The sequence below is a fragment of the Coturnix japonica genome, chromosome 12 (genome assembly GCF_054131305.1).
Source record: "Coturnix japonica strain WE chromosome 12, WE-NBRP24, whole genome shotgun sequence".
Taxonomy (NCBI): Eukaryota; Metazoa; Chordata; class Aves; order Galliformes; family Phasianidae; genus Coturnix; species Coturnix japonica.
In genome coordinates, this window is record NC_140674.1 from 20,404,443 (window position 1) to 20,548,621 (window position 144,179).

Consider the following 144,179-nt stretch of genomic DNA (forward strand, 5'->3'; position numbering starts at 1 on the left):
CTTAGTGGCATTTCCCCGTCAACAAAAATTTTCCTTTCCTCATTTCCAGCAGTTAAACATATTTTAAAAAACAAAAGCAAACAACAGAGCAAATGATGAGGGTTGAGAAGGTCACAGTGCAGACACTCTTCCTGCTCAAACGCAGCACTGCCGCACCTCTTTTGACTCCACCAAAACAGCACCACCAGACCCATTGCACTGCTCAGTGGGCTGACCAGGAAATCATTTCTTTTCCCTTCAGTGACTTTAGGTAAGGTTTCAAACCCTGCGTGCAGCAGTATACCGACTTATCATGTTTTCTTTGCAAGTTCTTTAAGAGTAGATCAGCAAAGAAAGAGCAAAACATCTTAAGAAGTTAATTTTCCATCATTCCTGCATTTTTCCTGGATGAAAAAGATGTCGTTGCTGGCTGAAATGAAAGAACCAGGCACGTATTCTGTGCAAGAACAAAACTGCTTTTCTCTTCACTCGACTCTCATCCATCTGCCTCTTAATCTCCAGTAGCTCAGAGACCACGATTCCTTTTTTAATCTCCATAGGGATCACGCTGCTTCTTTGATAAAACAATTCTCTCTTTGTGTTTGACTGTTTTCTACTGCAGTAAAGTCATAGCTAGACGACTCACATCTCCTCTCCACAAAACATTGCCATTCTACAATATTTCTAAGCCATCTTTTTTCTTTCTTCTGTATCCAAATACTCCACAGCCCTGATATAAAACTCAATGCTATCTCCGCCACTCATCTTTCTGCAGCTAAAACATATCAGTAGGCAAAAGAATTTTCATCTCTACTCATTTCGGCCTTGCTACTCCATATATATATGACGCTAATACAAAGACTTCGTAGGTGAACAATCCTCTCAAGCATTTTAATTACCTACTTAATGATATTCAAAGTATCCTCATTGCTATCATGCAGTATCCCATTTACACAACCAGAGGTCAATGATAACGGTCCCGTTATTGTTTTCAATTATCTTTGTTTCAATCTGCCACTCAAATCAGATAGGTGGGTGCTGACTTGTGTTAGCACACACAAAGAACAAAAATTGTGAAGGCCACGATATCTCTTTCCTTTTCTTTTTCCTCCTCCTCCTGCACCGCATCTGAAATAATACCTGCTCCTCTCAGGAAGCTGACAAGCATTTAAATAACATCTTGCAAGCAACTTGAAAAGCAAGGAGGAGCAACATGTGTAGAAATTCAGGTAACTGAAACAGGGAGAAGCACTGCAGGAAAATGAATTTAATTAAAGTTACTCATGCAGATTCTTAGACTTATAAACCTATAAATCTGAAAAGAAAAAAAAAGTTTCCCTTTCAATTAAGTTGAGTTTGTATTTGTCATTTCAGAGAGATAAAAGCAACTCCCTGCTGACCAAGTTTTCCAATACTGAACAATTAGGAGGAATACATAATGGAAGTCTGCAAAATGCTTCGCAAGAAGAAAAGAGCAAGTGAAGATTTACATCTCCACGAGCCGCACTCAGAAGACCCACCACAGCCAAACGATTCCTTTTCAAAGTACAGATGTGTCAACTGGAGATGTTTCAAGACAACACCCGCTCTATGACTAATACCCCGAGGAGGATTCACATCACTTCACTTGCACTTCTTATATAATCACTGGGGAAAAAAAGTTTCTTTTGGTGGATTTTTTGGAACATCTGCACCAGATGCCTGATGGGAACTGCATTCAGCCTCCTCCTTCCTCCTCCATCGCCCAGAGTCCACAGCCCTCCCAGCCCCACCGCCTCCCTAAACCTCATGCAGACACAGTGCAAAAGAGTCAAGAACAGGAATGAGTGGCACCAGCACTCACTGGTAAAAATTTATTCTCAGAAAGTTGGATAGGATGCCTAAGGAAGTGGCAGAATCACTACTGAATGAATCAGAAAATCATGGAATAGCCTGGGGTGAAAAAGACCTCAGAGGTCATCTAGTTTCTACCCACTGCCATGGACAGGGTTGCCAACCATTAGACCACGTTGCCCAGAGGCACATCCAGCCGGGCCACGAATGCCAGCAGGGATGGGGCATCCACAACCTCTCAGGGCACCATCTGTAGAGATGTTCAAGAGCTGTGGAGACCTGGCACTGAGGTACACAACTCAACAGGGATGAACTGATGGTTGGACTTGATCTTAGTGGTCTCTTCCAACCTTAACGATTCTACGATGTTGCTGACTACAGCCTTATTCCTCTCTGCAAATAAGTTGGACAACCACTTTCAGCTGCTTTCTGAACATTCCCACACACCAGGAGATCATGAGTCCTGGCAACAGTGTTGTGGAGATGTCTGCGGATGTTCTACAGGACACCGATCCAAAGTCTAAACAGAGCTCCAGCTGATTTTCACCAGTTTTCCTCAAAACCTCATTCCCCCTCCCATTCCACTGCTGCAGCAAACCAACACAGGCAAAGAGTTCAGTTGTGCTCCTGATTTCAGAGGGGGCAGCTAAAGTCCCTTTCCCCTTCACATTGTATCAGCGATGGAGGATGCTCAGGATGTCAGGAATGGCTGCAATTAGTCTCTTGTTCTAAACATGCTCATGAAAGCTGGATGGATTCCAGGGAGAGAAATCTAGGGCTTCTGCTCTTTACTGCTCAGATTTTTCAAAGCAGTTTCATGGTAATCATACACGGTAGCAACAGCCGCTAGCGCTCACAGATGTGGCATTCACAGTATTCTGGTGGATCAGCTGTTTTTCCAAAAATGAGCTTGAATGAAATCAAAGTTAATGCGGAGGCTCTGTTTCTCCCATAGGCAAACCACCCACTGTGCTTAGCAAGAAAAGGATCAGACTTGCAAAGAGCTTAACTTAACTTATTTGTAAGCAGGGATCCAACCCTGCTATTTACCTGGGCACACACATACACGCAGACACAAAAACAACCCCTGCTCTTCTTGACCCAGCATGAAGCTGTTCATTCTGAAAGAATGCAATGTTACATCTAAAGGAGAGGAGCAGGTACTCACTTCATACACCTCTCTAAGACAGCTATGAATAAATGGGGGTGACATGTAAAAAGCTTCACTGAGCCATGAAGAAAGCCATCTTTCTCTACTTTTACAGAAAATTTAAACCTCTCAGCTGCACCTCATAATTCCCTTAATGCCACCTGCATTCTACCAAGTCTTCCTTCCTCACAATTGCAGTACATCTTTTCCCTGTGATCATTATCACTGCTTGAAATTCCCACATTCTGCTTCATCTTTTTTCTCCTTCTCTTGTTTCTTGACCACACAACGTTTCATTAAGTATGCATATATGCTACACCAACAATTTATAAGTAGCTGCAGTAGAAATTTGAAGATAGCAATGAAAACAAATTCCTACAGTGAAAATGAACACATTATATATATGCAGACGCAAACCAACTTACTTTTTATTTCTTTTGTAGCCTCTATATGCTTACCCTGCACTACTCTAAATTTCGTCTAATTTTCAGCTGGCATAAGGAAAGCATCTTCATACTGTCTCATCTGATAGGTGATAACACTTCATACTTCAAAAATTAAAGAAATGTGAGGAACTATCATCCTCCTGTTTGGATCATTTGCTCACTTCCGCAGGGTGCAAAGGTCTCATGCAGCTGACAGCCGCTCTGTAAGAAGGTTTCTGAGGAAGGCACAGAAGTGGAACTGTGGGGATTATGTATGTACTCCAAGAAGGGCACAAAGTGGGCTCCCTTTCTGTTTACAACTGGACTGGCCAATGAGATGAGACAGAAGGGGCAACTTCAGCAGAGAAAGAAATCACATATGTGCTACGTCCAGAAAAATGTTAAAGATGTTAAGCAGCACAGATTGCTGGTCCAAACAAGGACTGCCAGAGCAAGCAATTCATTTCCCCCATTAGTGATCTGACATAGTCTCAAAGCAATATAGGCTTCAACCTATCTAACTGAAGAATTATGCATTTGCTTTAGAAGGCCACAGTGATGCAGTCACAATAAGAATTCAATCTTTATTTTCCAGAAGCTGCTCTAAGAGAAGCATCACAACAGACTCAACCTTAACTTAAAGGAAATACAGTTTTATAGGCACACATTCTTCTATCAGTGCTTGACCTGATGTCCCTGTGAGTCATGCTGCTAATCACCAAGCATGTAAGCTTATCAGGACATATGCTCCTCTCAAGCACTTGTTTATATACATGCAGACTTTGTGTAGACTGTGGGGTATAGTTCATTAGTGACCCAAGGTGCCAACAATCCCTCCATGCTCAGTGAGCTACACACATTCTGACAAACAATTAATCAGAACTCAGTACTGCATCTGGCTTATATTTACAGCCAAAGAATGAATTGGGTTGAAAAAGCATCTGAACGGATAATACTTCAACCTGATGACTGTGTAGCTGGTTTTGTTTTCCTGGAAGGAATCTGCTAACATATCATGTTTGAGAGACCCAACAGACATTGAATTTATGAGCCTTTAGGTAAACAAAACATATGGCGCTTGCTATGTTCCATCTATCTGGTAATCAGTCATTTAGCAATAAATGCAAAATAAAATTTGGCCGGCTTCTCAAGACACGACATCTGAGGAGATCAATTACAGACTTAATTTAGACAAATATTTCATAGCAATCTTTTCCTTTGTATTACATTATCTTTCTTGTTCCGTGAAGCTTTCATTAAACCCTCTGGAAAATGAGAGCTAGACTCTCCAAATCATAATATGGATGCAAAAATATCAGTGAGTTTAGGGCACGAAATGGTGGATTAATTTATCTGAGATGTCAACCAATAATAGCTCCAAGTTATTCAGTTTATAATTGTATCATCAACAGTGTCTAAGAATCTACACACTGAAGAATTATTTTATTATTTTTACAACTGATGCTTCTCCAGTAAGTTCCCTTTCCTCAAATTGCAGTGCCTGAGAGCTGGAAGGGAGGTCAGGAGTGGGGCCTGGATATGAAATCCTACGCCTTACTGAATCAACACAGATTAAGTTATTGGTAAGATGCAGTAAGTAACAGTTTCCCTAAGGTCCAGGAAGCATTTTCCCACCCACTTCTCATTAGAAATCTAACTTTAGAAACAGTTTAAGAGTATGAGCCATGCAGGACCAGTTATGCTCCTCTTCAAGAATGCGCACCCAGCCACTGCTTTGTGCATCCACTTCTGCTTCCCTTTCCAGAACAAAAAAAAAAACCAAAAAACAAAAAACAGACTGCCTAATGCCAGTCTCATTCATTACTACATCGTAGAACATTGAGAAATTATTAAAGACTTGAAAAATCCATTTAAGTATTTCAATGCTGTGACCTGAATCCCCAGCTACTGCAATTTGTGCAACATGATAGAATTCCGCAAGTGAATTAGAGCAAATCATTTTTCTGGTCAGCTCAAATATGCTCAGAATATGGCTTCTGCATCATACTACATCAAGGGAATTTAGCCCGAATACTTTGGTAACAGAAGTCTTGAACACAGGAGAAACTGCAGTGATCAAGACAAATTCAAGTTTGATCCTCCTTTTGTTGTAATAAACTTTCCTTAAAACAGCATTTCATTCAGTTTTACAAATAAAGTATTGAATTTTATATCCCATACGTTGTTTAGAATGTTGGAGGCGGAGGTGGTGTTAAATATTGCATCAGATGCACAAGTCCTGCATACGAAAAACAGGCTTTATACGTATTGTTTATGTTTTGTTTGCAAGCTTTCATTTGTTCACTTACAGTCTTTTCCATCCTGTACAGATTCAGATACATTTTTAAAAGCATGTTCAATGCTGTAATACAGAAAACAATCTATATTTCAATACACACAGCCTGTGAGCTTGACATAAAAGATAAGAAACAGATGCAGGCCCAGATGAAGAAATGTATCTATTGTGAAGTTTAAGGGAAGACTTGGCACGAAAATAATTGAAGTCGATATACAGAAATAAAATCCGTCAGATCGCAGTGCTTGAGTGAAGTGCAGATATATTTATTTGTAAAAAAAGAACCAAAATTACGCATAGGCTGGATGTGGTCTACCAGCTTAAATGGATTAGTACTACATTAGAAGTGTTCTACTTTACTTCAGCCAAAGTACTCACAGAGAATATAAACAAAGAAAGCACTGAAGGTGAACCACACATCCCTGAATAAAGCTTTCTTTGGAGCAGCAGCATTCAGTGAAGCAGCTTCTGGGCCAGGTCTCCAGCACAGCCATCAGAGACAACCTGCATAACCCAGGCCCACCAACTTGATCTTATTTTTATTTATGTTCTGAACCTCACCACCATCCAACAGCATGGCTCAGTGCCAGCGCTTCAGAAATTAAGAGCAAGCCAAGAAAAAGCTAAAAGGGATGTAAAAAGAAAGATATTTTTGGAAGACACTATGAAGTTTTACACCACTCACACATGCTGAATTGCATATTATTGAGTTTACTTTAAAATATTATGTACAGGGATAAAAAACACAAACCAGTCTCACAAAGTTTCTGTTAGAAACCTGTGAGCTTGTCTGCAACCCATTCCAGCACCTCTCATTTAATATACAAATGGATCAGAATAAAGCACGCTGGCATCTTTCAAGTTCACCGTTTTTCTTCTTTTTTCTTTCCTAGGGAACAGGAGTTTGCATTGGCTGCTTCAGATGGTTTTCTTTTCTATAGTATCAGCGTAACTGCAATCCTCAATCATTCCCTGCTGCTTGAGGCAATTTCAAACAAGCTCACATGCTTTTCGCACAATTCTAATTAGCTTGGATCTTACGAGTGGTGAACGTGTTTCAGACCCATTATACACATGTTAATTGTTATCTTAAAGAATAATGAATTTGCAGAAGTAATGGTTGTTTGACATCTATTTAAAACACCCTTTAATCTTGACTCTGGCCTAAAAATAGTTTAAATGGCTTTGGTTTGGGAATTATTAATTATTATGCATATGTTGCATTTATATTTAGACATTGGTACTTTTGCTATCTACAGGCATCCTTTTGACAGCCTCCCCTACAACAAATTGAGTTGCGTTGCCATGAGCGGTGGGGGATGGCAGGCAGGGATTTGTTTCGGTTTTACTGCATTAAGCCCTCTAAAATCGTAATATCATTTGAGTTGGAAAGGACCTTTAAAGGTCATCTAGTCCAACTTCCCTGCAACTAACAGTTGGATCCCAAGGCCTCATCCAGCCTCACCTTGAAAGTCTCCAGGGATGGGGCATCTACTCTGGGCAATCTGTCTATGTGCTTCACCGCCCTCACCAGACAAGATTTTTTCCCTGTATCCAAACTAAATCTACTCTCTTTGACTTTGAAGCCATTTCCCCTTGTTCTATCGCCACAAACTCCGCTGAAGCGGCTGCCCCTTCTTTCCTGTTGCTCCCCTTTGGATATTGGTATTTCATTCACACAGCGAAATCCAACTTAATGAAGTGCATCAATTGTCATTGCTACTCCCTTCTAACACTTTAGAATTGTTTACTTAAATATTTATTTCCATTTATTTATACTACAGTGTTCAGATGCATACAGCACTTAAAAGTGAGCTGTGATACAGGCCTTATTCTACGGGTTTTCTATTGTGTCCACGGAAAGAAGATGAAGGGCAGCAATCCCACAGTATCCATATTTCATACTACTTTCAAGAGGTGTGTCGATGGTGCCAGTAGAAATGCATATTTTATGTGAAGAAAAGAGAATTCAATCTGAAACAAGACAACAGCTGAGAATTTTAGAGCCAGCCCTGACGTACCATTAGCTCTTTTCTCTATAATTAGGTGAGCACTGGCAGGCCCTGAAAGAACAATTACATTTGCCTGAACCATCCTGGATGGAACCTGACCTGATTTAAGCACAAAGAATGAACACCTGGATTTATGACGCCCACATTTCTTTGGAAGTAATTGTTCTTCTTATTTTAATTCACTGCAAAGCATTTGGTCTCAAAACATCAATTCAGGTGCAGTATTCACATTCAATATTTCAGAAGATAAAAAAATATAAAAACCAACACCATACTCATTCATCTCACATTTGTGTTCAAAAGATTAGAAAGTTACTACAGACAAAATGTTGGGTTATACCACTGAATAACCCAACAGTCATAAAGGAAAAAGTCATCACTGCAAGCTGCTCATCACTAAATAAGTCGAACTGGTTGGTTCAGCCAACCTGAATTTCTGGCTTAAAAACAGAATTCACTTAGTAGTTAATACATAACATCTTAATGACACACAGCACCCTAGAATATTCATGTCATTAGTGACAACATGAATAAAGTTCTTCTTGCATTAACAATCGTGGAGTTGGTAACAAACTCAGAAAAAAAGTTAAACTTCCACAATTTACAGAACTGTTTTCCACCAGGAAGCTCTGACACCATGAAGTTTATCCTCTACTTCTTCCAGCTCTCAATCACAGAAGCTAAGGAAAACCTCTATATCATGCTCAAAAAACAAGTTTCAGAGCACCATTAACAGATATTTGTGTGTGTTTGACACTACCTGCCTACTGCAGCAGCAGATAAGCTCGACCTGGCAGGGGAAAAGGAAAGAAAAGAAAAACCACTAACTACACTATCTGTTTCTCCTTAAAAAAGACTCTAAAAGGAAGATGATTATACATCCACCCTCCTGTTAGCATCTAAATGCAGGCAAAACTCACAGGATTCTTCAGTCATTTGGAAAGCAAAGAATAATTAGATTCTTAGTGGACCACTGTGGTCCTTTCCACCCCAAGCCATTCTATGATTCTATCTGAATATCATCTGCAAGCAGAAGAAAAAATACAGACAAACCTTAGCTGAATAATTCTGCCACGTCCTTACAACACCAACAGATGCCAGAGTTAAAGCCTGAGGCTGCTCTGAGCAGGTGCCTTGACAAAAAGCAGCACAGCCAGTTCTGGCCAGATGCACACTTAGACTGGGGTCCCACCTGTGGGAATATTTGTTAGCTGCTTCTACATAAGGATTCTTATGAATGCATATTTATTACATGAGCAAGAAGACATTTGTATATGGCTTCAAATGGGTGTGCGACATTTTTGCAGCGTTTTCCCAGAAGGGTGATTAAAAGCAAGCCTGTAGTGCTTAGAAATCTCTCCACAAACGTCAAACAACATTTCTGTAAGAAACAGTACTTGATTTCTCCCGGCACCCAGCAGCTGTGGTGATCTGTCATCTGTAACACGTAACAGTAAAACACCACGATCATACAGGTCTTCATAACACAGCTTTCAAAGCACTCTTCAGAGTGCACTTCTGTCAAACCATTTGTAAAGCAGGAGTTTAGCAATAAGTTCACGAGCATCAATCTTTATAAGGGTTATTTACCAACTCTGAAGTCCAAGGGTACACAACTATGGAGTTGTGAATCTTATCCAGATACAAGATATCTAAAGTTTTTGGAGCTACTTTAAAAAAGAAAGTTTTGAAGCATGGAAGGCAGAGAACACTACTTAACGCTGGGGAAACTAACAGTGCACAAAACATGTTTTAGCTGAACTATAGGAAATTGTTGCAGCAAGCACCGGTTAAACCTGCTTCTGTGTCTCTGCAGCTCAGCTCTTCTGCGCTATTTGAAAACCAAGGGTCTTAAGATACATACACACAAAAACACAAGGAAGAAAACCTTATCAAAAGAGCCACAATAATTTTAATTTAACTTTGATTCAGCTGGAAGATGTAAAGAGATGCACAGCAGAGCACAAACGAGCTAAGAGAAAACAAGCAGGCGTGCAAACAATGAGTCAGAATGAAACTTGATTGCCAGCCTCTCACTGTTCTGTAGAGAGTGTACCAATAAGGACTGACATAAACTCTGACCAAAGAGAAAGCTTTACAAGGTGACTGCAGGGAAGATTATTATTTTCTGACTCTAGAGGCCATTACAGAACCATTCATGTCAGCCTGCAATATTCTGCAATTCATCTTATGAAGTGCCAAGAAAACGAGGTAAGTTTGTTTCTACATAGAAACACTATTCAGAAAACCTCAAATGAGGCAAGACAACACAAACGCACTTTCCTTCTCTTAATTCATGGGTAATTTCAGACTCCATTTTTCTTTCTCACTGACCATATCAGTTTTAGCAAAGTTGCATATGTTTAACGAGAGGGTCAAAAGGTTTTATGATGCACACCAGCTCCATCCTTCAGAGTGTATATTATGTACATGTATGAAACTGGGAGCAGAACATCCCCATTATTCAGCTCCCTCCTTGCAATTTATCTCCTACAAATCTCTCCTCTATAGCCCCACTGCAAGCTCACTTGGACAGCCTTGTCCCCTTTGCTCACACTGATAAAATGAACCTATCTTCTCAAATCTTTTCTAGCTTCACGACAACTCACAACTTCCTTATCTTATTCTGCTTGTTATTTAGCTCTAATTTCTAACTTCACCACCTTTGGAAAGCATTTGGGGTACACGTACAAAATAGCATTGCTAAGAAAACCATGCCATGACAAAAAGAATAGAGCATAATAGCTTTTCATGCTACTGAGATGAAGCCTCCAAAGGAGGAGTATTTTTATCTGTAAGTATTATGCATTAACAAAAGGAAATATTTTTAGTTTCTGTATCCCCCAGCCTGTACTGAGAGCTCTGTTCTCTGACAAAGAAATACAAAAGCATTTCTAAGAGTTTAAGTTTGCTCCCTTAGAGTAAGTTATATCTTAACAGATTTCAGATCTCCCGTATCTTTCCTTGCTTTCATGAAAGATCTCTGTATGTACCACACTACCCAGAGAGATCGTTAAGGAAAAAAACAAAAGGTCAGATTCTCCACAAGAATGTTCCCAAACAAACCCACTGCCAAGCTCCCCATTAGCTCCTATGTATCTACTAACATCAAAAATGTATTTCAGATATAGAAATTAAAGTCAACTTAACAGTGTAAGATACAGAACCAATTTCACAGCAATAACAAAGCCCTCTGGTTATTTGCATTAACAGTGGAGTAACTCAAGAGAGCAGAAGAGAAAAAGCAATACAAGTGATATTTAAAACAGAATACATTCTACACAGGAATATTTCAAGCTACTAGATAACTAAATCATGCCACACAGTGTCACTGTGAGTGTCAGCAGATCACTTCATGACTGATTAAGAAGTTCTTTATGTGCACTCAGGTAAGGAACCAAAAATCACATACCAGTCATTAAAGTGGTAAGCGTATGCATGTTTATTGGATACTACAATGGAAGCCAAAGATAGCACGTATATTTCTGTTCCAGCAAGCCCGCTAACGATGTTGTTTAATAGCCTCATCTGAACATACAAAAAGTAACTGATAACAAGTAAGCTTTTTTGGTGTTTCAATGAATCAGTTCCTCCATGAATAAAGCTATGCAGAATGGAACACAGTGGACTGCAGAGCTCTAGTTTCATTTTTTATTTTTTTTTCCAGAGCCTGGATTCCTGATGGATCCAGATCCAACCTACACTTAAACAAAGTTGACATAGCTCAGGCATCACAGCTTGCTTTTGTCTACCAGGTATTTTTCCCAGAAAGCAATGAACTTTTCTATTGTAAAACAGTTCATGGGGACAAGGCTCAATTGAGAAATCTATTCATGGCTTCCCACCAACAATACGCCATTTTTTACCCACATCTTTGCTGTTTTAACTTCGTGACCTTTTCTCCCAAATCGGTATAAGCTGCCATAAAGACGTCTGCCCTTTTTCATAAAGACATTAAGAAGGAGTAGAGATACTAAAAGCCAAAAGTTCAAAAGATACTCCTTTCAAAAGCAAAGATTTAGAGATTAACAGTACTATTTTTTCCAACCTAGACAGATTCTAAACCTTTTAAATAATTGCCATTACAAGGAGTTGAGAACAGTTCAACACCACTTGGGAAAAAAAAAGAAACATCACTGCTGCTCTCAGATAGTTCCCAAACCTTGCACCTTTCACCCTTCAAATCAAGAAGGGGAAAAAAAAAAAAAAAAAAAGGCAATTCACAGCAGCAAATTTCTTGAAATACATTTTACTCTTCCCTGCATGGTATTCTAAAGGCCTTCAAACAGTTTCAGAAAACTAACGCTTCTAATGGCTTAAACTTTTATGCTTAGCAATTCTTGGGAAAAAAATGGAAATGAATCTTAACCTGCTGAACACCTTATTTGGCTAGTGGTAAGATTCGGCTCTGCCCTTCAGTAACTCAAGACCGAGGAAAGCCACAACAATCAGAGGGCTAGAGCTACTAAGATGGGCTGAGGGAGCCGGGCTTGTTCAGTCTGGAGAAAAGAAGGCTGCAGGGTGACCTCATTGCAGCCTTCCAGTACCTAAAAGGGAGCCTAAAAACAGGAGGGGAGTCAACTCTTTACAAGGTTAGATAACAGCAGGACAAGGGGAAATGGTTTTAAGTTGAAGGAGGGAAGATTTAGGTTGGATGTCAGGGGGAAACTCTTTACTACAAGAGTGGTGAGCTGCTCAAACAGACTGCCCAGAGAGGCTGTGGATGCCCCATCCCTGGAGATGTTCAAGGCCAGGTTGGATGGGGTTCTGAGCAACTTGGTCTGATATTACAGATGGTGGTTCATAGCCCTGCCTGCAGCAGGGGGTTAGAAACTGATGATCCTTGAGGTCCCTTCCAGCCCAAGCCATTCTACAATACATTTCTATGATTCTCTAAGACTGCTGTCACTGAAAAGCAGTTACACAGAGGTGAAACTACAGATTGGGGCTGGATAAAAATACAGTCTCTAGAAGGACTTCTAAATTGGCCAAATTATTCCCCTGCCTTTCCAAAGTTTTTATCAGTAGTTCATAATAATAAATAAGTAACTTAAACTAAGCATGAAGTTTCTTCTGGATGTCTGTTCCTTTCATTTCCTGTGTTATTATGCCCAGTGGGAACTGTCTAGACAAGGTGAAGAACTGTTTTCTGCTGGCACTGACATCTATTTCAGTTTTCCTTTGTAGCCTAACATGATGTACAAGAACTCTTCATTTAATTGTTCTTAGGTGATTTCAGAGCACCTTCTGTAAGATTTCGTACAGCATCCAAAAGGCTTGCTAAAATTAATGAGGAGTGTCTACACACAGATAGCCAGTCGTTAAAATTTAACACAACCTGCAGTTTATGAGGATATCTTCACCAATGTAAATTAGCTCCTTCCTAATGCAAGTAATGCTGCCTATGCATTCTTGTTGCTACTTTGCAGCACGCATGTAGAATACTGAAATATTTCTCCATATGAATAGCTGGACTGCAGAGATACCCAACACATATGCCACACTCCTGAATTCCCGAATCAGCTTTGAGGGCCTCCTGAAGCAAGGGGATTTGCTTGGCATCAAACACTTGGCAGTCACCCCCAGGTTTCAGAAGGAGCTACTGCTGAGCAGCCAGGATCCAGCAACAGCACTTGTATCAACTGTTTTCATATAGAACTTACCCTTGCCTTCTAGGCTCTGATTAAACTTTAACAGCTCAGAAGTATAACAAACTGACTACTAGCTATCAAGAAGAGGAAAAAAAAAAAAAAGAATTAAATAGGACAATATACTTTTCCAATATATTGTTGAATTTAAAACTAAGCAATTTAATATTGTGGTGTTTTCCTGCTTTGGGGCACAGCATCGTATCAGCTCATTTAGCTGAAGAAATTCATAACCAATTGGAATAAAATCTTTGTTGTGTACCTTTCTGTTAATCAGCAACAACTTTTGCTTTTATTATCGCCTAGTGTTTTAATCTATTTTTAAACTTGTGTCAGTGTATGTATATACATCCATATGGCTTTGTTAATGCTTCCATATGAAACCACAGACACCACCAACCACTCAGTTGTTTCATTTTAATTTAAGAAATTAAAAATTAAAAAGCATATAAAAAAATCCATTCTGAGTACAGAAGTTTACTTCAAAGTGGAGCAGAAAAGCAGGAAAACTCAGTGGGGAAATGGGGAAAAAGGGACCCCACCATCAGTACTTCAAATCAACAATCTACTATCAAAACAAACATATCTCTTGCCAGGACTTAGTTGAACAGAAAGGCACTTTTCATAGCAGGACTCATTTGATAATATTCTGACAACATCCTTAGCACTTCTGACTTTGCAAGCAAAATGCCATCACACCTAACTGCACTTAAACACAAGAAACTCTGCCAAACAGTGCATAACAGTATTTGAACTTTGCAAATCTAGATCAGATTGATGTTTTGGCTTTACTTCCCCCTTTGCTCTTGTGGTGTCTGTAACCTATCTGGCACACAGCAGGTCACCTTTGCTCTCACAGAACAGCATCACAGCCACTTCCAGGCTCACACAGTCAGCACTCTGTGCTGGTCTACCAAATTCAGATCTCCAGCTGTCTGTAACCACACTATGATATTTTGATCTCCCACTTATCAAGGAAAAAAACAAAACAAAACAAAAAAACAACTTTATTTTCCAGTTTATTTTTATAACCATTCTCAAGTAAATCGTACTTGCATTTGAATTATTTTACAATTAAGCAAGTGAATTTCAGAGGTCTCTGATGAATTCTTGTAGTTGATCATTTGCAGTGAGACACTGATGGCTGTTTGGTATGTCCTGAACATAACCTTGAGACAACGGGAGCTCAACACGCTCAGTAATTACATTCCTCAGTAGGAAACAAATTCCACAGTTGACATATGGAAAAAGCAAACTGCTCTTCCATTCAAAATAAACAAAAATATTTGTTTCCTGTTCTTTCAGCTGTTAACTTCTGAACGTTTCAGAAGTGCCCTCCTCCATTTCCTCTCCACTTCTACAACGATGCGCAAGTGATGAAGAACAGAAGAAAGCTCCGCATCCCCAAGGCTCCTACCACTTGTAATCACATCTTGATTACCACCCAGCGCTGTTGAAATAGGTAAATTAATTCAGCCCCTCAGTAAATCAGGCCAGAACAATGTGTTTTACCTCCCTTCCTGAAAACCATCAGTTAAACACCTGCAGGTGATTTCAAGAGACAGAGACATTCCGTGATGCACAACACCATTCCTATTAAAACCGACCAGCTGCCCATCACGCAGATCTACCCAGGCGCTTACAGAAATTATCAGGAATAAGCGGATAAGGACACAGAAGCACCCTACACATCACAACCAGACAGCTAAACCTGTTGCAGGCTCAGCGCTTTTCTGCCCCACTGTAGCAAAGCTGAGGGTGGGTGCGTTCAGCGTTTAGCAGCCAATGAACCGTTAAACCTCTCATTTACTCACTACAAATAGCAAAGACGTCAACGCCTTTATAAGCATAGAAGTCCCCAGCAAGGGTAGTTGTTTTAGAACAAAGGCTAAGAAATGAGTTTGGGGGGGAAGCCTCAGGACCGTGGAAATTTGTTTTAAGAGATGTGAATTGAAAAAGAAACAAGGAAGAAAGAAAGAATGGGCTGAAGTAGTTTCCAAAGAGACAAGGCAAAACCCAGGCCTGGCCAGAGGGGCAACAGGGCAAGGCGTCAGGACAGCTCCGCACCCAGCTTGAAACATTCGTTAAGCACCACGCTAACGACGGCTTCATTCTCCAGTATATTACTTCTGGGCAGCTAAATATTAACATGAAGGCTGGCTAATTTAGTAAGCAAGAGCTATATATGAGCGCATCCTTTAGGAGCGATCCCCGTGAATAATGATCGTGACTTGTTTCCACAAAGGAGCAGTGACTTACTCAGGCTTTCACGACACGCTGGGGTTTCTATAAGAGGCACTACGCTAATTACCCTGCTCGGTGACAGCAAGTGCCTCCTGTTTGCGTAGGTTTTATTGACTATCCCGTACCGCTTCACAAATACGCCCTCCCACGCGCAGAAAGGAGTTCAGACACACCAGATAATGGCTTGTAACATCTTCCCACTCAAGCATCCTAAGAGACATTTTCCCTTCATTCGTCCTTTTCAGACAAGCGCGTTGTGCTTTTCGTTTTCCAGCACCCAGACACTCAGTGACGCAGGAACCCACATCGGACCGGCACTTTTTTTTTCTATAGCCAGGAGTTATTTACTTTCACACACTTTGCTGCATTAACTCCATCAGGGTTCGAAACCAAAAGCCATCCGATTGCTCACCAAACACCACTACAAGAGACCACCATCCCACCCCACGCTGAGCTCAGGGGACCCCCACAGTTTCATATAAGCCTACCTGGGCTCCCGGGCAGCCACCCGTCAAAGAACACAGCTCTTCACGGCGAGATAATCTCTACTCCCTCTAAAACCCACTACCCTGGGATGGGTATAAAGGAGAAAGGTGCAATGGCTGTTAATGAGCTCGTTAACAGTTGGGGCGGGGCACTGAAGGCCTTAAAGTGCCTCGGGCCCCCTGCCCTCCTGCCGTCTATTTACTCCTTTCAAGCGTTGAAATTGCTATGTGTTGCGTGCTGCCAGCAGCTTCCTTACCCCTTCTAGAACAACCACCAAGTACACGAAGACACCAGACAACAGCTCAGCTTTTATTTCATTTGTGTCAATGCCGAGTTTAAACAACCCCTTTGTTTTTACTGACGTATCAGGGACTGAAATCATCCTCATGCCAGTGCTGTCCGCATGACACCAAGCATAAAATCCATGTTAAAGTGGAAGACCTCCAGTTCATTTCAGCCAGCATCCTTCTCAATTGCATGGAGCTTGTTCACAGCCCTCTGTTAGACACAGCTTTGCCAGCTGAGGTTCACTCTCACGTTGAAATATTTATTCTTTCAGTGATAACGGTGTACAAATCCTATGCAAACAGGAGCTGCTCTGGTTGGTCTCAGACTTGGAGGATGCAGATCTCCTGGGTCTTATTCCTTCTTCATCTGAAGCCACTGTGAGAAGTACAGCTGAAGAGCAGATGTTGCATGGGCAACGTTTCAGCCAGTCAGCGATATTCTTCAGAAAGCAGGGCTGAATGGAGGGGAAGAAATATATTGTATTGCAATTGTTCCGCAAGCTGTCTATACCGTCATGACCAAATGATGTCTGCTTCTCATTAGATCCCAAATAATACAGAGAAGGGTCGGTACCTGATGTTTTCGAAGTGGGGCAGCACTGACAACTTTATCTTCTTAGGGACTTCCAAGCAGACTGCTGTGCAATTTAGTTACCTTAGTAACTTCAGACAGCACATAGACTTGTAAATAGTTGTTATGTCACCTTGCCAATCTGCTACTAAACCTACAAGGAATGCAAAGCAAGCAATCAATTACTTTACACTTACATGTAAGAAAATCATTACCTCTTTTCTTATGAAATTAGCTTAATCCTGGTGGGAATCGCCACATCTTTTTGGTAAGAAACATTCCTCAGTGAAAAAGAAACAAAAAAATCCCTGAAAGAACTGGTTGTTTATTACTTCTGTTCTGCCTGAAACCACTTTGCATAAATGATGTGGCATGACCTCGAAACAATGCAGTCTCAACTTTTTTTTCTCTTTTATTTTTTTTTTAATATTCCAGAAACTTAATTTCTGATGGGAATTATGTACCAAAGCAGCCACTTTTGAAATGCTGGGAACTGGTAAGCTTTAAATATACTGAGCAGGGAGATGTGGCTTTCATAGAGCATCACACACTCTAGATGTTGATGACAAGCAAGCTTAATATTCACTGTTCCACACACCACAGAAATTCTGCCTGAAGCCTTTTAAAAGTTAAGTTTTCTATAAACTGAACATTGCTCCATCATAAATGCAACAAAAAAACAATTAATGGCAAATATGACCTGATATGGGAAGCATATATATGTATACCTAAAAGACTAACGTATGTAATGTGGGGAGGATGGCAATTTATGTTGGTCAATGAGCAGTACAGATGATTTGTGCCATCTCTGCAGCAGAAAAGTGCCCTGGCAGCCAGAGCGATAACACCTGAGATGAACACACTTAAGTGGATGGGATGGAGAACGCTGGCTCTATTCCTCCTGCTGGAGTCATCCCCTTTTAAAAAGTGTTGCAGCAAGGTACCATGTCCCCATAATTCAGACTTCAGCCTCCTTGGTTCTACTGCCTGCACTTTTTCTGTTATTTTCAGTTATTCTGATAATTATATTAGCTTAGAACCAGAGCTGACATGCCCATGTTTAGGAGAGGAATGAGGGAGGAAAAGACAGTGCTCCTGCTCTCAGCACTCTTGCAGAGAAGATGGCACAACCACCTCCTTTCTTCGCCATATCCCTGCTGCCATTAGGATGTCAGCATGTAATACAGTCCTGGCACATACGCATGCATGGAGTTCACAAGATGACTAATATTTCACAAGTTGTCAGCTCCCAGACTTAATCTAGAGCGTAGTTCAGCTCCTGTGTGAGAAGCCCAGATTTCACAAGCAGCATCCAGGAGAATTTCAAAAGGGTCTTCCAGAAACCACTGAATGGGGTCTACATGCAAAATAGTGTTTTTGTACTCCTTGTTACAGGAAGTTAAATAAGTAGTCAATGTTTACCAGACTGAATGCTGAACCCCTTCCGTAGCACAGGTGGGAGCTAAGGCTGCAGGTTTGTGTTCCTTTCCTTCAAAGGGATGGAAGCAGCTGGATATTCATCTGGTAGCCCCGTTACAATCCCAATGAGGACAATACAATTATCCACCTGAGTGGCAAATTGCAAAAGTCAGACTGCTGCATACAAGTGTGTATATTTATCATACATAACATAAATACTAAATTTGTGCCAAACAGATGTTTATTGCAGAGGAGGCAGCTGTTATTGGGATTCAGTTTCTAATTTTTTCAAATGTCACAGAAGGAAATGTTGCATGTTAGCTCACAGTTGCATAAACCGCTCACTAGAATTAATAAACTTTCTGAAAGATGTATATAGAATGATATTAATGAAAGCTATTTATTGTCAATTCAATGTTCTGTTTTCGGCTGACGAAAATGCATTTAAAGTGCCACATTACCAAGAAAGCACATAGTTATTTTTCATAATCTTAATTAATTTTCACGCACTACTGTATGAAATGTATGATAAGTTTTAGTTTGCAATTCGTTTTCTATTAATTCAAAATTAATTTTAATTCCAAACGCGTATTCACTGCACAGTACCTGAAGAATGAGAGTTTAGCAGGGATGAATGCCTGATTGTACAAGGGCCTATACAAATACAAAGTGACAGACAAACATAAAAGTAAAACTTCAAAATGCAAGGCTAGATCGAAGGCAAGTAGCATTCCTGTTCCTATACTGCAGATGGAAAGAAGTATCTCAGAAATCCTATTCTCAAAGAAAGATGAGGTTAATGCAATTGAAAGCAGAGATAAAACTTTTCCAAACCAGAATCTGAGCTTTATAGAAAATATGTTATAAAGTGGGCTGTAAATCTTTTTAGGTTTTCCCAGGCTGGAGGAGATCCGTGGAAGATCAAGGAACTGAAATCCTCAATTCTTTTTTTCAGTGGGTCATGAATAAGTTTTTCTTGTCTGCCAGGTTCTCTCTTAAGTTGCACAACAAAGGTTGAGTTTTGAAATGTTAAGTATTAACTGCATTACATATCGGAGCTGTCATTTTGAACATAGCATGCCTTTAAAATATTTAAGCAGAACCCCAAAGGGATATATATTTTTACCTTTAAAAGTTTGTTTTAATAGAAATTGATGACAAAAGACTATATGTAAATGGTAGAGCAGCACACACCTACCACAATTAACGGGAAAAAGGCTCATTTACAAGATAAAGTAAAATGCAAAAAGCAGCCTATTTTTCATACTGAATAGTAGATGGTTTTGAAAGTGAACAGTACTACAAACTCTGAGAGCTCTGTTTGTTCCATTGGCATTTTCTCCATTGCGTGCAGCCAAAGTTTGGTTGCTCCCATGCAATGACAATAATCAACACCCGCTAAATTGACGCTAAAATCAAGTAACATAATTTACTTACTACAGCCTATGTTGGACTTGCATGCTGTTTGCCAGAGTGGCAGAGGTTTCCTCATGCCATGGCCACTTTTCATAGCTGCTCATCCAGCACCAAGGAAGAGCCATTGGCTCCTGTGGAAAACAATTCCTCACACTGCAGTTACTCTTTAGAAATCCAAATCCTTGAAGATGTGTGTTATGCTCCATTTTCTCTAAATGCATGTATCAAGCTATGTAAAGTATATAATAACAGTTCTTCAAGTGGACTTTAAATGCTTTTTATGTCCCATTACCTTATACATTAAAATAAGATATTGATCAAGCCTTTTCTGATGAAATATGAACTTACAGCACGTTTACTTTGGTTGCAGCTCCTTCCTTCAGCACAATAAAATGCCATGTTTGTGTTTTCTAATCTTAACCACAATTTTGACTTTGAAAGAGCATAAATACAAGCTGTGTAAATATGAATAGAGAAAACTGTTTTCCTACTTCCATCCCTTTTGCACACAGTGGGTTAACACTTCATTACCTTGAGCACTGAAGGATAAATCATACAGCACAATAAGGATAAAAACATTAATGGCTCAATTTGGGAGCATTTCAAACGTGATTTCCTTAAAGTGATGCTGCTCCAAAGGCTTACTGAATCACAAATATTTGCATGTATATTAGGCACTGTGTTTTGACTAGGATATCCTTGCCAACCCTTATTGTTTAATGTGAATCATTTTTCTTCTCCAGCAAAGTTACAGTTCAAACATGGGATGGTAATGTAGAAACACTGGCAAAAGCCATGGCAGATACTTTAATATGCAATACAGATAGATGTTTCTATAGGCCAACCTCTCAGCCTTGGACATGCCAAAACTTAGATCTGACCCTGATAGTGCACTAGCTAATGGGCTAATTGTGAACCTAATTGCCTCTTTGCACTTTCAGTTACCAGACTGAACAGATGAGAGCAGAAGTATTCCTGCACACAGAAGTATGCTGGTTAGGACCTTGGTGACCAGTGGGAATGGTGCAGCTGTAAAAGAGCAGATGAAAAGATGTTCTCAGAATGATTAGCCAATTGCTCCTTCTACTTTGCAGCAATCTGATACATTGAACAAAAAAGCACTTGATATTTATTTCCCCTTGATTTCCACAGCTCCCTGACAAAGGTATTTTACAGGATTATTTTCTGACTGCGGCGCTGAACTGAAAGGCAGAGGAGTTCAGTTCTGCTCCCACTTTTGTTCCAGACTGCCTGTGTAATGTCAGGCAACCCATTTAACCTCATGGCATCCCGGGCCCCATCTGGTCAGGGGGAAAAACACAACCTGCTGAGAGAGCTGCTGTGAGGACACATCCATTCCTCAGGAGATTCTCAGGTACAAGAGCAATACAGCCTGAATAAATACACAGTGAGAACAGGTTTTCATTTCTCCTGTTTGTAATTCATGAGTTGCTACTTCATTACCTGTGGCACTGAAGGATAAATTATACCAGCACAAACTGGAAATGAACATTAGTATCTTCATTCAGTACCATTTCATAGATGGTCTACTTTAAGATGCCATTGGCCTAAAGACCTAAACAAATAAGAAGCTATTAGGAATGAGATCCTTTGCTTTTAACTACTTCAACACGAGTGTGTAATTCCTAGCACTCCAGAATGGCATTGTCCTATTAAATCTATTGTGTTTATCCTTAAAACCTGGTAAAAGTTGAGAAATAAATATCTAATAGCATACCCAGTTTGCACTCACCACTGTTAAGTGGCACTTAGCATTTCCAAGGCAGCTTTTAACTTCCAGACCATCTGCAAGCTGGAAAATCCCCCTGACTTGGCTGTTTGAGAGGTTCATCTCTGACAACTCAGTACTACCTTAGCCTGTTCAACAGTTAATTGAAGCCAATAAAGCAGATTCAAGAGTTCATTCATGAGAGGCAAGAGTGGCTTACACCCTGCTCTTGCTCTCAGAGCCTGAGAGATGACATTAGTACGCCAATTAGACAAGAGTACTATAGAGGTGAACAACTATTCTGCCTATTGGCCACTGCTGACCATAGAGAGATGAACTTAAATAGTTCCCAAGAGCAAGTGGAAAAGTGACACAGACCTTTACGCACCTCCCAGTGAAACTCTACCTGCTGGCATCAGCTGGGCCGAGTTAAACTGGATAAACTCCTCTGCAAAAGCTGAAGGCCATGTGTCTGCAGGACTCTGATGTGTGTTGGAGCTTCACACTGGACATAGCTAAAAGAGAACAGAGGAAGGATAAGTAGCATATAAAGTTACGTCTGTCTCTACAGTCTGCCTCTTGTCTCCATCACCTGCTCACATATGCCAGTCAGAAAAGGGCTGTGTCTACATGTAAAAGACAGAGGTATGCAGATGAAGGAGTGCCGTTCTGTTAGCTTTTACTTTGCCCAGAAGCCAATGTGAAAATATACTTTTAAAAGTATGAGAAGAAAGAGCATGATAATGTAGATGTGCTGGAGCAATGAACAACGGCTGATGGGATATTCTTTGGCTATGACAACAGGAGATCAGATAATGAGCTGGAGTGTACAGTATTGGGTCACAGAAAACAAAACCAAAAAACTGTTCACACTTCTTAGTAAAATGTTTCAAAATCTACATAACCTGACCCATCCTGCATATGCAGTTTATGACAGTTATCAATAAAAACTGAGGATAGGTATAATTTTACACTGATAGCAGCTCTGAGAAAATCAAGTTTTCCTTACATAGATTTTTTTTTTTTTTTTTTTAATATAAACACTATTCATGGTACAAAACGTTCTTTGCACCCCACATGCAGTAAAAAAGCGAGTACAAAAAATCATTTTGGGAACTACACATAATCAATCTGCTCCTGAAGATAGAGAAATATCATTATCAAAAGTACTGCAACCTGTAGATGAGGAATTTCAGGGCAGGATGCACCCAGCTGCTTCCACCTCCTTTCCTTTAGCCTCCTTTGAACAACCTCAACCACAAATTCTTTTTCATGTGTTCTGAAGGTTCTGCAAATAACTACCCTTTTCATTTCATCTTATGGGACTGCTGGGTCTGACATACCCTGGTGCTGTGTAATATTTGATTTAAGGAGCAGGAGAGACATGAGACAACTTCCAGGTAGAAATTCAACAAATTCTTCTTTTGAAGCATTGCTGATCTGCGTCATTAGGAAAGGCATCATCTTAACTTTTCTCCAAAGAGTCTGACACTAGTGATTATTCAACATAACTATGTAAATATGCTTTTACTGATACAGACCTAAATCTTTTTATTAGGAAAAGAAAATTTGTTATTATTATTATTATTGTTAAGCTATTAGTGAAATCAGGATTGGGTAAAATGCTAAAGAAACATAGAATAAGTTTGTATCCTTGAAGTGGAAGTCAGAGTTAAACCTCATGCACAAGAAACATGATCTGCTGGGCCTGACAGAGGGACAGCGTAATTGCAAAGTGAAAGCTGAAAATATGAAGCAGCACAGAACAAATTCAGAGAGGTATTGATGCCAGATCATATAATCATTTACAGACGTGTCTCTTCTCCTAGTCTCTCAGTGGCTTTTATTACAATGTAATTATAAAATAAGGTATATTTTAAAACTGCCTAACGATTATGAACAGCAGCTAACAAAATTAATACTAAATTTAAGGTGTTTCTTGTTATTATAAATGTATTCTAACTAAATGTACATAGAACTCACAGTACTCAATATTGATTACTTTAAGAGCAGCATTTATCTCAAAATGTGATTTAGCCCTTGAAGGCCAAAAACTGACAACATACTTCAGCAACCACACAGTCGTTGTCCTCATATCAACCAGGGCGCATTTCAGGCTTTAAAATGAGAAAGTCCTAATTTATTATGTGCTCCTCTTGATGAAAACTGAAGTAATCTGACTAACCCATGCCTAAATTCAAGTATAAAATGAAATGTTTTTCTAGAACTTGAACAAAAACTAGAAAAATTAAAATAAATGTAAAGATGTTTCAGTTTAGGCTTTGGTGAATGGATGCTTTTGCACTTGGGAATGGGATGTTTGGGGATCTCATAAACATCCTGAACAGTCATGATCCATTTCAGCATTTTATTTTTCTTTCTCTCCTATTGAATGCTATTCAATACCTACTTTATTACACTGGATCTCAAATGTCCACGGTTCGCAGAAAACAATAACTGCCCTAATCTCAAAGAAAAATACGAAGCTCAGCTTCAGTATGCATTAGCCAAATAATCAAGACCAGCTTGTCTCACAGGGAACATTAATAAGTAAATTATACATGAGATGGTAAAAATTAATCATTTTTACTTCCATCAGAATGCTAGATAATAAACAATAGATGGCTCCCTGTGGTGCGTGGCTGGGAATGACATTATTTAATGACCTTTGCCAACTGTACAGTTAAAACCATGCAGGCTAATTTCAATTTATAACATGTTATGCTTCTTTCATTGTTCTAAAGTCAGAAAAATTGATCTACTGGGGAAAACATAGCTCATGCCTCCAGCTGTAATTCCCACATGCGTCGTTGTGCTTTTTGGACAGCCCAACCAAGAGAAGGCAGGAGCCATGCCTGTTGCTGCACACAGTTCACTGTTGCTTTTAATATCAACCTCTCCAGCCACAGGTAGATTTCACTGTAAAATAAAATTTATTAGCCATGATACTGTGTCTTCCTGTTATGAACTCTTGGGATTTTTTCCATATCCTTGTCAATACACCATAAATAAACTGTTTCTTATTCCATGCTTTTTTGTTTTGTTTTTCACAACAATCCTGTTTATTATCTGCTGATACCTGTACCTCACTAACAAGCTCTGCACTGTTCCCAGCTACAGAGAGACCAAGGCATGTTGGTCTGCAAGAGATGCCGCCAGCCCCTCGGGTGCTCCTCCCTCATCCACCATCTGCCTAGGGCTCCCTGGCCCAGAAGACAGACTGGATTGGAATAACAAAAAATAGAAAGACAGAAGAATCTCTCAGAGAGGTTTTGTTTTCTTTTGGAAAACACACACTCAATATACACAGGAATGGCTGGTCCAGCTCAAAATGAACATGCACATAGTCCCACGTCCTTCAACACTGCCTACAGCCCGTATTTACAGAACACAACCATATTCCCCAGAATACCTTCCCAGCCTGCAGCTATTAGTGGTTCAAGGATACCCTGAAGCTGAGGTGAAACCTTTCTATGTGATAGATTTTTCCTCTAAGGATTTTCTGCAGTGGATTCTTTTCTTCCTTCCAGTCACTTTTTGAACCGACACAGATTTTTGGCATATCCTCTATCCTGCAAGGCGAAGACAACACCTTACATTAACAAAACACTGGAAGTACAACATGTCATTGGAAATCTGGTGGTCTGGTGAAGTTCTTCTCTTTGGTTTCCAAAGCATCAAGGGTTACATAGTCAGATTGTATGCATAAAACTGTTTGGAGGAGCAGAGTAACTAAAATCTAGATTTCTATGCTAAGAAATTTGAAAAATGTGAAAGATAACTCAGTAAGCCACCATTACTCAGTATTCATTACCTTAAAATAGGATTTGGGAGAAATTTAGAGACAAATATATACTCTAATTAGGAACACTTTTCAAGATTATTAAATAAAATACAAAGGATTTTTGTGCTATCTCATTAATCTACAAAAATATTTTATCTTGGTTAAGTTATTTATCTAAAGTGCCCTGTTTTATCTTTTTGTTTGTTTGTTTGTTTTATAATCTTAACTATTTATTACATAGCCAATAAGTGAAAAAACACACATTAAAAATGAGAAGAACAGCTCAGTTTCTACATGAGGACCACAATCCTCCTCACACAACCACACTATGATCCTGAGAATCAATTAGTGTAAAAAGCACTAATTTCAAATGTACACAAGAGAGTTATATGTCAAGGATTCTTTTCATTTACAGAAGAGCAAATCATTACTCCAGTTATAGATCAACTGTTATTTTATACATAATTAGAGCGAAGACAGCAACACAAAGGGTGCCAGTTCTGATACTGTGCAGATAAGTTGGAGTTTGCACTGTGCAGTGATTGGGAATTTTAACCTCTTCTACTAAGTAGAAAAATGCTCAAAGATTATAATCGTTCTAAAATGGCTCATTACATTCTTGAGTGCCAGTTAGTCATTCAGGAGGACACTTGAAGTAAGTAAACTTTAAAGAGTTCAATGCAGTCCTGAGAAATTCTTCTGCAAAAACCCAATGTTATGTGCAGCACCATAGATTTAGAAGCTTATGCTGAGCTTGTGAATGACTTAGGAAATGTGTTCTCCAGTCCTATCTGTATGCTGTAACCTATCACAGCTATGGAAAAGTTCTATAAAAATTCCTCTTTACAACGGTTTTATCTATGTGAATAGAAATGTTTATGCCACAGTCATTTCCTCCTCAGCATCAAATTAGCCTTTTTGCAAATAGTTAAGCAAGTGTTGGATCATTAGGTGTTGTTAACAGGATTCAAAGGAAAAGGAAAGGACATAGGAGCCCTCCCCTCCCCATCATTCTCTAGTGATAAATAACTGATCTTCTAATACTAAGAGAAGGGTATTATACATGCACAGTTTCATACACTTCCCACAGCAATCTGGTTTTGATAGCTAGAATATATATTTAGCTCTTATCTTGTGGAGTGACTTTTAATGACATTTAGAAGCGCTAAGGTACTTTGAGGATTAGGCTGCTTATTAGTCCCAGTGTACCCTCTAAGTGGTTGTTCAGATATTAAACATTCCCTCTGTCAGGGTACATAAACAATGAGGACATTTGATAGGAGGCAAATTTTCTACATAATTCTGTTTTGCTGAGTTTATTCTCATTACCTTCAGACATTTATCTACATACAAACCATCCTGGTATGGTAATTACTTCATCTTCTCTTTAACAAGTGCTGAGTATTACAAAACAGCCTCAATTTTGTTTTTCAGCCCATTCTTATTTCTTAGCCAAGCAAAACTGGCTTTGGAAAAATACACTTCTGGTTTTGCTTTGAATCAAAACAAGCCTATGTCAGCAGCTAAGCTATCCCCAGAACAGAATCATCTGCATTGGAAAAAACATTCAAGATCAATGAGTCCAGCTATCAACCCAACCTACTGAGTCCTATCACTAGACCATGTCCCTTAGTGCCACACCCACACACATCTTAGAATCCCTCTAAGATGGGAACACTTGACACACCTGGGGAACCTTTCCCAGTGCTTGGCCCCCTTATCCATGAGTGAATTCTTCCTAACATGCAATCTATACACTCACTGGAGCAACTTGGGGTTGTTCCTTCACATCCTGTGGCTTGTCATCTGAGAAGAGAGACTGGCACTCTCTCCACTAGAACCTCATATCACATGGATATTTTGCTGTCTGATCTTTAAGATCTGCTTTAGAAGAAGTTAATGAATTTTCCATCATCACAGAGATCCCACTCATCACATTTGTCTCTACATTCAGCTTTTAGCGGAGAAATTCACTAGTTTATTGAATACTGAAATCTAAACACAGAACCTGGAAATGGGGGGTGGGGAGGGCTCGAGGAGGCCAATTATTCGCCTCTTGTGTGGTGATTTAATATTATAATTCAATGTATAAACGTAATAATTCCTGCACTCTTTCTGCTAGAGGAAACGCATGCAGCTTCTGATAATAAGATAATGCAGAGAGGATTCATTTCCTACAAGCTGTCTTTGTATTGTTTACTGCGCTAAATGAATGTGAGAGATGTGCAATATATAATCATAAAACATCTTTGCGTGGCAAGAGGAGCACTTTTCTACAAGATAACTGATAATGTTTTTTTGTTTGAGTTTTAGAACAAGAATTAGAGCAATCAAAGATATGAAAAACATGACAGAAAGCAACTCAGAACTGATTCTGCATTCTACCGTATAGGTTTCCACATAAACTTTACATGACAGGCTGTAGTAGGGCATGCAGGTACTTCCGAGGTTTCCCATTTAATGAAATCAGTATTTCTTCATTTGGCTATGCTTAAAGAGTCATATCTGATAATTTCCCTTTAACTGTTACTCAGTCTTTTTCTCGGACTACCAACAGTTAAGTCTCTTCTACAGTTCTTCATTTACAAATATTAATCTCTGCTGTAGCCATCCTGTGTCTCCAGCATATCCTGCAGCACTGATTTCCAGTCTAGGCTTCTGGTTTCAGACCTTTAATTTTTGACCAATTTAATTGTACAGAAGATGGTCAGTTTCATCCAGATGATGTTACGTGCCTTTTCTCGACAAATTAAAAGTAATAAAGAAGTCTAGCCTTGATCTTCCAAGTGGGGAAAAGAAACTCTTCTTCTAATGAGAGGCACTTATATGATTGCACAAGGCAACAGCAGTATCTCCAGGCTTTTGTAGCTGCCAGGTAGAGGAAAGCTGCTTTAACTGGGAGCTCAAGCACCTCCTAATCACACAGTGAGAGAAATACTTGAGCTGCAGTTCAGTGTTCAAAACTGGACATCACAATTTCTTGGACTAGAGATAACAGAAGCAGTGTCTCTTGGAGTATGCCAGTCAAAGGCCACCGTCCCACTGCCACAGAGAACACAGACAGATTTAATTAGAACTTCATTCCTAACATTGGGGTTTGCACAGTGGTGAAGGCTTGCCCTCTAGCTCTACTATTAGTCACATATATGCAAACAAATGTAAGCATATTGGATAACTCAGAAAAGCCAGATCTGCAGGCAATTCTTTAGAATTCCTGCTGGAAAATCCCAGTACAGACTAGTGCTGAAGGGTTGGAAAATATCCTTTGATTTCTGGGCTCATAAATCAAGACTTCTGTACTCTCCTCCACCTCCCTCTCTACTTCTGCATGACCCATGTACTGGGGCAGACATGGAGGATAAAGGAGGATTTGGTACTGAAGATGTGCCTAGACTGTATTATGAACTTTTTTTTCTCCTTTCTGAAAGAGCTAAGATGAAATCCACAACTCAGAAGCAAGGCAAGAATTTTGCAGCTTGTGCATGGAGCTGGGAACTGTCATGCTCCATCTCAGCTTGGTTTGTTCCAGCAAGGAGCTGCTAATATGTGGCTAGATCATGCCCCTGTTTTCAGTGGGGGCAATGAGGAAATCAGCACTGAATATAGCACTGTTTAATACAAAACAACAACAACAAAAAACCTGATTTCCCCTGAAATACATCTTCTGCCTCAGTTGCAAAGAGTCCTCTAGTTTAAAAGGCTCTGTGAAGACCATTCTTGTGTTTTCCTATATGGAATCAGCAGTGTGCAGCACAGGCAAGGAAGTACCTCTACTAAAAATAAAATCTGGGTAGAGTCAAATAATATTCATACAACTTAAAGAAAAAATACAATGTTTTAAGACTCCGCAGTGCTATAGATCTTCAGTCTCATGCAGCAAAAGTAGGAACAATTTGCAGGCCAACAATCTTGCTGCAAACCTGTAATGACTAAATTGTGATTGATAATATCAATTTGAGAGCAGAACTGCCACCACAACGTCCCATAGCAACAAGAGGCATTCTGTACAGGATTTCCCACTTGTGCAGTGATTACAGTAATAATGATGAAAGTGTTTTGAAAGGATTTCTAAGAGTCTGGTATTCCAGCTAAGTCTGGAGGAAATAAAGGTTGATTTCAGGCTTCTAATACTGCGTGTAACTTAAGCCACAGTCCAAAAACCACACCTGAATGTTTTAATGTCCATTAGGCACACAAAGCCTGAATGGCAATTTTTCACCTTTCATAGATAGCTCGTTACCACTTCAGTCACTTGGCAGCAAATTGCAGAGGTCAATAGTATGCTTCAGTACCTGCTGTATGAAATAAACCCTATTCAGTAGGCAGGGAACAAATGGAAATGAGCAGTATTTCTGCTGGTCTTATGCACATCTGTAGAACATGTCTAGCCAAAACCATAATTTCATCTGCAAGTGCTACAACATGAAGAGATTTTGTCTAACATGGGTGATAAAAGGTCATCTATGAGGACAAGAGATAAAATGGGAGTGTGCTAGGAATTTACAAGTGAGCTTCATTTTCTTTATTTTTTTTCTTTTCTTTTCTTTTATATATATATATCCACACACATTCCCTTATTAGCTTATTGGGGAAATGAGCACACTGTAAAGTTCATGTTGAAAAGAAAGGTCACGCTTCACTGCAGAGAAAAAGCTACTCTTGAAATAATCATCAAGAAAAAAAATTCAGAATGAGCACAACTGAAAATGTGACTTTTGTTACAGGAGAACAATGGTTTTCTGCATTTTTGCTACATTTCCTGGAGAAGATACTACAAAAAAGACAGCATACCTAAGAAACAGTTATCTGTTCCATGGCTGTCAATATATATTCTGGTTACCTGTTGGACTGGAGAAGGACTTGCACCATTTGCCCAAAGTTCTGAAAATCAGCCAAGATGCTCATTGTCCCACATTGTGGCAAGGCAGAGACGTACTGACAGCAGTATGATTGAGATGCCATCAAGAACAGGAATGGCTAATCATGTGGTCTCATCTATTTCCTGAAGTTTAAATGCCCTTTTATCTTACATTATTTACCACAGCTTTGAATAGTAAAATGAGGGTGAGAGAGGTACAACCTGAACCTGAAACCACACCTCACCCATTTGATCACCACTGCTATAAAAATAACTTTGCTAAGCCATAATACTGTAGGCTGTGTCATGACAACTTAAATGCAGTAAACTATTAAAAAGATTATACACTAAACCTGTAAAATACCTTGTCTTTCAGCACTAATCACTCCCAATAAGCATATGTTAAATTTCCACTCATTGGGAGCAAAACAAGAAGATGGCATTTCTTTCCAGATATCTGTCAACTCAAGCAGTACCAACAAAAAGGCTCTGCACAGCCCACATACACTTCCTGCAAGCCCTGAGTCCTCAGACATTCCTACAGGCCACACGACATGACGCAACCTCATCATCACACTACAGGCATTGCAACAACTTGTGGTAGAACTATTTTCACAGTCATTTTACAGTAAAAAGGCACACAGAGTAATTACTGGGAGCACAGTGACACAGCCTGGGGGCCAGGGAGGTTGGGACACAGAGATACCAGCATGAGCACTGGGATAGAGTTGTTCTGACCTGACCTGCTAAGGTCAGGGATGGCTCCCCAAGATCTCTGCCCCAGGCTTGCAGATATGGCCTTGGGGCTTCTGCCACCTATTACAAACGATCATTACCCCAATGACTGTTTAACTAATAGCAACTGAGAAACATGCAAATACAGTAGAGTACAGTCAAGGAATGTCAATGAAAACACCATCTGTAGATGATACAATCAGGCACCTTGCAACAGATTTTAGATAACTATAAATAAAACCCACTGGTTAAAATGCAATATCTTGATGTTTTCACAGAAGGGGTCCATGAAGGAAAACACAATAATTGCTGGTAAAGAAAATGCCCAATAGGAAAGTATTTGCCTAGAACAAAACTGCTGACAGATCAGTTCAATATCTTCAGACCATAAAATTTGTTTGTTCTATAATGTTTCTCTAGAACACAATTACCCTTATAGTTTGTCAAAGAAGACATTTATATATAAGCTGATAGTGCTAAGTGGAAAATTTGGGACTGATTTCTTATTTAAAAGTGATAAAATTGATTTTAAATTACTTTTTGTAAAGCCGGACCTTGATGCCTCAGTAATAGGGAGCAATGAAAGGAATACAGTAGTCAGTAACACAGTCCATTTGGGTTGTGTTCTGTTGTGCCCTTGCAAAAGGGTCACTTGAAAAGAAGCAGCCACAATGTTTTCACTGCATGGGTTATTATTATGAAGGCAGACCATATTTTAGCATGTGCATCAAGTTACTGAATCATCTTAAATTTGGATACAGTATCTTGAAATATGAAAGCAAACAGAAATCAAGTTAATATAAGACCATTGTTTACTCATTGTTTAAAGTAATACATAAAAGGGTTAGTTCTGGTTGATTGTTTTTTTGCATGCAAACAATCTTAGTGCTGAAAACCTCTATTTAATATCTCAGTATTATCTGAAGTTGCCAGAATTACTGGAAAATGCCACCAAATTCACGGACCCATTTCTAGTATCTTCATAAAGAGACAGCTGACCTGGCCCTATCGAAGCCCTTGGAGCTTGTACCTAATTGTTTCCATTTGCTACGTTGCTTTACTGCCTACATTATTGAGTAGAGACACTTGTAATTTCTTTCTAAACCTTTCTAAGACCTTTCTAATTGTTTCAGCTCTGTGTATTCAAGCGTTTAACAACAGTGAATTTTTCTGAGCAGATCCTTCAGAGCTCTCTTACAGATGAGAGTTTGCTCTCCTTAAGTAAAAATAAATAGATATCAGGACTTCTCTTAGAAACTTAAGTGTTCAAAATTAACCTTTTGTTCTAGAAGGAAGAGGTCATAGAAATGCCTGGACTACAGCTACCTTCTTGGGAACAAAAGGGAAAGAGGAGGACGCTTGTTCATTATTGAGTGAGCAGCTCTCCACCCCAGAGGAGCGCAGAGTCGGTGTTGCAGAGCCATCACCATACCCCTCTTGTAGCCAGATACATTAGAAAAGTCTACAATGAGATTCAGTCCCTTGTCACTGCAGTGACTCCATGTGATCTATGTATGCCAGGAATAGCAACAGAAATACAATCTACGCTGCTTAGTGGCAGTGGCTGCATGAAACACAAATATATCTTCCCTTTTTCTTTTTCTTTTTCTTTCTTTTTTTTTTTTTTCTTCCTACTGAATGTTATACCATTAAGTATCTGCTCTTTCATGAAAACCTTTATTTTTATTACAATTACACTTTCTCATGGAAACACAGCTTTGCAAAACATAACATACTTAGTTAACTTCAGGTCATTTCTTCAGTTCATTTCACTTAGTAGTAAAAATCTAATGGCCAAATCTACCTATTGACTGATGTTTGTGAGATTTCTCTTTAAGTCAATAACAGCCCTTAGCAAGAATCAGTGACTTTGCTGTTATTTATACATAAAGAGTTGTATTGAACTCAAGTAGTGCTCACAGTTCAGCATTTTACTTTTGTTTTGTTTTAAATTCTTGTTTTCCAAGCTGTGTTGGGATCTTGGAAGCCACTACAAACTAAATCAAACCAGAAAATCTTACATGTCAAAAATAATCATAAACCAGTTTTCAATGCCTTATTTATGGATCCCACCATTTTACAAGCAAAATTTCCTATATCTACTTAAATCAGTTTTCAGTAGCATGACAGCAACCAGTATGCAAGCAATAACAGAACTGCATTAAGGGAAGCACTGAATTTATGATCTACCCAGTAGAAATCTATCAATTTTGATCAAGTTCTAGGCACAGTTTCTAATATTTCACACTATGCCGTACAGTTTCTCACCAAGTTTATAAATTGCTTCATAAGACAATATGATACTGAAAGAAACAGGCAAAGCTAAGTCAGCAAGTAGGTTATTAATTCATTACAAAATGTATGGCTTGATTGGCAAATTATGATTAAAAGTGATATCTGCATCTCAGATGAATTCTGATTCTTTTTAAGTATTTTGTTATTGCTTTACTACAAAATCTTATACATACAACTGCAAAAAGAACAGCAGGATTGGAAGAGCCGTACCTGTATATTTGCATCCTACGAAATCCTTTGTTTGGAGGATATTTCTTCCATGCTCCCAGCACCGATGGCAGCGATCCATCCACAAGACAAAGTCTGATATTTCAATAGGTCCAATTTTACCTATTACTGATAATAATAATAATTAATTGCAATGTGTAATCCATGATTATGAACTTAAATAATACGCAATATTTTCTGTGACAAATGTAATACCTTAAAAATGTGTAAGTGGGGTGATGTGGATTTCCAACAGATTGAAATCATCATCTATCTTTAATCTGCTGCAGGTTGAATACAAAGTTCTATAAAACTCATCCTGTGGAATGCTTAAGGAAAGCCTATCCTTTGTGAGGAAGTCTGAAAAGGAGGAAGACTTGGATGTTTTGGGCTTTATCATGGGTGATGACAGTCCATACCCAACTCCTACCCTGGCCAGTTGCACTGAAGGGACCTTTCAGCGTTTCAGCAGCTCAACTAACCAGCAGGAAATGGCCAAGAGTGAAGTTCAGAGACACCTACTGAGCTCCCAAAGCTTGCTAGGAGGAGAGCAGTTGTAAGAACACTCAGAACTAGGTTTAGAAGCGTCCAGAAGAAGCTTGAGAGACAGGATCCCTAGCATTTTGTTGTTTCTCACATGGCTAGGGCTTAGGTGAAAAGCAGGCACACTGAGGAAGATGTGCTACTCTTTAGGAGAGTTGGATACATGCCTACATCTCTGTGCTGGGAGTGATTGCTATAAATTCTGTGCAAAGTTCCCTCCAACATTCATTTTCCCATCTTGAAAACATTTAACCATGTAGTAAAATTTTGATTAAAAGACATCAAAGAAGCCTTCACAGCATTGTAAATGCTTCCAAATCCCTGCCCAGAACAACTCTTTGCTCTTGAACAGCTTCTAAGGATCTAAATCTTGTCATGTATGGTTTAGTCTCACAAACTACCCAGTCTTAAATCTTATCTGGGCTAGTAGTATATGTAAGACTTCTTAAAAAGAGGTACTAAAAACTTGGTGAAAGAAGTGCCCTTGCGGTAGCTTCTGATCTACTCCTGTCAGTGAATGCTTAGTGATCTCATCAATTACCTTAAATCCTGAAAACATGAGGATTTCTCTTATACATTTTGATTTTCTGTAATAAACCTTGATCTTCTCATTATCCACATGGATATCATATAATCCTTTTTTTTATCCTTCTAAGCTCTTGGTCTTAAAGTTATCTGGTGATAAAAAGCTCCAAAGGTTAATTGCAAATTGTGCAAAGTAACCATTTCAGTTTACTAATTCCAAGTGTGTTACCTTTGCATTAGGTTATATGTTTCCATCTGAAAACATTAAGTGGGAGCATCTGATAAGCCTTCCTCACACTATTGGATATTTCCTAGGATGCTGCCTGTTTCTGTTATCCAAACATCCTCTGCTCCTGCTTTCTTCACAGACAAGTGATTCCTATGCCAGTATACTTTAAGTGTCATTTTTGCTTTAAGGTAATAAGAAACTCATTAAATCAGGGAAGGAGCAGCAGATGCACACGCTGCACTTTTTGGGCTCTGGACATTCCAGGGCAGTGCTGCTGCTGATGGAGCACACCCAGGAGGCCACTGTCAGGTGCAGAGAGTGATCCTACACTGCTTGGAAGTTACACTGGTTGAGGGCCATGGAAAAGGAGAGAGGGGAAGTGATTTATACCTGGTATATGAGGCTCTCAGGGCTTGCAAGCCAACTGGGCCTGCAGCAAGCCTGTCCCCAGACGCTTGACAAACCTGTAGGTTCCCAAGAAACTCTGCTTTCTGCTCTTCTCATCTATCACCAAAACAGAAGGATTACAAGTGCTGCTGGCATGACACAAGTCCAGGAGGACATGAGCAGCTGCTGCTCTGCTTAGTTCCAGACACCACTGAGATCAGCATTTCTCTCTCCATGGAGGCTCCTGCTTACAAAAGTGGCTGCCGGGGGGTCCTGCTCTGAGAGACTTTATCCCATCCATTGTTCTAAAATATGCAGAGGCACCTGATGCAATGGTCTCCATTGTAGGGACTGCTGTTAGGTGAACAGAAAAACTACCAAAATGTAAATGGATGTACAGCTACATTAGACAAAAGTTTCCCTATTTGTCCTATATAGCTGGGGTTGCCAGACTCCAAGACTTAGACTTCTAAGGAAACCGTAAGCATCTCCTTCTTGCATACGCCTGTGATCAGCATCTGTAACTCAGGGATCAAAATACCCAAGACCTATCTGCACTGACTCACCTTCTCAAGTGTAGGACCCATTCTGATTTTAATGATCTCCCTTAATTATCTTGTTGAAATTACACAGTGCTTCAACATCTGGCAGGTATATCCCCAAAAGGAGAAGCAGCAGTACTGGAGGGTTTGTGCTGCCTGAGAGATTATTTCAGTATCAGTAAGTGAAGGTCTGGAAGAAAAGGGGCTGCTGCTCCCCCCCTTCCACCTTCACACAGTGCCGTTTCATTTCCAGGACAGAAGTCAGAGATTACATTCAAAGCCCCCAGGGAAGGCGGTGTGTTTTTCCCCTGATTCTTTCACTCCAGCTACTTGTGCCGTGTATCATTTCAGCTCCATTGACCCCAAGTCCTACAGCACATATTACTCCTTATGAAAGAGTTTGAAAATACAAAATAGGGAAGCAAGTTATACTCCAAGAACATCCTCAGTTCTTGATTTTGCAGCAAGGAGCATCACACTGCCACGTGCCAGATGCCCTCAGTGGGGATCTTGGACTCACTGCTGCAGAACCTTTTGCTAAAGATGGGGATTAAATTAATGTATTGGCATGATTCTTTTGTCGGCTTATAAAAGTTCCGTCTTTTCATACTTATTCCTTCTCTTTACTGCAGATATGCATTCACCTCACATTCTTCTCACGTTCTCTGGAGTATAACTTCCCTCTGTGTCTAAAGAACAATATCCTCAGGTCATCTGGAAAAATGTACTCATCTTCCCCCATTTTCTTTTCAGTGTATCTGACATGTATGCTGCTCTCTTGTTAAATGGGGATCCCATTTAAGGTATCTGGTCGGGGCTAACAGACCTGAAATCTACAAATACTGTAAATAATAAGCATGCTTCTGGAATGTTACAAAGTGGGCTTTCTCATTTTCTCTAAGCAAGCATAAGAGGAAAGGTTTTTCTTCCCTTTGATTAAATAAACTCCCATATCATGACTATAATCCAAATGTTTGTTGACTATGAGTCAGCTTTTCCATGTAGGTTAAACAAAATAAATATATATATAGGCATTTTTATCTCAGGTCTATATTTAAGGTTAACTAGTGATTGCCACAGAAGTAAGAAGCTGCAGCAAAGCCCTCTATAGAGCTCCCTCCTATTCATTGTATAAAGTCATGGAATCCAAAGAGCATATGACTTCATCAATTTGTCCCCAAACTCAATCAAACTACATGTGGCAAGATGAAGGAAAGAAAAAAATAAAACAAAACCACAAAGCCCCCTACCTGAATGGTGTATTTAAAGTCTCAGAGATATCAAGTTAGCAGAAAAAAAAGCAAACTTTTAAAGAAGCCAACTCTGGCCACTTGAAAGTTAAAACTGTGGTGTCTTGGAAAAGGCAGTGCCTATAAGAAATACTGAATTAAGCAGCACTGTATTTCTACCTCTTGTTAAGATTATAGCTCAGGCAGCTTTCACTGCTCCTTCGCCGTGCTTACAGTAAATCTTGGCGAATAGCCCATATATCGCACAGCATAGATCGTACTAGAGCTGGTAATTACCCCTTCACATACAGCAGCTCAAAGTTTGGAAAAGTATTAATTTAATATAGCACTGTTCTACTGAAGGCCATACTTCCCCAGTAAATTGTGCGGTAAAAGAGACAGAATTTTGTTTAGCCAATATTTTCCTTTAACAAATCAAAGCAGAAAGCACACAATGTTGATTAGTTGGTGAAATTGCTTTGTTAAAAATCTCCTTTACCAAGTACAGAAGTACTGACAGCTACATTAATTTCTCTTGAAGCAGAAGTAAATAAGATAAAGCTTTAGGATGGCTTAAGTGCTATTGCAAAGAAAAGCCTGTTTCTTACATACGTTTTCATGGTGACCCTGCCACATGCAACACACTCAGCCAGAATAACCAGGGCTGGCACCTGCCAGCATCACAGAGCACCTGGGTGTCACCTGCACAACCACCCAATGAAAAAGCAAGTTTATCCTTAGAATTAGGCACCTTTCATACAAACACCACTGGGATAAACATGAGCTCCTCTGAACCATTTGTTATCCCAGTTGCAGTGAACGTATCATAAAAACTGTAGTGCCTTGATCAGCCCTGTCTGACTGCACAGAACTTGCGAGTTTTCTGCTGTCAGGCATCATTCTTCCCAGCTCCCACTTCCCTTCGTGCAGATGAGGCACACAGCTAGCAGCCATGCACCTCTGTGCATCTTTCTTTGCCCTGCCCTCCAGAAGTGTGCTATGGGTGGGATAATTTGGACACCTTCACGCTGCTCCTGCAGCCTGAGTCAGAAAAAGAAAGGGTTGTTCCCTGCCTTTCAAGCTCTGCAATCTCTAAGAAGCAGAGCTCTGGGGCCTCTACGCCCCACCAAGGAAGAAATACACATTTTGTTCAAACACAGCATCTGATTGTGTAATCACCATAGGGCTCTGCCAGCCCCACATTCAGGACTTCTGTGGTGCTGTGCTTATGTAGAGGCATAACCCTCACAGTGAAATTGTTTTAAACTCATCATATAAATTAGATGCTGTGTGTCTGTCAAGGGAAGAGGACAAATTAAATGTCTTAAAAAGGGGGAGGATGAGATTTTACAAAGTCTCATTGGAAAAAGTATATGAAGGCAATTAATCAGTTAAAACACACTTTTAACATTGGCTCTCCAAGGCATATACAATATATATATAAATAAAACCAAAGCTTTACCAATAAAGTAAAAAACAGTTTGTCTTCAAAAATAGCCATGTTAGTGAGCTGTTCACACCTGATTCAGCAGAATTTGAAAAGAATAAGTGGTGTGCTTTGAATTTTCCTTTAGTTCCCCACCAGCCGCACTGAGCCAAACAATGTCCTTGTCACAAAACTTACCTCTTTCAAGAGCAGAGAGAAAGGTTTCTTCTCTTGGTTCCTGCATTGGGATGGCTCAAAGAATGGGGAAAACAGACCACAATGATCCTGTATCTTCATTCATATCAGAGCACACTCTTCTCTCCAAGGTGGAGGGAATGAAAAGACCCAAGCCAGCTGGCAAAGCTGTGGTGCTATCAGGAAGGAAGAGGAAAGGCCAAAGCTTTCACACAGCCCAGCAGCTGATTCCTCTGCAAGCTTTCCCCTTCTTTAACCATTTCCAGATGAGCTGAGTGCCCACCTGCCTGGGGTTATCTCAGCTTCCCTGAAGCTCTGCTGCCTGTGTGTGGAATGTCACCTGTCACTGCTCCATAGGTTCTTAAACCCTTCAACAACCTAAACCTGACTAGTTGGCTTCTCAGTTTCCAAAGCATCCAAATGTAACCATTTCAGAGCCCTCCATCCTTGGCAAGCTGCCGCTCTCACCAGCGCCAGTAACCCCAGGTTTCCATCATTATGCCGAATGCCCAGGGTAGGAAAAGCAGCGACCTACAGACAGATTTGCCTTTTGTATAGAATTCAACATGACAAGCAACAAAAGTCTAGCACTTGCGGCCCAAAACCTGTAAAAGCCAATTGTTTCCTTTGCTGCAGCCAGCACGCCACATTTCCCTCTTAATTAAGTTCTTACACCCAGCCTGATTTCACATCAGAAAAGTGATGTTTGGGAACAGAGCAAATGGCTCAGTTGGCACCTCACGGTGCGGCACGCCGCGGGCTGAGCTCTGCTGGCAGCAGCCCCAGGCTTCCTGCATCCCCCAGTCTCATTCAGCTGCAGAGGGCTGATTTAGGTAAAGGGAAAAATAAATGGTATTGATTTCTTCCCAGATGTATTATTTCTGCAAGTTCAGCAAAGGTTTGTTGAAGCTGGGGAAAGCAGAACATGTGTCTAGAGAGCATATGCAGAGTCCCATCTGATACTTCCAAGATAAATGACAAGGAAGAGAGTACAAACCTTAGTTTTGTGTTATTTCACTCTATTCAAGTTCTACAGTTTTCAGCATTTTCTGAGCAGCATGCCCTTCTCATAATCCACAAGAGTTTCAGTAGCCAGGCGCTACTGAATTTTGGGCAGCCATAGAAGATAAGCTAAAGAATAAAATGCATTCATGACTGGGCACTGAGTCCCGTTTCTACGGAATCTTTGGTGTCTAGGTATATTTTAGATACCATTTCGGGTTACAGTTAAAACATTGGATCACTGATTTTGTGACATTACCACACGGATCACAAACTTCAGCTCATATGCTTTTTGTGCGCTGCATCTATCATTTTTCCATACATTCTTTTTGTAGAGACTGAAGAGACTGAGCTGACTTGCAAGGGTCCCAGTACAGCCACCGCTGTGGGGCTCACAGCTTCACCAGCCCAACACTCACGTTTCCTGTGTTTTGCTGGTGACTACTTGAGTTCAGTGGTTGTCCATGATTCTACACTAAGCTTCATCATTTCTTGCAAGCTGATGTTCTGAGTGTGTGGAAAGAATGTATCCGTTCTGTTTGGGAAACAAAGTGGGAAATAGAATCAGCTCTCTACACTCCTAAGCTATATATATTTGCCAAGCTCCATACAAAGCCATACACATTTTATGCACTGTTGATCTACAATTAGTGATTAGCATTCATTCATTCACTGTATTTTCCTTTTTCCACCTTATTCTCATTTGGCTGTATTGTGCTGTCTACGCTTGTTCTGACACACCACTTCTGTTTACCTAAAACTTGAAATCTCTTGAACTAATACACTCATCTCCATGTTACAGCTCTCTTATCAGTTCTTAATTGCTGCCTTTTTATCACCCTATTTTTCCTGCACTACTATTTTCCATGTAATTACCTCCACATTTGTACTCAGTTCTTCCACTTGCTATCACTGACTGAAAGCATGGGAGCAGCAATGCTCCCACAGGCAGAATGGGAGACCTCACATTGCAGTTGCATTACTCCAGCACCTTTGGGGAACTTTGGGCCCATAGGGAAAGAACAAGTTGTGTGTTGTGCATCACGGTGCAATTAGATATATTGCACCATTTGCCAATACTGTTATCTGCATTTAACCTTCGCACCAGTCTTTCTCCAGGCAGGGTGTTTCTAACAGGAGCTTCATTGTCATTCTCTATCAGTATTACAATAAACAGCCCTCCCTAATCAGCATTCCCCCGGTGCCAAGCCCAAAGGCAATCTGCTCGAGAAGATGTGATGAAACCAGAAAAGATCAATACCAAAAAGTTTTCACAAACTCAATCTGGCAAGGTTAGCGTGGATAATACTGACAGATAAAGATCTAACTTTATCACACATGACAACGGGATGAAAATAAGAGTGTGCAGGGATGTGGTACTTAAAAAATGTATAGGAAACTTGTCTTTCTCTGATAATAATATCAATAAAGATATGAATGTACTGTGAGTGCGGCTGATTTTAAGTGTAAATTATAAAATTATGAAATATTTACTGTACATTTAAAATGCGTGTAAGTAACTCCAGTAATTAATTCAATTTATTTCATGAGCTGTGAAATTAATAGCAAATACAGATTAATTATATAAAACAGATTTCTTTTTTCTTGTTATAATAGCTTTTCTCAGATACACTTTGAAGTCTGTGGAATTTCTATTATATCCTTACATCTTCTCTTACTTGAGGGATTACTAGAAAATAATTAATTTTTAGTGCGGGAAGACTCGGGACTTTATTGTGCTAGTTGCTATGATAATGTTTTCCTGCCACGTTCACACCAGGGGAATAAAAAACATATTATCATGAACAGGAAAGAGTAAGGAGAAACAACCCTGAGGATGCAGTTTCCTTAATATCTCCTCCTCTTTTTCTTGTCTATACGATTCCATTTTGGATTGATTTCCACTGATATTAGCAAGTTATGATCATATTTGTTTTTAATGTTATGTTTCAATGATAGAAGAGAGCACAAAGTAAATTAGAGAAAGCTAATGATCACCAGCACATTTCCTAATAGCTCTGAGAAACTGCTCATGTGGCACAAACCAATGTCTGCAGTCTGCTCCAGCAAGGAGACCGTGTTAAGCGTAAAACCTAACCACACACTTCAGAAATGGGATTTTCTTTTCTTCCTAAGTCAAAAGAAGGGTGCAAACTGCTTACATTTCCTTATTTATCATTTGACATTGTCACCTAGGTGATAGTTTTCAGGTAGTTTGCCTTTACTTTGTGAAGAAAAACATTCCTATGAGAATATCCTGGCAGAATGTTTTTGGAATTATAATATTAATCTGAAAATGTCACAGCAACATCAAGGAAACAACACAGTAACCACAGCCTACATGGCATGTGTCTTTGAATACTGAGCTGCCAAAAACTTCCCCAGCCAGCAGCTGAGCTGTGTACAACCTCTGCAGTGAGATGCTGTGGCCAAATCATGCATGTAGAGGTGTCAGCCAGCTCTGGGGGACAAAGAGGGGCCTCATCCTCAACTGGCCTTTGGGGAAAGCTACTTCAAGTTATGGAAAATGAAATAGGAATTCTTTCTTCTACAGAGCTCTTGAAGACTGAGAACTCTAAGGGGTGACTGCTGGAGAGAATTAAGGATCCTCTGTGTTCTTGAAAGTACATGTACTTAGCCTGCAGATAACTCACTTCCTTTGCAATAAGGCTCTGGGTGTCATCTCAGCACTTGGGCTACATAAAGGAGAAATTAAGGCCTCAGCCTCCTCCCAAATCTTAGGGTAGCTTCATGCTGTGCATGTATATTCATATGCAGACTGGGAAAGCCCTGGTTTCTTCTCTCAGCAGTTGTTTAGGGAACTGCTAGAAAATGGGCTTTAGCAACTGTGTTGTGGATATAACCTTAAAACGCTGCAATCTCTGAAATCCTATAGAGGGAAAGTGTTTCAAAGGAAACAGCTAAATAGTGAGTACCTGCAGCTGCCAAGCGGGGCAAAACTTATGCAAATAGCATTCACATATTTTAAGAGGAAATTACAAACTAGAATGAAAGAAAGCAGATTAGCCACTGCAAAAAGCACTTGACAATGTCCATCCTGCCTGGGTTTTGTACTTGGCTGAACACCTTACAGCTTATTGTATTTTGTGTATACGAATGTGAGAATATTTAAATAGACCCAGCAACTGTTCACCAACAGAAAGATGCGTTTCCCCCCAACACACACAACCGCTAAAGGTAACGAATTCATAAAGAAAAAGCCACAAAGAAACAACTGTCTGTAGACACCCAGGTCTCCACTCCCAGGGCTGCTTTCAGAGCAGCTGAACCATAGCCACCAGGGACTGGGCTTGAGTATTTTTCCTCTGTATCTGACAAGGGGTTTGGTATTTTTCCCATGTATCTGACCAGTGTATGAATTTGATTTCATGCAAATATTTAGGTGCAGATTAGTTGATAGCAAAACAGAACTGGAATGCTAATGACTTGCGGCGGCATATACAGAGGATGAAAACTCATTCAATCCAAGGCAAAGTGTCAGCTTTAATAAAGTAATGTCATGCTATACCTCCCCCATAGCTGGCCTATACTGACATGAAAAATTGTAATGGTGGGAATGCAGAACTTTGCAGATATAAATAACTTGAGACTATGTTATAAAATTTCCAAATGGGGTGGAGAAAAACTGTAAACATGCATTAAGTGGCTGCAGTGAAGGATATTATTGCCACCTATTGACAGAAGAACCTTCTGAAATAATACAGCCTGGTTGCTGCTCTTGAATTGAAATTCCTCCCTGGTAGCATTACAACAGGCTGTTCCTACTGTGTTTGTACAGCTGGGGATATAGGTATTTTGAATAGCATAAACATCTGGATTTAACAAATATGATGCTATCTGAAGAAGGTAAAAGCAAAAAGAAAGGTAAAAAACAAATGCAAAATCAAATAGATTAGAAAACAAACATACAACCAAATCACAGCAAAAGTATGCAGTGTTTAGCTATACAAGATCTAAGGTCTGGGTAATTACTTGACAAAAAAAAAAAAAAAAAAAGCTGATTTTTTAATTAGGCCGATTTCAGCCACAGGAACTGTCCTTGTGTGACAGTCTTCCCTTCTTTTTGGTGTTCTATCAGCATTTGACAAATGAAAGCCCTCCCACCTCTTCTCGTCAGGGACTCAGTTACATTGTTAGATACTTCAGTGTGACTCACTCTTGACAGCCCACTGATTCCTGATCTAATTTGGGTCAGACAGTGCAGATGGAGACCAGCGTCCTACTGAGGCCTGCAATTCAGTCACTTTTCAATCGAAATCCAACCCAGAAACATCCATCTTTCACTGGTTCCTCAAAAAACACACTCTGAAGAACGTGTGCCTTAAGATACACAATGTCTGGTGCAAACCTTGGTGAAAATAAATGTTCTATGTGTCAGAAAAGTTTCATGTCACAGAAAAATTTTTTGCCATAGCCTTAAGTATTATTTATTATTTGAATATGATTTATGGATTCCATTTATAGAGCAGATCACCATGACCCTTGTTTTAGTAATCAGTATAGTGAGAAGGAATTTAAGTTTACCAATTTACAGACTCACCTTGCTCTTCCTTATACAAGAACCACAGATAGCATTCCTGTCTTTCTCACTATGGATTCTTTCTAAGAAGCTTTTTGGCTTGCATATATACATATATATATATATATTTCTATCTCTGTTAAATGTTTGAAGCATCAAGTTTTTGGACTTCATTCTATTTTTTAATAAGAAATATAAACAGCTCAAGATGAAAAGTTCTTTCTTCAGTCTCCCAGTCATACTTTGCTTTATACATCGAGGACCACCACTATGCAATTTGAAGATGCGATATGTTTTGAGTTTGGATTGTTCTCCATCAGACCTCTGAATTTAGTGGTATATCAAAGTGGTATTTCCTCCCTATAACACCCACTCTAAAGCCACACATGAAGACAAGTCACAAACTTTCGTTGATTTTTTTTCATCTTTCCTACACAATTGTCCCCAGCAGGGAGAGACTGTTCCAGTCATTCAGGTGTGATGTGGGATCCTGCTGCTCATAGCAGTTCTGGCTCTGTCTTACAAACCACTGATCCATGAGCACCGCACATCATTTACCCCTGAGATAGTAAAGAAATGTCACTTTTATTATAAAATGCCACTCTTTACTTTTTCCTCCCTTAATTGATTCATCTTAGATAGGTTCTCACTATTGATTTTATCATTCCAGCCATGCCATCCGTCCTGCTAGTCCGCAGTAACATGAAGTGGGTCTTATTTACACTCATAAATGAATCATTTGAATTACCTTTCCTCATTACCCTCTCAACATAACCTATTTGAATTCTTTTTTCCCCCTTCTCTGATCTTTGTTTGTTCATTTTGTTTCTCACTTCTTCTGGCCTGTGTCCAGACCAGGGGTAGAAGACAATTGAAACAGTATCTGTTTTTGTCTGATCTTTATGTGAAGATGACATATCCATGACAGACTCAATATACAGAGCAAAATATTTCTTATTCTACATCCTCCCAGAACATCTCAGCACAGAAAATCATTGCAGCATATGCTTAAGTACTTTCTGTTTGTCAGCTTCATTATCTCAAGTGATGCATCTACAAGTGGGCACCCATAAAGTGGGAGAGATGAGAAACACTGCATTCTGTTAGGGACAAAATAACGTGAGTGAAAGCCTGCTGGTGTCTGCAGGAGTTCATTCACTTGTCAGGAGCAGACAGGCTGCTTTGGGAGTCATGGGCCACTTTGAGATATGAGCTGTATTGACAGGGCTGTGTTTGCACAACACAAGTTTTAACACTGACCAAGAAATTATACAAAAGAATTTACCATATTTGAAAATTATCTGTTCAAAGGCATGTTATGTTTTTTGATGATTTAAGAGATGTTAAGGCCTTGATTTGAAAACCAACTTAAAAGCACAATTGTTTCTTTCCTATCCCTGTGCATATTTCTCATATAACAGAATATTTCTCCCTACTAATATCCAGTTTTATGCATCAACACATTCAGTATGAATGGATAAAGTTTCTTCCTAGTAGTGAAATAATTTCCTCAATGTATCTATGTTCCCAATATATTGACATATATTTACTAAAAACACATTCGGGCCCATATTAGTCACAAATCCTTAAAAATATCTACATTTGTTGCAGTTGATTCAATCTACCAGCTGTTACCTTCAGTGCTCAGATTTCATTTAGGACGGGAACAGAATATTCCAGTAGACACAGCTTATCTTTTCTATATCAACCTCCCAGAGCCACAGAAACTCTAACAGCTCAATTCTATGTTTCTATTTACCAGTGTTTGATTTACCTCATTTGATAAAGCCCAGTAAGCCCTAAGTTTGAAGCCCAGCTTTATCAGGATAGCTGACCTCTTTAAGGAGGGAAGATGTGCCATGCTGCCTTTCAGATCTGGCACCACAGTCTTAGATAGAAGTAGAGCTCTGAAGCATCACAGGAACCAAGCCTAAACCACTCAGAAACACAGGCTGCAGCTTCCGTACAAGCCCACAACAGGTTAATTGTACTCCAAGCATTCACCTGAAAACTGCTGGTCAACACAATCAGAGTGAATAGTGAAGTAATTGTACCGTTCATGTAGCAGTGGAGATTGTAATTAATTGACTTTGCTAATGGCTATAAAGTGCTACAGAACTTTTACAAACAGAATTTTGCAACTGATAATAGGTAATAGCAGGTTCTGAAGGTGACATTGACAGTCATTTGTCTGCTCTTTGGGAAAGAAATACTGCTACACATGCTGACATTATTTGATATTAGAGGTTCTAGCATCTAAATGTCATATTTTAAATGTCATTATATTTGTAGAATGTTAAAATAAAATTTTAATGCTATTTTAGTCATATACCTCTCATTGAACCTTAAAATAATGTCATGTTTTTATGAACACTTTTAATAGCATGAAAAAGTAATTATCTCTAGCCTCTCAGGCTCAGTGTCCTTTAATAATGAACTGAGTCATTCTAGAAGTACCGTATCCTAATTTTATAAATGACTGTTTGTGGACTAATGGAGAACATACATGAGGAAATATTTAAATATGCCAATATTCTATGACAAGTAAGATTCATACTAGCTTTATCTATGAATTATTTGGGTTGCATATACTGTTCTAACAGCTAAATTTGAGTAAATACCCATTCAGTGTCCAGAATGAATAATAAGAGTCAATACTTTTTTGGTGGGACTGATGTTACTGAAAAAACAAGAGGTAAGCAACCACGTAACTTCAATTTCACACTCACCTTTAATTTCGTGGTGTCAAAAATTGTTAAGACATTAATGACAGCTTAGTCTTCACTTATCTTAAATATTTAAGCTAACCCAGTAGTCTATTTCACCTCTGTAGTCAACATGGAGACGTGCAGCCCAGTGGGTGATTCAAACGCTGTTGGATCTGCTATCAAGAAGTAATTTCTAATCATTTCACATATTCAGCAATTTTAATCAGCATCCAGACAATTAATTTGGATTAAGTACCTAATCCAACAAAGCAAGAAAAAAGTAAAATCAAAACTCGGATCAGAGAAACTGCAGCCTTTAATAATTGGCCCTTCAAAAGAGGAGAGGAGGCTTGACAAAAGCCCCCTCGCAGCACATTTAACTGTTTTTCTTAGTTAAGAGATGCAGTCTGGTACTGCCCTTCCATTACCTGTGTTCTGTTGTCTATATGTTTTTCCTGGACTATACTTATTCATGAGGATTCAGCTCCCAATACACTCTGTGCCTTCTCTTCTAATCTTCTGAACTCTGTAGTTAAACTAAAACCCACTTAGCCTCAATTTCAGCTACTTCTGGTGCTTAGAGCTGTGTTCCGCGGGCTCCCAGCCCAGTGTTGTTTCCATACCCAAAAGGACATAAAAACTAAATACCATACAAAGAGACCAGATTTTTCAAGATTGTGCTAATAAGAGATGCATACAAATGATCACAAAGATTTTAGCATCATCTCCAACAACAACATTATCTGCAAGTCAGCTGCTCTGGAGGAACCAGGAGAGTCCACCTGGTATCCCATTCAGTGCTACATGTATTGTGCATGAAGCTTTCTGTATCATCTTGATTTGACAAACAATTCCAGTCATTGGTTTGTATTTCCTCTTTTATAATTTCTTGCTGGTGTGTTTGTTTGCAAAATATTGCTTACAAAGCCATCATTCTGATGCTTTAGCGTTACATGGCTGATGTACTGCTATGCTTACAGGTCCAACAGTTGGTATTCAAAACAGTACTTAAAACACAAAGCAACACAGAGTTTAGATATGCAGTCCAAGCACAGAAATCTGTAAAGGAAGAGCTATCTGGAATAGCAACTAGAGAAAAGAATGAATAGATATGGGTTGTTTTTTGTTTGTTTGTTTGTTTTGTTTTTTTAAAAAAAGAGCCAATTGTTATTATTATATTGCTCTGTTAGTGCAGAGCCAGGATTTAGGTTGTTTGGCAAGGAGCCATAATGAAAGATTTTTTGTTCCTTTCTCTTTGATTGCCTTTAGACTTAAGGCCTAATATAGCAACCTGAAATATGCTACTAGCATGGCAAAACAAATGTTTGTTTCAGCAGTCTTGCAGTCTAAATATCCTTAACTGATTCATATAGCAAGTGTTCTGTAACACATACCTTTGTTGCTAATTCCTGCTACTCTGGGAAAAAATACTTATCACACCAAATCTGCTTGCCCCTACAGAATATGAGCCCCCCACTAACCCTTGAGATTATCCTTGAAGACTCCTTTCCAATGCCATAAGCAGCAGTCAGCATCTGACAGGTATTTTTATGCCAAAGTAAATATTTCATGCTGAAATTATGCAAACAATATGGTCTTTAACATAAAAGGATCCTAATTATTTTTTGAAATATTAAATGTATTTGCTATATTAATAGACCCTGTTTTGTAACGTAGCAATTCTAGGCAAGAAATTAGCTCAGCTTAATTGTATTGTAGTTCACAACTTAAAAAATGACCAGATCTTTCTTTGTCTCTTGCTTCCCTTGCTCTGCAGAAAGGTATTTACAACAGAAATCAATTCCAGTCTTCCAAGACTACATAATGGGTTTGAAAAAGAAGACTATGCCAATTATTTATTTATCATAATTGAAGGCCCTAGGACCAAAGAAAACATTTTGCATTACCTTCTATAGAATAGTAAATTGCTTCCTTGAAGCAGCTACAAAGACCTGAATTAATTACCACTGAGATTCACGTCACTGGATTAGTATGAACTTCCATTCTGCTCTCCAAGTTAATTGACTTTCTAACTAAGACTATGATCTTACTTCAGCTTGCATCTTATGGGGGTGAAAAAGAAAAAAAATCCTAAAATGCCAACCAGTGCTGGTACATCTCCAGCGTCACAGTAAACAATTCTTTGCTCTTAAGGCTTTTTGCACTTATCTGTTTACTATCACAGGCTGGCCAGGATTGAAAAGAACCTCAAATGTCATCTAGTTTCAACCCCCTGCCACAGACAGGGTCATGAACCATTAGACAAAGCTGCCCAGAGCCATTAGGAGAATGCTACCTTGCTTTTGCCTTGGTAGTCACCAAACACCTCTGGTTTACAGTGTCTTTACCATTCAGCTTAAAGAGTGAGTTTAAGAATACAACACAAGAGCAGCTTCTAGAGCTAGGCTTGGTTTTGCCACACACCAGTGAATGGCTTTTAGATGGTTCCTTCCTGTTGATATATCAGTTTATAATGACAGAGCAAAACCAAAACATAACTTGTAATTAATTAATAATGACAATTACAAGCTTTTATTATCAGATATGATGCAAGAAAAAAGCAGAAACAACCACATATTTTTGTCAGTCAGGTACCTGTTCTATTCAGAAGCACCTGTAGTTCTCCACTGCAATTCATTATACTTTGCCTTTTTTCTGAGACCTCAGATACCTGGAGACATCCAAGTGCCTTTTGTGATATTTCCCTGCTCCACCTTTGCAATGCTCTGGATATGAGATGCTGAAGGAGCTCAGTGTTCTTGAGCCCCTAACCCTAAGCAGAAGGTGGTAGCAGGTTTTGCAGAATAACAAAAGCCATTCATTTGAAAAGCACTCATGTAGGTGGCCTTGGGGTTTCACTGTACTCAGCTTGATTGTCACATTATGTGATTAGATCAGCTGATGTCACCCACTATGATATTACAACAGCTTCTTTGTCTTAAATAAACTATAACTTAAAACCTGAGCTCATTCTGTTTCCCTCTATTCTCTGCAATCCTACTCTATGTTGCCTCTGCCAAGGATATACTCCTCATCTCCCCTGTATAGGTAGCAAACTTCTCAGCAGAAACCCAAACAAACCACATTTAAACATCTGTTTCTTACCTGTGGCTTGTACTGCTCATCTTCCTTCTTGCATGCCACTCTTCAGCTACTCCACCCAGCTTGCTGTGTTGCAGCCCTTCTAAGGGCCACCCTGCAGCTGTGAGCAATAACCCCTTCCCACCTCCCTGGGGCTGGGCTGCAGTAAGCCAATGGATATCCCCCCCACATACAATTAGGTATACTGACCCGTAAATTAAGTGACTTACTCCACAGCCTTAAATATTTAACTGAATAGTTTTTAATATTGCATTAGATTACTATTTATATGATGAGTCAAAGGATTTTTTTTTTTTTTTTTCCTCAACTGTCTCTTCTTGGAATATCCCAGCTATGAAAATCATTCCAGCCACTTCATACCATGCAAATGCTTGGAAATTTATGTATTATTCTTTTAAATCTTTGCCAAAAGCAAGCCCAGGAAAGTCCAAGGCTGACACAGCCTCTCCAAGTCGACTCAGCCCTAAGCAAAACTGTCAGAAATTCGGGCTGTCAAGGACATACTACTGGAGACACAAAGTGAGCATTCAGATGCTTTAAACTACCTGACCCTGAAAATTCGAATGAGTTAGAAAAATTTAATGATAATAGCAGCGATGTGTCCTGCGACATAATCTAGTGCAAGCACATCATCTTCTTAAAATGCAGATGAGTTTTGCAAACATGAAAGTCGTTCATTCCCTCCTCTTAAAAAAATCATCATGTCATTTGGAACTAAAATCACTCCTCATTTTCTTCCTCTCCAAACCTCCCCTAGGTTTTATTCAATCCTCTTTCCAACACCCAGCACTTAAGTGTTACTTTCGTTGAGATATCTTGTGAGAAATGTGCTTGGATCCACTGCAGAACAGGGGATGGACCACAACATTTGGAGCCTTTCTGGATGTGACTGTACATTTCAGCCTCAAAGCAAAACCTCTCTTGGACTCTATGAAAATGCAAGGGTGGGGCTGTGAAGGACATTAAACAGAGGCCCCTCTCTTGTTATTTCTGGTATCTTAACAGGTTTTATTCTCCGTGGCTTACACATGACAAGAGGGATCATCAGCTTTCACAATTTAATTCTGCGTAGCATTGCTGCACACCAGCATATAAAGCAAAGTTGCAGCTCTTCTGCCTTCCCTGTTGTTTTGAAGCATGCACACAACAGCTGTCTTTAAAATTCCTTGAAATATTGTGTAATCTTAGCAATAGCAGAGAGCACTTGGGAGTTCAGTGCATTACAAAGTCTAATAACAGTGACAATAACAACAATAACGGGAAGGCAATGAAAACTCAAGGATGCTGTGACTTTCAGCACACTGTAGTATTTGAAGAAGTCTGCTGCAACACAGGGAAAGCTCCCCCACCAGACAGCAATAGATTCAGAGATGGCTTAAGGTACAGGTGGTGCAAGTGAAGGCCTTTTATTCACAGATTGTGGTCTTGAATCTGACTTGTGCCTATAAGCTGAAGGCAGATGGGACACACAGTCAAAGGACTCATCTCTAAACTTTGACAAAGTCATACGTGATGAATGACAAAAGTTGGGGCCAAATACATTATTGGCCTCAGCTTCTCAAACCTCTGAAATGAATATGGTTTTAATAGGCAGCTAAATCTGCAACAGCGTGCATGGCTCCAGGAACCTCTTTCTGTAGTCAGGATTCACTGCAGGGTTATCTCATGGGATAGATAAAGGCTGACAATTTTATAAATGAAGATGGAAGCAGAACAAACTGATGTCTTAATCACTCCTTCTTGTGGAAACAAAGGCTCTGCACAAGTTCCTTCATTACCCAGCTTTTTTTCAATGCGAGCTGATCCTATCTGGCCACAGAATTTACCTTCCTGGCAGCCTCTTCTGTTTGCAGGGTTTGGTATTTTACTAGAGCCCATGCTTCCAGGGCAGGACAGAAAGCAGCACTTCAGAGCTCTTGAATGTCATTCCTCCTGGCAAGCCTTTTCCCAAACAAACAGCCCTCAGCATGTCTGTGACCTGCAAACGCAATGTCCAGCGATGGCAGGATCTACAAGCAGCAGCCGCCTCTCTAATTGCTTTTTGCTCCACCAGAGATCAGCATGTCTGCTGCAAGCTGGTGGGCTCCGAACAATGTACGGGCAGGGATTTGAAATGTTGCCTTCCACATCACGCTCTGCAGAAAGCTTGATGCTTGAAGTCCTGACGTTCTCTAATCATCGTGAATTCATAAAGCTTTGAGGATGCAGGAATATGCACGCCAGCCTGGGAGCCCACACAAAGCCTTGCTGGAAGGATGAAGGATTCACTTGAAAGAAGATCCTGAAGCACAGATCAAATTTTAATGTCTTTGACTCTCTTTTCTAAATGTCATCTCCTAATGACAATCCGAAATATGCTGCTTCTCCTATCAGACTCTCTCTTGAAAATGTTCAGTTGCTTAACTCGTGGGACCTGATAAGCCATCAAACAAGGTCTCTTACTAGACCTTAAACTGCAAGGAGTGAACTTTCTGTGGCACATCTTCACATTAAGGGGTTGTTTGGATGTGCAGTGTCTGTTTTGTTTTCAGCTGCTTAGAAACATTTCCCTGACTTTGGAGTTGTGAGAAACCGAAACTGTTATTGATCTGAATTATTCTTTTAAAAAGCTCATAAAGAGACTCTTCAATTCATCTGAAAATAAGGCCAAGTGTTCAGCAAAGACTTCCTGCACCCATCGATCCCTTAAACAGGGAACTGGATGATCTTTAATGTCTCTATCAACCTAAGCCATGCTATGATTCTAAACACCACTTCTTCACACAGCAGACTGATGCTCAGGTGGAGCAGGGGAGTGGAGCTGGCGGAGGTGGCTGTAGGGCTCACCATGTGCCTCTGCCAGCAGAGCAACTCCACTGCCTGTGATTTACAGTGCAGACAGGGTGCCGGGCACTCTCATGTGTGTCTCTCAAGCTGGCATGCCATTCTTTCTGTACAGATGTGTGTGCACCCACATTAAACCAGCCATAAATTATGAACTGAAAACTATGAGGTTTATTTTCAAACAGCCAGGAAGAGCCAGCCAACAAAAGACACCTGCACCCAATGGAAGGTGACTTTGGGGAACCATCTGGGTTAATAAGAAAACGGCTGTGTGAGGATGTCACTGTTTGCAAAGGGTAACGGTAGAAAAACTCTTTCTCTGCCAGCCTACATCACATGTCAGCCTGAAGCAAGCACGAGCTGCAGGGTTTGCTATGGCTTTTGCTGCTAGGCAAGGATATGTATGCAATGAGCACATACCCTTGGCTGGAAATCACAGAACTCCTGTGACAAGAAAACAAGGCTCTTGCCAGCTCATGACCCAGGGCTACCCCTGGCATGTGATATAGCATTACTAGTGCAGGCAGATGTAAATAAGAAAATACTAAAGCAAACTTTGTTTACTGGTGCAAACTGCCAAGCATAATATAAGTTTGCAAGGAAAATGCGTGCCTCATCACAGAGAGTGAAAAGGCTTGATGGTTTTTCTCTTAATTTTGGACCCAGGACTTAACAGGCTTTGTGTAGAACAGCATCTACTTGTGACATTTAACCTTAATAGAAACCCCAGTATGTGCCCAGAGAACACCATAATATTTTTCCTTGGGAAGTACCCCACATCATTATTCATAAACACGGTTCTGACAATCTCCTTTTCAAATCTAGTAGACGTCACTGAGACTTTTGAGTGACCTTTAGCTGTTTTCCCCCAATGTGGCAACTTACCATTACCTGACAGGCCATAATTAACAACTTCCAAAACAATACGTGTGAAAATCCGAGGAAAACATCACTGCACCTTGTGAAATGCAAAGATAAGTCGTCTATTATGACTCCAGTGCTTCTCATGAAGCTGAATTAAGAGAAAACAAGGCTGCTCACACACCAAGGAAAGTTGAAATGGAAAGTTTCAGAATTAGCACTCACTTTTGCTAAACTAATATACTGGTCCTTAAACTAATATACCAATTGCTACTGCTAAACAAACAAGCCTGCATCAACATCTGAACTCATACAATTGTACCACATGGACACAGTTCACCAAGGATTGACCCTACTGCAGGACAGATTTATAGCTATCATAGGAAGAACAGGCAATGCCATGGTAACGAGAATCACTGGCAAAGGGCAACAAAAGATTTTGATAGTTATTGTTGTGCACATGATTAGACTGTTTCATCTAGAGAATCACATCTGTTTTCTTTTCAGGCCTACTTTGTAATGAATGATAACTTTGGAAGCTCTAGTGTTACAGTGGCTCTGAGATTCTTGTGACCTTGGGAGCCATGCTGAGCTGCAGTGCCATTGCAAACAATTCCACCCAGATTAATGAAATGTTTACATGTTATATTAGTATTCAGTAGCAAGAAGGGGTAGCACAATTTGCTCTGCACTTTTTAAACCAATAAATTTTATGTGAGCACTGAAACCATTATTTTCAGTTGTAGCATTTTTCCTTCTTTCTTTCAAAGGAGAGCTGCATTCTCCTTTGGGGTTTCAGTTTTTCAGTTTTGTGTACCAATTTAGCAATAAAGTTGACTGACATAGAGCGTTTCCCATACAAATGCTTTCTAATGAAGCATCGCATCATTTCCCCTGCTAGATTACTGTATTATTAATGTGTATTTTCTCATACTTGAATCCTTCTGAAATATTTATTTTTCTTTAGTTCACAGCTCAAATATGGCATCCAGGAGTGTTCACACCCTTTAGAACGACACTTACTATGAACATTTGTAATATTTATAAAATTCTGTATGTAATTCTTAATATTTTATTCACACTACATCGGTAAGAGTTAAATCAGTTCAATTAAAAACCTAATCTGAAGCAGCTAATAAAAAATTGACAGTCAAAATATGAGTAATTACCCAGAACTGCAGTCAGTTGTACTTGCTATAACAGAAAAAGCTGAATGAGGAACTGAATGTCAACTAATAGCTTTATTTATTTATTTATTTATTTAGAATGGTATTAATTATTGAATTGTATTCTAGTGGTGTAGACTAGATAATGGATTCACGAGATTCAGCCCTAAAGGATTGACCAGAAGATCAGATAAATATAGTTAAGGACATGAGGAAAAAATGTAAAAATGTCATCAAGAGCTTTCAAAGGAAGTCTCGGTTTTAAAACCAGACTAACAGGAGACAAACTGAAAGAAAGAGATGGATATTGGTTGCTTAATTAGATAAAGCTAGTACCTTAATTTTAATGAACTTTCAGGAAATCCAAGAGGCATTAAAGACCATAGCAATTTGCATCAACAAGTACCTAATGGGTCTAATAGATAATACTGCCTTTAGCAAGAAGATGTCTACAGTCAGAGCTACTTAGCATTCCCCTTCTTTCTATAGAAACACATTCCAAACACTTCTGGCCAGACTGTTTTAAATACTTTTTCAAAATCAGAACACTTACACTGCAGAATGGGCAGGATTAGTCAGTGTTGATAAGCCTAATTGAGGGCAGTTAGAGATTTGAATGCAAATATACAGAAGGCCACATTTTAATGATCCTTTTGTAATGGTCAATGGAGAGTTTCCATTACTCCTTGGCAAAGGGAAACAAATCAAAGACTCTGCTTATTAATGAGCTATGTATAAACCACTGCCTCGTGGAGCAGAAGCTAAGCATTGAGAGGAAAATGCAGACCTCTGGCATTTTTGGAACAACATGAAAAGTATTTCAAAGTATTTCAAAGCTACTAAACATTTCCAAGCACGATCAGGAAAGATATACGAGTTGGTGGATTTACTGCAAAGGCACACCTTCCCTGGACTTCAGCTCTCACAGTTGTGGAGGAAGAAAAATGTATTTTGTTTCTACTGGTTAAACTGAAGCCAGAACAATTTTTCTGTCTCCTTCTGAACAGGCAAACACCTATTGCAAACTCCCTTAACTCTTTGGCTAAATGTCTACCAGCAACCAAACAGCAACAAGGGGAAACATTGTCATGCGTCCTCTTCCCAGTTGCTGTGAACAAGGGAGGACATCGCCAATTTGGCAAAGCTTTTTGAATGTTCTTACAGTACAACAATACACCACAGTGACACATACCAGCTGGAGAAGCAAGGGTGGGATTTCATAAGAGTTGCCACTTTATCTTCTCAGCAAGGGAAGGGCCCCAAGCACAACCTCTGGTATCTTGGGGTCTGGCACATTGACTGCAAAGAGAGACTGTCACCTGGAAGAGAAGGGGACACTGGGATAAGGCTCAGCAGGAAGAGAGGTAAAGCTGAGATAGAATGACAACAGGAGAAGAGGTTACAGCAGAAAAATAAGTGTCGCAAAAGAGAATTCACCAGACCTTGAATGTAAGTCTTTGGGAAGCTTTATTTACTTCAAACCATCCTCTGCAGGCCAAAATGATGCTGGTGTTTGTCTTTTTATTGTGTCCCATCACCACTCCTCAAGGAGTGGTGGGAGAGTGCTATGTTGCTGTCCTTCCCAACAAATGGCTTGGTTTTGTTTGTTTGTTTCACTTAGAAATATTCACCAACTCAACTTTTTTCTTCCAAACTGATTTTGTTGCAATGTCTTTAAATGGTGACTGCAGATAGCTATGTATCATTTCAGCAACTAATTGCTTATTAAACTCCTAGTTTGCAGTGGAAATATATGGAAGATTTCTGCAAAGGCTGATGTTTGTGAGATTAGCTGACTGCTTACTGTTAGAAAATTGAGAGCAGTGATTTCAAATTAGCATCCACTGAGCCAACTCTTGCATATCCAGCTATGCACCAAGTAACAGGTCTTAAAGGTCCATGAAGCATTTAACTATTATGTTGTGTCTGTACACAGAATGTGTGCACAAGCTTCTATCTGCTCAAAGATAATCATAAATGTGCTTTATCTGGAAGGGAAAGTATAAAGAATGACAATGTCTGTCATTCATCACAGTGAACAATGCAGGAGAAAATACATGCACTTATTGGCACCAAAGAGCACTATTCTGTCATTACATATAAAAAATATGAACAAGGAAGTTAAGATTTTATCCACAAATAGTTAACACTGAATAATTAATGTAACTCTCAAGTTTTAGGCAAGCAATAACCTCCTGAACTGAAGGACTATGTCTGGATGTAGGAAATAAATCTGCAAAGAACTTCCCAAAGAAACATTCATAACACAAGTCATCATCTTGCCCCGGATGGTCAGGCACTGCTGGCACACCCGTATGCAGCAGCACTGCTCATGAGAACATGCAGGGGTTCCACATCTCACAGCGCATCATTACCTTGCCAGTGCCTTGGGACTTCCTCTCTATAGCTTTTCTGATAAATTATGATAAATAAGTAAAGTTTTGCATGTGAGTGAATCAGTGATGTATTTCAATGCCTACATCAGTTCTCATTAGACACAGTCCTTCTTGGTACTTGCTTATTAGATTTCCACTGGAATAAAAGACTTTCTCATTCTTTTTAATATTCTCTGTATCATTTACTGTCTAGTCACCCTCAGTGGTTATTTTTTATGTTCCCATACATGGTCCAAATATTACCTTGCAGAGCTAGATATTTAGAGGCAATTCAGGATTTAAATTGTATAGGTAACGTAGCACTTTTAATTGCATATTTTTCTGAGTTTAGATTAAGCTAAATAATGGGATATCATCCATTTCTAATTCAAATTAGAGTAACTTATTCCACCAACGAGTGAACTTTGTCTTCATAATCTATCTCAGCAAGCAAGCGTGATGTAACATAGAAAGTAGTAACTGAGAGCGCTCTGACTAATGAACGTGTCATCAGAAATGCAGCTCCATCTACGACGTCTGGACAACTGAATTTTGATTTTTATTTTTATTAATTGGTAGGACCCTCACAGTAACCTCTGTTAATCAGTGGCTGAGCAGCTCAGGGCATGCTGTCAAGAGAATATGCACAAATGATAACTCTGAGCTCCCCTCCAAAGTCATAAATGTAAAAGTGTGCAGTAGCCCAGTAATTGTTGAATTCATTTTCAGAGCACAATGTGGTTTTATGGCACTCAAGAACGCATTTCTTCTACATGAAGTGATGTTTCCTCCTTCCACATAGTACACTTTACAAAGGAAAATGTATTGCAAACAATTTGGACGACCTGGAAAATTTGGAAAATTGCAGTTTGTGCAAAGCATGTAAAACAAGACATATTTCCTCTAATCCAATATTCATTTTGCAGAAGTGCAGTCCCCCTTTTCCTTTATCACTCTTTAACAGGCTGGCAAGAATGATAATCTGAGAGCTCCTATCCTTGAGCAACTTTAATTGAAGATGTTCTGAAGGGATGAACTGCGCTGACACATACTCTGTGTCGAGGTCCTCTCTGGTCACTGGCAATTAAAATCCTATCTGAAATGTTTGGTAACACTCTGCATTCGAGCATGCTAAACCACTTCACTCACATTACACAGTAACTCATTAGTGAGGATATTTCTGAGATCTGTACATATGCTCTTCAGGTTCTTGTTTGGGAAACTGAGGCACAGCGAAGTTAAATCTCTTTGGAGCACACAAGCATTCTACTTATAAGCATTCTACTTATTCTTCCTGGTTTGTGTGTGTGTGTTTTTTTCCCCTCTTCTTTAAAAGGGCTGTATTGTAGAGGTTTGAATGTCGTCAAGTAGAAAGTTTACATTTAAGCTCTGTTAAACATCTGACAAATCCACAAAACCAAGGAAATTCAGACTTAAGGCTGAAAATCCAGACTGACACTTCAGCCTTACTGATACAGCCACAAAACTCCCTGCTTTTGTGCATTAAAGTCAGACCTCTTACTTCACTAAATGCTGTGTTTTTGTAGTTAAATTATAGTAACAAGTGCTCCAGTTTCACTAAAACCCACTACCTACAAGATTTGGATTACTTAAATGTAACCTAAATCCTTTCTGTTGGTGGTGTGTGCGTTTGAAGATAAGTAACAGGGTGAGTAGGCTAATAATGGATTGGAATCTCCTATGGATAGTTCAGCACGTCTAATTTTTTTGTGACTACTTTTCTAGTTAAATTTAGATGAAAGAGGAAGACACATTTATTTCTTGTCTGATGTGCTTTTTTTTCTCTAAGGTATTATGAGAATTCTGTTATATAGACTCATACATACAGAGAAGTGAAAAGCGGCAAACAATTTCTAACACAGTTTTGATTATACTATGGATGACATTGGCTCACAATAATTAAAGACAATAAATTTCATCCATCTCGCCTTGTTGTAGGTCAGGGACCCAAACAAGTATTTGAAGGATATGATTTAGCTGGGAAGTATTGGTGATGGTTGGACTGGATGATCTTCTAGGTCTTTTCCAACCTTGATAATTCTGTGACTCTGTGATTATTTGTTTACTATGATTTTAATGGTGTTTTGAACACACAGGTCCTACACATATCAATCTTCCAGAAGCCTCAGCCTTTTCTGGCAGTAGAATGTTATCCATTTACTCTTTCCCCTATTTCCACGTGCAGCCAACCCTATCAGAAGGCACCTAAATTAGACACAACGTGTCATATCATAAGACTTTTCAGACATCCAGAGTTTTCTCACAAGTTAATGGTTTTCAGCCATCCTTACGGGAGGAGATTCATAAATGGGCCCTGGTTTGCTCCTCCTGGATTGCTTACAATACTTCACTTTTCCTCCTTCAAGTCCTCTGTCTTTGATTTCCAGGGGAAAACGATTCTTTGCTACCTCTTGCTGAAGCACTTAAATAGGATGAAGGTTTGAGATGGAAGAGATGCATATGAACTGAGAACAGTTCACCCACTGTACAGCTTTCTGGCTACAGCTGTATTGTTTTGAAGGATGTCTTTGGCACAGCTCTCACCAGGGATTGTGAATATTCATCACAAACATTTTGTAGGGAAAAATACCAGTGGGGAATGAAGCTTGAAAACGCAGATGAAAGTCAAATTTGTGAAGCCTAATAAAAGCCTTACAAAGCAGCAGATGAATTAGGGTAAATGCCTTTTGTGGGTCCTAACCCGCCCTCACAAGTTACCAATTAGAAAGGATTCATAGGGAGGATCTGTGACAGTCAACATGGAACTTAATGAAGAGAAAATTTTGTTTTATATAAGACTCCGTAATTCTGGGAACCAGCCCCCAGCTTGGGTACAGCAGCGTAAACACAAACTAACTCCTCTGTGTTGGATGATCCCATGGTAGATATCCAACTTGCCTGTGAGTCCAGTAGTTTATAGCAGAGGTGGTTCCACCTGTCAGCCAGCAATTTACCTAAAATGAGAATAACACAACCTGGGTGCCTGCACATAAGAATGAAGTCCCAAACTTATATGTTGCCCTTCAGCTGCTATTCATTAATGCCTTCCTCACTGATACTCATTTCTAAGTCTAGCACCTTTCTTCCTATGCTTGAGGCATTTGCCCACAAAGTCATTTTAATATTTGAGCTACAAAGGTGTTTGCCATCCTTGACTCAGTTGACATTTACTTGCAAGAAACAGAACTGAAGTGGCTGGTAATTTCTATAAGAGGTGTTGGCATTAATTTTCTTGCTGCTATGCCTTGTTGCTCCAGTAGATGTTTGTAGATGCCAACATTGCTTAACTTTTTTCTCTTTTCCTTATGTTTGACAGGTTACTTATTGCTTATTGACTGTGGGAGGTTTATTGTGCAATTTTGCTTCCTCAGCTTTGTTTTATAGCAAAAAAAAAGGTTTTATTTGTCTCATGACAGAGCGTTTATCTGACACTAAGTCCTCTTGTTACAAGTAAAACTTGCAAAGATATTATTATAACCTTCACTACTTAACTGTAAGCAAACTGCATACAGCTTCATTTCTGATTATGCGGAATGGAGAAAATGTGATAATTTGCTGAGCGCACACAACTGTAAATAAAGTTCAGACCCACGCTCTTCTCTATTCTTGTAGTTGAGAGAAATTACATATATTTCATAAAAAAAAAACCCTATACTCACGAGTTCTAAGATTAATGAGATATATATTAAATTTATATTACATGTGTAATGTGTTGAATATACTATTGCAAATATTTTTTCTAAGGTCCATAGTCTGTCAGCTGGATAGGAAACAAAATTATAATAATCTGATACCAACCATAGAGTGGCCTGGATTGTAAAGGACCTCAAAGATCATCCACTTCCAACCCCTTGCTATGTCCAGGGTCACCAACCACCAGAGCAGGATGCCCAGAGCCACATCCAGCCTGGCCTTGAATGCCTCCAGGGATGGGGCAACCACAACCTCCTTGGTTCCAGTGCATCACCACCCTCTGGGTGAAAAACTTCCTTCTAATATCTAACCTAAATCTCCCCTGTCTCAGTTTAAAAATCATTCCTCCTTATCAATGACTGTAAAGAGAAATTTTCATAAGTATGTTAAAATTTAGCTGAAGGTTTGGGTCAATAATTTTCTTTGCATAATAATGCTCATTATTGATACCCTGTTGCACTGCTTCTATGAATAGACAGTAACCCACAATTCCATTCAGATTTCTGGAACTTGAAGAAATTCCAGATTATAAACAGAGTTGCCTGATCTGACTTCTGAGAAACTTACTTTGTAGGGATGGACCACCATCTCTCCAAACAGAGTAAGGTGATATGGAACAGCCAGGAAAGGTATGATGGCTTCCCAGCATCTCTCTTCTTTAAGCTCCCATGTTGCATCTATTGTTTCCAGCCAGCAGCTAGCACAGAACATCACTGTGGAATCATCTACAAAAGAAAAATATCGAGGAGTCATTTCAGCCAAAATACTTCTGTTTTTCTGCCATTAATGTGCATGTCTCTATCCACTGCCCTGTTAATCTCAGTAGCTCAGTGGTTATACCTATATGAAGTCTTCATGTACAAAAATCCTAGTATATTTTGGAAAATATTATTTCCACCTAACCACCTTTGCAAGAGTACATTTGGTGTTTTGCTGCAAGAAGTAGCTCAAGAATCTCAAACCTGGCCATGGTCCTGTTTCACCTCAGTTTGAGAAGAGTGGAGCTTGCCCAGCTTTGCAAATGCCAAAGGAATTTATGCAAGGACTGTGAAACACAGCTAAATCTAGGACGTGATAATACCATGCCTTTGTAATCCTAAAACTGAGTGCATGTGCATAGAAAATATTGTCAGTACCAGTGAATAGAGCCAGTTTTGCTTATAATGTCTGGCAGTAGAAAACAATAATAGGAAAAGGATAACATTAAATCATCTGAAAACACTCCTGGATGCATGCTTTTGGCAGGTGATTGCATTTTCTTGCAACATGATAAAGCAAATAGACAAAATGAATACAGAAAGTGTGAAACAAATCTGTAACTATTTATAAGAAAGTCAGCAGAATCTTGTTCAGAGGAACCTTTCCACATCATGTCAACATAAAGGCTGTATGCTTTTCTCAAAATAAAAGAGCTATTGCAGTGTGATGAAATTATGGGAGTTCTGTGATCTGTTCACTTCTTTCCAAGATTCATATTAGGAGGATGCCTTACTCTGAGAAACAGAAGAAAGCTGACAAATAAGATGCTGACATAGTAGGCTTGGCTCCACAGTAACTCTGAAAAGCCAGAAAAAATGGTTCTGCAATTGCAGAATATGATGTGGATATAGAGTCCTCTATTGCCTTCATTAGGTAATTAATTTTTTTTACTCAATTATCTTAATCCAAGTCACTAGAATGCAAGCACCCCCTCACCTGGTTACAGGTCAGAAGCCTACTGCAAACAACATCCTCCATTTCCTTTGTCATCAGGGCACCGAGTGCTCTGCACTGAAGAGTAAGCCCAAGCTGTGTGGCCACCTCCATGCCTATGGCTTTCCTTTGTAGTCAGAGGTTTAACCAGTCATTCCTGCCACAGATTTCCACTGCCTTTCAAATTTCCATCTCCAATGTTTGTTATTAGAGATCCAGAACATTTGTTTGACCAAGAGCAGCTGAGCAGTGGGTAGTTGAAATTTTTCAGGACTGTCACATAGATTCCTTATTTCATACTAATATCCATTGTGTTTGAAGTAACAAGTTTGAAATGGATATTAAGGGAATTTATGTGGCTATGGGTAGTGTTTTTCTGATGGGCTTTGGGTTTTCTTCTGTGCTGATAAAAATGGAATTAACAAGTATTAGCAACTAAATAAGTTGGTAGGCATTAACAACAAAAGAAGCTGTTCAGGCTCATTGAAGTAGATCTAATTCTAGTTACAGGTAAAGGATTTTTTTTCAAGAAGTTGTTTATTTGCATTACTTTTTCGTTATTATTTCTTAAAGCATTAATTCTTCTTAATCATGAGCCAGCAAACTTGGACAGCCTATTTGCCTTAGACCATTGCTCTTGGAGAAGAAGCCTGTGCTATCTTCTCATTTACTCTCAGACAATGTGTCTAATCCCCGGAGGACTTCTAATTCAACCTCAAGAACAGCATAATTTCACATGTCTCTGGAGAAAATGTTACAGAACACCAGCTGTGGAAAAATAGACATTTGGGCTTTCCACACCTGTGTAATTAGTGCTCTGCTCAGTTCCCTACAAATTATGAAAACCAGTGATCTTATATGGCACATGATGCCGTATTGGTAGTTTCCTACACAGGCATAAAAACTGTTTTTTCCCAAAAATTCAATTTCTCACATTCAAGATTATGGGCAGACTAATTATTTGTCTGCATCATTCCTTCAAGCTTCATGTCCAACTCAAAATTAATGAAACTGAGACCATCTTAAAACGGGCCGTAGTACAGGCTGCAAACTGGGGATGTCAGTTCAGATTTTTCTTTCGAGCTTTTAAGCATCTCTACTAATAGCTAAAATATTTCTGAAGCAGTCTGACCTTTAAATTCTATTTGAAAATGTTTCTTTCCTTTTGGGAAACTGCCTCCATTGCATCATTTCCAAGCCTCTGGGCAACTTCAGTATCAAATACAGATTTGTTACAACTATTTCTAAGATAATTTTATGAGTGATTGATGAGAGAAAATTAGCATTGAAATCTGAAGAGGATGGTAAAAAAAAAATATACAAAAAATTCTCTTGCAATTCCTATCTCATAATCCAAATATAAGTTTTTTTTAGGGTTCTAAGACAAAAGTGATTGGATTACAAAAGCACTCAAAAGAATATTACTTTCTTTTCTATGATTTGTATTTCAGCTATATTCAGGAAATATATTTGTCCATTCTAGATGAGAATTTTGACTAAAATAGACAGAATGTTCATGAATGTTCTTTGTCTATGTATTTCTCTTAAGACCAACAGAAATTAAATGTCAAATTGTAATACGTATGAATTCTTTAAAGTACAGTATATTTGATTCAAACTAATACAGTTACATAACAAATCAGTGAATTATTCTGATAGTGCATTGACAAATATATTGTTGTTACTACTTAAACATGCAGCAATGAAAATTAGAGCTGCCATTAGACTTAATGGATTTCAATAACTAGGCCTGGTGATGGTAAAAGCAACTGGGACTCTTAACTGTGGGACAATCAACCTAGAAGCTTATATCACTTGAGCATGAACAAGATTTGAAGATGAAGTATCTTTTCTTTTTGGTTTCATCTTTAAGCTCTGTAGTTTGGAGCATCATACTAACAGAAATGTATAACCTCAACTTACCACTTGGTGGTCTGAAACACTAATAACAAAGATCGCTGGAACCAGGAAGAAAACTGGGATAATACCTAAATTGGAGAGAGCCATTAAAAAGTTTGCCTGAATAAAAGAAAATGAACATAAATAGAATAACAGATAAACAAATGAATAAATAGAGGTGTTATAAAGCAAAGCACTTTGCCTGAAAATGTCTTTCTAAACAAAACCAAACCAGAACTAAGGAATCAGCATCATTTTATAGATAGACATCTGAAAAGACTGTAAGGAAAATCGGGTGATGAACCAAGCCGTTCTCACACGAGGATGCTCTGTTCTTAGGCAATGAGTCAACACTTGAGGTTTAACTTTAAAATTAGTTAAATTGTTCAAATACACAAGTCCATTTGGTCTTGTCTGAATTAACTCCAAATAAATATCCCTGTTGTCTGAATGACTATCACAGTTTAATGTGACACACTTTTCATTCATTTTAGACCAGTTCTGAATACTCTTGCTTATTGGTATTTAGGTATTCTTGCGTATTCAGTTTGCCTCTGCTCTCTCTTCCATTAAAAAAATCATGAATAACCTATAAAAAATATGATCAGAAACTCTCTTCATCACATACTTTTCTAATACTAGTTCTTTCCTGTGGGAATATTCAGCCTCTACATAGCACTGTTTTGAGCATTGCTCTGTTCCAAGTGTTTATCTACTAATTTTTAATAAATGTAGTACCCGTTTAATAAAGCAATAACCAGTGACAATCTTTGGTTGATCTAAAAGACAGACCTCCATAAACCTCGTTAGCTTCTCTCCCAGGAAATCTAGGAGCTGGCACCCGCGTTAGGAGCAGCTGTTCTCACAAGTCTTACAGATGGCTGCAGAAAAGGAAATCAAAACCCCGCTGCATTCAGACCTTTAATGAAAACTGTAGAAAATCCTGAGCCAGTTGAAATAATCTCCAGGACTAGCCTACCTTTTGTATGGATTCTGCATGTGATGGCTGAGGGCATCACCAGAAGGACCACGGCAGTGGGAGGGCTTACAGGCATTCTTCCTCTCACCTCCATACCTGTATATAACAGCAGCATCTATATAAATGTTTCTTATCTCTTCAGTGATGCATAAATTTATATTTGCAATGCTTGCAAAATAGTTTTTAATATAAATATACATAAATACATATAAATATAGTGCACATATATATATAGAGAGAGAGAATGGTTCTAACTACTCTAAACATGCACACTGAGATTAAACATTTAAAAAACGGACACCTAACAAGAAAAGTTAGTTTAGAAAACTAAAATTCAACAGTGAAATGGTTTAACAGCATAGCAGCAGGTTGGGCAGAGGGGCACAAGCTTGAAACAATGCTGAAGTTAAATGATGCTAAAGGAAGTGCAGCAGGTGAAAGTTTTGCAGTGCTGTTTTAGATGCTGTGGAACAAGATATTATGGCCTACTGAAATCAGCAATGTCTGAAAGTGTTTTGCATGCATGGTAACTGCAGAGAGAGCTTGATTTATAGGGTCCCCATGATGTATTTAAATGTCAAAAATACATAATTTATGAATTCATCTGTTTAGAGATCTATTCTTTTCTAGATTATGTATACTAAAATGACTATATTCCATGTAATTCTGCTCAATTTCCAGCAGATTACTCATCTGAAAAAAGCTGAGAAACGAAGTGTCTGCTGTTTATTTTGCACACAGAACAGATGTCTACAATGTGCTTTTGCACATCTTAACATGAAAATTTGGATTTGTCATCAATGATTGATCATCTCACTGCTGCTCTCCAAATGTGCCTTTGTTACTTATGCTTATGGCATTGATTTTGTTTGTTTGTTTGTTTTAATAGTGGCCTTGAAACTTGTGAATCTTTATCAGGTGAGATAATCCACTTCATGACTTTCTCCTCGAAGCAGGCAAAAGAGAGCTCTTCCTTGGTTCTCCCAGCTGTCTATCTGCAATAGTGAAGAGAAGAAAAAACAATCACACCCTGTCAAAGAGGGTCTCTCCATGCCCTCAAGGACCCTGCAAGAGGAAAAGACCATTTCTCCCTTTATCCATAACACTTAGCACTGATTAACTCAGCCATGAATTAAAGTGGTGTGAGTTTCTCAGCCTATGTGTAAAACACCCTCGTTACATTATTTCTTTCTAGAAACACAGAGGTGTGTTCTTATTGCTGATTTTCTATAATGGTCAAGAACAAACAATCTGTTTGCCCATCTTATACAATTTTTAAGCTACTTATTACCCCGTCCAAATTCTTGAATCTTCATTATGCTACAGGTTGGAAAACACATATTCAAGCAATAGTATTCAGATTGCTTAAAAAGTAATTTTGGTGACTTTGGTGCCAAACCTATGAAAAAGAAGATCCTATATTTAATTTTAGAAGTATCTGACTGAACTAGCACAATATATGAGTTTTTTTAAGCAGCTATAGCATATGGTTACCTAAAATGACCATCGCAAATCAAAGTCCCCAGCCGGGAACACAATTGTTGCTTAATGCTCTGAAAATGGATTAAAATATACAAACACAACTGAATTTTAAAGGGTTGTTCAATGCGATATTGGGCTCAGAGGCAAACTGGCTGCCAAAGTAGTCAATTCAGGGTCTTTTCACTTTCAGAGAATCTATGTGCATGTAATACTAATAGTTGATCCTATCTCCAACATCCAGCCCATTGGAAATACAAAATATTTTCATTACCAATGTAGTGCTCTTGAGTATTTCTAAATGTTTTGCAAGCCAAACAATGCATTACCTAGATTCCCATTACGAGAAACCAACAGCAAGGAATTTTCTTGCAATCTGACTGGGAGTGTTGCAATTAGCCAAAGCAAACATAGATGGCTGTGCATCACTGCAGCTCCTGGCACTCCCCTGACAGGTACCAAGCTTCCTCACGGTGTCTGTGGGCAAGACTTCAGTACAGCTGAAGGATAAGTCATTACCTATGGTAAAGGCAAGGCTACAGCCATCTCCCTGCTACTTCTCAATCGAAAAATATGGGCAAGAAATAAAATGTAGCCTCTTTATTTTTGTCATCACCAGGTTTCTTCTCCCAGACATTAAATAATACAGTTGAGAATTTCAAATTTCCATTATAAACTATGTAGACACCTCCCAAATCCCAGGATGGTGATGACACAATTGATATTTCATAGGTATTCAGCACTTCAGAGGTTCGAAAATATTTTCTTCCTTACCTGGGCACCCATTAAAACTGAGATCTCCAAAACCAAATAGAAACAAGCTTAGTGCAGATATGAGCTAAATTACTTGAGATGATAAAAGAAATCCTGTTTAAAAGCAGATAATTAAACCTAAATCCCACAAGGATAGATTACCACCCCAAACATTAGAAAGATCTTCCTCTTAAAAATCATAAAATAATAAATTGGACTCACCAAATTATTCCACTTCTATGGGATGAAAATACACAGCTGTATTTAACTGAGCCTTTACAAGATCATTAAGCTGCCTTACAATTATTAGTTTGTGGGTGATATTTGTGTTTTAGTAGCTTGCATAATCTTAATAAATATATTCAAGAATTCTGAACCTATGAGGCAAAGCACTGTCCACAGTTATAAAGAGCATGTTACTGCCATCTGGGTGCAGGAGATATATTGCAAGGTATACCAGCAGATTTCTATAGAAAATATTGCATATGAAGATATTGTAATTCCCATGTGCACACACTGCAGATACCTCATCCAGTTGTTCTTCACAGGGTTAAATTGGCAATAAACTTGACAATAAACACAGCATATCTCATCTTCAGGAATTAGAAAAGAAACAAGGAGATTAAGCAATGCAGAGTGCTGGTATCAAATTTTGCATTATTCAATCAGTCCGGCAATTGGAAAGGTGCAGTGTAGGGTTTAACGCTAATAGGTCTGAGTGGAAGAGGAAAACAATCTCATTACAGGAAGGTCCTGTTATATTCTGCCCACTTATCTTATTCTTCTGTTGGAAATGAGAGAATTCACTATATTTTGAAAAACAAATGCTCTTCACAGTGTAAAGCAATCCTTTCCCTACAAAAATGAGCCATGTTTGTCTGTACAATGCAATTTCACATTTCATTTATCTTACAGTAAAATTTCATCTACGTGTACATATTTGCATGCATATAAATGTGCTAAAATTATACAGAATTCATTTTAATGGACATTCATTAAAAACAGCACCACCATCAACAACAAAGAAAATGACAACAGTATCAAGGATACAAAGGGGAAACTTTTATAAGGCAAAGGTTGTAATGACTCAGGCAGAATAAGCCAACTAGTCAAGTGGCCAACAGATGCCAACAAAAAAAAAGTTAAATAGCCTTCTCATTAAACTTTCATATAATAATCTCCCAGCCTCCAGCAGAGCTTGTGGGTCAGTTTTCATGAACAAGCTGCATCTAAAACCAATGGGCAGATTTCACTGATTATAAGACAAAAACAATTTGATTTTTGTTTACAAGGCTTTTAATCCATATGGGTTATTTCATAGAATCATAAAGGTTGAAAAAGACCTCCAAGATAACCAAGTCCAACTGTTCATCTACCACCAATATTGCCCACTAAACCATATCATTAAATACAACATCTACACATTTCATTAACACCTCCAGGGGAAGCAACTCCACCACCTCCCTAGGCAGCCTATCCAACGTCTGATCACTCTTTATGAGAAGATTTTTTCTACTCAATTATTATTATATTTTTTTTAATGTGTGAAAAACAACGTAACTGGGACAGAATTTAGGCTAAACAACACCTCAAAGTATGAAGCAATAACTCAGGTGAAGCAGAAAAGCATTCAGCTGGGGGAACGCACTGAAATCATCTGACTTATCGCTGCTGTCGCCAATCTCCCTGATTCTGCAGATGGTGTGGGTCATCAAGGTACACAACAGCAGAGATCACCTGCACACAATTTACTGCCCTTTTACCACAGTGAGGACATTCTGTGCCTATGGAGTTTAATACCAGTGGAACTTGACACTGTTCCTCTGGGACATCTACTGCTGCTCTTACAGACTCATGGCTCTGTCAGGGCTCAAGAAGATCCATGTCAAGGTCCTGTGATAATTTTTTTATTATGATAGGTATTGTGCAACTATTTTTAGTTTGAAATCTGTCACAGAGTCATTCACCTGCAGGAAGAAAATGGTCTAAATATAGTACAACCTAGATAGATTTAAAACCACATAGGTTTTTAGTTATCTGAGCCCCTAAAATAACTACTTTCAAATATAAAATGGGATGTATATTCTATACTCTGAAGATAATAAAGGAGTGGGTAAACCAAATAGATAGATCTTTCCCAAAAGTCCATTTCTGAATTAAAACTAAGAATGAGATTCTACATAACTCAAGGATATTTTTAAGTTACCTAGAAATGAAAAATGAGATTTATAATATTAGGACTTCCGTCAAATTTTATAGAGCAGAAAATACAGTAAGTTTGCACACCTGACTGTACAGGACACCAATTTGCCTCCCAGACTATCCTAAAGCACAACAATAATTATACTTGGGAATTAGATTTTATTTGTGACACCAAAAGTAATGGTTCCATGCAAGCAGAACCCTTGCCATTCATTTTTAATAATGAATGCACTGGTCTGGAGGGAAAAACACTTCCATCACAGATTTGGAGACTAAAAATTGTCTCCATGGTTTCCCCAGGACTCTCAAAGTCTAATCTCCTTAGGCAAGTGGAGCAGGGTAGAGTGCATTGTCAGTGCTTTGTTACCAGCATGGACAAAGAACTTCTCACCTTAATAATAATTTAGAAAACATTACCATAAAATAGAACTGGGAGACTTGTGAGGGCCCCCTGGGTCCCTAGCACCAGCCATAACAATGCTATCCAAACAAAATTAGACTGTTTGAACTTTGGCAGTTCCCAATGCCCACTGGTGGAAGCTCATCCACACAGGACACTGTTGGATGTGGGGCTCACTGGGGCTGTGCTGAGTGAAGAACATGCCAAAGAAACCATTCCCCAATACGAACAGGAATATTTTAATCAGATCAAGAAATAATAAAAACCACAAGGCAATTTTGGCTCTACCGCTCTACCAACCCCCCCCATATCATTCAAAGGCATAAAGAACAGCATGGCTTCATCTGACCTTAGAAAAGCAAAGTTTTTTCTTTCAAGGTTGTCATCCTGCTGTTTTTGCCTGCCAGGGTTCTGTAAACATAGTTTGAGATCCACAGACTGGCTGTTTGCTTCCTTCTATTTGCATAACTCTGAATTTCTCCTTATTGCTAAATATCTCAGGAGGTAGCACCTCCTCTGCCCATAAAAGATTCATTTATGGGTCTCCCATGCCACTTTCAGGATTGGTTTCCAAGTGACATCCTCCCCAAATGCCAAAAGCCCAATCTCTGTTGGATCATTTTAGGCCATAAAATTGTACTGGTGTTCTGATTGGTGGTACAGAAGATACAACTAACATCTGGGGGGTAAATGTTAGATCTGAGCCCTAATTTTCTAGAAAGTCAACATTTACCCGATTATTACAGCTTAACTTGCCTTACTGATACATACATTTAATTTTTTAAAAAAACTAATGCTTCTATTTCTTCTGGTGCTTTGTGTTGGTATTTTAGGCGTAAGAGAATAAATTCATTGGGATGTTCTGTCCATCCATTGGTGTGGCCTTGTGCTGCTGCCTGCTTAGAACTCCCAGTAGGCTATGTTTTCCTTCTGACACTACTTACTCAAAGATTTCACATCCTCTCACTCTTATTTTTCTCCTCCAACAGAGAATTTTCTTCCAGTGCTGTTAATACCCTCTCTCAAATAGCCCCAGTTGTCATTCATCCCTTTCTTTCCCAGCCCACTGCTTCCCAGCGGTATTGACAATACCTTTGCCCCCAGAAGGGACTTCTTGCCCGTGACCAGCAAGCTCTGCTTTATTCTGACTTCCCTCCAAGCCCTGAGCACTAAGCTCTAATGAAAATCTGGAATGAGACCGATCTGAATACAGCACTGTAGTGAAGAATTCAAATATAACCTTTCATTCAGAGAACCTATTTCATCCTATACTCCCTTCTTTTTTAATAGTGCCACAACTCTCTGGCAGGTGCCGTGCTTGGTTATTGTTGCCAGAGGAAGTGAGACTGGTTCCCTTCCTATCTCATATTGCACTGTCAAACAGAATTTATCAGAGTTTGTCTTACAAGGACATTTATTTATTTATTTATTTATTTTTCTTCAGGTATTGCCACACTGCCAGCATTAGATTTAACATAGTTTTCTAACAATAAAGCCAATGAATCTAAGAAACTGAGGATGTACTTTGCATTATCCCTGATTTGCCAGTCAGCACTTTGCAAAGCCCAGATACTTCTGTATCAGCATGTCATGGATATTTTAACACAAAATAACTTTCCTATGAATTGAATATTATTTGAAGACATAAGTTTTGAAATGATGTATAACACAATGCTGCAGTTTATACAGTAAGTTTAAAATAATTACCAGTAATTGGCCAAGGGTGTTTTTTTCAAATTATGTCTTTCAGTTTAGACTTGAGTTGTATTACCGGTCCTGTGTATGAGCATATACTTATATACATACAGCAGAACAAAAGAACTATAGTTTATACAGAAACATATTTAAGAGTGTCACAACTGAAATAATATCAAGTTTAACTAAATCAGACTTTGCAACATTGCTGAGAGCATGGATCTTTCTGTCCCTTCAGAATGGTGAAAATAATACATTTTTTTGTATATTCTTGCCTTGCTCAAGAGCACAGAATATTATGTGGTACTTGACTTCTTTTGATGCTTTCAGAGTGTGCTCTGACTGAGTATTTTGACAATGTTAAATGGCTTTTGAGTTTCTTGGAGGGGTTTAATTCACTGCATCTGTCCACCATGATTTTCCCCTCACAACGTCACGTCCTTCTGCACAACAGCTCCTGCCTGAAGTTATTTTAAGGATAACTGTGCAGCAGATATTTTTCTTACTGAGCCTTGCAGATAGACCTTGCACCTAACAAATAGAGCTACTGCCCTGGGAGAAGTTCATGGGAGCAAATAGGTAACCAATTTTATTCATATTTGCTTTCATATGTAACAATATGAGTTACTTCAACAAGAAGTCATATCATCAAGTTCAGATTGATAGTAAGACAGATCTTGTTCACAGGTGTTATTCATCTGGTTGTACAGCAGGGAAAATGCTAACAAAAAAACTATGTGCTAAATAATTTATCCAGCAAAACATTTAGTAGCATGCGATCAATTCATAAATCTACACAGAAGAAAAGTGTGCTTATTTAGAAGAGAGAGAAATGCAGGCTACAAAGAGGGCTTGAGAATGAGCTTTTGTTTCAAATATTGTAGCAAACTGACCAACAATTAACTGCCTCCGGTAACTCATAATTGTCTCATAATTCTCCATCACTGCTGACTTTTCCATTCATGCATGTATATAATTTTTATATTATATTTCTGTACTAACATTAATAACCTTTTATTTAGAATTCAGTATTTAAGCAAGAATTAAAAAATTTACCAAAATCCAGCTGTACTACAACACTTAGGCATTGCAAATATTCAGAAAACATTAGCTAGCTGTTTATCTTGGCACATTGCTCCCTTCCTGTCTCTGAAAACAAACAATTCACTTTTCAAGACTAGCTGTTATCCCTAACTGAGGGTGGAGACTTGAGTTTATTCCCTTGTCTATCAATCATGATTTCCACAGACACACTTGGACCTAGCAATTTGGCTCTTTGGAGGCAGGAGCTGTAGTAATCACTGAACAGAAACCTTCCTTAAAAGGCTATTTCTGTGGAGCAGAAGAAAGTCATTGCAAACGCATAAAACAAAACAACAGCAAAAGGGAACAATTCAACAAACCATGTACATGCCTAGTTTAGAAGGTATTTATTCAGAGGAACCATTTAAATTTCATGTCCTGCAGATTCTTCATATAACAACTTCTAAATCTGGTTCATTGCTGGAGTTGGCAGCCCTGATGTGGGCTGTCAAGTCTCTTGCTTATTTAACTTTCTGAAAAGTGAGGGTATTATTTCAACCTGTCTTGCATCTTCGAGTTTTAGCCAAACCCATTGTCAAAAGTAAGACAGACAAAACTCTATGCAACTATATGCGAACAAGGTTTTCCATAGAATAACAATGCTTATCAGGGTCACTGCTTCTTGGAAGTATTACTACTTCAGCTCCATTTTGATTGTAATTACATCATTAATTACAATCATAAGAGGACAGTAAACTACAATAATATGGTCCCATATTTTAAACTTAGTATGACGGATTTATATCTCAGTATATTTAATTATATTGGGATTTATCAGGAGTTCAGAAACACTTTAGCTTCTTTATTTTAAAGCTGACTGGAATAACGCTTAATCTCAAATCTAATGCCAAAATCTGGTATCTGTTATGGTTTTGGACATGTTATAGAAGGTAACAAAATCAGAACTATAATGCAATTTCAAGTGTAACAACTGTGGAATTACTGCTAATTCTTCATAGTATTTACCAAGCTTGAACTAAGGCAAATGCATTAATTTTCACAACTGTAGTTTACAGCCCTGGAATCAACAGCCTTACAATAGGCATTTTGTTGAATTTTCTTGTGCATATTAATGATTTGTACAGTACTATTATGTTGGCTCGATTTTTGTTGCTCTAGATGCCATCTCCAGGAGTGCTGTAAGGAAGAGCCATGGGAAGGAGGAAGGAGCCTGTCCATTTCATTAGTAGTCTACATCTAATCTAATTCTTTTGACTCATCTGCTTTCTTCTCTTTCAGGCAGTCAGTCATTTTGCTGTTGTCAGTGCCAGCATACTGCTGGTCAACTGCAAATACTTCAAGATTCATTAGAGGGATATGATTAACTTGGGGATGATACTCAGACAGGATGTGCCTTCTTCACTTAAGTTCTTAGGTGCAACCTGGGACAGCAATACAGCTATATCCATTTTGATACCACCATTTCTTATTCTTATACCACCTGTTTCAGGATGCACTTTTTAAAATAATAATAATAAAAATAAGAGATCTACCAACCATTATTCCTGCAAGAGACACCAGAAATGCTTGCAGTCTGCACATGGCAGAAGTATTGTCTGTCTGCATTAGATATTTTCTCATCATAATCCTCCTGGGACACAAATAACAAGGTTTTGTAAGCAAGGTTTTGCATGTAGCACAATTTTGTTATGAGCTTGAGAACGGCCCTTCTTCAGATTGTTCTAGCACCTCTAACACAAGAACCAGATTAGAAGCTTCGTTGCAAGTGCTCTAACTTTAAGCAAAAAAGTTTTCAAATCCTTGACACAGTATTAGTCACTTATCCAGGCTTTGCTGCTATCGGAGCAGATGTCTAAAGTGCTAAATCCATGTGGGGAGCCTTTAGAAGTTTGTATTGTTTCTACCGCCTAAGGGTTAGATAGTTAAATTTTCTTAATATGGAGCCAGCTCAGCCCTTATCACAGTTACACAAAGCCATCACATAATTCAATAGAAAAATTGTCTGAGTCTAATTAATCCCATAAAACGACAAATTATAAGATATTTTTTTAAAAAATCTATGCTCAGTAGATAGCCAAATGGCTACAAACCACATTAGACTGAATGAATCAGATACCATCTGTGATAAAAAGCCTGCTGAAAAATACAGTCTAGAAGCAAAGCATATTGAATGGAACAAAACATACCATATAACAGATTTATAGTCTTAATCCACACAGAAAATCTGCTAAAATAGATCAGCTCTGTCACATAACACTGCTTTCATCTAGTGTCCAGGAGCACCACACCACTTTGACTCATTTAGCAGATCAGTTACATGTTATTCCTGATTTCATGCAGCGATGATTAAGGATGAAAAATATCTCAGACAGTTGGCAACTGCAATAAATCAAAAAGCTTTGCTCAATTTTGCTTTACATATTTTCACTGGATTTTTTATTTATTTTTTTAAAATATGATTGAATTAGTGATGTACAATTATTGTTTTCTGGGAAGGATTTGCTATGACTACATTGGGTCTTCAGATTTCATAAGCACTTCAAGACAGGAATATAAATTAAGCCTCAATAGACTGTTACATACCCACTGTCAGAAGATGTTGCATGTACACTAGTTTCTATTAAGACTTTTGTTTTTGAGAATGGGCCAAAATTGTAAGCCAAGAAGTGGTGATATTAACTATATTAATCAGATGAGACTTGGCACAATTACCTGCACTACTTAAGGTATTTCATATTCTTTTCCAGCCTGTGCATCAGACATTTTCAACAAATATAGGAAACATCTGCTGGTTTGAGGATTATAGACTGCTTTCTAAATTTATACTGCTTGGGTAGCAATTTGAGTCACCAAGTCCTGACTTTTATCTTAAACCAAACCTTCAACTGCCCCTCGAATATGAATACATAAGGCCACCCCAATGAGCACTACCAGACTGTCTGCTCAGGCCAAACACCTCCTGCTAGCCCACACAGCAGCAAGATGCTGAGCATGAAGGCAGCATTAGCCAGTTTCAAGTCTTCTTTTATCTGCCAAATGCCATAGAGCAGTAGAAAAACAAAGGTTATTCTGAATTTGGGCCAAACGTGTTGATGAGCTGTCCCTCTCCCCAGCAGAGGAGCAGAAATGTGTTTATACAGTTATAGAGTTGCTGCATATATGGCTGTCAGCAGCACCACTACAACACCATTACAGTATCTTGAGTTCCCTCCACAATGTGCTCTTAAAGGATGCTCTGTGATTCAGATCAACTGTAACATCGGTGCTGAAAATCATATGGAATAAAATACAAATTTCAGTGTTCGTACACTGTTTCAGGTGGGAAACAAAATGCAGGATACACAACAGTCTGTAAAAGTAGATCCTGGGAAACCTTCTGTCTCGCTATTTAACCTGATCACTTCAGAGACTGTAAAATCAGAAGCCTCTGAAGTCTCATGCCTGTGTAGTTTCATTTATTTAGAGATTAATCACAGTCTGAAGGAAGGAACAGGAGTCCATTCCCACAAGAACTGACTTAAATTCTGCTGCCTTAAATTTACTTTGTAGCAGTCTTTCCTTTTAATAAAGTGCTCCCAGTGATTTAGGCATGACTGGTGGTAGTAAGTGAGATTTATTATTATTATTTTACTTTTATCAAATTAAAGGACATTTGGGGACAGAAAAGGTCTTTCTTATATATCTGTCAGACAACTTGGGTTTTCATTTGTGTGTGCGTCTATGTAGCAAATACACTGAAAGGAACCATGTAAGCCATGTAACCCCAGCTCCTCAGACTCATGCCATAAGAAATTACCTTACATCAAAATATTTAAGCAGAGCTAGTCTTTTTTCATAGGAGACATTTCAAATACAGCTGTCCTCTCTCATTTCCTGAAGTTACAGAAATCCATCAAAAGTCTTGCTTTAAAAAAATTAGGAAAAGCTGGGAAGTGTGTACTTACATTCTGGATTTTCAAAAGCCACAAAAGGACCCAGAATAGCAGGGACATCAGCCAAGGCAGTATAGTGGCCCGCCACACCTTCAGCTTGCAGACCACCAGGTCTGTTTTTCCATTTGAAGTCAAAATGTTGGATGAGGAGCAATAAATAAGGATATCTTAAGTACCATCTGGAAAACATTAAGTTCTAGATACAGACAAGCAGTCAATATAATCAATGCAAAAAGCTGTTGGACAATAAGTACAGTTCTGCACACAATTCACTCACCCAGAGCTCATTAGTCTATTCATATTTAATGTTTCTCACTTTGCTCCATAGTATTGTTGGGTTCCTCTGTTCGAGCTAAAGAAAGCTGGCCACCTTTCTTTTACAGCAACATCCATTGATGCATTTGACTTGAATAAAAACTGAAAGAAAAGGAGCAATTATTTCCTCCTCTTGATCCACATAGGCTTTCTCACTACATGGTAAACGCTTTGTCATTTTCCAGTCCTTCCACCTTCACTGTCTATTATTGCACAATGAAATACCTGGAAAAAAGCTTTTTTAATTGTTTATCAGAAATGCACACAACCACTCTCTCTAAAAGGAAGGTCTATTAATGTGAACCCTGTCAGCCCTGCTTATTCAGTACACAGGCAGTAGTGCCATTCAAAGGAGGAAAGGCAGACATCTACACTTTCCCATCCTGTAAATATATTGTTCATCCAGGGCACTGAAAAGAGTCCTGTAATGATATTGTGTGTGTTCTGTAAAGGAGATGATGCAATAAAATAGAAAACTATTATAACAAAAATAATTATACATTTAAAATGAACATAGACTGTTCCTGACTGATAATAGGAAAACTGAAGCATCTTTAGCTACAGCAAGAATGGCTGCAGAGTACCATTTTTCTTTCCTAATTTCATCTCATTTTTCATAGCTGTTTTCCTTTTCATTGTGTTAAATAATGTTCTTTCCTGAATGCTTGCTATAAGATTTCTTCCCCCTTGCTCCCCAGTTCTGCTCTCATCTAGATTTGATACTCTGTCCATCAAACCATCCTTTCTCTGACAATGCTTGTACTCTCTGGGGAGCCTTTACCCAACGTAAAGTGGTGTGATCCCAAACAGCACATATAGTCCCAGTCTGAAGTACTCTGTTGATAGGTACAACAAAGCAATGCACCATGAAATACATACAAATGTAAAGCATGCATTGATTAAAAAAAAAAAAAAAAAAAAAAAAAAAGGAACTTAAGTTCCTTTTCTTTTTAAAAAAAGGAAATTAGGTACAAATCCCTGACTATCCTTAAGCATGTAGACTCAGTTTTCCATTGTATCAGTATTTACCAGAAATAGCAAATACACCAGAGACAAAAGTTAAGCTGACATTTGGCACCATAAAAGCAGAGGCAGTGAGGGCCCTGAAATAGATACTGATAAACAATGCCAACATACAACATGTATATCATGAGCTTTCAATTTGGAGTTAAATTCTAGAGACAATTACTGAAAGAATAAATTGAAGAACATTCACTTCTAATACCTGAGGAGTGTGATATTTGAAGAATTTTTTTATATAAGCCAAGATGTAGACTTTAATGCCTTTAAAGTGCAAGTATTTAATTCTCTTGAAATATAAGAGCAGTATGTACATATCAGATTACACTATGTAATCCATTTAAAAATCATAATCAAGGAATGGATGGGGAGTTTTATCTTGTTCCAGCAAATTGTGATCAATCACTGAATGTGCAAGAGTAACTTCTTGCAAGTCAGAAACCTGGAACGAATTAGGGTGGTTGTATCCTTGAGAAAAGCATACTTCTCTGTCTTTCTGCATTGTGAAGAAATGAATTAGGCATCGATAAGAGCAGTCTTTAGAACTAAATAAATTCATGTTGCATCTGTTCCAGTAGTAAAATGAATGTTGCTACCTTTTTAAATGCTGATTTTTTTAATGTTTAATTAAGTACTAGAAAGAATTGTAAAACATAGCTTAAGGTTACTTTAACCTTCATGATCTATTGAGCTGGATAAGAATGAAGGGAAAACAAGTACTTTAACTACAGCACAATTACACTGACAGAAGGTGTGAATAAATAAAATCCACAAGAGGCATGTATATTCCTATGAAAAATATATCAAAATGGGCATTTCAGTGTCTGTGATAAGTAGTAATCTACAAATTTTGCTGATGTATACAGTACCAAGATATTACTTATTATGATCGATGAACAACATTAAGATTAGGTTGTTCAGAATCCAAAGTTGCAATTCACTCATCCTGGACTTCAGTGATTCACTGTTTTACCTTCACTGTACTTCAGCAAAAAAGAACGGAGCATCATTTTAAGCAGTGTTACTCCTGCATGAAATATCTTCTACTTGTCTTGATTAATCCATTCTGATGGCCTGTTGAGGGTCATTTGACCTTCATTATGGATAAAGGGTATGTGCAAATCCAAGAAAGATTTGAATCCTAAAAATCCTAGAATTAGAGAACCATAGAATGGCTTGGGTTGGAAAGGACCTCAAGGATCATGAAGCTCCAACCCCCCTGCCACAGGCAGGGCCACCAACCACCATATCTAAACATGCAATATCTACACTAACACAGAAAAGAGCAGTATAACTATGTTTACTTTTCCTCATCCCATTAAATCTGTATTCTGCTCTTGTCGAGACATCTTAACACTTCATTCCACCCTTTATTCTTGTGAGGCATCAACTTGGGAAATTATGGAAATGCCAGAGGAAAATAGTCTAGTAAATAAAACTATATACTAACATTATAGTAATACAGTTGTTTATACTAACAGAGTTTAAATTTCCCAATTTCTCAGCTTTTCCTTAAAAATACATATATACATATATATATATAAGAAAATTTCAACTTCTTAGAAAACAAATGAGTTACAGACATGATTTTCTAAAGCAAAAATAGCGACACTGTTACTTATGTATGTAATTCAAAAAATCTAGACTAATAGACTCTTGGACAAGTAAACATGTGGGCACACTATACACCTGCTGGGACAGGGGTTGGCCAGGTGACCTCCAGAAATGCCTGCAGCCTCAGACACAGCAAATAGGATAGCATAGCCCAACCACCTTGGTCTTACTGCAGCATCTGTTTATTTGGGCTCTGAGCAAGGATTTTTCCTCTTTCATACATCATTCACAACAAGCCAGACTGATTTCACAATGTCAACTCAACAAACAGCCTTTGCATAAAGAAAAGAAGAATGAAAAATCTATCTTTTGCTGTTGGGTTGAATATTAGCCACACTAGACCTGGATTTCATTTTCTCTGCCAGACTTCAGAGGCTCCACCAATAGCAAAGGTCACTGAGCAGGACAGAAAAATAAATAACATTTTCTGCTGTTTTTTTGGTTTTCAAAGTTCTATTGTCTATGAACACAAAGCATGTATCACCTCAGACGCATCACAAACGGAGGCACTGATTACAATGTTTTATTGCCTGATTCTCCATTTTAATTAGGAAACTGTTTGAATGATACTTTCAAAGACACAAAGAGCAGCTAAAATACGCAAGTCTTCCTAAAAATTAATGGCAAAAGGGACACTCACATACATTCAGCTTTCCCCATCTGACTTCTGCTTCTGTAGCAAAGCAAGAAAAGTAAGTCAGATCAGAAGAGCCTGATAACAGCTTTGCTTACCCAGAGGCTGAATCACCTTTCAAGTAATAAGGACCATTCACATCTTTCTCATGATTTTGAGCTGGGAAAAGGGAAAACAGATTTTGCTACTGCATTTACTAACCTGATTAAGTTTAGATGAACACACAGCTACGTGTAAACCTAACTTCATTAAGTAATTAAAAACAACATTCAAATAATAACTGATATTCAATTAATAAGATGATAAAAGAGAAATTTGATCATCCATATATCTTACTATGTACAGAGGACAGACATTCAACTCATGAATTCAACCAAGAATCATCTGTGAATAACCGTGCATTTGTCAACTGGAGAAAGCAGCTATGTTGCTTCAATCTGATGCCATCCTGATAAGATCTCCATTCCTGAGAGAGATTTTTGATTTGAGAACAATTAAAGATCTTGCTCTTTGGTTGGAAGGAAAAAGTCTTGTTTCAGGTTGATACAGAGAATAGCCTGATTTCCATAACTACAATTACTTAATAATCAACATCACTCTTAATTCCTCAACACAAATGAATCATGACCTTTTTCATTTTACTTAAATGAGAGGTGATTGTTGAGCAATGCTTAAAGCCCATAGTCTCAAATACGGTTAAGATTCAATTTAAGGAAGATTTGAACTTAAATTATATATATAATGACTCTTTCCTAAAACAATAAAAATGCACACATCCGTTAATCTTTACAGGAAAAAGAAGATGAAAATGAAAATTTCTTACCTACCTGCTTCTGAGTTTTGCAGCATTTGTCCAAAGTTTCTGTAACCACAGCTCAGTCTCAGGCAGAATGCTTACTTCTATGAAGAGTATTGCAGACAGCAGTAGCCCAAGCAGACTAACCACAGTTTTAACAGCTTGGACCTGTGGATATTGTGCTGAAGGGAACTGTCACAGCTGTTTCCCATAGATATTGTTGCTGAACTGAGCTGGGAAAGGGGTCACCTCTTTTCTACCATGGTCTGACCTTTATTTTCAGCAAGTGGTTTTCATCTGTTAAGCCTCAGACACCTGTCCTTGTAATTTCAGGCCTGCTCAGGTGGTCTACACATCCTCAAAGAAAGTTGATGTCTTTCAGTTGCACTGCAGTAGGCAGATGTCAGGCCTCAGGTCACCACCAGTCATCCTGCTTGGGATGACGGATGTCTGGATAAATCTGCTGATGCATACACTTGACATCTGTTCTCTAATAGACACAAAAATAGGATCTGTGTGGGCTCACTGTGAAGGAGCTGCAACCGGCTTTAAATCTGGGCTAACATCTCTGAGGCCACCTTCAGGAGCAACATCGGGAATAGGGCTATGCCCTTTCTTAAAAAAAAATAAATAAAACCTCTCAGCTTACTCAGCAACACACATTCACTCCTACAGATTTGTAACAACCCTGAAATGAATCTAAGTGGCTTGTGAGTGCTGACTTATTTACACCAAGCAAAACAACAAAGCACATAATCCCGGGGCCTTAATTTTGTAACATACTCTGTTGCTTTTGGCCTAGAAAGAAAGAGAACGGTTCAGAATCCAACTAATGCCAGAAATTCACTCTTTTGTTGCAATGAATGTATTTCATTACAATGAGAGCTCCAAACTTCTTCCTTACTCTTTCTATTCTCTCATCTAGCAACTTCTCTCAGCAAACCAACAATAAACAAATTAGTAACAATCAGGGAACCACTATTTTGTCATGCTGAGTTCACTGTGACATCATTTCCCCCATCTCCATCTGTTTCTGCTTCAGCAAAAACAACATCTTTGTTAACCTAAACCTTTTCATAAATAAACCAACTTCCCATGCATCTCCAGATATCCCTGAAGTAGTTATTAGGAATAGGAATAATTAGCTCAATGATCCAAGGAAAATGCTACGCCTCTTACTCCTAAAACTGGTGGCCCTGGTTGAACATCAGTCATTTTGTCTTACAAAGGGAGTAGTTTGACTTATATTCCTCACCCTGTTCTTAACTCTCATGTGAGATTTATACCATAAAAGTACAATTAGAAACAGCTAAAAATGTAGACAGTAGACATTCTTTCAAGGGGGTTCAAAAATTCCAGTTTGTGAGCCTGGCTGAAGTTGCTGAAAAACTTGACCAAAAGCACAATGATGTACTTTTACATGATTGTTTCATATGAAGTCACAGCAGCAAAAGCTATGGTTTTGGTGCGCTACTCATCCCACATGCTCAGTATTATTACCAAAAGTGCATTGCTTCACCACGTTGCCAGGAAACGTTGGCCAGCACTGCTCTGAAGTCTTGAAGAGGCAGAAGCTCGGAGGGAGGGCAATGAGCTTGTAGGGTGCCTGGCTTAGCTCCAATTAACTGATCTTTTGGAAGAAAATACATCTCAGTGAGGGGTAACATTTTATGTCAGGAAGAAGTAGGGAAGAGTGCTGCAGAAAATGAGGTTATTTCCCTGCTTATACTGCAGAAGTACTTAAAAATGAACTCATTAGAGACCACCGCATTGTACATAAACTGATCAAAGTTCTCTCATTTGTTAAACTAATCTGTCAAGCAAAGGTCCAGAGTTAATCCATCTTGCAAAGGGCCAGATTTGCAATGTGCTATGACAACCATTACAGAGTAAAGTTCTGCAGAGACATCAGGCATCAAATCCCTTGGAAAACAGAAGCAAGGTCTCCTTACCTTGCAGATTGCTTCACATCAGTTTTGCTAATCTCCTACTAAAGTTAAATCTTTAGAAGCAAAGATATAAAGTAGCATAACACAGTAATCTATTGTCTTATTCACTAAAAGTAATAGGAGAAAGAAAAAAAAACACATCAGTTTTGAAAGGGCTCTTTTCTGTACCTAGCTTGCCAATTTTGCAAAACTGTGATTTCCCTTGTGGGAAATCCATTATATTGCAAGCATATTACTGTACATATTAGCTGCTTTTCCAGGAATTATACCCAGAGTTTTGCATACCATACTGTCATTTTACATGAGCAACAGTCTCTAGTGATAGATCTCTTCCTCTCCCATCCTTTAACACTACTTAATTGCAAGGTAAGTGTATTGAAGGCTAAATGTTTAAAGGAAAGGATGTATCACACCGTACAGCTACACCTGCAGAGACAGTGTTTGTTTGTTTCCTTTGGTACAAAACCAAGGATTTTTAAATTTCTAAATATTTAATGAATAATTAGAACAGACAGAAAAATCACTACATTACCCATAAGTACTGTGCTTCATAGCAACTTCTAGGGCCACTATAGTTTCCCTGTTAAACATTTCTCTTTATTTCAGATTTGCTTTCCTCTGCAAAAGGGGAATGCAAAGTTCACTTGGAAAAAGTATGTGTCCTGTGGGCATTCTGTAACAAATGACTTGGCTTCTCTCTGGAAGTGCTTGTACTATTTTGAGAAATGGATATATAGTGGGGTGGCTACCAGCAGCCCCTTCCATTGTAATGGAGCTTCTCATGTTTCAGAAAATAACTGATTCTTTAAAAGAGCTTTCTAGTATCTATAGCACTCATTTTATTCTGGCTCTTTTTATTTTCCCCCTCTCAGATGCTTAATTACCTTTTGCAGTAGTATACAAGATCTAACTATACAGCTGCAAGATAAGTCATTTCCCAGTATCCACTGGAATTCACAGAGGAAAAAAATGCTTTTATAATTTTGTCATATACATTCCAGTAATCCTCCCCCCTCTCCCCACCCCCTTCAATCATAATACTAAACTGAGTTTTCAGTAGAGTTGATACAAAAGTTGAAATCTTAGTTTCAACACATCTTCCATGGGCTTTAATGAAAACAGCATACTCACAGCATTCAGCATCACTTACACTTCTTCCCTTTAAGCAAGCAGAAGTTGCAGAAGCACTTGTGCAATGCTGCAGTTCTCCTAAGTTTATATGGGTTTGAAAAACAACTGGGAAAATTCAAAGAAAAAAAAAATAACCCGTCAGAGGTTACTGTATACCAAGATGACACTTCTGATTATGGAAGCATCTTTACTACAAAACCTTAAAGACTACATGTACACTTGGGTATATGCACACATATACATATTCAGTAATCTACATCCAACAACATACTCTTGTAAAGATCTCAACTGGCCATTAAGATAAAACACCAAAGCAGAGCCTTGTGAGCCATATCTCAATCACAGGGACACAGATTTATACAGAGGCATGCTGCAAGCCCTTCAGATGAAAACAAGCTGATGACTTCAGTGTCCCCAGACTACTAGAGGCAGACTTTTTGTAATATTTCTGACATCAGTTCTATTGTTTCTACTTATAATGCACTGACCTAGATCTGTTGGTGTAATTTTTCAGCTTCTAATGCTGATAATATTGCTTTTAGACAGTGGTTTCTGGGTCCTTTTGAGATGAGTTCTTCAAAGCTGTAGCTTAATCCATTCTTTATTAGCTTCTATAAAGTGATTACTTCTGCAGGGCTGCATGGAAGTATTTAAAGGAAATGAGCATTCTGTTACCAAACATCTCTGCTCTACTTCTAAGGCATTTGCAGGATTTTTAATGCTTTAGGTTTGAATTATGGGGATATAAAACAAGAGAAGACACTAACAGAAAAGTTTCATATGGTAAATGTGTTGACACAATGCTATTTTTTTTAAACAAAATCCCAACATGTGACAGGTGCTCAAGGACTGATGGGCTGTGATGGGCAACCCTGAGGTCACCAAAGCTGGTACTGCTGTTGAGATATCATTTTATTTTTTAGTTCAAAATGAAAAATTGCTCCCTGCACGTAGTTTATTATAATCCTGTCACAACTAGAGGCTACAGAAGAGTCACATCACAGTTGCAGATTATGTTTGCAATGCTCCCTCTATAGTTAATAAATATATATATATATATATATATATATATATATAAATAAATAGGCTTGCAGCCTACAATTAGAAAATGAGAAATTCCTTTGCTGTGTCCATACAACCTTGTTCCACAAATTGCATGAAACCCGGGCTGATTAACACTAGTCTTATTTCATGAATAGCAACAGAAAATAAGCATTACTTGATACCATGGAGAAGTAATTGCTTCTGTGTAAAACAAGTCCACCAACTTGACCACAGTTTTGTGATCTCAGAAGGGAAATTCAGTATAAAAAAGAAAAGATAAGAATGAAAAGAAATACTTTTGAGAGCTATTGGTAGTATTGCAAAGCTAGCATTCAGAAATGCTAAAAAAAGTCTCTTTGCTATAGTTTTTTTATTAATATTTGCATTCTAGTCCAGCCAATAGTTGTTGTGTACATTCCACAAGAAATAAATTGATTTGGGGGGGGAGGGGGGGGGAGGGGGCAGGGAAAGCAACAAAGCAATTTTAAGTCTCTTTAGGAATATATACATAGTCCTCCAAAACAGAGTGATGGCAAACCTGTATTAAAAGTAAAGGGCAAATGATAACTTTGGCAAGAGCATTGAGCCCTGATCTGTCACAGCATTCAAGTAGTGAATTGACAGAGGAGGGACACAGTCCTCTTTAGTGTAGTAATTGCACAAGAAGAATGTGGTATGGCCAGACTGTGAGAAGTTCAAATTTAATCCCAAACAAACACCCAACAGCACAGAGACATACAAGAAGCAGTTTGGAAGGTAGACAGACTTTTGATCCCATTTATCAAAGTACTTGCAGTTCATGTCTCAAGGTGAAACAATAATAAATAGGTAAAAAATTAATTGGCTTCCCAAGCCTCCTTTAAAAAAAAAAATTGTGTTGAATTTTTTAAGGAAAACTTGGCATAGGGCAACAGGCTTTAAAAAAATCTTATTAATTAATCATTCCAGCCTGCCATCCTTCACATGCTTGGAGTACGTACTTGGAATAACCAAGTACAGAGCCAAGACATTCATTTTAATAAAAGAATGTATACCATCTTCAGAAATGAAGGTAACTGAAAAAAATACATCTTAGAATAAAAATCTAGAGGCATACCTGTACCTGGGAGACAGTGGAAGCCATGGTTTTTTTTTTGGCCCAGGTTTTATTCTCCCTTTTGGTGCAAATGAATCACTGAGCAGGAAGGTGAGGAATTCTTCTCCTGCCATCCCCTATTCAAGCACTCAGCTCAGGACCATGCCCACCTGCAAACTTTGTATTTGGATCTTCCAGTGAAAAGACTCTCTGTTATACAAGAGAAACACAATACAGCAGTGACAGTGCTTGAAATCTTGCTTGAAAACTCAGCCAAAATGTAATTAATTCCCTATTTTTTACACCTATTAGATTGAATTCTTTGGATTTAATACAGACTGTTACAATTATTACAATTGAACATGCTTGTTCAGTTTCTTCAGTACATTTGCTTTGACTCATATGTATTTTGTTTACTCTGCTTTTAAGGATATCTAGCTTTAGCATAACTGAGCATCTTCCACATTCATGTTGCTCACTGAGAGCTTTATTTTAGGCCCCATTCCATGCAGGATCTCAATGTGTTCAATGTAAATGTTATGAAATGAGTTCTTGCTGGGCTAAGCTGTACAAAAGCTGTAAACATAGGTATGTAAGCTGCTTTACAGGCATAGTTTTAATACAACTGGGTTATAGAGAGACAAGCAGTTGAAACCCTACCAGGTTTTAGGGTTGGCTGAGAATATTGCTTTACTAATCTGCTTGTCTCCCATGACATATAAAACAATAAAAACTGTTGTGGAATAAAAAACAGTGATATAATTTGAGGTCACCGAAATAAGAGGAAGAATATAAATAACTGATAGCCTTGATATTTTTAGGAGGTTACAGATGAGAGTGATAATGGAAGTTCACATGACGCAATTAATGTGAATTGTCACAAAGCCATTAATAACTTTTCACATGACAGGAGCCAACTCACCTTGCTAATAAATCTCAGTGACCCTGGGAAGTGCATGGGGGTGGATAAAGCCCCTCTTCCAAAAAATGATAAGGATGGGGCAGTGCTTGCTCAGGAACACTTCCAGGAGCAGAATTTTTGTCTTCATTGAATATCTTGTTTTTTATCAAAAGCATTTGCATGGTGGAAAGGAAAGTGTTTTATAAGCACTTCTTTTTGCCTCTTCTGGTAAAGAGAAAATCAATATCTCTAGTAATCAGTAAAAATACAATAGCATGAGATTCTGGTGTAAATAACCATACCTTTACCTCCATTTTGCCTTCAGTAAGCTCCTTCTGACTTTAAGAACATTTATAAAACTAAAAATATATATGCACAACAAATACAAAACCACCTCCGGGAACAGTAGAAATGTGGGGCTTTTACAATCAATGATTGAGTTTTAGGAAAACAACACAGTGATGAAAAAAGATGGCATTATCCTGGAACTATTCATATTCAATTTAAAATGGATTAGAGAGCACTCTCAGTGAAAGTGCTACACTTCAAGTAGCAATGATATTTCAACTATGTATACAGCCTATTACATTTCATCTCTTTGTACTCTTTAGGAAGGCTTCAGTTCAGCATACAATATCTACGCTGTTATTAAAGCTTCTTGTTGTAATAAATTAAAGGCTGTAAATGCTATTTAGTATTAAATACTTCATATGCAGTTCTTCTCTTTTCTTCCTCAACAACTATCAAGAATATGGATGCAACAAAAGTACTCCAGCAAATGAACCTAAATGGACACAGTGAGAGTGGGTATCCAGAAAAGCAACAGAAGTCTTTGACTAACCACATTATTTGGCTATTCAAAGAACAGAAACTACACCTGCAAACCTTTCTGCTTGAGGACACAAACTGGAGTGCCTGCAGGATGCGAGCATTGGTAGCTGTGGGGCATCCATGCTACTCCATTGTTTGGGGTGTGCATGGAACATACCTACATACACCACAAGTGTTTCAGTTCCAGCACTGTAACTATGAGAGAATCTTTGTGTGTAGTCAAGCCAGTAAATGCCCTTCCCCAAATCACAAAGCAGACACTACAGTCAACACTGTCCAGATTGCACTAATCTCTCTAAACCCATTGCAAAACCAATTCCCATAAAAACTGCATATTGCACATTGATTTTCCTATTCATATTTTATTACAGCATGTACTTTCTGAAACCATACCACAGCCATTTGATCCTTACATTGTAGCAGTTTGTGAAGCTGTAATTTAGTTTTCCTTCACATAATCGTGCATATATATACACACACATATTCAGTCACATTTCTCACATAAAATGTCATCGATTTGCAACAGAGAAAATGGATATCCAAATTTTCACAGTTCAGATGACAATATACAGGCTCTTTAGCAGAGAAAATCTGATTAATCTTCTCAAGGGCAGAGCCACTTGTTTCACCATCTAATGAGCGTGGTTCCTTCACTCCTCATGTCCATCATATCTGTATTCACATCTAACAGTATGTGGGCAGACTTGAACTAACAAGATGAGATCATGCTTGATCTGGAAGGGGTATAAGCACACCAGCCTGACTAGCTCACAGAGCACCACATTTACGGGGTGTATACCATGCAACCATACAATACGGGGGTATTACCATGCAACAACTAGTTTAACCTCAACAAGATAACGTCCCGGAGACAGCAGAAGCTCTGAAATCCCATGCATTTTTGAGATTATATACTTTATAAATGCAGTATAAAAGAAAGAAAGTACAAAGGCAAAGAGTGGTTGTTAAGAGTAACTAAGTTTTGGTCTATTACTCATGATTTGTGTCTTATTGACCATTAGAAAGTACAATCTCTTCACTGTGTCTCTGTCTAATAACAGCAAATTAGCTGATTAGTAACTGACCACAGACCATCAATAGAAAAATATGAAATAGAAAATTAAATAGCAACAACTGAAGAAGAGAAATGGAAAACAAGAAAATAGGACTGTGAAGGTTAATTCTACCTTAAATTACCAAACTGAGAGTAATAGTATCTGTAAACAAGTTTTAATGACTTTTGACCTGTGGTTTCCAAGAGGATAAACTCCAAGAACAATAAGAAGTAATTCACCAATGCAAACTGTCTGCTTCAGTCAACATAAAATTGTAGGATAAGTTCCTAAAACAAACAAACCAACCAGCAGACAAAAACACAGTGAAAAGCTTTATTAAAGTATCGGATTTGTTTCAGGCCTGCCTTTTTACTGCTTTAGGGACAAATCCATATTCCTCCTTAGGTGGCACAATCACCTAGTCTAAAGAAGAGCTTCTTCCTTGAATGTCTAAGGTATGTGTGAAATTACAATGGCTTTGTTTGAAATTACTATGGTTTTGTTTGAAATATTTGGAGCTTATATTTGGTGAAATATTAGGAAAGTAAATGGCAGCTTACCTCCAATTGCAAACGCGGCTCCTTCTGTTCCTTTTTCTGTTCAATTTATCTAAGTGGAAACTAGAATGCTTCAGTGCACATTAAACAATTTGTACTTAAGTATGGTTATTAATCCATTTCTCAGTTGTGTACTATAAAATGTTTCATTATATTTATATGATTATAGTGATAAAAACTACTTTTTTCTCGCAAGGGAAGAGTATTTTTTGCTTTTCTGCAAATCCTTTGAAAACAAACACTGAAAACTGCAATAAACATTGGAGCAATCGACTCGAGAGCATACAATACTTACAGTATGGTTTCACATGTAATATTGGATACAAACAAACTAATGCCAATAGGAAAAGAAGAATTGTTTCAGGGAATTGCCATGGTTCCTGCTGTTCCCTTGACTCCCTCACAGTCCTTCTCTTCTGGTCCACAGTGGTAAAATATGCTGCTTTTAGGAGGGATTCAACCACATCTGGGGAGGTCACGTATGCTGAGATACACTGAAGAAATGTGTTTACCTCACTAAACAGATTTGTTTAGAAAACCATTTACCACAGATATCACCATCAGCATGTAAATCACCGCTACAAAAAATGGCAATAATGTCCTTATATCAATGCAATATTTTTACATACCGCTGCCTCTTGCACACAACAGACTACAATAGTAATAGGTCCAATCATTTATTTAATTTGTTCCTGACATTTCAGATAATGCTGCCTGTTATCTGCCTGCATTTGTTCCTAGACTATAACAATGACACTGTCATGAGAAATTACACTTGAGCCTTTTACAGGTGTAAATATTGAGTTATGTCAAAACTGCTTTCCTGGAAAGCACTAAAATATTTATGCATTTGTGCACTAAAACTTGAAAAATAGTTTTCATTAAAAAAAAAAAAAAAACCAACAAAAAACACCAAACCAACAATACAAAAACACCAACTTAACAGCATAGGAGTGTCAATTTATCTAGGAAATATTTCCCAAGAATTCCCTTACTGTGATTATCTCCTCTCTATGCCTGTCCTTACATCTGTTCCAACAAGCTTGCCTTTAGTTTCAGTGTGACTAGAATAAAATAGATGGGATGTTTTAACACAGTCTGAAGGTATAGAAGGAATGATGCAGTGCAACAAAACCACAGCTGCTGTTACATTCATTTGATCCATTTCTAATTGCCTGCTCCTATGAGGTGATTTCTGCCATTCCTCTTTTTCAAGTGTGGCAGGGATCAAGTGTAAATGATAACCTCTAGCCATAGCATTCTGGGCAGAATAAGTGTAAAAAAGAAAGATCTACCTGGAAACACTTCACCTGTGTGCTTAAGAAAAGGAAAGGTTTCATACCTGACTGGAGAATGCAGAACTATTTTGACGCAATCAAAGAAATAAGCTTAACTTACTTTGAAATTTTCCATTAATTTCAGGTTTTGTTAAACACTTTGCCACTTGCACTCCCTTTATATACTGCATCAGAAAGTAATGCATAAAGTCCATCTATAGAAAAAAATCACCACACTCATCTTTTTCCATAGAATATAATTACAGGTCATGAACATCAGAACATGATGGGAAAACTTCACGTGTTCATGCTCCCACTCATTCCCATTATTTAAAATAGCAATAAAAAACATAAAGTATCAAAGAAAAAGGAAGTTTTCAAATTTGCTTTTCTTTTCTAACCACAGGACTCTAAAATATGCCCCATTTAAGAAAATGTATCTCTGTTTTTATACTCATATACACACATTCACATGTGCACACGTATAGCATGAAAACTTACGTTTTCTGTACATCTATAGTTTTTATTGATGTAAGGATTCTTTACTATTTCATAACAATAACTTATACAGCATATCATATTGCTACTTATAGTGAATAAATTTACAGCTTGCCCAATGCAGCAGTACATTGCTGTTCATGTCCTGTCATTTAATGCATACTTAGATACCACATGACATGCATCAAAATAGAGTAAGTATTCTACATGAAGTCCTAAAGTAAATGCACAGAGAGCAGAGGGGAAAAAAGAGCAAGTAGAATCAACACAACTGAGAATTTTCAGTGCAGTTAAATAGCTTTCATGACTAATATTAAAAATCCTTCCCTAGATTTCTGTTCTGAATATAATTTAAAACAAATAAATAATAGATACGCATTTACTCTGTGTATGATTTCTAATTTCTTCTTACTCCACATAGCTGATAATCATCCTGTGCTATATTAACATGGAATTTATTATCAGAATTGGTTGGAAATACCTGATTAGCACCAGTTAATATCCTACACAGAAATCTTCAATAGTAGAGATTTCTGCTAATGCTCTATCAGTTATGTAAAAAATCAATTAACTGGAAGAAGGATAAGTTATGAATATTTCCTGATTTCATTGGATTAAGTACAGAACAGTTAAGTTCACAATAAAGAAGGAGAAATATTTAAGCAACACAGGTACGTATATGTTAAAATCCTTCTGAGCATTGTATTTTAGGCTTTCATGTGAAGGAATTTCATCAGTGTAATGAACATTCAAATTCAAAAGACCTAATTCTGACTTCATGTTTCCCTGATTATATCCCCTTGCACCAGAAACATGAAAAGGAGAATTTTTTTAATGACAATCAGAATATAAGACACTCTTGGATTCACTACAGGTAACTTTCTCTTTTATGGTCTCTGGAGAACAAGTGACCTTTATTGCTGCTCTGCTGCTCTGGTTTATTAATGTTTGCTTTGAATATTGCAAAGTGTGTTTACTCTCATCACTCATTATTGCTTTCATTTACAGTATTTAGCTGGAAAGCAAATCAACAAAATGAACAGGGATTTAGGGAAATTCAAAAGTGAAATCACTGTATTAACCATGCTACATTTTTAACATCCTTCATTGGTTAGCACAGAGTGAGTAAAACTGACACCTCATTATATTTTTCTGCAGATTGCACTCAGGAGTGAAACATTATGTAGAAAAGTTTGGACTCAATTTGCTGAACTTCACCCTTGGCTGCATTTGGATAAAATCATTTTCACAGTCTTATGTCTGGTTGATTGAACCAAATGTGAGTCCATGTGCAGCATTTGGTTAAAGGCACCAGAAAGAGGAGATGTCTTCAGTGTCTTTAAATCTATTGAGTCAATGCCTTTGATTTGCAATTTAGAATGCAGCAAGGAAAAATAATTTGAATATGACAATGTTCCCAGCTGGAGGCAAACTCTTTGTGTATAAGCATATTGGAAAACTGTTTGATTACTATAGACAGCAAATTTGATTAATTTATGAGTAGTGTAGTGTTTATACATAGATCAACAAAAGCAGACAGTTTGCATCTAATAAAGTTTAGTATAAACTATTTGTCTCAAAACAAGTTACAGTGGAAGAATTTAGTACCAAGCAGCAAGACTATGACTGCCCAGACATATTTCAGCAAATAATTCAAACTTTGCAATTCAACATACCTGGAATTGCAGCCACCATGCTCTGAAGCTGGATACTTGGAAGTGCCAACCCCTGGCTTTGATTTGTTTTCAGAATTTGGGAGACAGATTTCAGAGTTCCAATAAATTCAGGCATTCCACTGTTAAGAAATAGGAACATCTGTAAGGAATAAGAGGAGTTCATAAGTCATGGAGCATATCACCCAAAGCTGGGTATGTGGAAAAGCCAAACAATGCCACTGACTTCATGCATCTTCCTCAGTAAGACTAAACTGCAGACCCAGTCAATGAGGATTTATTGCTGTCTTTACCTGGAGACGCACAGGGTTAGAATTCACACAAAGATAGAACATATCAGCCAGATATTTCCTTTTTGCCTAATACAAAGAGGCAAATAATATATGGAGGGGAGGAAGCATGCTGGACTACATATTGACCAGGTTTATGGGACTGGTTTGTGCAAGATGACAGTACTTGCACCAAAGCCAGACTGAAAACATATTTCCTAATCTAGATGGCTCATACTTACAAGAGAGAGGGGGCACATTTAAGATGGTAACACATGCAAATAATTATTACAACCTCCTAAAACCACATCACTGCAATTCCCATTTCCCACAGGTGCTCAGCATATCTTCCTCCTGTGTTCAGAGCCACACATGTTCTATGACCTACAGTTCCAATCCATTCCAACCGACCTAAAATATTCTCTCCAGAGCGAAGGCAATGTTGGAATTTCTACAGACTTCAGATCTTCCAGTTTTCTTGCATAAATTCTCTGTAACCTCACTCTATCCTTGCTTACAATATTTCAATATATTCCACCTGCAAATCAGTTTCCCCTTTCTTCAAAAATTGCCAGCGTCTTCTAAAATGCCAGCATCTCTTCAACTAGTTGAGATTCCAGCTCAGTCTTTGTGGCATTTGTAGCTCATGAATTTGTCTTTAAAAATGATGCCAAACATCAGCCAGAACACATTGCTTGTTCTTCCTGCCACCTCCAATACACACACACACACACACATATATATATTCCCTTCTCTCCTAACCTCCTTTTTGTCTAAGGAGATTTATATAATAGAATGAGAAAATGGAATTGAGGGAACAAATTACCCCCTCTGGAGCTAAGGTGTAGATCACACCTTACACAGAATAAAATGCATACATACCCATCTTTTTAATGATGGATTTAATACTATAGCATTAATAAAGGTGAAAGTTTAAGAAGTGTAGCGCATGATGAGATACACCAGGAATGAGAAATCTTGAGCATACTTGAACATTTCAATAACTGTTTTCAAGCAACCTCGTGGGTGAATTCATGATGTGCCAATGTTGCCCTTCCTATTTCTTTGGTTTGTTCAAAGAGCAGATAGAGAACAGAGCTTTGCAAACAAAGAACTTTTGCTTCCAGGAAACCCTCGAATAATGTTCCTTTCCCTGGTCAGTTTCAATTAGAATCTTCTCCAGACACAAAAGAGAGGCTGGGATTTACTTAACAAAGCAGTAACATTCATCTGAAAGGGAAGAAGGCTGAAATAAATGTATTAAAAAGTTTGACTCAGATCATGAAATAGGCTTCTTCACTCCTTACATTGCCCCTCATTCACCTTAAAGTAGATCAGAGAAGTTTTATCTAGGTATTTTTTCATAGCTTTCCTTAGATGAATATTTAACTTATATGTCTGACAAGAGAGATTTTTTCTAATATACAGCTAAGTTATTTAATTAAGATTTCACCAATTACAGCATTGCTTCCTGATAGGCAGGGAGAGCTCCAAGCCTGTGTTGAATGTATTCCAGACCCCAGCACCTCCATGCAGGGACTAATGTTAGTGTACCCCCTCTTTGAGCCTCCCCAAGTTGAATAGCCCCAGCTCTTGGGTTATAAGACTCCTTTAAAAGATCAAGAGATAAAAGATCAAGAGACAACCCCCGTCCCTGGGTGGGCTCGAACCACCAACCTTTCAGTTAACAGCCGAACGCGCTAACCGATTGCGCCACAGAGACAGATGTCTTTTTCAATGAACTCAAACACTGAACTGGATATTTTATCCATATGACATATTCTGGGCTCTTTGCACTGGTTGCTCACTTTGGAAGGCAGGATGAGGTCAGTTTTTGCCTTGTGCTGACTGATTGTAGGCATTCAGCCAAAGCTTTCATCCTTCCATTATCCCAGCTCCCTTCTGATGCCTCAGTGCAGTGACTCCACAGTACCACATCCAATCAAGGGATTAATGTAGGGCATCAAAGAAACCAAAAATTCACATATACATACTTCTTATTTTTTAAGCCCAAATTAAATTCAGTTTGTCCTTTCTTGATTGAAGGAATTGCAATCTACTCATAGCTTATCATAACTGGTAAAGAATGCATTAGCTGTTACATTTTGTATTATACAGCATTAGTATCACATGTATGTATATACATGTACATGTATATATGAAAACAGTTAAAAGTAAGAAATTCAAGAATATAACTAAAAACCAACTTCTCCCCCACCCATTTTGATGGTTACTCTGACAGGCAGACAGAAATCTCTCAGATATTAGCTTTTATTCATAGGATTATCATTAAAGAAACTTTGTGGAGTGTAAAGATGTAGATCAATGAAAGCACGGATTTAGAAAAGAAAATTAAACAATTTGGGAAGGATTACCACAATGGACAAGCTAATGGAGGCCTAACACAGCACAGAAAACAAAAAACGTGGCTGATTTACATTTATATTGTTGTGCTTTTTTCAATTGCTTTTGGATTCATGCTCATTTACTCCTAAAGGCTGCGTTATATTACTCTAAATAAATAATAAAACATGGTCACCATCCTATATTTAAAAAAAATATATACAAAGAAAAATGCCATATCTCAGACAACAACATGGGTTTGCTTAGGGATTTGAGGAAATAAATTCAACTCTGAAAATGAAGACAATTTCTGAAAGCTTCACTGTATCTTTGAATGCAGATTTATACATACAGGCTTATAAATGAATTAAAATCCAAGCATTTTATCTAACCTAACAAGCCACACCCTTTTCTGGAACAAAATTAGGGTCTCAAAAATGGTTTTGTACTTCAGTGACTTTTGCTGTCTTACATTTTCAAGCCTTTCACTGCACTTTTCATGTCAAAATATGGCACCTTCAAAACCCACCTCTGGTTCATACAGGTGCTGCTCACACAGGCGCAGGGACACGGCTCGTGCTGAAATAAGCAGGAGCTGCATCCAGGTGCTATCAGCTCTCACATTTAGTTTACAAGCCACTGCATGAACGATAACACTGAACTGTGCATGGAATGAGATAAACTTACAAACCTGTACATGCTGAAAGATGAAAGCCTGCCTACAAACCAACCTGAATTCCAGGCAGCAATATGAAGGAGCACAGAGAGCTCTCTCATTCCCCCTCCTTACTCCAGGACAGGGAAAGGTGTCCAAGAAGATGAAACCCAGCTCTTGAAAACTGTTTCTATTAATCGGGACTTGTAGCAGATCAATTCTGTTTCACTCAATCAAGATTTCAGACAAGTCCAAAACGAATCTGGTCTGCCATATCTAGCTATGGTTTTATTACAGAGCCACACATCTGTGGGTTTTATGGCAGGCTTGTAGTTAATAAACTTCAGCAATGACCACTTGTTATTTATACTGCAGAAGAGTTTGAAGTGCTCTGCCAGGAGCTGGACAAAAGGGTAGCAAAGCACTGCAGCGACGAGAAGATCTTGCAATATAATTACTGTTGCTACAGCACCTCATGCACAGCCTTGTTCACAAATTAGCTTGATAGTCCAAACTTTTAATGACCTTTTACTTTGCGTGGGAATAATTTCTGCAGAAGCCCTTCTTAGTTTCCATAATTAAAGTCATTTAAAAGTTTTAACTAGGAAGCATACTCACGGCACACAAGCTGATAAAGGGAAATGTAGCTTCAAGAGCTATTTTTCCCCCTATGCAGAGCTCCCACTGTGTCAGAAAATTACAGAATGCCCATCTTTCAATTTGGCTCAGCAACAAAGGACTTCCACCTACTCACTCCTTGCTTTTTTTAGTTTTATTTTCAAGTCTGAACACTTTAATGGGGAAAAATTGAAATATGTCCCTATGAATATATGCCAGTATTCAACAGAAAGGAACAACTGGAAGAAAGCTGGGAATATGAGGGAGTCAGGAAATCATACAGGGCCACTCGCTCCGCTCAAGAGCTGAAACATTTGTGGGCTCCAACATTCCATCCTTACCCACCTCAAGTATTACATTTCACCAGTTCGCTTTTAAGGATTTTATATTTGCTATACTTGCTCCATACATAATTTTAACTGCAAAACTTTGTTCTGCATGCACCAGTGAAAGTGTGTAAGAACTGGGTTTTAGAGATGTTGAAGCAACAAAATACAAAGTCATAGAGGCACGCAGCCTAAATATCTTTTCAGAAGTGCCCCAAAGAGGTAAGCTTTGGTTTCCATAATGCTCACTCTGCATATACTCAGTGACTTAACAAAAACATTCCACCATAACCATTATAAAAGTATCATCCTGTGACATTCTATTTTAATCTACCCAAAACATATGAAGAGTTGCAGTTCCAAAGGAAGGCAGGAGGTGTATTTGGGCTTAGATTCTGGCTTTTAAACACATCAATGAATATTCCTCGGAATAAAAGCATTGGTGTCAGGAAGCTGCATTACGGAAGACAGCTAAAATAGACTTGCTTTGTTTTCAGGGTGGCTTTCCAACTTCTGAAATTATGCTGCATTTTAAATAACAATGACATAACCTCACCATATATGGGATTAAACTGCATTCCTTACAATATTATTAGTCTACTTTAGTCATCAATCTGTCACTGATAAATAATCAACATAAACATGTGCACTTGTCTCTTGGCTATAATTAGCAATAGATTGTATTCTACTGTGTGCCACATTTTTCCAGTTGGTGGAAGCCATTAAGCTGCTTAATAACATCCTTTCAATTCTCTGAGGCAATAAATTATGTTAATAAGTATTTGGGCACTACTCTGAAATTTGGTCATTTCACATTTGTCTTAAAAATCTCTGAACTCGAAGTGCCATTGAAAGTCATGCAGGATTCTCACCTTCCCACTCATGTACTCCCAGCACAACTAGAATAGTAATCCCACCTCAAACTTTTTCACCAACTTAAATCTCAGTTCATTTACTGAGTAACTAAGAAGCTTTCAGGTCAGATAGTAAATAAAGAAAGAAACAGAAATCACATCCATTTGGTACTTTGCCCTGTCGACCTGTTTTATTTCGTTTCTGTTTCACCATGGTAACCCTTCAGCCAGTTTTCTTCTTATTTTTATGAAGACAGACAAACAAAACAATCCATGCAGAGGTATAAGTCTGGTATAATGGCATTAGAGATTACACAGAAAAAGTAAATTGGAGTTATGTGCTGCTTTTCTGTGGCAACAGAAATAACCCCAGTTTTCTGAACTTGGAAACAGTTATCAATCGGTTTTTCTATCACATTAAAAATACACAACTGAGTGGAAAATCTATAAAACATTTCCTAAATAATAAAATTCTTATTTTAGCTAGCTAAACTGAGACAAGCTACAGTAACACCTGGTAAAAACCAAAAATAATATTTGGATGCTAATGATCAAACACACATGCTGATCAAACTGGGAAGAGCTAATTATTGATTTTACAGAACAGGTCAAACATTGTCATATAGCAAAATACAGAAAAAAACACAGTGCACTTACCATTGCTATGGAAAACATATTTTAGTGTTTCTCTTTAATTGATAGAATCCTTTAAAAACATCACAAGTTTACTCAGCCATACAGAGACCACAGGACTACTTGCATGGATTTTGAAGTCATCTCTCTCCAGCACCAATGGCGTAGGAAGTGAGAAGGTTTTGTAAGTGCTTGAATTACATTTCTTGTTTCCAAATACAGGCAGCAGGCATGGACCTACTGTCTGAATTGCTGCCCACTCAATCTGCCATAGCTAGCTATCAGGCTCAATACTTTCCCTATTCTCTGGCCATGAGTTTTTATTTTTTTAATTTATTTTATGTCCAGGGAATACTTCTGCATGTAGCTATCACACTCACAATTCAACTATTTCCTTAAATGCCTGTTAAAAAGATGTCAGAAGAAATACAAGTTATCCTGCCAGTAAGACAGACCTAAAATCCCATTTCTTTTCAATTGAATAGTTTTCCGTGCTGAATAAAACACATCATTTCAGAAATCCCTGCATTGGCCAGTTTACCTTTTGATCACCTACAATGTTGATAGAACCACAACATAGAAAGAGGGCTATGATGTCATCCTGCAAGACTTTAATCACTCTTTGAGCCATCTTATCCTAATCTTCTCATTACATACCAGTCCTCAGTGTTTTCTGTTCTTCCAGAGAACAGTTTATGAGACTCCTCATCTTAACAGACAAAATTATCCCATCCAGCAAATGGAGATGATTGGAACACTGCAAGAAACTCAAGTATTACTGAAAACATCACCACTTTCTCAGACTTGCCATTACCACGCAAATTCCTTTGTCAACAACTTAAAAATTCTTTGGATGCCAGTACAAGAGTACAAGTTATTTGCACACAGACTTTGGTATGAGCTATCACATAAGTCAACATCTAAGGGAAGGAAACAAGAGAATATCAATATTTATAGTTCTTGATAGGCCACTGTCAGGTTTTTACTTCTGAAAAATGAAAAAACACAACAATTTGATGCACGTTAGAGAAAATAATGAGCCACAGAGAAAAGCAATAAAAAATAAATTAAAAAAAAAGTAGTTAAAGTGATCAGAGAGATTAATTGTCAAAGCCAGACAATGAAGCAGCTGGAACATGGAGCTAACCTGGTGGAAAACCTCTCTGAGATTATAAAAGAGTCTAGTGGACAGATGGATTGGGCAATCATTTGATATGAATCAGTTTATAACAAAGATAAAACAGAAAAAGAGAAAGGGAAAGATGTTTCATGTCTGGAAAAAAAGCAGGTTCAGGAACATGGAGTTACCAACTGATTTTGCTAAAAAAACTGCTATCAAATTGATACAAGAGTGCCATGGTTGAACTGGCAGAACAGGAGAAATAAGAGATTAAAATCAGAAAATGCAAGAGATGCCTGCATGGGGGAAACTGTTTAAAAGCAAACTAAGATGTGAAGGAGAGTAAATGGGGAAAGAGCTGGCGCACAAGCAGGGGGAATTAAAGAGGGATGAAAAGAAAAATGAGAAACAAAGTTACAGACTTCACTTCAAGACAAACCAAGATAGAGTTTACCTGCAATTAATGGCAGCCTGTACCTACTACAGCTTCACCATATGCTGTATAAATTATCTAGGGGTGCAGCTGCAATTCATTCAAATAACTATCACTTCACACAGCTTTGTATCAGCTGGGAATCTGGAACTGTAAAGTGACTTTTACAAAAGAAAAAGTCCCAAAGCCAAAATCCTCTGGAATATCCAGCAAACTAATCGGCATGCCTGCTTTGCAATTTTACCTTTTCAATACCCCATAGAATAAGCCCAAATTTTTGTAAGATTGCTAAATTGAACCAAATACTGTAGTTTTACACCTGCTAGCTGACAATGGCTGTATTTAATAGCTTTTTCTCACACATGGGAACCGAATCAATTCAACAGATCTGCTGTACTGTTTGTTGTCTGTTCCTAAATAACATTTGGAAGCACAAATGAGAACTTTAAGCACATGAAAATACACTAATATTGGACAACTGACACTCCAGGAAGTTTAACATTATCACCATGCCAACTAGAAACATTTATTCACGAGTTAGGGAACAGTTATGATTTTGGAAAATCAGTCTGAGACAGGAAAGCACAAGCAGTGTGCAGTAAGAAGTTCTGAATCATGAGCATCTAATTGCACCAGGATGTAGAGTGGCTGGGCATGAAGCTGTGCCTCTATGCCCAATAAGTCCTATGAAGGGACAACTTATATTTTGCATACCTATAACAGACAAGTGATGTGGTTGTGTATATGTATACACATGTATATACACACTTATATACATAGATTTTATCCTAACAACTGAACTCAATGAAAGTGTAAACTAATGTAAATAATAATTTTAAGAATATGAAGAAAATGGTCTACAAAACAGAAGCCAATTAAGTTTCTCACTGAGATGAATTAAAAAGATAACTTCTCTAGCAAGTGACAAAGTGACAGACCAACATGAAGGCAGACTAACATGAAGACAGACTACCATTATTGGCACTAACATTATTTTAAGTATCTGCCAGACTTGAAAACTAAGAGATTTCAAGCAAGAACTCATGACTCCCTCACTGGGAGAAACACGTCCATAAATATTAGCAAGAATGGCCAGGAACTTAGGAGCCTTCATGATCTGAACACCTTTCTCCTGCTCTAAGCCAGGAAATGGCTTGGTACAGGTCTGGAACTAATTGTTTTAATACAGTATATTGACATTTTCTTAAGCAAGCAAGTAAGGATAATACTAAATTTGCATCTGAGAGATTGAGGCATGTTTTATTGATTTCACTTCCTCTGTGGTATTTTATTCTGCAGCTATTCCCACTGAACTGACAATTCCAGAGACACAACCGTGTAAGAATTTTGTCCTTTATAAGCATGCACTGTATCAATCAGTATTTAATGCATTAACCTTTTAATCATATTTATAAAACCTTTTCCTGACTTTCATTTGCTAGAGATTGAGAAAAAGGCCAAAGCTATCTGTCTGCTTCCATTACCATTATCCTCAATGCACAGTCTCTGCCGTATCATGTGTGTGTATATATATATATATATATATGTATGTATGTATAATTTCTATGCAAGCCTCCATAAGCCCTTAACAATAGCACTCCCATGTCTCTGTTCATTTTGTACATCCTTTCAGTAATTTCTTGATGTTTTAAATCCCCAATCATTTTTCTCATTCAGCCACGTCTCACTTATTCCAATAATTTCATACTTATGCTAAAACATCTGTAACTCCCATTCAGGAATCATATTATATAAGCTATGCAGCTTTTCTTTCCTAGCTCTCCTTTGATTTACATACTTACTAGAGGTATCTTCTACTGAACATTGTCAACCACTGGATAAATTACCTTGAGATTTAGGCAATACCATTTAAATCTCTCTCTTCCATCATTACTTCAGCTAATAAAATATGGATAGTAATTTCCCAGTTTAGAATTCAGTTGATTTTCTCCTGAGCCTGTGAAAGATGGTCCTTTCTCAAATATCATTACATCACATTTTGTTACCTGAAAACCTCCTTCTGATCCAATCTAGTGAGGAAAAAGGCATCCCAACACAACTGCACTTTCCTCTGAGACATCGGGATACTCTAGCACCTAGATTTAGACACCCAGACATGGAAATTTCAGTTGAAAACTTCCTGCTTTGTGTCAAGAAAAATCAAGAAGAAAGGTGCAGCAGAAAGGCCCCTGGTGGCGGATTTCTCTGTATCCACCACTCTGTGTTTAAGTCACAACAATTCTCTAATAGAAGTTCCTATCCATACTCTTGAAAAGTACTGCTAAACACGTCTTGCTTACACAACTATTTCTCCCAACAATGCAATGTTTACTAGATTTAATAAGCACCTTATTTTAAAACTGGCTATCTTGCAATATAATAATGAATTCAATTAAAAATAAAAGCTTGCAAGCATGTTTTAGGACACGATTAGCAAACAAATAACGTTACCTAATTTAGGCTTTTGACTGAAGAATACACAAGATGTGTTGTGCAAATGGCATTCAATTAATTTACTTCTGCTGTAGCCATACCTTTCTCCCTAGCCTCCTGTAGGAGCTGTGCTCTGAAGTGGAGCCATCAAATACCCACTCTCCATGTGTGCGGGGGTAGTTTGATGTATATACACAGTTATCAGTTTTCAAAATAAATAAATAAATAGATAAAACCCATGCACCGAGCAATGCTCTTATATATCTTCCTGTCTATCTTTAGGTGATGCTCTGGTGAAGGAGATCGGCAGGGACTGGCTTACTATTTGGGGGCCAGGCTGTAACTCACTGAGCAGTGGTTTATGCTGCGAGAAACTCCATTCCCCTGCAATGTGACCAAGCAGTTTTGGAGAACATAGCTCCTCATCTTTCTCACAGCAATGCAGGGTATGTAGTGCAGTGTGTAATGGGCAGACCCAAGAAGCCATGCAATCCCAAATGAATTACAGAAAGTTTTTTTTTGTAAATTTAGATTCTGGTTTCAATTGAAAGTACAGAGAAGGTCGTCTACTGTGCCCTGCCATCATAGGGGTAATGCTAAAATAATTTTGTTCCAAAGAAATACAGTAACTATATTCATTTCTATAATACTTGCCTTAATAATTTTGTCATTATAAAAGATATCAGTTTTATCCTGCTGGATGAAAATTCACACTACACATTTGAAGCTGTTGATGTGGTGGGCACATAAAATTGGTTTAAGTGCAGTCAAGTAAAACAGGAAGAATGGAAAATGTTCCGGGCACATCAGTTAGCTACTTGCATGATCCAAATGTTCTGATTTTCAATAAAGGACTTTACGTCTGAATGTGATTTCCTCTAAGAAGTGACATCTCAAATCCTGCTGTAATGCACGGAAAGAAAATATCATACAAGTATTTCTCTACCCTCTGTGACCTTTCTCAGATCATTTGGACACCTGAATATTCCCTGCCATTACAATGGCACAGTGTGAGGACAAGCCCCTTCATCTCCCCTGATCTTCTCCTGTGGTTGTTGGCCTTTTGTACCACAGTTGCAACAGAGCTTTTGGGAACATTTCCTGACCTGTGTGATCTTGAACTGTAAATAGTGGATATGCTGCAGACCTTTAATGGTCCAAGCATATATTACCCAGTTGCTGCAACTACAGAGAACGTCACAACTTGAAGCGCAAGTCAGTCTCTTCTAGCCCCAAGTCCTTTTTCACCTGTTAGGAATCCCATAGACCTCAGCTGAGGTCAGCTGCCACGAAAATCAGGCAAAAAGAATCACACATACCTGTATAATTCATTTCAATATACCATGGAAGCAGAGGAGTTAAAAGTAGCATGGGAAGACTTCAGATGAGTGCTACACATGGTGGTCAAAATGCTGAGAGTGTTTGAAGATGGAGCCGAGCAAACATTTACTTTTCCTTAAGCTAACATCAAAATCCTGCTGGGGGTTCTAAAATGCTTGTTTAGAGCCAGGGAAATTTATTTCTGTAACACATAAGACACACAAGTTTTTTGTTAATTCAGGTCTCTCATTCTATTGCAATTCTTCTCACCTAATTTTTGACAGAACAATAAAATACAGAAATCCCAATGGAGACTGTAGTTTCTGATCTAAAGTAGGTTGAAGTGGTTCAAAGGTCTTGTTTGCTTGCAACTTTCATGAAAATTGAAATGCTTGTGGAAACCATAAACCTAAACAGATTTTGTGACTATTCTTCCATTTTTACTTCTTATTGATCATGCAGCTAATCAAAATATGCTAACACTGCTGAAAGCTTCTTATTTTCAACACCATGATTTAATTAATTTATTACCTGGCTTTGTTGTAAACAAAACATATACAGATTTTTCCACATTATGCAAGCTTGACTTGAGTGGCTAAAGAATTCATGACTTGGCTGCTGAGAAAGATGCAATAAAAGAAAGAAGACAGTAAAATCTCATAAAAGTGAATGCCACTGCACACAGTTGCAGAGAAGTTCAATGAGACCAATTACAACAGCAACATTTATGTAAGATTAACAAGGTTAATTTTTTTTCCCCCAGTATAGGAAACTTTGAAATCAACTCATGGTTGGTAAGATTCATCAGATTACAGAAATTCTGAGTAGTGAAAATTGCTTAAACAGCTTCTGAACTTCTCTGTAGAACTACTTCATGGATATGCATTTAGTTTCAAAGGAGAAGCATAATAATCTTAGTGCTGTAGTTAATAAAGGGAAGCAATTGTTGCAACAATGCCATCATTGTCCATTATAGCATCAAATATAGCACTGGACTGCTATATTTTGATAGCATAATGCATTTTCTCTTAGATCTTATGTAGCTTTCAAAGGTGACTTTTTCCAGTTTTTGCTAGAACTGCTCATCAGTTTGAAGCAAATTGCAGTTCCCATCGAGCTGACCCTCCTGATCTCACTGCTCTCAGTGACAAGTCTGACTTCTTAACAGGAGATGTAAAGTACACAGGAGGCTTTATCAATAAAAACAAATACTTTTTTTCTTTTTTTTTTTTTTCTTTTTTCCAACATTTACCTTTCAAGCATTTCTGTTGTCATTAAGGAGCAATCAGAATCAATGGCTTTTTACACAGCTGCAAGTCTGAAATCTTAAATGTCTCTTTTAGCTACTCACACTCATCAGATCTCTGCCATGGCATTCTTCAAAAGGATATCTGTAACATTTGCCCCATTATCTCTGTAACAGTGAACTTCCCAAGACAAGAAAATGATTCCCTGTCATGAAGTTAAAGTGATCCTTAAGAAAGTGACACTTTTCATTAACAGTAAAAATAATGACCTAGAAGCCAACTTTTCCAGGCAATACCATCCCATCCCCAAATCTAATCAAGTATTTGGGCCTCATAGTTCTGGAACTAAATGTGAACATATACTGAGATGCCCACAGACATCCTAAACTTCACTGCTTTGTCTTAAAGCCTGCTGTCACAGCTTGTTTTGGCCACACACAGGTAACAGAAGCCTCAATCATCAGGCTAAGAAAATAAAAGTACTGACTCAGCAAGCAACCTTGTCAAAGGGACCCAAGAATTAAAGACTGAAAATGCATTGCTCAAGTTCTATTTTTGTGTACATGATTTTAAATGCTTGGGATTTTGCCTGCACATGCTGCGATTGGTCTTGGAAGGCTTAAGAATTCAAGTGGAATGAAAAAGATTAAATGGTCTTGAACATCTCTTTATAAAACTGAGAGTTGCAGTTATTTCCTGAGGCTATTCATGATGGGCTAGGTAAGTACCATGATGCTTAGATTCTGTTCTTTGATCAAACATCATTCATCTAGCTGTTAAAGAAAGGGGACTTGGCATTTTTTGCCTTCTGGTCATTGAAATTGGCTGTCAGGATACCTGTGTCATTTGCTTTATCACCCTGTAGCTACTGACATGGCATAAACTATAATGAAGAATTTAACAAGGAAACACTAGCGATTGTCTGCGAGATGCATCTTGTCTGCTCCTAGGCTTTTATAAGTCTCTTCATTTTGACATATCTAAATATATGTCCTGAGATCTCCTAATCCCATCTGAGAGGCTGTAAACAAAACATTTAAAGAGCGGGACGGAGGTGGCCAAGTTAATGAGCTGACAGTTTGCAGGGTGTAGTTAAGTTGGGGAGACCCAAAGTCCTGAAAGAAAGCTTTAATCTACTCTTTGGCCATGTTTCCAGTGTCCACAGTATGATTTTGCCCAGATAGCTTCTTTCTTTTCTTTCTCCACCTGTAAATAGGCAATGAATTTCATTGCACAGCTCTATTGCAAAACAGCAATAATTTAGACACCATCATCAGTTCCCATCATTTTGCATGGCAATGCTGATAGTTACAAGGTAGGGGCAGGGGGTCATCCTCTAATCACAGATGATGAAATCGTTCCAGGTATTTTAAGGCATGAATCTACTCTAAACAGAAAACTATTGTCTATAACATGAGTTCATCACTTCCTAGACTGCCTTTCTCATTTCTTAGCTTGTATTAGATTATGGAAAGAGTGATTGTTGCAGTGACATGACTGATGAGCTGTATCAGTGCTTACTGGGTAATATTTAACCTATTTCAGAACATCTGTCCAGTTAATGTGGCTTGCAGTGGCTTGCAGAAGAGCTTTCTGTCTTCTCAAGAATGCAATGACTCCCCAATTAATAAGAGGGAACTAATTTTAGAATGGCTGAAATGAACAGTTTGGAGATCCATGAAGGCTTTTCTGCATGTGGCATTAAATATAGAAGGAATTAATTTGCTGGAGTGGTTAAACTGTACGTGACAGGATTTTAGTGGAGAAAAAAATTAATGTAATGCAAATAAGAATCTAATCAGAAAACTGGGAATAAAACGCAATTTATAGTTAGGGAATAGGTTTGACACACACATTTTTGCGAGCTGTGTACTTGAAGAAAGGGACTCAATTAAATACACTATATGAAATTAGACCAGCAGAGGGATTGCAGTTAGTCACATAAAAACATACCAAACCGAATTAAAATTCATTAAAAAGGCGTATAATTACAGTTAACTAGGGGGAGGGGGCAGGGGAGAAAGGCAAAAGAGAGTCTGGACATAAGGAACAGGATGCTATAAAAGAAAAACAGTAAGAGATACAGGGCCTGCAAATGGACAGGAAGGGAAAAAAATATGTTTTGGGAGCAGAAAAAATGAGCCCATAGGGAATCATCACAATGAAGTATACCTGCAAGAAAGTGCTACAGAATATCTTATTGATGGAAAGCGTGCCTAAACAAGAGGTTTGCATGTCTGTTTTTTTGTTGTTGTTTATTTTTCTTTCCCTGAAAGTGCCACCAGACTATTCTGCATACATTTACTGCACTGTTTATCTCCTTTAGCACTTAGCAGTGAAGGATAAATGCCTGACCATCAGCAACGAAGCACGTAGCATGGAGCAGCAGGCTGTGCTGAACGACCTACAGAAGTCCCCTCCACCAGCTCAGCCCAAAAAGGGTAACATCCCAGCGATGCGTTCAATTAACCTCTGCTAGGCATGGAGAGACCACAGCTACTCAAGATATTAGAAATGTCAGCCTCAGGAGCCTGGGATCCGTGGCAGCTCATTTGCTCAGTTTCTTAGACTGAATAACAGTGTAAATGGCAGCACATGGTCTATGGCAGTTTTGGGTTATGTGCTCTTTCATAAAGGCAGTTTTTGCATTTGCACAAGTTTCTCCTAGGCCAATGCAAGTCATTCCTGCAAATGGCATGTCCAGCAGCTCAAGGTCACAGTCAGCCTCCTGCTGCTCTGGCAAAGATGAATATGAGTTCTGTTCCTGCTTCAAACTCATTTTTCCCTTAGTTAACTTCATGCTTTTACTTAGCTCTATCTTTCTGGTCCAAAAGCCAATTCCAAATTTAATAAAACTTCTCATGTAGATCCCATTTTGTTCTATTTATCTACATTACAAAATTTCTCTGCCTTCTCTTCTTTTTTTTCCCTGAGATTCAGCCCCACATCTCAATATTATTCGAATACAACTCATCTGAAATTCATGCCTTCAGGCAAAATAGTTCTCAATATCACGAAAAACATTCTGGTGAGCATTACCAAGACAAACTGTCACATTTCCTCTGATCCACAATACAGAATCAAACATCTTCAGCAGTCTTTACTTTGATGCTTCTAAGACACTTGACTTACTTGACAATGGCAATTCCTGGTTGAAGTAGACTTTCTCATAGCTCTGCCTTAGCACTCCCACTCTCCTCCTGCAACCCTGCTCTCATTTTTCTCAATCAGCACCTTGCACATACATATGTACTTCCTGGGACCCAATCAGAAGCACTGCACAGATTATCAGCTCACTGAGGCTGTATAGATGGTAAGACTTCTGCCACTGGTAGTAGGACCTCAGGTCCAAAGCATGTGATCCTGTGGCAGCAGCTCACTGAGCAGCAGTGATTTTTCTTTTTTTTTCTGTACCTGAAGGCAAACACCCAGTAGTTATTAAGACTAGAAAGTTATTTCAATTACTCTGGGCCAAATACACTTTCTCTTTAATACACAGTTTTTTGAACAAGAGCAGTTGTATGGATCCATCTACCCATCCTCTTTTCTGTTTATAACATATGCATATGTGCAAGTCCTACAGAAACTGTACATTATGCATGCATGGGAATTGTTACCTAGAGGCCTAGTTATCAAAGCGCACAGATATTAACCTTATTTTGCATGCACAACTGAACTCATAAATGATTTTCCAAGTATCGCTTTGCACAGAGATCTTGCCCTCTACTTTAAAAATGGTTTTGTTCTATATGACAATGGAAGAACTCACTTACCTCAAATGCCCTTTAGTTCCTACAGCTGACATCTGGTTCACAACCTGAATTTGGAACAAGGTTTATGTTAGCTCTCCATTTTCAGCCTGGCTTGCACTTGGAATGGGAAAAGCTCGAGTTCTGTAAAGGCAATCGCTCTAACCACATCAAGTCTTTGCAGAAATGGTGCTAAGAGGGAAAGAAATTGGAAAACTAAGGGCTGAGAAAATAATCCCATTAAGAAGTGGCTTCAGAATCACTATGGGTCTCCAAAAACAAAGAAGAAAAGAAAAAGGGAAAAGAAAGAGAGGAGAAAGACTTCCTTATATGAAAAAAATACAGAAATCTTATTAGTGTTGATCATGATTATGTTGGTGTCTTTTAAGAACTCGTGCTTTAAATATATTATTATTTGTTAATGACCTAAATGTTGCTCAGTTCCTTCCTTATGTTTGTTAGCAGCTACCTTTCCTCTAGTCATTCTTAGGCAACAGAGTGTGACCTAAGGGCCCACAGGTGTTTCACCTTTACAAAATGACACCAGATTCAGCTGGGACTTTTACAACAGGACAGCAACATTGTTATTTAAACTGTTCTTTAAGACTGGAACTGTTGATATTTGGACCCAGAGGGATGATAGAAATACATAACTCTCTATATATCAAATTTTGGCATATTATTAAGGAGGTTTTCTTATACTTACTTGGATTATAAATGGTAGCATTGTTGTAATCAGACTAGTCACAGTCTTTCATATCTTGAAACACAGGATGGACACAATATATTGCTTAAGATGAAAATTATTGCTTGATTTTAATTATTTACCTCTTATTTACCTGGCTGTAAATAACCATTGCACTGAAAATCCTCAACATTTAAGTAAAGGGAAAATGTGTTTCCTGTTAACATAAGACAATGACAATAAGTAACATATATACAGGACTCAAGACAAATAAATTATTTGGTTCATCCTACAGACCATGATCTCTCAAATGATGAAGACTGGTTAGCCATGAGATATTGACATATCCTTGACAGCTGATGACTTTTATGAGGGGTGATAAAATTAGAGGTTGAGTGAGGAATGATTCAATGAGCTACTCACTGATCACAGAGAAAACTGATGCATAGATTTTTTTATGTATTGATTGTAGAACAGGATACTTAACATTTCGAGTGTCAGTTGATGACATTCACAAGATGGCAGTGACTCTGCATCATTAATGACCTAGACTGGATTTGGAGTGGTGACCCAGAGGTAAAAAGTATGAGCCATTACTGTGATCATCTCAGACATTGCCATCAAGCCTTACTGCCACTTCAGGTCTTTTCTTTAGACATATATTCACATTTTAAAAAGCCCTACACTTTGAGAGCATTTGCAAAAGAGGGCAGAATTGCTCTCACTATGTTAAAACTACCTTTGATATAGAACACAGCAGATCTAAGCCAATGATGAGCACACTTAATTTCCTACCCTTGCCCTGCTCTATAACTTTGCTCCACACCCTGCAGGGCAGAGCTAAAGAAGCGACCCCTCAAGTCTTATTTTACAATCTACTCTACAGCATCTTTTGTTGCTGACAGAATGGGAAATAAAATAAGGAATATGGTGTAATTATCTTGCTGCATTATTGCATTAATAAAGAGGGAAAGTCCCTAAAAATAGCATACCAAGCTATTGGTCTGCTAGCTAGAATGGGAAGAGATATAAAATAAGATGATGCCTCCTGCTCCAGAAGAACCTTGTTTTGCCCAGTTTTCTCCTTGGGACTCACGTTACTTTGTAACACAAAACAAAATCTGGCAATTTGGGCTTAAACCACAGTACACTGTGACACCCTAAGCCACCCTAAGAATGTGAAAGCCATATTCACTTAGGTCTAATCCTCTTTGGGATATCCTCTTTTAATCCTAATTCCAGTTTACTCAGGACTGCCTGTTACAAACTGGCCTGCTTTACTGTCCTAATTGGTTTAGCTGAAGCAGGAGCTACTTTCCTGATGGTAGCATTTGTAAACTTAAGCTGTAAGAAAAGGACTGTAAAGCCACAAGTCCACAGAGCTTTTCATTTACTTTTCACACTGGACAGACCTGTCATGCCCAGAGCTGGATTCTGCAGTCCTACATAGGAAACCAACACTAAAAAACTCATTGCTAATTAATGGAATATTTAATGATAATTGTATTTGTAAATGCATTATACAGAGAGACACACAATCTCTCTTTTTTTTTTTTCCCCCCTTTTCTCTCCAGATGATAGCAAATGAAAGCAATAGGCAGAGTTGTTGAAACACCTGATGAAGCATGGTCTGCAGTTACTGGGAAGTGGGAGCCACTGGCCTCATAGAGTAAGAAATAAAGGTATGCTGCTTCATTTGCCTTATTTTTTCCATGTACCACTTCCCTATTTTGGCTTCCATACAACAGAAGCAAACACAGCCAAGACAGAAACAGAACTACACAAGGTCTGCAGGAGAGAGTACAGCAACACACTAGCTATCAGTGTGGCCACCCCAGAATAATGTATTTGTTTTTAAATCATTAAATATATTGAAATCATAAAAGCAGTAAAACTTGTTTAGCATTAACAGGTATGACTCTCAGTTATTCTCCTTGAATTCTTTCATAATGTATTAAAAATTAAAAGTAGTTTTTATTTACTGAAGAAATTCATTCAAAGATATTCAAAAGGTGCACAATTATAACTTATCTTAATAGAAAAGCAAGTGGCTTTCTTGTGAACATCTGATCAGAAGATGCTCAGCTCAGAAGTCTTCCTGCAGTGCCTTTAGAAGTAAGGCATTCTTTCAGAGAGAACAATAGACTTATATTCATCCAAAAACTCCACAGAGGAACGAGAAAATCAGGACTCTCACAACTCTTCAGTGATTACATTTCTGAATTCTGTGCTCTGTCACCTGGAGAAGTTAAGCTCATCAGGCCATGACTCCATGACTCCATCATGCACTTATTCTCCCTTTGAGTCACAGATGTAACACATTTTCCCTTCCTTCATCTACATAGCTGAATTTATATATATATAGGTACATATATATATATATGTATGTATGTGTGTATATATATAGTATATATGTGTGTATATGCATATATGTATGCATATATGTACATATATGTGTATATGTGTATGCACACATATATAAGTATATATGTATATATATATAAAAATACATATATACGTGTATATATGTATATGTATATAGTCTTTTGATTGTCACAAAAATGGAAATGTGTAATTTTTATATCAGTTCAGAATCTGTTCAGATACATATCCATGAGTCCAAGAACATAAATAGGTCTGGGCTCAGGAGTGTGTCAGTCTCACTGTAACGCTTCCAAGGCTGAATTGAAGACAGCTCTCAGGGACATTTCTCACTACAAACTCCTGTATCTATGGTCCTAGGCTTTAAGGACTTCACTGATTAACATTTCAGGCTTTTTTGTTAATATCTGAAAATCTAAATAAGAATTGTTTCTGAAAAAGCAGTCTCCTATCCATGCCAAACCTGTCTAAAAATCCCTCTATTTTACAGTCCAATTTCTGTGCTCTTTCACTAGGCTGTGACAAAATTTCATCACTTCCAACTAAGGCACAAAATAAATAAAATGGAGTCAATTGACATAATTTGCTGTTGTATATGGAGCATGAAACATGGAAATAATGAAGTGTCTGGAGTTGGACATCAATGGACAAGTATTTTTCTGAAGGAATGCATGGGAGAAATAGCTCAGATGACAGAGCTCCTATTCACTTTATTTTAAACACTTACATACTTTGTGTTAAATTGACATCCACTCTGAAGGCTTGCTACTGTAAAACACCAGTTCCCAAAATGAAGCAGTGTTTTTAAATTATGCATGGCTGCATAAAGTGCTCTATGTAATTAAAGACAGTTTGGCGGTCAGAAATCTTGTTTGTTCTTAATCCAGAGTATCAGGAAATTAACTGCAAGTGCTCCCATGGAAAGCCATTTCAGTATAAGGGCAGTGCACAGATCAGACTTCTGAGAGCCGCTAAAGAAAACTTAAAAACAGGTCTGTGAGAAGCGTAATCAAATTGTTAAGTGTTGCATGGCTCTTACTGCCAGACATGCCTAGAAGAAGACTTTTACAAATCAATTTTGTCTGCTGCCTCTTCAACTCTTTCAACACACTGAAGACCAGGTAGTCTTTGTATTGACTTTCTTTGCCTTACAGGAGACCCTAATACAAATGTTTTAGCCTTCCTACACAATCCCTTCTTCCAGTGAGGAACTGAGCTCCTCCTTTCCACCCTGCCCATCATGGCCATCCTCCAAGCTAGCACTGAGCATTTTAACCACACCAGTAGAGGGATTTGTAGGACAGATGTGGTACCAAAAGCCTATGACATTGTCTGCAGGGACTACACTAAGTTAAGCATGGGTGGGGAAGTACATACTTACTCACTGTCAACATTTATTACTCTGTTATTACTTGTTTGCAGCAATTAACCTCTTGTCCTCCTGCAGACTACTGATTTTAGAGAGATCATTGCCTCTAATTGATCTTTGCTGCTGCGAAGGCTCTAGCCCCAGGTCTTGGCAATATCTGTGGAACAAAAGTTCAGCCCTCAGCTAGCCCTGTGGCACTCATCAATGCATGCTGAATCCCATCAGATGATCTTTTCCAGAAGTCAGCCTTAAAGACATTGCCTGGAAAAACCTCTCCTGTGTTGATGTGAGAGGGTCTAACATTATTTTCAGGCATTCATTCCTCCCTTACATAGACTCACTACTGAAGAAAAAATTGTACTGCGCACAACAGAGAACAATTTCATCAACTAATTTGCTTTTATTGCTTTCCAAGGTGCCCTAGATAGCTGCTGCTCCCTCTCCAAGGCAGGCACAGGGAAAGCTAAGATAGTTCTCATTACTGATTTTCACCCCACTGAAGTTCAGCATCATGCTGCAATATTCCATTTAAGTGATAATAGTTTTGAATATTCCCTATGTTCAATAAGAGATTACTTTCATCTGGAAACCACTTTCACCCAGCAGTGCTCAATTGTAGATCACATCTGAACCCAGAGATGCTCCCCCTTCATATGTCATTACCAGACAAGGATGTGTCCCAGAAGTCAAACTAAAAGACATTACCTGGTGTTGCTGTAAGGGACTGACTGCTGAGGTGAGAGCTTCACGCGGCCAGTGGGGAGCTCAGAGCAACACCTTAAAATAAAGGTGTGCAATATGATAGTGGTGGGAGCACTGCTCAGACATGCTGGATTAAAAGCTGACAAGGGACAACATCAGTGAACCTGTACCATTTTAATGCCATGGTTTTTTTGAATGTTGCCTTTTAAAATCACTTTTCATCATAAGGGAAATGAGAAGCGAGTTGTTCAAATGCAAAGGGCTGTGCTTCCAAATCCAAACAGATAAATCACTCATTCAAAACAAGTTGATGGATGTGGTTGTTTTTCCTCTAAAATCACTCAGACTTCCATCAACTCATCCTCAGTTAACTGAATGCATTACTTTCTTTAAAACATTTTCTGACTTGTTTATGGAGATCACCTCCAGCCTGTGCCTCGTGGTGTCTCAGCAATTTGCTTTTAATGTTCATTGTTATTATTTGACAGTTCATCTAAATCCCAGAGTAGCCTGCCCACAACATCATGGTGCAAAAGACAAATTCAAAATAGGATAATCAGCAACAAGAAGCAGAAGTCTACCAAAAATCATTGGAGAAAGTATCGGGTGAGGACATATTCTAGGATATTAAGGGGAAAATAAATAAATAAACAAATAGATAAGGAGCAGCCACCCAAGTGGCTGTCACAGTGCAGACCATATTAAAAGAACACAACTATTTTTCATTACAAATATGGAATTTTCGCAGAAAAAAATAAAACATGGAAGATGACAGTTACGTTCAATGACAGATCTACAATCATTTTTGTTCTTCTAAAAATATACACCTACGCTAGTAGAATTCTGTTAGCAATATTGAAAGAAAAATATAATGAAGCACATTCTATATTTTAGAGCTAAAAGTTTTATTCTAAAACACCAAAATATGACCTAGTTGTTTTGCAAGCCTTCATGAGTAATGTGTTGCTATGGTAGTTGAATTTTATTTGTCACTGGCTATTCCAAACTACAAGTCTACAGGGCATTTCAAGAGCAATACTCAGCATGACCACTGTAATTGCAACTCCAGTTACTGGGGAAGAATCAGTTCTACACTTAGAAAAGTTATCTCATCTGCCTTCATTACAGATTGATCTTCGCCCTCTATTATTGATGCAGCTGACAAGGCAATCACATTAAGTCTGCTCTGAAGAAGCTGACACAATGGAGCTTTCAGATATAAATTTGTAAGTGTCCTGACTTGTCAATTTTCCCATTACAAATCTTCTTTGGCAAGGGATAAGGGGAAGTGGCTAGTTATAATTTAGCCACGAAAATTTAATTATTGGCTAAAATCTGCTGAATTTAGAAATGGGATTTGGTCATAAAACTGCATGTGAGAGAGAGTCTGAAACCAAAAGATATTTGACATCTAGGATGCATTGTTTTCTCTTACTAATAACACAGGTAATTATTGGAATATAAGACTAAACTCACTTTTCCTTCAATGGTAAGAAATACAGAAAGAACACCTGAGATACATCAGTAAGGTTTCATCTATTCCATACTCATATAAATTACAGAAATTTGGCTTAAAATGAATCAAAATCAGTAATTATGTGCCAAACATTCAATACCTTTCCTTACTGGTCACTTGTGCAAATGTGCCAGTGCTACATCAACCCAGAGATATGCAGTGATGCCACACTGTTTGTGTGCTGGCAGGCAAATACACAAGAAGCCACCCTTTGCCAGCCAGGTGTCTGAATGTAACCCTTGCCCTTGGGAATGCAGGACCTTACCCATAACCCGTACATTTTCAAATCTTTTGTGGTGACTTCAAACTACGATTAAAACTGACAAGGCCATTGATGCAGGAAAATTGGTCCCCTCAAGCTACCAGGCAGTTTTTGTGTAACTGTTAGTCTTTGCTAAATTCTTATAAGCAGGGGATACAGAAGCATTTTGTGCTAGAGATTCTGAGCCATTTGAAGCCAGGATTAAGGCCATATTACAGGCTGCTGATCGTTAATGCAAATGCCTGAATTAGGAATTCTGGACACAGCCCTGGGCACAGACATTAGTATTCACTGCAAGGACTTCACAAACAGAGCTGCACACTAATAATAATAATAACAATAATAAAATCACTCTGCAGACTGCAGCTGCTCAATATAGGTCAGGTTTCCATTTTAATTTGGATCATCATCTTTCCAAGTCAAATTGACTAATAGTAGGGTACCTTATCCAAGAGCTGTGTGGTCGAATCAAGGATCAATTTAAAACGCATTCAAAGAGATTGATTCTTCTAATTCATGGACAGTAGAAGCTTTAAGCTCTGCTAGCGTGGCCCGGACATGACCAAAGCATCACTCAGCCCCAAAGACACACAGACAATACCCAATGGATGTAGATTAACTGAAATGAGTTTTTATTAACTCACCTGGAAACATAAGCCAGAAGTAAAACACACAGAGCTCACCCTTCATTGGGTATTTCACTGCATCAGTCAGGCAATACATTGTTTGGTGTGAAATGCTTGTTCTTAAAAATCCAGCAAAATTAATGTTTGATGACACAACCAATAGTGGGTCTTTCTGGTAATGCACTTATCGGGGATTTTTCTTTTTACTCTGTTTATTTTTCCACCTCAATACCATTTGCAAATTATTTATTATTATAATTAAGATGAAGCAGTGATTGCAGAAATGCCACAGAAGAAAGTTCTTCCACAAGTGTGGACAGCACAAATCAGACTGCATAAAACACAATGTTTGAACACAGCAGTTATGCAGACAAGCTGACAGTGCCACAAGAAGCGATGTTATTTGAAACCAACAAAAGCTTAAAAGAACTTGAGCATCTGAAATGGATGCTAAAGACTAAAGCTCTACTACATGGTATCTGCAAAACAGCTTAGAAGGTCTGTTATCTAGAAAAGTTACTTCATTGCAGGGTTGCAGCTAGAGACTGAAGAAGGAACGTGAGGGTATTTATCATGGGAATTACTTATTTTTACTCTTTGGAAACATATCCTATAGCATCTATTAGACATAATTTCACATGCCTTTTATCTAAAGAAATTTTCTTGACATCTAAATACACCGTGTGATTAAATAAAATCATCCACTTACCTAAATTCTTTGAGATTGCATATCTCATGCGGCAAATAAACTGGAAGACACAAACACAGTCACTGAAGTTGTGCCCCTACATGCAGAAACAGTCAGGAGATGTTCTGTATGTGGGGAACACACCTGTGTGTTTATAATGACTGTGAAGCTCTTATAAAGAACCTTTCTCAGCAGTTTCTTCCACCTGTTTTACCTTCTGACTTTTGGCCAAGACTTTGATCTCCTGTTTCATCAGCTGGAAGTGGTTTTCTTAGATTGCATTTCTTCTATAGCTCCACACATTTCCACGCCTTCATTTTTGTGGCATTCCTTAAACAACGGTGGTGATATTCGTCTTGTGAATACTTCAGCACAGTGGGGATTATTTTTCTGGATTTATGGCAAAACCAGGCATAGGGGGCGTCTAAGTGCGATCAGCCACTGGAGATAAAAGAAATCTCTCTGTAAGAAGAAAAAAAATAAAGTAAAAAAGATCTGTGCAGTGATGGAATAGAATTTGCAGTGACTATGCTGTTTTCAGTAGTTTTTGTTTGATGAAGCCTTTGCTTATACAATGCCTATCAAAATGTTCAAAATAAATCTACAGAACACTAAGCCAAGAGTGGCTTCTAATGGCTGATATTCTACACCCTGAGAAAGTAAAATATTACCCAGCAAAACAAACAAGACAACCATTTTATGAAACAGAGCAGAGTAGTTTCCTCTAATGCAAGAATCATGGATTAAATTTCCTGGCTTGCAATACCCAGGAGGTCAGAAATGATGTTTATAACGGCACCTTCTTGCTAAAAATCTATGAAAACAAGCGATTGTTCTGTCAAGTTCAGGCTGCATTCTGCTCTGTTAATTTCCAGTTTGACCTCTTAATCCCATCCATCTCCAAAACAAAATTAATATCTTCCTAAATTCACTTAAATTCTCCTTCAAAGATTCTGAAATCAGTGAGAATGTTTCCATTTGGTACAGTTTGTGTGTCTAAGTCCTCTTTATTCAAAAAATATGGATGTATGGAGCATATGAATTCAAAATATATATTCATTTTTAAGTAAAAGACAGTTTGAGTTCCCTATTTGTTTATGCTCCAAGTGAGAAGGATTGCACTGCTATTTATATTGTAGCATGAGAGCAATCCATTGTCAAGCATAAATCATAGTCAAGTGCACTAAGCATAATCTCCAGTTAAAAAACAAGTAATTTATTTTTAAAATGCAACAAATTAACTAATGTGCAGTCTCACACACAGCATCTAATACCATGAAAAGAAACGCAATATCCAGCATAAGAAGCCTAAAATGTTCTAAAGGTATTGCGCTTTTTAACCTGGTAACTATTGTAACTTTCATAGCATCAGTTGGGGAATACAGATTTCATTGAAAAAAAAAAAGAAATGGAACTAAATAATGTGTAAAGAGGGAAAATAAGGGAGAGGATCTAGATCATCTTCCTTCATGAACAGTGAAGGATTATAAATAACATCGACATAATTTCCTCTTCTCCTCCACTCCTTGCAGTTCCCTCTCCATCCCATAGGGAAGATTTGTTGCAGGGCAGCACTAACATCTGCCCTTTGTGCAAAGTGAATGGAAATCCCTCTCTTTCTCCAGCCTGAGCAAAAAGCCCTTCATTTCAAATAACTTGAGTACTTGCAACATCACAGTGCAAACCACTGGTGACAGCCAACATTAGACCAGAGATCATCTGCAGAACAAAACATGTACCCTAGGGCAGCAGGCCCCTAGAAGCACTCCTGATAAGCCTCTGTATGCAAGCCACAATTAATTTGTTTCCTCTCACATCAGAGCAGAGGGTGGGACAGCTCTTGTGCTCCTTCCACTCCTTCCCTGCAATGCTCAAGGAGTGAGACAACACATAGTGAGAGGACGCATTTGGGGATCATCTTCTGAAATCTGCTAAATACATTTACTCTTTCTCTCTACTAGTATACATTACTTTTGATGGGGAAAATTATATTTTAATATTATTATAAATCATATTTATTTGTTCCTCTACCTGTCGCACTCTGGTACTGCATTCAGACAGAAGCAGAGTTGCTAATTATGTGCCACAATAAAGATTATAATGAATGCTATCATTAACTATTCCTTTATGTCTGATGAACTAATAAATAATTTCTTCCTCAGCCATTATAAAATCATTTTGCATAAGGACCCCTGACGCACTCCTGCTAGGGCTCCACTTACAAGCCCCTCCAGGGAAGAATTTATTATGTATTTTTAACTATCTCTGGGACATGATGTACGTTTCACAACTCAAATATATGTTCACATTCTTCCCATTACCAATGGCATAATGCACAAAGGCCTTTATCTAGCTACAGGTTTGCTTGTATTTTAATGTCACATTTGCTTTTTTTCCTAAATTGAAACTAATGTAACAAATCCCCTGTAAGAGAATAAGAGTATCAGCCTCCATTACAATACTTCTTCACCCTGCAAGAGGGAAGATAGCACAGCTAAAGCATTGACTGCAGCATGAAATCAATTCTATCTGCTGTGTGTAAGTAAAATGCAAAATGTAAATACAAATTCTCTTATGCTATTATAAACATTGGATTTTTGTATGACAAGTATTAGCTTATCTGTATTATTTCCAGAAAACTTTCTGGCAGTCATAACAACTTGTTCCTTCAAAAGAACAGTGTGATACAGTACAGGTAGGGCAACTTAAATAGCAGTGTTACAAATGAATCACATCTGTGGCCCTAAGAGCCACTTTCCATCCTTCTTATTCAAGCCATTGCAGTCTAAGTGGCTCTCAGAACTGAGGACTGGATAAGCTATTCAGGAAATCTGTGATGATAGTGGTGATGATTATATTTATTCACATTTGAGTAATCAAGATCCCTGGTCATGTATTAGGAAATAGAGTTTCAAGACACTGCATAACCTATGGATATTTAATTAGGCTCTACATAACCTATGGATATTTAATTAGGCTTTATCCCTAGAGCTTACACAATATCTGTAATAGCTAACAGCAGATCCTTTGCTATTCACAAGCATCGTACCCAAATACCCTGCTCTCCAACATTGTTTCTAGTGCTGCAGCTAGTTCATACCCATCTAGTTCCATGTTCCATGACAGAAACCAACTCATTTTTAGTCAAGAAAGGTCATGCTCCTGACACCCAGAGTTTAGAGAAGCTTGTTCATGATCATGGGAGAAACACTACCATATGCCTTTCTAGGAGTTCTGTGTACTACTTGCAATGCTTTCTAAGGAGAGTGTTAAGTTTTAATTACATAACTTTTATTAAATCAGACATAATCTGAGCCATGCTTTCATCACTGGCATTCCAAATACACACAGCATTCTTCAGTATAGGATGAGGGGAAGGGAAGATTCTGAATATCCATTCATTATTTTAACTGTTTTACCTATAGTAAAAGCACTTCAATCCTACTGAAGCGTCTGAGAATCTGCATATTGACCCCACTACCAACAGGATCAGGGAAATCTGTGGCTTGTGGCAATGAAAGCACTACTGAGAATGTGGCTTTTGGCATGCACTGGAGTGGAGCCGTGTCTCCACATATAATAGCAGCTGCACTGAGCTGGCATGTTACACAGCCACTGAATAGAAACAAAAGCTCACAATTACAACCCAGTGCTTTTATCACTTCCAAGAGTGATAGCAGAATACTTCAAAGAAGAAGAAAATAAGTAAAATAACCAAAAAAAGAGCTGCAAAGAGCTCCTCAGTCAATGCTATCTTTTAGAAATGCAATATTTATTCAAAAAGCCTCACAAGTAAAATCAATCTTTTTTTTTTTTTTTTATTTTTTTTTTAAACTACATTTCCATTCCCACTCAGTGTTATCTCTACCTATATTTTGTTCCTCGCCTTTCAATAATTTAATGATGCTCACTCTTGCCTTGGGCACAAGAACCTATGGAACTTGGAGATACTTTTTTATTAGAGATTCTTCGCCAGAGGCCATTCTTAAGTTTGCAAAGGTCATGCTTCCCACTAGCCAGCTCCATTATGCAGAATTCACAGTCAAACTTTTAACTATGAACCAAATGCTAAAGCTGGAAAGTGCGTGAAATGTCATGAGATAACCCATAAATATAGACACCTCACTATCAGAGGACAGGAATGTGGCCATTAGGGAAGACAAGTGGAATGATGCTGTAGAACAGATCTCACAGGAGTGGTTTTGTCAATGTTCCACATAAAAATATTTTTGTAATAAAAAAAGCAGTTGCCAAGGGAAAAAAAAAATAAAAAAATCTTACTGGATTATAGCAGATTTCATCAACATTTAAGACATTCTGCTGTCTGGTCAAGTGTTTGTCTTCCAACCAAGGATAATTCACTGAACTAAATAAGCAAGTCATACACTTCAACAGAAGGTACTTACATACTTAAAGACCCATTAGCGCCCACCTCAGGGACTGGAACTGGATACTGAGCCAACCTCTCTGACCAGCCTTGCTGAATATTTCTCTTCCCCAAACAGGAGAGCCAGAGGCTGAGAGTGAAAATATGAGTTATTGTGAGGATTAAAATCTTCTTCACGATCTGAGTATATTAAGTGTCAGTGGTATTTGGCAGATGTTTGCACCAATTCTGGAAAAAAAAAAAAAAAAGTCATCAGTTCCAACAGTTCTGCAAGGAATTAAAACATTTTGAACTTTGGCAAGTGCCTCTAAATCTGGACATTATGTGCCTAATCATTACTTCAGTCATGGATGTTTGTTCAAAGTACTTATATCATGGCACCACTCTGTCTCATTACTGCATCACAATGCTGAACTGGGATCCCTGTAGCAACTTACACTGCATCAAGAAACCTCTATCTGAGCCAAAATATATGGGTTTGGGGTTCTCATATTTGATCATTCTCCTTTTACAGCTATGTCACCACAAATTTGCCCACTTTTTGTAAGCTCAAAAGTACCTCTGACCTAATGAACAACCTTAGAGTGGCAAACATGGCATATACTATAGTCATGTATATCTGTATCTATAGTCATGTATATGTCCTCAGTGGGAAAACTGGACAGTCAAATTCTGTATGAACTATGTCTGTTAGCGAGACAACCAAACAAAGCTGTGTCTAAGTGCTTAGCTTTAGGAAATCATTTTGGGTTGTTTTGGTTTTTTTGCCCATGCATGATGGAACGCTCAGATAAAGTTTCTGCTCTACTTGGCAGTATTCTGTGAATTACTTTTTAGCCTTTATAAAATAATTAAAATGCTACTCGTCAAGCTTCTATAGCAAAAATTAGTGTCTCGCTACATGTCTCTTAAAATAACTACATTCAGAAAATCAGTGATCATCAAGCTTTATTAATGGAACACTGAAAGAAGAAAAAAATTGGAAAAAATAAATCTTTTTAATAGGAAAACTGTTTTGTTTGCCACTTTTCTGCTATAAAGTGTAGCAAAGCATCAAAAATGAACTTGTTCTTAATAATAGTAAAAATTTAGATAAATCAATAATCCAGATTATATGTGGTTAATAGTACAATGATGTCTGACTTTAGATTTTGGAGCAGAGTACTCTCAACTGTTGTTAGCCAACCTCAAAGACAGGAGGGAGGGAAGAATGAGGAAGATGGGTCTCACCAAGGCATGCCAATGACATGTGGGAACTTTAAAGTTCTGGTCCTTCACCCGGCAGAAAAGAGAAGAAAATCCAGGAGGAGAGGAATTTTGCCTCCTCTGATGACTTTCAAAGGATTTTCATGAAACAATGAGCTTGACTTTCTTTTAATATCACATCATCTGTTCTTTACAAGACCAGATTTTTAAATGCCTTTAATGATGCAAATAAGTGCTGGTAAGAATTGCTGAGGCTCCACTGAAGTCAATGGGGCTCTGCCAATTACACTAGTGGAACAGCAGCCTCTTTGAGAAGCAAAAGCCATGAAATCAGTAGAGCCTACCAGCTAAGAGTGCTTCTGGGGAAGTTACAGGAACATCTTCTCTGTAAATTATTAATAAACAATAAGTAATTGAATTACTAGCCCAAACAAACCATATACACATTAAGAAATAGTTTCTGCAACAAGGTTTAAATAGAATTATTAAAAGGAGTTTAATTAACGGGTAAAATTACCTAATAGAAAGCAAGTACTTTCTAGTTATTAGGCAGTACTTGCAGCAGCACAATTCTGATTATTGCATGCATCCACTGTGTAGTGAGGAACTGCACAGTGCAAGTCCAGACTGTGATAGCAGTAATTTTAAATTTTAATTTAAAATGTTCATATTCCACTGCAAAATAAAAATAGGTTACATTATGTGACATGGGAATAGAGTGATTAAAGACTTCTTTACATAAATCATTGAAAATGTCCCTTGAATCAGAAAAGTGGTTAAGGTAAACAAAGGGTATAAACTTAGGTGGCTTGAATCACTGAGTGGAAAAGAAGAGTGGAATGGATGGAGAAACATTAATAATTATTAGAAGTAGAAATATTTATATATGTATATATATATATATTGAATAAAAGGTTACTAAAGTGTATTTTCCTACATTAATGTATACTGCTACTCATTTAAGATTTTCATTTTTATATTAGAATGCTTATTTCTTTCATAAATGGAAATAATAAGAGAATGCTCCATTTTTCACTGCTATACTATATGAAATTACATTATGATAACTGCAGGACTACGCACTGGACCACTAACTTCTTTCAAACCATGGAAATTGCTCCCATTTTGTTTTTCAGTCCAACCTCTTATCACCAAGACTGCAACTCTTGAAAACCAAACAAATACACAGACAGGAAAATAAACAAAACAAGACAAACGCAGATAAACAAACAGACTGGATCTGGAGACAGAAAGACATCTTCCAATTACTTTCACCATAGCATGTGAGAAATACATGTAATTATGTTTTATTTCTTTTTATCCATGCTTCTGTAAGAGTTACAGCTTTGTGGGACTGCATAAACAACAGCCATTTTTTACAGTTTGCATTACTTTAAAAGATTTTTTAACGAAGATGAAGATTAGCACTGCCATGCCCTGCTCTCATTACAGACATATTTGGAGTGCACAGGGGAGATGGAAGCACTCTAAGGCACCAACAGGGTGGCTTAGCTCCATTTCACACCACTTAATCAAAGATTACAAATAGCAGGGGACAAGAAATAACTACTTTATACTCCTAAACATTATGGTATTTGTTTCTAAGCATGTTTTTCTTTGGAGGACATAGCTAATTTAACATGCTTATTAAGACAAAGGGATGAGTTTTATCCTATTTTTAATTGGGTTATATCAAACTTTGATGAGAGTTATGTGCTCATGGGTTTTTACTACAGAACAATTAATGAAATTTACCATTTCCATTCTATTACTGAATTCACTAAGCATTATTAATATCTCAGCAGCTGTACATATAAAATCACAGAATGGCTTGAGTTGAAAGTACTCTTCTGTACAGCTTAATTGTTCTAAGCACTTTACAGACTTTACATTGCCTTAATACCAAACTTACTTTAGCATTTAGTGAAGATTTTAACTGCTAATGTTTAAGTTTAGTCAGGCTGTGAAGTCTTAGGAACACATGCAGTGTCTTGTGCATGCTGATAAATGGATTTTAGATCATGATAACATGGATTTGGAAAATGAATAACATTCTATTTTAGAAAAGATAGTGTTAAATAATCAGAGATTGGTTTATTCAGTGTGCATGCTTGCTGGGAATAGTTTGCCTGATTTATTTTTGACGATCTAACCAAACTCCCTTTAGAGCCAGAGGAAATTTTCACATTTATTTTAAAGTCTTAAACAATAATTAGAGATATTCTCTTATTTTCCTAACATAAATGGTCTACTTCCCTTTTAATCCTTGACTTTTTCCTTTACATTCATTGCTATTAAATAAATATTTGTAAGCTTAAGCTATAGAAATTTGAAAGAAAGGAATTTTATTGGCCGTCATTATCAAATACACAGCAGTGGTTTGACATCAAATTTCAAAGAAAAGAGTAAATTAAAATGTCCATTCACCGTGTTGTGTTTAAAAGCAAGAGCATAAAATATCGCTTCCTGCAAAACCAAAACTATATATAAGGAATAGTATTTAAATAAACAGTAGGATGCACACTTCATTATCATTTGAATGGGGGTTAATTCCTACTTGCTGAAAAAAAAACAAACACAACAAAAAACAAACAACACAAAATGGTATAAATGTCACTTCACTGAGAAATGATTTCTGATCTCTGGTATAATCTAGATATAAGTCCTAATCAGAGAGGATTATTACTGCAAATGGGAAGGGCTGAGGTTTGTGATATATCCAACTGTCAGTGTTTGATGTCATGTCTAAAAATATGATTCGATCTGAAAGCACAAAATACTGATAAGCCACCTCTTTCCATATCTCCATTCTTCACAATATACACAAGCTTGAAGAGACATAATTTTGCAATCAAGACAGATATTCAATCATCCAAATCAATATACTAAATGGGATGCTCATACTTTACTCTTCATGAACAGTAACATTTGTTTTAAGATTTCTGCTTTTAGCTGTTCAGCACTCCTAGGAAATCCTAGGCTATTAAGATTTCATTTTTTAATATTACATAATTAGATATTACATTCTAATTGACCAACAATGCCAATGCCCAACGGTGGTGAATTACTACAGTAGAACCATGCAACTTTCACTAATTAAACACTGAGAAACAGATACAAGATTAAACGGTGTATTTAAAATCTAGGGAAAGCATGGAAATTTCAAGCAAAAAAAAAAAGAACATTGACAATGAAGGCAAGTTACATATAGCTCAAGGAAGTCTACTCTTCTTGTAATTTCCTTTGCTCTAGTGGATGGCAGGTTCATTAACAACATCTCTATTTAAAAATAAAATAAGATGGTGGGGTTTTTATTATTATTATTCAATGTGTTTCAAGTTGTTACTTAATATTCAGGATATTTTTCTCTCTTTCTCTCTCTTTTTTTTTTTTTTTCCTTCTTATTTTCCACTTCACCCGCAGTTACTTAAATACAGTAACTTTCAGCACTTCCATGTCCATGATCTCTTTGGAAAAACATGCTCTTCTCTCTGACACTTTGCATCTGATTTTAAAACTCTGAACCAGTGAACTCAAATTTAAGTCCAACAATGAAATAACAAGTTGGGATATGGGACACAGAGCTTTAAGACACAACTTGAAAGCAGCAGTAACTTTGTAAATGGGATAAAATGAAACAGTCCCAGGCTGAGCGTGTAACACTGTGCTATGATTCACAATACCCTTTCTTTTATCATAATTCAGTTATGTCCAGAAAATATTCTCTTGCTGACAAAGTGCATGTACTTCTAAAAAAGTGTACTGGTAACAAATGAGAATCTATACCTAATTTTTGATACATAACAAATTGTCTTAATTTAACCTGGAGCAAAATGGAATTATAATAGACAATCAGCATATTCATGGAGAAGGAACCTATGTATTTTTAAGATAACCTTCAGCGTCAAATTACATAGCAAAAATGCTGTATGCTAAAATAAAAAGTCTTAGCGTAAGCCTCTTTTGTGGAACTGATATTAATTGTGAGCACTATTTCTTCTCCTTAATCTGAAAGTGCACTTTGGAAATGCAATGACTGAACATTTGCCTAATTCTTGTAACTAGAAGTACTTTGCATTACTCATGCTCTGTTGGACTTAAAACACTTAACGGGACTATCCAGTTAATAGCACGATTTCAAAGCCCAGCAAAATAGACAAAACCAGTACCATGTGAGAATAGATCCATGAACATGACAAACAAGCAATCCATCTGTGTGACACCTGAGTCTATATCTGATGAAAAACCATGGAACTACGTAACTAAATTAGAGATCAGGTCAGGAGAGTCAGTGTGTCCCAGCAAATCCTCACATATTAACTCTTGCTATAAATGCAGCTGTCATGGTCAATGGGCATTTAACCAAGCAGAAATCCTCAAATAGATTGGCACCCTTCCCCATGTGCTGCTTGACCTCTCTGATGGTTAATGGCTGACCTTTGAAGCATGCCACGAATTACCAGAAACATTCAACCATCATTTTTATGATACTGCTACAGACACTACCTCCAGTAAAGATTTATGTTCTACATGCAAACAAACATATGAAGTTGCATCTGCCCTATACAGCCCTATACTTATACAGCTCAGTAACTTCCCACCTTCTGCTGTTCCACACATAGTGCTCACCAAAAGTACAATGTAGTTAAAGAGCTGTAAAAGATAGGTTTTTCTGTACTAGCATATTTTAATTAGAGATTATAATCCTCTTTCTGAAGTATTCACACCTTGCTTTTATTTGTCACTGGTATTAGTTATTTCTTTATCAAAACGTCAACACAAGCTTTGAAGGCAAGGAAGTTCAGCTTCAAAGGAGAATCCAAAAATCATACAAACCTGAGTTTAAAAAAAAAAAAAAAAGTAAAAAATTAGCATACAGTGCACACCACTTGTTTGACCTTAAAGGGTACTTTTACATTTCTTCATGATTGAAAAATACTGCCTAATTAATCAGAAACACATCAAGCTAAGAGGACCATGAAGTCAGAAAGAGTAATTGCTGCTATTATTAGGAAATCAGCGTATTATTTTCCAGAGTTTATTCAGTTAGTTATTATGTAGTCAGCCAAAGACACGTCCCTTTAGTCAGAACATGAAAGAAGGTGGCATACACAAAGAAAGAAATGACAAAAAAGCAGCACAGAGATGTGGTGAGTATGGTTTTCATCTTTAATTCCTAACTGAAATTGGAGTGCTCCCATAGGCAGAATTAGAGAGAATGGAGATGATGATCAGTGGCTTAGAAACTAAAGGACAAAGAAGGTACAAAGGGGAAGCAGTTCTAAATTGTACCTTTTATGGATATTTAAGGTTTAGAAAGGACTGTATAAGGAACTGGTTCACACAGTATTAATCTCCTGTCACAAGGAAATGTTTGGAAAAATATCATAAGTTTAAATGTAATAGTTTGCATGGTAAATATTATTTATTTAGTGAATTATCTTGTGCTTTTCTTGAAAAGGAAACATGGATGGAAAATTTCCAGCTGGGAATGGTTTGCTTTACCAGCAATATTTATATAATCAAAGGAGAAAGCACCTGAGGTCTCTTAAGACACCTCCAGCAGCATTCTGTAGAAAACTGTGAGTAAACAACACCTACACCTTCAGCAACACTTTTGATATGCAGACCTCATACCTTATAGATAATTACTTAAACTGGAGATGAGCCAAACACAAAATTTTGCATTAATTTTGTATGGAAGGTTCACTGAAAAGACATTAAAAAAAAATAATTCTTATTGAGGACATTCCTGGTATTGGTAAGAATCTCTGTGTCCTGAACCACTGGGCTGCCCTGCACTGCAGTGCTGTGTTGTACACATCAGCCACCAAGCTGATTTAATGCATTCAAGTGCAAACAAACAAGCAGAATTGTGTTTTTGCAGATTTCAGTCTGTGAGTAATGCCTGTGGCTTGCTGAAAATCCTTTTTTATTGAAAATTGAATATGTCAGCTCAGTCATCACTTTAATTTGTTTTAAAAGATTTATTAGAGTTTGATAGTTTTTCTTTTGCTCGAGTTTTATGTATTTTCCTGATAAAATTAAAATCATTGGAGCTTCAACTAGAGAGAAGAACTTCATCAATGTGTCAGTAACTGAGCATGATTTTAATAAAACACTTTGGGAAAGTTTCTTACTGAAACAATTTTGAAACTTTGTGGGAGGCACAAAAAATTCATGGGTATAGAGTTAGAAACAATAATATCAACCATGCATGGAGCTGATCTTTAGTATCTCTCGCTTATTAGAATACAGAATTTAAGTTCTGAATGTTTGCTTGCTTTAGTAGTGCAGAAGAATAGCTCCCTCCTTTGATTCTTACGTACCTTCAGACACTCACTCAAAATATTCACATTAACTCTTGAAAACATTTGAGATGGTATTTTAAGCTCATCTGTGCCTTTCTCAGGAGCCTGGGAAGCACGTTTGAGTTGCTCACTACACACAGCTAAAGCTGCTGGATAAAATCTGTCCTGGCCAGAGCACACAGGTGGTCTACATGGCCATCACTGGCACCTCCAGGAGGTCTGAAGGCCACCAAGCAGGTGGCACTGGCACCAATTTTGGCTCTTTGCACAGCACGTGCCAGGGTACGATATTTGTCTCCCTTCAGCACAGCATTTTGTGTAGCTTGGTGTACAGCCCTCTGGTTCCAACTCATAAATGAGTCATTGCAGTACATCCTTTATCTTTCAAATGCACTCACCACTGGCATGGCACACCACAGTCATAACATAGATCTTTTCTATAATGCAGCTCTCATCACTTGGCAAAGTGGAAAATTAGCTAAGTTCCCCAGAATAACAAAGGCAAAATCAATCGCACAGGTCAATCAAGACTAAAAGGACAATAAAATACTCATTTCCATTGACAAACTCTGAGAATTTGTACATGGGACAATTAGGTACTCGGGGATCTATTAATTATCCTACTATATTTTCAGTATCTTATGGATTGCAATTCATCATCCTACTAGAGACTGGCAAGATACATAACATGCAACGTACCTTTCTAACAGCCCTCAACCCCCACCATCATATCCATGCTGGCAGTGCCAGCCTTACACCCCGTGTTTCTCACAGTGAGGAAACTTCACTGGTGCTGCAGTTCTATGATAAAACCAATTCATTCATTCATTCATTCATTCATTCATTCCCTACTCTTTATTATTCTGAAACCCCAAAGGATTTTTGCTATCTTTGTGTCATCCCCGCAGAGCACTGAATCTCCTTCCTGGACACAGGACCAGCATCGTACTGAAAGAAGCTTCTCCAAGAGAAGCCTGGGAAGGGATGGCATGGATGAGAGGAAGATTCACATATGCATCTCAAAGCCGTTGCAAACACATCATGAGAGTTCAGTTAGGAAATTGTTTGACAAGCACTTATCTTAACAAAGCAATATTTATGGCAGGAGTGGTGGAGAGCACTAGGTAGACATAAATGTAATGTGGAGTGTTTAAAGTGTAAAAACCTCTCCAAAGGAGGGATGATATGTAACACACATGTTGAATTCACTGCCACAGTGGCACTGACTACATCCAGCATAGAAATGAAACACAAACACCTCTATCAGCTCTGCATTACCAAGCTTCCCCATGAAGATCCAGTCAAAATTAATAAGCAGCAAGATAGCAAACCCAAATGCTAAGAAACACAAAGTAATGCACATGGGAGATAAAAGTCTGGACTACCAAGCTCATGTATGGATTTCAAAACTAATTCCAGCACCTCAGGAAAATGAGCTGACCAAATATGCTTCTGTATGTGGAACCTCGGTCACAACAGCAGTTCATCCCTAATTCTTTCAGCCTTCGTAATTCTCTTCAGTCAGTTCACTTACTAATTCTCTCTCAGTCAACAATGTATTCCCATTCCTTTTTAAGTAAAAGTAAACCCTTACGAAGGTATCATACACTGGCCTTCAATAGCAAATAAAGCAGGGATTTAATATTAATCATTATTAATATGATCTTTCCATTATCAGAAGTTAGGGCTTATTCCAGCTAATCTAAAAGAGGGTTAAAGCAAAGCTGCTTGAGTTGGCTGGCATGCAGCCTCACCTTGGCAGATCTCTAACCCAGCTTTGCATCTCTCTTGGGAACATTTCCATTAACCCAGTGATTAATACCACCCGGGCAGCATCCTCTCGCCTTGATCCTGCCAATGCAGCGACAGTAATACTACTAAAGTACATTCCACAACAACCCACCCTTCTTCTTTTAGCTGCCAAGAAAGCTACTTTGAGGGCGCACTGACCACTTCAAAGTTATTAATAGATAAAGCGACTCCTATGCAAATAACTAATTAGCATCTTTTGCAGAAGTTGTTTCCTATTTTAAGTTGCCAAGTGCTCATTTCCATTTTGTGCAATTACATACCTACTTATGTGTTACATAAAATTAAATCAATGGCTTTGTGGTTTAAACACTGTTGATGTTACTAGCGCATCATGAATATGCAAGCTGGGATTCATAAGGTGCAATCTGGCCTAGAGCTGGGAGCTCAGAGCAATGGTGGAAAGTAACTTCAGTTACACCTCACCAGTGATACTCTCGATAAGCAGATGGATGGCTTTATTCTTGGTTTCTTTTGATGTCATGTTTCTCAGCAACTCACACATAGTGTTCTTACTCCTTTGTTTACATAAAATCATCCAGATAGCTGTCTATTTTCTAGCAACCTTCCTAAAGTGAGTCATTATACACCTATCATTCTTATTATTTTTACCATACTTGTTTTACAGGAACCTTAATTTGATTATTTTAATAATCTTCATTAGTAACTGCATCATCACTTGTGTTTATTGTGATGAATTAAGATGCACCTTGTGAATATAGTAATTTTAGATATCTATGTTTTATTTACAGGAAAGTTCACATCAGTCTTGGCTTACTCACTGTATTACCAAATATTTATAGTAAAGCTCTCTTCCAAATTTTCTGAAATCCTTTACCTATGCTACCGTCTTAATAGACATCAACTACCAATCAAAATAGCCAAATCACCCCAGCTTGCCCAGAAACGAGTTGAACACTTCAGCGGGAATCTGCTAAACTGAGCGACAGAGATCAGAAATTACATACACAAGTGTCAGCACAAGACTTCAAATCATAAATGTGACTTATTTGACTTCGACCAGAAAGAATGAGTTCAAAACCAGCCCTAAGGGTTACAGAGAATACAGAAGAGCTCCTGGGCCAGCTTTGTTCTTCGCGTAATCCAGATTTACATGAAATCCCAATCCACTGAGCTCCAGGAAAGTTCTGTCTCCAAAAACATGGTCTTCACTTCTGAGCTCTTTCTGTACCAATTTGTATGGATCTGCACTGAAATCCTACAGGCAGGCCACTTTTTGTGCACCCTTCCACGTATGAAGTTAAGCACGGATTCCTGGAACATAATTTATGGGATACAGCTTTCTATGAGATATGTAAATCTGAAGATGAAAGAGCAAATGCAATTTCATTTTCCATTCCTTTTTAAATATTACCAAAACCTGAAGCAAAAATCCTGCAAGAACTCCTACAACAGAAAATACCAAGAGTCTAGATGTTATGACCTTTCTGAGAAAAATGAACGACGAGGAGGAAGTGGAATATCAGAAAGAGGGACTAACTTCAGATGATGAAAAATGGAAAATCATTGGTTTGATGCATAAATGAAAAATTCCTCACACTGAAAAAGTTTAGAACTGAACAAGAAAAATAACTTCAACCACTGAGTTCTGAAATTGTTTCTTTCAATCCCCTTACCCCCCAAAAAAAAAGTTTACTTCCTTTGTTGTAGGCATTAGCGAGGAGTTGAACCATGGAAGCACCTGGCAACATTCCTTGTAGAACAGTTCATTACCATTTAAACCCTTAAATAATGAAAACACCAGCAGATTTTAAACATATAGGAAAGTCAAAATGTGACTTTGCTTCCAACATTAGAATAATCTTTTGTGAGACACTGAAATAAAATATCTTCCAAAAACAGATTAACCACATTTCACAGACTCCAAAACCCAAAAACCTCCCATCAGTCAGCTGCCATGGGAGGAACTGCAGAGCTGGGCTGCAGGAGAGCTGGTGGAGCACACTGGTGGGATCAAGGGAGGTTTCATCATTCCCAGTCTCAGTGATGAATAACCATTTCCATCCTTGCTGCTACTCTGGGTGTCAGGATTAAGGGAGCATGGCAGTGCTCCAGAAAAACTTTCTGGGAAAATTAAGGGTTCCTTTCATCAATATTTATTTATTTTTTCTCCGTATTTTAGCTTGGACTCAGTTCTGCTAATTTTGCTATATATACTCACAGCTTTTGAATTAAGCAGTGTGTGCCATATGTACAGATGCCAAAAAAGAAGAAAATCCTTTTCAATCCTCAAATGACAAAAGCCAGTGGTGCAAGACAGCACTAAACACTAGACTAGATGTTCCTGTTTTTTTTTTGTTGTTGTTGTTGGGTTTGGGTGATTTTTGTTTGTTTGTTTTTGGCTTTAGTTTCTCAAAGGGGATTCAAAACACAATCACGAACTTGGAAAACATTTCTGAAACTCAGGCAACACCCTCATAAACAACAAGAGACACCGAGGAGACCTCAAGTAACTCATTTTCTTTTCTTTTTTTTCTTTTTCTTTTGGCTATGATCTCCCCCCGTCCCCAGAATTAAAGTTATTCTTTCAATAAATAATGTCAGTTGCAAATACTAAATCTATTGTGTGAGTGATGCTTCTTTCATCATAGGGACTGCTCAAGAACAGCACCAAACGACCCTTGCATTGCTGGCAAAGTCAGTGTCAGCTTGAATTACGAGTTACATAAATCTAAGTTACACAACTTATATCCCCTCAAAGCTGATCTAACTTGTGTACTAAATTATTTGGCAACATTTCTGTTTGCAAATCAGTTTGTGCGGAGTTGATGCAGTTTTCTGTCCACTCTGTCATTTTCTCCCATTCCTCCATCTCTCCTCAGCTTGTTTCTAGGAAGCAGAAGTGATCTGGAGGACCCAAACCCTCCTCACCCCACTTTTTTTTTGTCCAAGTAAACACCTCAGAATGTTCTCCTTGGCTGGAGAAGGAAGGATGAGTGTTCCATAGTGACAAAAGGGAATATCCAGGGTAATACTGGGTGGGTTAAATGGGTCAACCTAGCAATCCATATGCAGTCATTTCTACTAAAGTACAGTACCACTTTCTGGAAAATAAACTTGCCACATTAAGCCTCTACTGTTCAAATATGTATTCATCTAGAAGTTTCAGAATAGCAATGTCACAACATTAACCTGGTTTAAACATCTGCGGCACTGCCATTTTAGTTGGCAATTAAAATAATTTACACTATGGAGCTTATCTTCTTTCTGAAAATCAATTCCCCTGCTTTGTATATGTTCTTGAGGAAAAAAAAGATAAAATCTATTACAAAACACACTTATAGAAGAACATTGTTTGGCTGCTGGATGGTTTAAACACCCTGATGTGAGGTCAGATCTTCAAGACAGAAAATGTACTGATGCCTTCACAGTTCCTTTCTTTAAGCACTGTTCTTCACAGGCCCTTACATTACCACTAAAATAGCATTTAATTCAACTTCTCAGAATGACTGCCTCCAAGCACTCAGGTTTCCTTTTAAGAAAAGAACTGCACTTAGATAATTTGCAAAATAGGAAAATATGGAATTTTAACATATTCTAAACCACACACAAACAGAAAAGACCAAAAAAACATATAGTGCAATCCACTGAAAACTTCATTGATACATCATGGGCTTGTACAATTCCATTGAATTTCTCAGGCTTTTCCCCCCCAAGTTCAAGCCTCATAGCTCCTCCAATTTCCTCTCCTAAAGCATTTCCACTCTCTCAGTCATTTTATTTTCCTTCCTTGGTAACTTCTTGAACTTCACTGTGTCCTTCCTGAGATGCAGGAATCAAAACAGCATACACTGATCAAGCTGTGAGCACAGCAAGGGTGTACGTAGTGACAAATGACATTCTCTGCCTTATTCTCACTGACTTTTTCTGTTTTAGCTTCATGTAAAGGTCAAGTTTTATGTAATATAACTGGGACATACCAGAATTTTTCAGCAGATTCCTGTTTTCTATACAAGTTCCATTCTTCTACCTCTCCAAAATGAGACTACAGAAATACTATGAAATGTGCCATTTAGCTGAAAAGATAGCAGATTTGCCTACCCCATTCTGATTAGTTATCATCTTCTAATACAGGGCACCAGTGAAGAGAGGATATAATGCAGATACATGGAAATCACAAGAGATATGCAACTTGTGTCCACCTCCATCTGCTGCTGAACAGATTCCTCACCTGGTGACCAGCAGCACAGAGGTCATACTCAGTTCCTTTACTCATGTGGATACCTAGAAATATATATATATATATTTTACTATGCATTATAGTATTTTAAAGTTTAACCAGAATTAAAGTATATTTGCCTACACAGAAGTAAAAATCTCATATTCCTTCTCTCCACCTTCCATTCTACTTGTACTTTTACAATGTAACTGATTGACAGCCTCACACAATTGCCATGAAAGGGAAGGGAGTATTTTTAAAGTTGTTTAGTAACTAACTGCAAACAACCAAAATCATAATTATGCAACCAGCATCAGTGTATGTTTAAAAATACAGAGCAATAATCCATCCACGTCTTATCTGAAGTTTGAATTCTTACCTAGATAATATTTAAAATAGGTTTGAATTCTAGCTTGAATTCATGATTAACAGCTAGTTACAAGATACTTAGGAGACCCTGCCATAGTTCTGCTTCTTATCTTCAAGCTACTGAGCATGGCTTCACTTTTGTTCTCTGTTGATGAGATTTGGGCTAAATACTAAGGACGCTTACCAGGGGAAAACATTCAGGTTACAGTAATATCAGGGGATAATACAGGGTTACATGGGAATTAAAGAAGCACAGAGCACATTACCCTATCTTGTTCTTTAAGTGCTTTGCCTGACTTTTTCTAACTACTGTCCAGTCTAAGCATCTGAGTTAAAGCTGCTGTTCTCTAGCAGGCCAGAAAAACATCCACTGCAGGTTTTCTTCAGAGAGGCAACACAGTAGCTACAACTGTAGAAGAGTATGTTCTATAAAATAATGGAATGACAGTTTTTCTAGTTCAGATTGGAAATGAATGCAATATTGCAAATGAATTTCCAATTCATGTGACTTGCATAGATTTTAAGTAACCAAGAATCCTACATACTCGCTCTTTGCTCTTTTCTTTTGGCACCAAAGCAGACATAAAATGATTGGCATTTCTTTTTATGTTAGGGACCCTCATTGGCATCCAAGCCTTCTGAACTCCTCCACCAAGCAGGCACCTGGAGCTTCTGTTCACTTTAGATGGGGCAAAAGCCCTAGCACAAAGGAACCCAAGATTTTATTCATTTTTTAATTTAAATCAGATCTCCTTCTGAAGAAATGTTCCTTACCTTTGCCTTTGCCACATTTCTGACTGATATAACAACCTTTATGAGCTAACTTTACAGCAAATAATCCATCAAAAGCAACATGCATATTATTCAGTCTAAAATAATATATTATACACCTATCTGCATTGCAGGTGGCAATGTTGGAAAAAGAGCTGCTGAAACACTATTCATCTTCTTAGGTGCAGATGGAAAGACTTTCAGATGGTGGGTAAAGAAGGGGGAATGGGAGGGAGATGAAGGAAGTAAATCAGGCACAAGCTTTTACCTCTGCGCGTCAGAGCACAGAGAAATAACCTATGCACCCCTGCAGGGTTAATAAAGCTCCTTTCTTGGAAGCTGTTATGACAGCCTGTTCTCAAAGCAGACCAATCTCCAATCAGTAAATAAAACAAGGTGAAAAAGTTTTAGCTGTATGCTCTGTAGCTGATTCAGAAGGAGATGCTTTAAATTAATTAATATATCACTTTTTATCCTAGTGGATGGTACAATGAAAAACATCGTTATTTTCCACCCACTGATCTCTTTGTAATCTTTAATAAGCAAGTACAATTTAAAAGCACCTGGTTCAACAAGTGTACAATGAACGCCTGTATCTGCATCACAGAGATAGCACACCTTCACTAGGGTGGAATAAGGTTGGTTGCCCATCGCTCCATGGCGCATTTGTAAGAAGGAAATAGAGCATGCAAGTAATCCTCCAGAGTGCTGGTATTTTATTTGAGGAGATTTACTCCATGCTCTGTTTCTCCCATCCTAGAAGACAGTTATTTTAATTTGAGAGATTTGTGTCCAACACTTTCTCTCCCTATTAAGATTTACTGCCTTTAATTTGGGGGAAAAAAAACAACAACAACAACAAAAAAAACCCAATTAAAAACCCAACAAAAAACCCAGCAACTAAAAACCAACCAATAACATGCACACTCACACAAAAAAAACCACTTTTTTTTTTTTTTTTCTGTATCCTGTTTGTCTTTTGTGAATCCAGGACAGCTGAAATAGCACCCTCCGATTCATCTAAGGGCAGAGTCAGAGGATTCACAAATGCAAAGTACAGATAAGTAGTGTAGTTGCCAACAAAACCCATTTCACAGTTCAAAGATAACAAGATGAGAGCTCCACCTTGCACTCTGTATGTGTGCAAGTGAAACACTCAGGTCACCTGCTTACTTGTGTACTGAAAGGCAGTTCATGTGAATGATGACTCTGATCTATTAAGTACCTTCTTTAAGGCATGTAGATCAATGGGAAAACAAGTAATCTAGGAGAAATCCTGAGTATTACAGAGAAGCATTAGTTTTATTCCTAAGATCATAAATCATATTCCCCAACCTTCCTCCCCCATGCTCTAGAAGACATACAAATTTTATTAACTTTAATGCCCAAAGTTATCTCAGATTTGGGTTGGGATTTTTCTTGCAGCATTTCCATTAAATGGTGGACCATACTCAGATCGCAGCTAATCACAGCTATTGCTACAAAGGCATTATTTGTTCTTCAGTTTAATTTAAATGATGTTTTGTATGGACATCTTAAATCATATTTAAATCTTTATCTATAGCCAGTAATCAGATGTCTACCTCAAGCCTTCCTACAAAGGCTACATCTTGTGCTCCTCAGCTGTTCTTGGAATATAAGCACCACCCAAAGCACACTAAATCAGTAAAGCTACAGCTGAAGGATGTTTATTCTCTATCCAATACACAGTGCATGCAAATACACTCAAAGCTTTCATCTTCAGAGAACATTTCCAACTCTACCACATAGTTTAAGCATAGCATGTACCATCTGACACTTGAGAAAGCAAACACAAGCAGTTAGGCTGAAGCCATTGCTTTCCAACTCAAGTCCTTTCAGCCAACAGCACTCAGCTCTCTCTTAAGAGATGATCAACCATATTTTGCCCTTCTGGTCTTACAAGATTACTTATATCTAAAAAATTAAAGGTCTGAGCCTGACAGACATCAGTCCATCTCACTTGTCTGATTATCCACCTTCTTCCATCTACACTGGCCCGAAAGCATATTTATCTGCTGATCCATTCCAGCTCTGTTCTCTCAGCCTCATAAAGCTCAAACACTGTGCAGCTGGCAGGCTGACACATTAAATCCAATGGTAATTTTTATCTTCATTTCAAACACTGATGTTTTAGGTCATATTTAACAAATGCATTCTGTAATGAATTTTTCTTCCTGGTCACATTCTGCTCTGAGTTTTTTTTTTTTTGTTGCTGTTGTTGTTTTATGCATATACAAAAACCCATTTACTATACATCAGCATTTCTTTCCTCTTCCTAGCCCTGAACTCCACCATTGAAAGTCTTGATGTTATCATTTTGCACTAAAACCAGATTTTCCAACAATGATGGCATTTTATTTGTTTACTAACGCATAACTGACATGTTAATCTTGATCAGTAGTGCATAGATTCATGAGTATGTCCCTAAAACTTAAATTCAGCATTCTGCATTTTATGAAAGAGTGTGAAACAACACTGAAACACCTGCTATGCATAATGTAGCATCAGCCTGCACTAATATCTTTTTACATGTTCCTACTCATGTAACTCCTTTACTCCACTCAAAAGATAGTTGTAATAGACACACAAAAAGCCTCCAAGTATCCTAAAACATTCAGAACTGGAACACCGCCAATCTGCTGATGATGTTTTTCTCTTATTTCAAGAAGCAGAAGTCTCTCTGCACTCATGCTGCAGGAATTTGCTGGGTAATGGCTACAGCTCAAAGTCAAGCAGCAGACAGTAGCACCTTTCATGCCAGGACAGGAACTCGAGAATTTGAATTATGAGAGCAACCTGAGCAATGCTGAGTTTTTGCCTCAGCTCTTACTGCTCAGCTACTGGAAAGGAAGTAGGAATGCCACGTATGGATCATCCTTAGGGACACTTCTGCTAGTAACCACGGGTGCAGGACTTTCAATTGCCCAAATACTAAGCTAAAACAGCAAATACTAAAGTAAAAGGCAATAGGCTCCTACTGAAGGCTCATGTTATTTTCACTGAAGACATTTCTCTACTTCATCCTGGATAGAAACATACATTCTATACTTCTACTGCACTTTGTAATATTTTCAGTGATAAAATACATTATTAAAAATTGAAAAAGCAGAGCCGAACTTCCTTATAATTTGATATTCTGTTTTCAGTTAGCGGGAGCAGATGTGCAAATGTTTGTTTACTCAGTTCTTGATAGTAGGCATTTGCTAGCAGATGCATGAAATTAATTTCTGCCCTGGTATTAAAATCATTTCCTTGATTTAAATGTCTCTTTGATAAAGAAACAGTATCATATAGTGGTTTAGCTGATGAAGCAGCACAAATAGAAATAATGCATGCTATTTTAAGAAACAATGTTTGCTATTCTAGGATTGCTATTTCTATTTGCTTAGATTGCATTGCATGTCTTTCAAGAAAACAAATAATTATTTGTAAAGTCTTCCATCCAAACATTTTCCTTCTGAATGTTTTTCCAAGAGCAAGATGGGGGAAAGTATATGCATATATTTAACCACAAGAAAAGTGTGCTTGGAGCTCTTCTGTGCCCCAGAACTGCACAGAATTAAGCTATACAGGGGCCAGTTCAAAGTGCTGATGGGACAGTGAGACAGAGAGTTCTCTAAGGTAAACTTTTAGAGAGGTGTTGGATGCTAAAGATCTCAATGCGCTCTTGAATTTTATATGTAAGTCTATAAGGCCTATAAGTCTTTTTACAACCCTACCATAAAAAAGGAGTTAGGATCAGTGAGTCTAAAATCCTATGTCATATTTCAGTAGGTGAAACTGTTAGCTGCTTAATTGTCTTTCTAATTGATTGAGCAATGGGGGCAGGGAGCATGAAAGTTCTGAGCATAAAAGTGAGTGAAAAGAAAGAAAAAATGTAGAACATCATGATTGCCTGATCTAGTGAGAAGCAACCCTGCTCATGACACTGGTTAGAACCAGATATCTTTTTAAGGTCTCTTCCAACCCAAGCCGTTCTATGATTTGCAAGAAGCAGAAGAACAGCAATCTGGAATCTTCACTTGGAGTGCCATGGAGATTAAAGCAGAGATGGAATACAAGATCTTCGTTGCCTTTGTGATTCACAGCTCATGACACACAGTTTTCAAGAAGTAGCCCAGTAAGTGCTGAGCATCCCTGAGACCTGACCTTTTTCTCTGTGGCTGTAAATCACAATTTCAGACATAAAATAGACTTATTTCCTTCCTTGCCACTGCTCCCCATTACCACGCATGCCTCAGGCTGCCCAAACAACCTGAAGCAACTACCTGCCCTGAAAACCCACAGGCTGACATGAAGGGTGAGTTATAACAGAGCTAGTGACATATATAAACTGGTAGAGATATAATGTCTAATTACTGCAAAATTTGTTACTGCTCTTGTTTTATCCCTGCGTGTGATGATCTGAAAGTCAGACTTTAAGACTCAGTTTGACTATCATTATTGGTTTCTTTCTTTCCAAAGATGAGGCACTTCAGGTATGCACAACTTTCTGTCTCCACTGAAATTTAATTCCCTTCTTCTCCATCAAGGAGGAAAAATTTTCTTCAATGCTGTTCTTCCTGGTGTAATAAATTGTGAAAGATAAACCCAGCTTTCCCCCACTAGCACTCCTGTTCCTTTATGAAGAGGAGACTATGATAAAGAGCGCAGAAAAATTTCTGGCTCTATCAGGAGTCACACAAAAATCCATACTATATCAGTTAAAAACACGAGGTCACACAGAGCCTCAAACTGCGGGCTGTAATAGAAACCACCCACAGAGCGAGGACTGATACGTAGCCCTCCTGCATCACACAGTCTTGGGCACTTCTGCACAGCATGAGGTTTTCTGGGGCAGGCATCCCAGGCAGCCAGCCCGGCCAAAACTGAAATAATGCTCAGCATAAAAAGGATGTGGAAAATCCATTTACAAAACCATTTTCAAGAAAGCAAAAAAAAAAAAGAACAAAAGAATGATCTACTATCTGTCACAATCTCTTACACCCTGGCAAGGAACTATGTCGTAAGTGGCTTGAATAAGTAGGAATTGCAGAACTGGAGGAAAGGTAGCATAAGTGGTAAAATAGCCTAAACTACATTGTTGAACTTGTTATTTTATTTTTGTATGGCCTATACAACTACATTTTGGCATATGGATCCTATCCCCATTACAGCTTCATTTCATTTTCACATATAATTTACAGCTAATTTATTTGCTTAGTTTCAGACAACAAAACAATATTAAACTATCGGTGGAAAGAATATTCTGTGAGAGTCATTGTCTGTGGAAACATCAGCTATAAATCTATAGATTATAACTAATTTGCCAGGAAGTTAATGAAGTTGATGTATGATTTCGTGTCATTTACGAACTCTACCTACTGAGTAAGAGCATCATAAAATGCAGTCTGTTTAAGACTGATATGATTTTTCACTAAGCCTGCATGTGCTTTTCTATGCCTTGGACTTCTTGTAGAGGCAGCAAGAATACCCATATACATGTATAAAAAAAAAAAAGTAATAAAGGAAAGTTAACTTGTTTCTTTCCTACATTATGCAGTCCATCCATAATGCTTCGTTAGTTTCCAGCTCCATACAAGCATCACTACAAGGTTACATAAATACAATAATAAAACCACAAACCACAGCCATATGCTTTTCCTTCCATGGGAAGATCCCATAGCACTTCACTAGCATTAATTAATTAAGCCCTGCAGTGTAATGCTCGTCATTGCAACAAGATTTATCTGTTCACATCTCTCCACTCAGGCATTAAGGTGTCCATAGTTGTGTCACCATGGGTACTGTCCCATGATGGCACAGTGAATAAAGAAATAAATATTTATCTAAAAAGACATGCACAGCATCATGCTAACTGCACTGCTCCTACAGACATGACCTGGGAAGGCAGCAGCCCCACCACCCAGGTTGCTATTCAGCACACACTATTATGTCTTGGAAGCAGTGGTCGTTTGCATTTCCCTCTGACCCCAACCCTCATTTAACAGTGCCCTCAATTAATGATGAGATTTACAGTACCTGTGAGTCACAGGAAGCAGGATGGAACTACTGCCAGTGCCTCCAGAGGAAGTCTCAGGGGTGCTCAGGTGGCTGAAACATGGCCCAAGTGGCTGAAGTGCTGCTTGTCGGTTGTTGCTGCTGCTGCTGCCGTACTCAATCTGTGGCATGGGTGGAGAGGGTTGGCAGACATCAAGGCACCCCTGGGTTGTCAGAGAAGTGTCCAGTGGCAGGTTGTGGAGGCAACCAGTTGCTTAGCCTCACTGTGGCTTTTGGCATGTGCTGCCCGAGTGTCCCCAGACCTTGTAGGAGCAGCTTTCATCTTGAGCTGAATCCAATCTCTGCAACAACAGGTGTAAGAAAAGCTGATTTGAGGTCTGTTGTAAACACACTGGAAATTATCAGCCAAAATTTTATCTCAGATGAATATCTCTGGTGCTTAGCAACACCTTATATTAAAATTCTGTTTTAAAATAGTGTTAATTAAGCAATTAAGGATAGCAAGGCTTATTTTATGGCACCATTTACTCATAGTTAGATTGTGCTGTAAGGTTAACTGCATGAGGCATGTTTTATGGCCTCGTGAATTGCTGTCTTCCTTTACGCATAGCTTTTATTATGGATTATAATGAACCCTTTTTACGTATTTTAAATTATTTTTGATAACAAAGTGGTTGTCTTATTTGCCACATTATCATAAGATGCTGTCACCTAGAGTTTAGATACAGTTAGAATATACCTTTTCACTACATTAAATGACGGTGTGCTAAAAAGAAGTGGGAAAAAAACAAAAAAAAAGCAACAGCAACATTCATCACAAGTTAGAAACATAACAGACTGAACATGAAAAAAATATTGTGTTGCATGGAAAAGGAGCCTAAGTGCAGCAGAAAAGGTATTGTTTATGAGACTGAATGATGCAGAGCCATAGGGTAAGAACTACTTGGACGTGATTCAAAATGCCAGATATTGATCAGAAAATGTTACAATTTTCAAGAACAGTGCAATCAAATTAGCAATCCTATTTCTTCTTATGACCTGTTTTTTACTGAAGAGCCAAACCAAAAACTTTTGGACCTACAGGCAAAACTTTTATCGTATTTGTCATCAGTTGAAACAGGCTGAAATTTTATCTTGGTTTTTTTTTGTGTTGTTGTTTTTGTTTGTTTGTTTGTTTAATTTAATTTCATTCAGGAAAACAATAGCATACTAAACAGGAAAACATTCAAACAAGTGCTCTTCTTAAGCCAGAGTATCAGTAATCTTGTAACAGGACTTTAAGAATAATATGCATTTATATAAATTTTGCCATAGCAGAAAGAGTCCTTGAGAAGACGTCTCCTTGCTCAGTAATGACACACCAGTGATTTCTTGAGACAAATAATATGTCAAAACAGATTTTACATCTAGCTCTTCAACAATCACAGACCCATCTGTTTCTGCTGTATTTGCCTTCTGCCTGCAAAATACTTAGCTGCACCAAGGGGAAATCCCCTACTGAAAACCTTAGGTCTCTCCTTTATTTCACTTAGAAACACCCTGCATTTCTCTTTAAATTTTTGAATTTATGCTAAATTTAATTTCTCAGTTAAGGACACTTCTGTTGTATCAGAGACTATAAAAGTTTTGGCCTCCATAGGTCGTTGCATCACAAGTAAATCCACGTTGAATTTGTGTCAATACTTGGTAAATCTTTGTGCAGCAAGCTT

General features: G+C 38.1%; 2 long non-coding RNA genes and 1 other non-coding gene across 10 annotated transcripts; all 3 read right to left on the reverse strand.

Annotated features, from left to right (window-relative positions):
* Window positions 1-16,361: 16,361 nt before the first annotated feature.
* LOC107318349 (uncharacterized) lies at window positions 16,362-83,583 on the reverse strand. 8 transcript variants are annotated; one of them, XR_014933612.1, is made up of 17 exons: window positions 81,227-83,582; window positions 77,094-77,233; window positions 76,829-77,012; window positions 75,071-75,263; window positions 74,421-74,514; window positions 65,312-66,306; window positions 64,357-64,421; window positions 61,309-61,466; window positions 55,845-55,971; window positions 39,872-39,987; window positions 38,454-38,626; window positions 33,378-33,503; window positions 21,874-22,010; window positions 19,788-20,795; window positions 18,354-18,498; window positions 16,935-17,085; window positions 16,362-16,815 (listed from the first exon to the last, which is right to left on the reverse strand). It is a non-coding gene; the product is annotated as an uncharacterized LOC107318349 (long non-coding RNA). The 8 variants fall into 8 exon arrangements; XR_014933611.1 differs by having other exon boundaries at window positions 16,362-17,085; window positions 21,884-22,010; window positions 81,227-83,583; XR_014933610.1 differs by having other exon boundaries at window positions 16,362-17,085; window positions 81,227-83,583.
* A 9,606-nt stretch (window positions 83,584-93,189) lies between these two features.
* On the reverse strand, window positions 93,190-109,372 carry LOC146758881 (uncharacterized). Its single transcript, XR_014933618.1, has 3 exons — window positions 109,211-109,372; window positions 104,190-104,392; window positions 93,190-93,308 (listed from the first exon to the last, which is right to left on the reverse strand). It is a non-coding gene; the product is annotated as an uncharacterized LOC146758881 (long non-coding RNA).
* On the reverse strand, window positions 95,105-95,178 carry TRNAN-GUU (transfer RNA asparagine (anticodon GUU)). Its single transcript has one exon. It is a non-coding gene; the product is annotated as a tRNA-Asn (tRNA).
* Window positions 109,373-144,179: the final 34,807 nt, after the last annotated feature.